The 121,896-nt window shown below is 38.4% G+C and overlaps 9 protein-coding genes across 23 annotated transcripts; 1 reads left to right on the top strand and 8 right to left on the bottom strand.

Annotated features, from left to right (window-relative positions):
• Positions 1 to 267: 267 nt before the first annotated feature.
• On the top strand, positions 268 to 14,973 carry cplx2a (complexin 2a). The gene is made up of 4 exons (XM_077571779.1): positions 268 to 516; positions 1,526 to 1,615; positions 12,187 to 12,365; positions 13,591 to 14,973. The coding sequence occupies exons 2-4, from the start codon at positions 1,585 to 1,587 to the stop codon at positions 13,780 to 13,782; spliced, it is 402 nt and encodes a 133-aa protein (XP_077427905.1). The 5' UTR covers positions 268 to 516; positions 1,526 to 1,584; the 3' UTR covers positions 13,783 to 14,973.
• A 610-nt stretch (positions 14,974 to 15,583) lies between these two features.
• tmod1 (tropomodulin 1) lies at positions 15,584 to 40,836 on the bottom strand. 7 transcript variants are annotated; one of them, XM_077571797.1, is made up of 13 exons: positions 34,915 to 35,058; positions 34,078 to 34,106; positions 33,898 to 33,987; positions 33,313 to 33,447; positions 27,251 to 27,407; positions 24,540 to 24,656; positions 23,157 to 23,246; positions 22,316 to 22,446; positions 22,070 to 22,177; positions 21,467 to 21,610; positions 20,827 to 20,971; positions 18,099 to 18,180; positions 16,592 to 17,616 (listed from the first exon to the last, which is right to left on the bottom strand). In XM_077571797.1, exons 4-13 carry the CDS (start codon positions 33,433 to 33,435, stop codon positions 17,598 to 17,600), a joined length of 1,116 nt encoding a protein of 371 aa, XP_077427923.1. In that variant the 5' UTR covers positions 33,436 to 33,447; positions 33,898 to 33,987; positions 34,078 to 34,106; positions 34,915 to 35,058; the 3' UTR covers positions 16,592 to 17,597. The 7 variants fall into 7 exon arrangements, with proteins under 7 accessions (XP_077427919.1, XP_077427920.1, XP_077427921.1 ...); XM_077571796.1 differs by lacking the exon at positions 18,099 to 18,180 and adding an exon at positions 19,655 to 19,754 and having other exon boundaries at positions 34,915 to 35,057; XM_077571793.1 differs by lacking the exons at positions 18,099 to 18,180; positions 34,915 to 35,058 and adding an exon at positions 40,552 to 40,836 and having other exon boundaries at positions 15,584 to 16,743.
• A 433-nt stretch (positions 40,837 to 41,269) lies between these two features.
• Positions 41,270 to 56,935, bottom strand: tdrd7a (tudor domain containing 7 a). 5 transcript variants are annotated; one of them, XM_077571536.1, is made up of 23 exons: positions 56,778 to 56,930; positions 55,903 to 55,985; positions 55,503 to 55,710; positions 55,226 to 55,370; positions 53,434 to 53,551; positions 53,243 to 53,344; positions 52,951 to 52,985; positions 51,511 to 51,551; positions 51,007 to 51,177; positions 50,364 to 50,891; positions 50,039 to 50,217; positions 48,265 to 48,454; positions 46,058 to 46,169; positions 45,394 to 45,608; positions 45,136 to 45,270; positions 44,837 to 44,920; positions 44,129 to 44,263; positions 43,772 to 43,882; positions 43,094 to 43,241; positions 42,877 to 42,980; positions 42,538 to 42,728; positions 42,263 to 42,423; positions 41,270 to 41,744 (listed from the first exon to the last, which is right to left on the bottom strand). In XM_077571536.1, the coding sequence occupies exons 3-23, from the start codon at positions 55,704 to 55,706 to the stop codon at positions 41,512 to 41,514; spliced, it is 3,342 nt and encodes a 1,113-aa protein (XP_077427662.1). In that variant the 5' UTR covers positions 55,707 to 55,710; positions 55,903 to 55,985; positions 56,778 to 56,930; the 3' UTR covers positions 41,270 to 41,511. The 5 variants fall into 5 exon arrangements, with proteins under 5 accessions (XP_077427662.1, XP_077427661.1, XP_077427660.1 ...); XM_077571535.1 differs by having other exon boundaries at positions 55,503 to 55,707; XM_077571534.1 differs by lacking the exon at positions 55,903 to 55,985 and having other exon boundaries at positions 56,778 to 56,935.
• A 173-nt stretch (positions 56,936 to 57,108) lies between these two features.
• On the bottom strand, positions 57,109 to 64,310 carry stra6l (STRA6-like). Of its 2 annotated transcripts, none has more exons than XM_077571539.1 (18): positions 64,185 to 64,310; positions 63,881 to 63,953; positions 63,278 to 63,378; positions 62,933 to 63,063; positions 62,736 to 62,856; positions 62,618 to 62,663; positions 62,386 to 62,511; positions 61,184 to 61,257; positions 60,853 to 60,961; positions 60,613 to 60,766; positions 60,439 to 60,514; positions 60,278 to 60,359; positions 60,149 to 60,197; positions 59,957 to 60,074; positions 59,076 to 59,195; positions 58,577 to 58,740; positions 58,020 to 58,163; positions 57,109 to 57,911 (listed from the first exon to the last, which is right to left on the bottom strand). In XM_077571539.1, the coding sequence occupies exons 1-18, from the start codon at positions 64,223 to 64,225 to the stop codon at positions 57,709 to 57,711; spliced, it is 1,932 nt and encodes a 643-aa protein (XP_077427665.1). In that variant the 5' UTR covers positions 64,226 to 64,310; the 3' UTR covers positions 57,109 to 57,708. The 2 variants fall into 2 exon arrangements, with proteins under 2 accessions (XP_077427665.1, XP_077427667.1); XM_077571541.1 differs by having other exon boundaries at positions 57,747 to 57,911; positions 58,105 to 58,163.
• A 306-nt stretch (positions 64,311 to 64,616) lies between these two features.
• Positions 64,617 to 65,942, bottom strand: LOC144054751 (turripeptide OL11-like). The gene is made up of 4 exons (XM_077570019.1): positions 65,879 to 65,942; positions 65,549 to 65,577; positions 65,125 to 65,240; positions 64,617 to 64,742 (listed from the first exon to the last, which is right to left on the bottom strand). Exons 1-4 carry the CDS (start codon positions 65,928 to 65,930, stop codon positions 64,697 to 64,699), a joined length of 243 nt encoding a protein of 80 aa, XP_077426145.1. The 5' UTR covers positions 65,931 to 65,942; the 3' UTR covers positions 64,617 to 64,696.
• A 2,631-nt stretch (positions 65,943 to 68,573) lies between these two features.
• On the bottom strand, positions 68,574 to 70,475 carry LOC144055477 (putative pancreatic secretory proteinase inhibitor). The gene is made up of 4 exons (XM_077571470.1): positions 70,293 to 70,475; positions 69,549 to 69,583; positions 69,166 to 69,278; positions 68,574 to 68,732 (listed from the first exon to the last, which is right to left on the bottom strand). Exons 1-4 carry the CDS (start codon positions 70,339 to 70,341, stop codon positions 68,663 to 68,665), a joined length of 267 nt encoding a protein of 88 aa, XP_077427596.1. The 5' UTR covers positions 70,342 to 70,475; the 3' UTR covers positions 68,574 to 68,662.
• Positions 70,476 to 74,884: 4,409 nt separating this feature from the next.
• On the bottom strand, positions 74,885 to 76,922 carry LOC144055120 (turripeptide Ici9.1-like). 2 transcript variants are annotated; one of them, XR_013294778.1, is made up of 5 exons: positions 76,778 to 76,922; positions 76,175 to 76,197; positions 75,891 to 76,000; positions 75,309 to 75,416; positions 74,885 to 75,014 (listed from the first exon to the last, which is right to left on the bottom strand). XR_013294778.1 is itself a non-coding variant. In XM_077570831.1 (5 exons), the coding sequence occupies exons 1-4, from the start codon at positions 76,827 to 76,829 to the stop codon at positions 75,371 to 75,373; spliced, it is 231 nt and encodes a 76-aa protein (XP_077426957.1). In that variant the 5' UTR covers positions 76,830 to 76,922; the 3' UTR covers positions 74,885 to 75,014; positions 75,325 to 75,370. The 2 variants fall into 2 exon arrangements, 1 of the variants encoding a protein (XP_077426957.1); XM_077570831.1 differs by having other exon boundaries at positions 75,325 to 75,416.
• LOC144055119 (putative pancreatic secretory proteinase inhibitor) lies at positions 76,871 to 80,651 on the bottom strand. Of its 2 annotated transcripts, XM_077570830.1 has the most exons (5): positions 80,463 to 80,651; positions 78,919 to 78,947; positions 78,460 to 78,572; positions 78,201 to 78,294; positions 76,871 to 77,660 (listed from the first exon to the last, which is right to left on the bottom strand). In XM_077570830.1, exons 1-4 carry the CDS (start codon positions 80,512 to 80,514, stop codon positions 78,249 to 78,251), a joined length of 240 nt encoding a protein of 79 aa, XP_077426956.1. In that variant the 5' UTR covers positions 80,515 to 80,651; the 3' UTR covers positions 76,871 to 77,660; positions 78,201 to 78,248. The 2 variants fall into 2 exon arrangements, with proteins under 2 accessions (XP_077426956.1, XP_077426955.1); XM_077570829.1 differs by lacking the exon at positions 76,871 to 77,660 and having other exon boundaries at positions 78,128 to 78,294; positions 80,463 to 80,648.
• Positions 80,652 to 82,015: 1,364 nt separating this feature from the next.
• LOC144055118 (phospholipid-transporting ATPase ABCA1-like) lies at positions 82,016 to 116,232 on the bottom strand. 2 transcript variants are annotated; one of them, XM_077570827.1, is made up of 49 exons: positions 116,047 to 116,231; positions 113,542 to 113,650; positions 111,891 to 111,984; positions 110,997 to 111,138; positions 110,588 to 110,706; positions 107,369 to 107,490; positions 105,970 to 106,161; positions 104,457 to 104,546; positions 98,361 to 98,604; positions 98,135 to 98,274; positions 97,934 to 98,050; positions 96,950 to 97,144; positions 95,247 to 95,455; positions 94,838 to 95,014; positions 94,472 to 94,694; positions 94,124 to 94,345; positions 93,820 to 94,024; positions 93,593 to 93,706; positions 93,346 to 93,520; positions 93,123 to 93,254; positions 92,879 to 93,018; positions 92,649 to 92,786; positions 92,288 to 92,517; positions 92,136 to 92,208; positions 91,852 to 92,054; positions 91,715 to 91,766; positions 91,533 to 91,637; positions 91,280 to 91,428; positions 91,036 to 91,160; positions 90,793 to 90,891; positions 90,513 to 90,702; positions 89,935 to 90,029; positions 89,780 to 89,812; positions 89,593 to 89,698; positions 89,380 to 89,454; positions 89,111 to 89,280; positions 88,839 to 89,016; positions 88,619 to 88,734; positions 88,381 to 88,525; positions 88,138 to 88,261; positions 87,928 to 88,057; positions 86,726 to 86,909; positions 86,486 to 86,592; positions 86,243 to 86,384; positions 85,646 to 85,780; positions 85,444 to 85,547; positions 85,242 to 85,334; positions 84,747 to 84,990; positions 82,016 to 84,037 (listed from the first exon to the last, which is right to left on the bottom strand). In XM_077570827.1, the coding sequence occupies exons 2-49, from the start codon at positions 113,605 to 113,607 to the stop codon at positions 83,894 to 83,896; spliced, it is 6,807 nt and encodes a 2,268-aa protein (XP_077426953.1). In that variant the 5' UTR covers positions 113,608 to 113,650; positions 116,047 to 116,231; the 3' UTR covers positions 82,016 to 83,893. The 2 variants fall into 2 exon arrangements, with proteins under 2 accessions (XP_077426953.1, XP_077426952.1); XM_077570826.1 differs by having other exon boundaries at positions 93,346 to 93,706; positions 116,047 to 116,232.
• Between the last annotated feature and the right edge of the window lie 5,664 nt (positions 116,233 to 121,896).

The following is a 121,896-nucleotide window of genomic DNA, read 5'->3' as shown; positions in this document are numbered from 1 at the left end:
AGACAATTGTAGTCTTTATGAAGTTTTGTTTGATGCTCGTAAAAAAAAACCAATAATAATAATTAAGTGTCTTTTCTTTCCATGAATGTTTATACAGTCTATGCATGAAATTGTATAACTAACAGTTCGTCTCTTTTGACACAATGACAATGAACCCGGCTCTTTAAATGGAGCTATTACGGTCATGCTCTGTCCCCCTTCCCCCTCCTCTCCCTCTGCATGCTCTCATCTGGTCCTGCAGGAGCACTCTCTCTTCTTCCTCCTCCTCCTCCTCCTCCTCCTCCTCCCTCCTCCCTCCTCCCCCGCTGCAGCCTGACTCCGACACAACCGGCATGTCTGCAAACTGAGAGGCTCGATTAATGCTTTTATTTTGTTCCATAAGACTAAGCAACTTGTATATTCTGTCACCGTGTCACCGCTCGACAAGAAGAAACAGACCGGTTGTAAACCCGCAGCGTCCTTTTTCTCCCCTCCTGATTTGGGCTGAGAAAGACTCGGACGAGGATCCAAATCAAGGTAACGGATGAAACCACTGTTGGTGCACCGCGCGGGACAGGATGGGGACATTTTGGTGCTCTTTTTCAAAATATGCCGATCGCTTGCTGAAACGCGAAGTGAATGACTCGTTTACCGATCGTTCGTCTGAATGCGGAGTTAATAAGGGTTCACGTGAGGAGAAATTGACGCCGCAGCAGACGATGCTGAAGAGGAGGCAAAGGAGGAAATGATTCGAAGAGGCTGCCGCAGATTAAGACAACCGCACTTCGTAATGAGGAGTGCTGCAAGTTTTGCAATGCAGCATAGCACAAGCAAAGCTGTCAAATGCGACCAAAGTGCCTTCTTGAAGTAGCTATTATCCGGAGAGAAATGTTTAGAAATGTCAAATGATACCACATTGAGAGTTGCAATGTCACTGGAACTTCAAAACAAAGGTGATTAAACCATCAACATGCAAGAAGGATTACAATGCATGCTTGGTATTTCACTTTTGTGCTCTAGAAAGCGATAACAACATCTTTAAAGATGATCTCTTTTTTTTTATACACAAAACATGGCTTCTCTTGCTCACCTTGACCCTCTTTTAGCTCTACTGTTTCCTCCACCAGTGTTTCCCCCCTCCCACAAAGATACATCACATGTACTGGTAGTTGTGTCAGCATAAATCCACACAAGATGGATTGCGGTAGAAAATCAAGGGCGCTGATATCTAGAGAAAAGTCAGAACACGGTACACTGGAGGGGGGTAAAGACTTCTCTACTTTGATTTGCGACCTTTGTTTGCCCTTAAAGTGACTCATAAAACACAATGAAAATGATCAAGAATAATAAACTCTTGCAATAAAAAAAAACACTTTTCTAGAAGCATCGGTGCTTATTTTCACAATGTCCTAACTGGAGGTCATCCACTCTCTCCTTTATGGACCGTCCTCCTCCTCGTCCCCATCAAACTCTCGTGTGTGACACCCAGCGGAATGAATGTCCTAACAGGCTTGGGCTAAAAGTGTTTTGTCCCCCCCGGCTGCAGGTCCGTCCGCCCTCGATAACGTGACCCGCTGACGGAAGAGAACACAGAACTGCTTCATCATGAATTTTGTAATGAAAGCTGCAATGGGAGGTGAGTTGGCTGCCAGGCGACGGCTTGATTTAACAGCACTGCAGTGTCGAGGACGTAAACGGGATGTTCAGCACAAGCGGGCGCGCAGGACCTGCTCGTGCCGCTCCATAGGGACAGGACGGATGCTTTCATCCGTCCTGTACCTAACTACTGTACTAAGCAAGAAAATGGCTACTCATTAGCAACACATACAGAAAACTGTTTCACTGTTTTAAGATGTATTTTTAGTCACTAAATGTCAATTCCTTGGGATGCATCTATATTTGATAAAACATCCTTATGAAGCTTTTAGACCATCCATAAAATATTTTAAGAAAATAAATAAATGATAACTATATGACATGTTTTGCCCCTGCATGCTATTGCACTGTACTGATAAGAAGTCAACCCAAACATTTTCTTGACAATAATATGTTCTATGCTAGTCTAAACACGTAATTCGGATTAATATTGTGTTTGAATATGAATTCCTAAAATGTATCCATCTCAGGATGCGGCCATTTTGCCACTTGCTGTCGACTGAAAATTACATTACAGTTGCTCAGGGCTCACCTGTTTTCTGAGTTTGGTCAGGTGACATTTACAGCCCTGATTGGTCATTACCTGAGCCCTGAGCATGTGTGATGTCATTTTCAGTGGACAGCAAGTGGCAAAATGGCCGCTCCCTGAATTGGATACAAACAGGTGGAATTTGCTGCTAAATTCATATTGCATGAACATGAAATTCAGACGAATGCCGTGTAAAGATTTTAATTCCTTATGTCGCTAAGTATATTGGACAATTCTATGCATCCATCTTTAAGGCCATTTTTTTTTCTAGCAGTACACGAAACAAGATCCATATTGGCAGCCCAACAAAAGTGGTTCAAATTGTGAGAATTTTTTTCTAAAAAAATGAAGTGGCACAAACATAGAAATCCTATATCTTATATTTAAGTGTAAGATCCAAATCCAATCCTGCTTAGGGCCCCATAAAGGCTTAGACAAACACAACACATAAAACCACAGGTGTCAAACTCAAAGCCCGTGGGCCAGATCTGGCCTGTGACGTCATATTATGTGGCACGTGAAGACAAATCATGCACTTTGGCTTCATGTTTCTTGCAAATTGTCTTCACTTATAGCGACAATGAGATCTTCCAATTGTTTTTGGTTACCAACCCCCCTTTTAAAATAAATGGAAAAACATACAATTTACTGACTTCTGATACCATGTGGGCCACGACAAAAATGAGTTTGACGCCGCTGTATAAAACCATTTTTGGATGGTTTTGGTGACAAAGAACCTCAGAGGTCTGACCTCAACCCCAATAAACGCCTTTTGGATGAACTAGAACTGAGGATCGGTGACCTCTTACCTCTCAAATTCTGTTCTGAATGAATGGAAAAAGTTCCCCCTAACTCAATGCAAAATCTTCCCAGCAACTTTAACCCCGTACTGCTTTTCTTCCCCTTTTTCATTCCTGTAACTGCAGGCCAGGTGTCATACACTTTTCCCTGTATATAGTGTATTATCTTCACTTAATATATTAATAATTTGCCCCCTCATTAGTCCTCAATCCGGTCATGTAATTCATCCTCCTCACTCCAGCTTTTCGAGGAGAGCGGCAAAGTGACACCGGCTGTTGCAATTCAGATGCTGCGCACGTAAGTGTTGAGACGTGAGCGATGCGGAGCTGTTGTTGTGCAGGTTACGGAAGGTGTTTTTGGGTTACGCTGAGGATGGCGAGATAAGAAAGGAGCGCTCCCACCGCTCATTGGGATTCCGAGGATGCCGGTGCTGCCTCATCCTGCTGCATTCCATAAAGCAGCTGCGCTATATGAATCCCCAAATCAACTGCAATGCATCTGATGTTGCTCAGCGGCGGGCCGCAGTCTGCTGATCTCATCGAATACAAATTGCGGAGTGTCAAATGTTTATTCATTCACGCGCAAGGCCGTCAGGCGGATTATTATCCCAATAATCGTTGCAGGGAGTGTTTGGACGCAGTGACCTCCATCCACACAACATCTGCAAATTTGCTGACTTCCCACCAGATCTCAAAAGGTCGCTGCTGAATAAAAAACAATCAGCCAGAAAATCAGTCAGCCAAGCCTTCATCCCCGCTCTCAAAAGCTGTCAATCAATACATCAATTGCTGTTTTGTGTTTGTGGTCAAAGCAGCCTCGCAAGTGTTGATGAAGGACAAGTTTGCCAATATGAGGATGAATGCAATCTAATTGGGACCCTGATCCAATTGGGTCAAGTTTACCAAACCATTCCTCCTAGAGGAATTCATTGGAATTACAACAGTCGGTTCCAGCTTCAAACTGTCACCCACCCCAGAAATTTGAAGGTATATTTAACACTCTCAACTGTAAAATTAGGTTGACATAATGTGACAAATATTACGTAAAATCTGTTTTAACTTTAATAACAAAATAAGAAGGTTTCTTACATGATTGTGCCTCAGGCTGTTGATTCTAAAAAGTGACAACAAAACACCTGATGTAGATAAGTGCAACTGCACATCCACAACATTAGGTGGCAGTGGTGCTCTTTTAAAATTGCAGGAAAATTGATGCAGGTTTTATCTATTACAGACGAAAAAAAAGTTTTTTTCCCAATATTTGTTTTTTTTATGTTAATAAAAATACAATGTCGTACAAAGGTGTTATGGATAAATAATACAATTTATCGTGGGCGCAAAATGTTTTCTTCTTCTTTGGTGGGTGTGACAGAAAGTAATTCAGACGCAATATACGGGAATAAGGCTCCTGCTCAGCTTATACTTTTGTCAGCTTAACAAAAGCATCATTATCGTTTTCCCTTGACCAGACTGTTGTAAATCCACACAATATGTACTTAGTATTGTAAAACAGCTTCATTAGTAGGGATGTAATAATAACGGTAATATCGTGATATGAAAATTGCCACAATATCGTCGTTGTCATGTCCTGATATTAAAAGCAGCACATCTGTTAAATGGGGAAAGGTTAAAAAGGCTGTATTTCATTTATGCAGTTCTAGCACCCTCTGGTGGTTAGTTTGCTAGTGCAATTTAAATTGAATTAGGAATGTTTTGGCCACTGCGGTGATTATCCATCCATCCACTTAACCGCTTATGACTCACATAACTCAGACATTCGAGCAAAAAAATTTCAACATCTCAGTCAAAAAAAATTAAATAAAATACTTTTCACCCGCTTCAGTCGAATACAACATTGTAGATTACATAGACCATGAGACTTTGCGCCAATAGGCGCACAAGACAATGACATGGTCCATCACTGCTTTTGTTATGTACAAAAACACAATATTGTGCGTTTTTTCCCAACATGAGCCTTTTTTAAAAATATATATATTTAATTTACATACTTATTTGCAATATTATGAGTTTTTACACACAGTATTGTCAGCTTTAAAAAAAATATATATATTTTTTGCAATATTATGAGTTTTTAATCTTTATTGTGAGCTTTTTTTTTATATCCTCACAATATCGTAAAAATTCCAATTTTTATGGTTCATACCGTGATATTTATCGTATCATGCTGTTTGGACATCGTTTCATCCCTATTTATTAGCTTTATCTGAGGATCACAGATGAAAAACAAAAGGAACATTTTCTCATTTGTCCTGATCCGAGCCTGTGTGTACAGTCGTTATGACTAATAATGAAGGTACAAAGGATAGTCCATCTTCTGATGTCATTAAACTCAGTGAATGAGAATAGGATTTACTGAGAACCGCTATAGGAGCCTGTCTGTGCAGTTGAATCGGCATCATTAATATTTCCACATTTGCATGAATACAATTAAAATTGTGCTTGAGGTATACTGAGTTTATTTCCGGATTACTGTATGTCAAAAATGACAATCACACAAATGAGGTTTCACTTATATGCTGGAACCATTGCCTTACGCTTGGATTTGCACCACTTCCGAATACTTGACTGCTGACTCAGAACTTCTCAACTCATCTTGAGTTAGTGTGACAGACTAAGGGGCTGTTAAACGAGGCAGACATTGGTTTGAGGGAATGAGTCTCCACAAAGTAGGCTCAAGTATATCAGCAGAAAAGTTAAGCGTAAAGAAGGATGATCTCAATTTATCTTCTACATTTTCTACATCTTATATATATATATATATATAAGCTGTATTTAATATTTCTAACACGTTGGCTGTATTTGAAGGGAGACAAAACAGTGTCATTGGAGTTCAGATGAGAACAGGACACACCTTGAGATGTTTTTGTCTCACCTTAGAGTGCTTCTGGTGGCACTCAGATATGATTGGAAAATCAAGTTTTCATTCCTTGATTGACCTACAACAAGACACATGCGCACCATCCTATCGTCTCCTTGCATGTTATTAAATTTACCAAATGGACCTTGAGCATCTTGCTATGTGTGTGTATGCAGTGCTTCAGTTAAATACACTAACCCACCTCTAAATGCTTCAATCTCATGTTAAGTAAGTAAATTGCAGAATTCCTAAAATATTACCTAATTTGAATTAAAAAAATAAAAAGATCTCAGAAGACCTACAATGAAGAATTCTTTACTTGTTCTTAGCTGGAAAGGGTAAAAAACGATCAACATGGTAACCGTCAGGACGGTATTGACGGAAAAATTAATTCCCATGCGCAGGAAAACTTAAATAGTGATGTTTCCGATCTGATCGAGTACGATCCATGCCAAAATAATTTTTATTAGAAACCAGTCCGATCCAATCCATAAAACCAAACTGGGAACATTTAAATGATATCAAATTCAAAAGATCAATGCAACCCAGTAGAGAATCAATTTCTCTGAAACAATTCGTTTTGCTGTAAAATGAGCTACGCTAAGTTCACCCAAATCTCGATCTTTTCTTTCTGGCCACGCTTGGAGCGGATTTAAGAGACAGATTTGCACAAGAACCCCAAGTAATAAAGGAGCGGGGATGAATTGCTTTAATCTGACACTGTTCAAAGTTCATGTGCAGGCAGGGGGATGGGGGGGGGGAGAGATGGGGGGCAGAGGTTCGTTTTTCTTCCTGTCTCATTGAATTCCACTAACACCTTTGGAGGAGAGGGATTCGATCAATTTAAGCAAATCTGTGAGTCGACGCTAACGTCATTTCACTGTAGTGAATTCCATCAATCAAATCCTCTGAAATTTTTCTGCCGTTTTTGATCCATCGGCTTTGCATAATGGGAGATTGTTCAGCAACATGCATATTATTATTTGCTGTTGCCATTGGCTCATAATGTGAATTCTACAAAACTTTTTTGTACATTCACTTTTACTTGCCAACTCTTAAATGCTTCAATCAAAGAACTCTCTAAGCAAGACCCGCATGACGCATGAGCGCTTTAATAGAACCCGCTTTGACAGGATGTTTGCTGTATCTCTTGCAAATGGCACACAAGAGCTTAGCTCGTGGCTCAATATAACTCAGGCTTTTGTCTCCCAGGATCTGCTTCGTCTACCCCTTCTTTTTTTATTTATCATCTTTTACAGCCAAGACAATTTGAATGTGCTAATAAGCTTTCAGGATCAAATGAGGAAGTCATCGTGAGAGAATCATTTGACAATGAGGCTAAGCTGACTGTGAGTCACGGCTTCATTTACAGCTGCGCTGATATGGAGACGAAAAGGAGCATCAACGTTTATTCGTCGCAATGTTCAAACATGGGGTTCGTTATCGTAAATGTTTGGTGTCATTTCGCGGAGGCATGCATAATTAAGTTGATTCGGTGCTGCAGGACCCGCGTTATCGTTACGGTTGTACGGGTGCAAATAGTTTAATTAGGAACGAAACACGAGCCGCTATTCCATCATGTTGTTGCGTGTAAGTGTTGCCTTGAATGCAAACCATACAGAAGATTGTTCATCCATACGCACACGATGACGTACACACGCAGTAAAATGTGCACATGCATTAAAACATGAGACAAGTTGTTCAGCCTCACATCACTAATTAATACATGCCTAAAATGGAGCAAAGTCATTATTTATATCCATATGCTGTCACTTACAGTAAATGTATCGCAGCTTTATTTTCCTTGACGCCCTCCCCGTGCATACGTTACATACTGTAGCCTACAACTTAGATATAGTTATATATAAGGATAGTGCATCATGGTTGGGTGCAGACAGTATTGACGTGCGAACTTCTTCAGGGCTGCTGAGTGTGCAACAGTGGACTTACGAGCTCTCTTTTTTATAGCGCACTTCATTAATTTGAAGAATCTATTTTCTGACAAGAGTAATTACAAACTTGAAGGCAAGATTCTTGTGACTATAGCCTGCTCAAAGACATTAAAAATCAAAACAAGGCAATGAGGAGAACTGACGTCGTGTATTCAACTAGAATGTTGCGTCGCTAATTTGGTATGCTAGGATTTGACTTGAAATTACGATCCCGGATTATACAGTAGGTGGCTGCTGAGAGAAGAAATGACTTGAACCGATAAAGCTGATCAATATAGCAAAACATAGCTGTCCCCAGATAACATGCAAACGCGCCCTCTTATGGGCTGTGAGCATCAGCGTAATTTCATTGAAAGCGTAGTACAGAGGAACCACTGAGGACAATTTGTTTGTACTTTGGAACTTTGCAATTGTCCCCATAGGAAATAATAGTCTCAGGGTCAAACTGTCACCATCATAAAACCTTTATTAGCTGAAAAAGGAAAAAAGGAAAGTAACAAAAATGGGTAAAAACTAATTAACTACTGTTTTTTTTGTTTTGTTTTTTTAAAGCACTAAAATATTAATTTGTAACTTTAATAATAAAGCGGCATGTTATTGCTGCACCTCACTTGTTTTAATTTATACAGGCGCTCCCCACCTTACGAATGAGTTACGTTCCGGACGATCGTTCGTAAGGTGAATTAAAGCCTATATAAGTATATTGAAGGTTTATATAAGTATGTTTAAGGCTTGTACAAGTAACCTGCATTGGTTTGTACTGAAAAAAACTTTTAATAAAATGGAGAGAATACGTACAGTACTGTACTGTACTACGTATGTTAGAGAGAGAGAGCGAGACACACACACAGTATGTACATGTACGTAATAAGATAAATAAAATGAAGTTTAACTTACTTTTGGAAGATGTACTCGATGCTTAGGGAGATGATGGAGGAGGAGGAAGAGGAGGATTTTATATCATGAGAGATTCTTCGTCGTCGCTGGAATCGGCTTCAAAAGTTACTTCCTCCTTCATGGGGACCGGCGTTTCTTCCTCCTCCTCCTCGCCACGTTGCTCAGCCTCCAATGAGCTCTCACAGCGCCAAGCGTCGGTATTAGCGGCGGAAAGAAGCACTACGCGCAATACAAAATCTAACTTACAGCATTTCTTTCCGAACATTTTTCGGCATACTGTATCAGAAATGTTCGTATGTACCGTTGTTCGTAACTCGAATGTTCGTAAGTAGGGGAGCGTCTGTACTCACTTTCTTAATTTGTTGGCGTCAGGCTGAAACCTCATAAGTCACATTTTGGCGAATTTCATATTTTTTTTCAAAAATCTGTACAATTATTGCTCAATCTAATGTGTTATGAATGGCTTGCTCTCTTTGATGATGTAATGGGAATGGCTGAACAAATATGCCATTTTTGGGGTCTCCTTAAAAGTTACGATTTTGGAGATACAAGTTTTTGGCCCATATATATATATATATATATATATATATATATATATATATATATATATATATATATATATATATTAAAGTTGACCATTGCTGATGTAAAATGTAAATACACATAAATCTTACTGCTAAACTCTGAAGTTTTGTGCACCTATCACAGCCGTGTTTTACCCCCAAATTTTGTTTTGTTTGGATACAAACTCAGGTAAGTTTACTTTCGAGGTTCCACTCACATATTTCAAGTGATGCCATGACCTTTTACCACAATATATTATTTGAGTCGCTTTTAGATAAATAAATAAATAAAAAATAAATCTGATCTGCTGAGTGTTTGAGAAATTATTAGCACAACCATAGATCCTGCTCATACTGTAACACGCGGTGGCGGATCAGCCATGGCGCTGCTGAATAGCAAAACATAAAATAAAATAGAGAGCAAAAAAAAAAAAACTGGGCCGAAAGTCCACAGGTAACTTATTTTATTAATAGGCAAAAAAAAAAAACATGCTTCTTGGCGCTACCACGCATACAATTCTGGTCCACGGCATAAAATACACTGGCTGTGTCCGAATGTCCATCCTTGTCCCCTAACCCCTCATTCACTACATAGCCCTTCACGCAATGCATTGTGGTCTATATCAACCTGGTTGAGTGAACATCGATGTTCACTACTTTTCAGAGTGCATTGTGGGTAACTTTGAGTGCCCTACATTTTCGTGCCCTGGACATTTGGAGGCCACTACAAACAAACAAACCTATTAAACGAATGGATGCTGCAATTAATTATGTTCTCGCAAAATTACTCACTGTTGCTGAGTGAGTTTCGTGTATTTTTATCTGGTAAAGATGTTCGTGCTCCAGTTTGATAATGTGAAGAACACCCGCGAGTGAATCACAATTATCAATCTGACTAGTAAGGTTACAATATGTCCCCCCGCTCCAAAAAAGCGGCTTGTAAATGTTTATAGAAGCCACAAGCTGACAGCAAAATGGAGAAAATGATAAAGTATCAACACCATGCTTCTAAAATGTACACAATCAAGACTCCATGTCACATAAAAAAAATGTACTCAATAGTTGTTAAATTATTCAACACAAACAAACCTTATACATTAGGCTGATCAATTGTAATAGCTAGCATGCTAGCCTTAACTCAGTTGTTAAATTATTCAACACAAACCAACCTTATACATTAGGCTAATCAATTGTACTAGCTAGCATGCTAGCCCAAATAAAACACGGTCACTATTCGCACGTCTCCAGGAAACACTTCCAACACACTAATTTAACTAGTGTTATGAGTGACATGAATATAATGTCTTTGATTGACCACATAAAGTTAAAAGCGGAAATGATGACTAATTTGCATAATGACATCCGTGCATCGCGGGTTAGTTGGGAATTTGTATACAGGAATACCTACTCACAAATGTAAATGTTTTATTGCGAATGTTTCCGAAAACGGAAATTTGATCTTAACCCGAATATTGACTGCATGTAACGTGGTTAAATCCCCCTCGAATGTAAAAATATCACATCCAGTAAACAGCCTCACACATTTAAACTTCATATTTCTTATCTGTCTTGAGTCTCCTACAGAGAAAAAACACATTTCCATTCCATTCTCATGTCTCTCTGGTCCCTTCCACCTCATCTTGTCTTTTGTCTTGCATCTCTGCAATGTGTCGCACTTCCTTTTTATTATGCTGATGAGTGAAAATACCAACAATACCAGCGGCGGCACTCGTCTCAAGGATTACTCGTTCTGTCTTTCTCGCATGCTTGCTTTCGTCCTCTCCTCAGTTGCCCCCCGTCGGCCCCCCAAGACTTCCCGACGTGAAGCCCCCCGACGGCCCACTCAACAATCCTGCGCTTCGTTGCCCTCTTTCTTCATCCTTATTTCTTTTACTTTACTCACTATCCTCTTTCATTTGTCACTTCCCTCTAGTCACGCTCTCGATTTTTTTTTTTTTTGGGGGAAAGTGCAACCTGCTGGATAATCCCACTAACGAGAACAGCTCGGAAAATGTTTTTGACACATTCCCACCTCCTCATTAGGATTTCACTTTTCGACTAAATATACGCAGACTGTTTATCGACCTCATTTTGTCTTTCACCCTCTCATTTTAACAACCCCAGTCTTCTCCTAAACCAGCAAACGTCAAACTTGTTTTCATCACGGCTCACATTGCAGTTATGGTTGCTCTGGACCACTGAGAGCAGGTCTAAGTTGTGGTTGATTCCACTTTTTGCTTTTCTTTATGGAACTTTTTTACGGAAGCGTATTGCATTCACTTGAAAAAAAAGTCCTGTTTTTCTGACAATTTTTTTGGGGGGAGCTTTGGTTTTTTTTTGAGTATTTTTTTCTGTTTTATTGAATATTTTTTTCCCAGTTTTTTTTTTGTATTTTTTTTTCTAATTTCCCCCTGTTTTATGAAATAATTATTTTTCAGTTTTTCTGAATATATATAAAAAAAGGTTTTCCCTCAGAGATTAGAGAATAAACCACAATACAGTATACACATTCATTCCTTTATTGAGAGCCAGTAGGTAAACATGACCAAAGTCACTTGGAGTTCAGAGGTTTAAAAAAAAAAAAAAAAATTCTGTTTTGGGGGAATATGTTTTTTATAAATAATTTTCCTAAATAATAATTATAAGTAATTTTTCCTCGTTTTTCTGAAAAAAAATTTTTAGCCTGTTTTTCGGAATATATTTTTGACAGAAAAAAAATATTCAGTAAAACAGAAAAAAATATTCAGAAAAACAGAAAAAAAAATACTCAAAAAAACAAAGCTGCCCCAAAAAATTAGTCAGAAAAACAGGAGTAGTTTTTTTGTGAATGCAACACGCTTCCGTACTTTTTCATCTGAGCTTTTTATTTGATTTTATTTTTTTTACCTCAGCTCTCCTGACTACTCTCAATTGCGGTATTTGTCTCGTCCAGGAGGTCCTCCTGATGTGGGCAAGATGCTGGGTGGTGAGGAGAAGGAGGAGGACCCGGATGCAGCAAAGAAAGAGGAGGAAAGGCAGGAGGCGCTGAGGCAGCAGGAGGAGGAGAGGAAGGCCAAGTACGCCAAGATGGAGGCTGAGAGGGAAAATATGAGACAAGGCATCAGGGATAAGGTACCCGTCGAGGCAATTTGTGTGCTTGTCTTGCCTCTCACTTTACTATAAGGTGCAATCAACTATAATGGAAATGAACAGCAAGAGAATTGATGCCATTTATCCTCTTTTAAAGGTTTTCATGATTTTGGATAGTGTACTCACTTCTAATGCGAGCTTCTAAAGGCTCCATGTGTCACTTGCCAGCTGCTTTTTTTTTTATTTTTTAAATAAGTTATTTTTAAAACGGACCCTGCCATGGAAAAAAACGATTGAAGAGCTATTTTTAATTGCTTTGTTTGCTTCGGTGTCATCTTCCTAAAACTGTATAATAATACAGAAGTGCAACAGCAAATAGTTACAAAGAAATAAAGGGACAAAAGTAGTCAATTAACAAAATTAACGGCATAATTATTACACATCAAATAGGATTTTGTATATCGTGGCAGTTAATAGAGAACGTTTAATTAATTTCTGTTTTAAGTGCTGCTCTGAGAGTAAAAGTATGTTTGTATAATTGATTGCGTCAAGAATTTCGGTTTGCGTTCCGCTGCTATTGTTACTGTTATTCACTTTACTTAATTGTTGAGTGCGCACACACACATGCTTGTTGCATAATAAGTGACTTGGACCAGACAATGACTGCACAAGACACCATAAGCCACCAAGTTACTCCATTATTGTGCCCATTTTATGAGTGTTTCCATTGTATAGGGTCCAAAAACGTACATACCTAACATCCCACTTTATTCTTTCACGGTAGAATTCTACACCCCCAACACGCCATCATTAAAACTGAATTTCTTTTTTTAGTTAGCAAAACCATACTGGGTCATTAAACTCCGGTCTTCGAGGGCATCTATTCGGCATGTTTTGGATGTTTCCGTCCTCCAAGACGCCTGATTCAAACGTTCAGGATGATTATCAGACTTCTGCAGACTTTGTTGATGAGCTGATATGAATCCGGTTTGTTGGAAAGGAAAAACATCCCCAAAAAACATGCTGTATAGGTGCACTCGAGTGCCGGAATTGGTAAAACACAAACACAATGAGCACATTCACGCTGATGGCACCAGTTCACACCCAGACCGGGGTTGTAAAAGCCTCTTAAAGCACACAATACACTACAATACGTAGAATATTTTTCCATTTCTATGGGTCTGGAACAGTTCCCTCGCAATAAACGTGGCTTCACTGTTATCCGACCTCTAATCAATACTCACATCTCCATGTTGTTGTACACCAGTACGGCTTAAAAAAGCGCGAGGAGGCCGAAGCTGAGGCGGCAGCCGCAGCAGAGGAGACTGCGGCGGGCAGCTTGACTCGACCGAAGAAGGCGGTGCCCACCGGCTGCGGGGATGAAGAGGAAGAGGAGAGCATCATGGACACAGTGATGAAATACCTGCCGGGTCCACTGCAGGATATGTTAAAGAAGTAAGGCTAGGAGTTAGCCAGTGCTAGTGCTAACTGAAGTCGTTGCCATGTTGACTTCAATCCCAAAACTCACGATCAGATTAGCATTGTAAATGATTCAAATTTGGTTTATTCAAAGCAGTGTGGCGACTATTAAAAGATTTGAAAAGTGAATTGCAGCTGTCATGCTAAGGTAGACTGTGCCACTGGCCAAGAGTGTGTTAACTTGATGCTAACATTAGCAAAGGGGCCATAGACACGATTTGAAACAGTCTTTCCTTTTTCTCCGACTACTTTTAAACTCCATTGAAGAGCTTGAAGCAACGACACGGTGTTCTCCTTCACCTCGCTGTTCACTTTAATTGTACATAAGCAATCTATATAACAAGCCTCAAGCAAGGCCAAACAATCAAATATATCCATTTATTATACTGTGTCTGTCTCTCAACTAGAAAATGTGATGACTTGATAAGCCATATTTTAAAAAAAGGATATTTAAAAAGTATTTGTGCGTGCTCTTAAAGCTACTGTTTGTGTTTGTGTCGAGTTTACGTCAAGCCGTTTTGCACAGTGTTACACATCCTCTGTGAAAAGTGTTGTCTCTGTTGGACGTCCAAGTGTGCTCACTTTTGTGTAGTGTAGGAAATGTTCAGTGTGTCTCGCATGCCATTTGTCTTGACAAGTGTGTGACTATGTACAAGCCACTCCCTTTTTATCCTCTTCTTTGTTATGCAAAAAATATTAAGGCAATAACTCCTGAGTTTGTGTTTTTCTTCATGTCAATGTAACCGTGAATAATAATACTAAAGGGAAATAAAGCATTTAGGACATTTAAATGACAGGTTTGCTTTCTTTGTCGTTAGAAAATGTGACTGTATGGTGGTTTCTTACAACAGACAAGCTTTCAGCCATAAATCGCCAATTGTAGTACAGTTAGTACTGTTATCTAACAGGGAGAGAATTGTATTGAAAGTGTATTCGACAGTTCTGTTTTTGTTTATTGTCTTAATTTGTGGATAAACATGACATCCATACACTTACTGGCACTGAAGTGACCACATGCTAATTAAGATAGAAGTGTTTCAATTATGTTTGATTCATTATTGTATAAAAGAGCGAGCCGCTGAGGCGGTATGGACCGTCATGAGCAATAAAGGATTATTATGTATGTTTCTGCCTGAAAATCAATAAAAAACTAAATATCTTGTTCACATCAGCCATGTTTTATTTTATTATTTAAAAAAAAAAAAAATCTCATTTCTTAAGTAAAACTGAAGGAAATGATGGGGGGAGGGAGGGGTGGTTGTGTGGTGGGTGTAGTAACATAAAACCTGAAGCTAAATGTTATGTAAAAAATTTGCTTTCAGGCACTTTTTGAAGAAACAAACAAAGCCAGTGATGGCCATCTTCCATTTGGCTGCTTCAGCTTCCGGGTCATGGAGTTTTTACACAAATAAAATTCTCAACAACAACAACAGTAATAATATTAAAAAAATACAAATATATTTTTTTAATACTATCGCGTTTGATATTACTTTTTCCTCGTGCGTTGTTTTAAAAATAAAATAAAACTTGTTAAAAGTGATTTAAAAAAGTTTATTAGTATTAAAATATTTGTAAGTTATTAATATCGACATTTTTTTCCTAGAGAATTGTTATATCACATTAGAAACAGCATTTTATCCTCGCTACAGTACATTTACTGAAGTACTACATGAAGTTTGAAATAATGAACAATGCCACAAGATGTCGCTGTTTGCAGCACCGTTTCATTATTTCTCCTGAGTCCCATCCAAAATAAACCAAATAACGACACGATGCTCTAATTAATTTCAAGGCACCTTTATTTCAAAAACCACCATCCACACCAAAATGTGAACTAGCTAACAACTCTGAATCAAACATGAATCTAAATAAGATGGGAGTGCACACACAAGGCCGCAAGTGTCACTCATTTACAAATGTTTACATCCATAATTAACATTTGTTGAAAATGACATCAGCTGCCCATTTCTCCAGATCCTTCAAATAGCAATAAATATTTCATTTTAATTTCAGCAAGCAAGCTATTTGTTCCTGACCCTTACTAGCTAGCAGCTGCGGTTCCCCCCTCGTCCGAATATAAATGCTGCCAAATGCTCTGCATTGTAGCGAGTGCTGGTGGTATCTCGTTAGTAATCAAAGACAATGTTTAGTGAAAAGAACATTTGAGGATCAAACCAGGATCGGTGCAATGACACACTTAAAATGTCCAAAGGGTCCAATTAAAACCTCATCTGCATCTGCTTCAAAGCTTGTTTGAACTTCATCTATTTAAACTTTACCTCAATTAAATGTATCTGCCTGATCAGAATTTCATGTTTGTGCTATGGCCAAATTTGCCTTTTAGTGAAACGCTCCAAACTTGTTTTTCGAAGTTGATATGCGTCTGTGATCTTCTGCCAGGCATCTCATTTTAAACCTCAACTTTTAACTTCATTAAACAACAATAACAACAAACAGGACCTGGATGAGAGTGTAGGAAAGTCTGTGCTCTGTCATACGTGTGTGGTAGAAGTCCCAGCTTGAAGACTTTAATGTTAATCATGTTACCATGTAATTTAAGTGTACATTTTGTACTGTATATCATCCACAAATCAAAGCTTCCCAGATGATGTATGACATAATCAGTTGTAATGTTACGTGAACCTTCACAATCTATTGTGTGAAACTGATTGTCTCACTGACGCATGATCGGTGGTAGAAGGTGGTCTCCAAGTGCCCACTCCACAGTGGCCAACTTTACATCATCAACAAGTGGAAATCTTCTTGCACTTTGTTTTAAATGTACTTTGCATGGGCTGACTTCCTGCATGGACCCCATTGAGCCCTTCTGCCATGGAGACTGCGCGCCACTCCTTTGTTGAATTTAAAGGGAATGAGGGGAGCCTCTTCCACTGAAGTCGGCTGTGTTCCCGCCCACAATGGCGCAGATGCTCCTTTCTACCTGCGCAACATACGAAAATACCAATAGAAAGAAAAGTTCGCCTATGTGTAGTTAGACTGCACTTTGCGCTACGCTCGGGATGTTTGATTTTTGGAGATTCCACTTTATCTTGTAGTATGAAGTCTGTAATAATGTGTTTAAGTTTAATACGATTTATTATTATTATTTTTTAATCGGATTAGATGCTCACGACCAGGTGAACATGGAATATTCTAATTTCTTTGTTCTGAACGTATGATGCTATAGTTGCTGGGATCTGACTACCCTGTAATGTCGACTGAAGAGGAACGTGTAGTGCGGGTGACAATGTTCAAACAAGGCATTTACAAAATATGAATAATAATCATAACAATAATAATCATAACCAGCATTCACACAATAAAATTATTTCAACACAATGGTAGAAACAGGGATTGCCAAAAGAGGCTTTGAAGCCCTCATTCAGAAAACAGTCCGAGAAGTCAAGGCACTACAGTTGCTACTAGAAGACTCTAGATGGCAGCACTGTATGGTTACTAGCTAGCACAATTCAAACATCCCAGAACATAACCATTCGATGATGAATTATCTCTCCTTTTCCATGCACTGGATGCTCATTTGCACCCTCTAAAAAATATAAAGTCCCAAAAGACTTTTCTCTGAACCCTGAATTGCCCTTTGCATTTCAGAGATGATGTGCAAGGTCATCCGGAGAGGTCGTCGGACCCGTTGAGGTCGACTGGAGGTCACGAGGGGACGAGGCAGGCTTTTGAAAGAGGGCGAGCGGAAGGCAAAAACGGGTGGCTGAAGGACGCGGGGCAGGGGAGAGTGCTTCTTACACATTTGTCCGACACTTGGGGAGGATGGGTCCTCCTTCAAGCCTTCTCTTTCTTACTGTGGATGGAGAGATGACATGTGAAGGGGACAGACAGCAACAACATGAGAGAAAAAAACGACAGAGTGCGCGCAGCTATGTAGCACTTAAGTGGATGTGGGACCTTTGCTTCTACAGGGTTCATATGCTTCTCTCAGGGTCAATTTCAAGTTGTCAAATTTCACATTTTTGTTTTGGTCTCAGAAATTTGGACATTAGCAGCCAAAGACAAATTGACCCAACTATGTTAGTGTCTACTAACATTGGGAAACACTCATCCCAATTCTAAGCATCGATAGGAACCCTGCAGTAGCATCTCTTCACCTTAAAGTAAAGCAATAGTTTTGAGAGGAAAGTGGAAATAAAAGAAGTGAAAAAAACGAAAATCTGCACCAAGCCATTAACTTCAAATGAGGTTTTGCAATGATGCAAAGAGGAAAATAAATTTTAAAAGAGTTGCACAGTAAAAAGCAGATTTCTTTTGACAGCCAAATCTGCTTACTATTTAGCAGCAGCTGGTTCAAGTGGCTGATAGCGAGAGAGAGAAAACATCCTCAATGACTTTGGGTCATCAGAAGTGTGCTCTGTAATGTAAATGAAGGTAAGCGAGAATTTTCGATCATAAATTCTCTTCAATTGATGATTGTTCTCGAACTCTTGACGAAAAGAAGAGAGATTGATTTAACAGTACGTGTTCTAAATAGTAAAAGCAGTTAAACTGGTTGGATACACTGAGAACGTTAACGATGAATCATTTTCTTCGTAATGAGGCATTCATACAAAAAGTATGTTGTGAATGACATTGAAGGATTTATTAGGTACAGTATGTAATGTAACAAAGATGATGTTTTCAATTCATATGTTGATGACGTCTTTTACGATACAGTATGGATTGGAGTTTTATTACATCATTTTCCAGGACCAGTTACTTCTTGTCGATAGTTCAAAACATATAAGTGACCTTTTGAGTGCAAATGTTTGGATTAGTGTGCATCAAGGATTCTTACCAAAATGTGTGTGATTGTGATTCATTCTACTGATTGTCTCATGACATGAACTGATAACAAGATAGTTTTGTTATTGAATTTCTGGTGTCTCTGAACCATTTTGTTCCTGCCACCACGCTATTGTTTTAATAGAGAAGGTTGACCTTTTAACATTTTTTTTTTTTAAATAGCATTATTTCTTGTTAGTAAAGTGTATGTCCTCAATAATCTGACATAGAACACATTTTACAGAATATTGTTTCCTGTCATTACTAATTGTTTATTTCCTTTAAATCTATGTTTAAAGGGATAAGGTCTGAGTATTGTGTATAATTGTTAACTTGAGTTATTTTAGTTCATTAAAATGGAAGTCCAGTCAAAAATGTTCTTACAATATGTTCTCTGCACCCCCCACTAGTCTCAACATGATGTTCTGAATAATATTGTATATGTGGAATACGAATTGAGCAGAAAAATCCGCCTGCTTTTATCCATTTCAGCGGCCATTTTGTCTTGTCTTGTCACTTTGCTGTCGAGTAACAATGACATCACGGTACCTAAGAGTTTAGGTAACAACCTTCACAGCTCACTTGTTTTCTGGGTTTGGTCATGTGATATTCCCCACCTGAGCCCTTAGGCACTGTGATGTCATTTTCAGTCGACAGCAAAATGGCCGCCCCCGAGGTGGATTTTGCAGCTTAATTCAAATTTTACAAACAAAATATTATTCAGAATGATGTGTTTAGAGTAATGGATATGCATAGAACATAATATTGTAAAGAACATCTTTTACTTTGATCTTTTTTGTTTTGTTAAAATTGCATCATAATGAGTTTAATGAATTTGAAGAGGTGGTTTTGTACAACCAACACAAAGAGCCACGATCATAAGTAAGCATTATTTTTTTTATGAACGTTGCGGCTGAAGCACAATAGCAGGTGACTTGAGGGCAGCGCAGAAAGAAAGAAACGGAGGCTTGGAAAGGAGGTGGTGGCAGTTCCAGCGTTGTGGAACAAAAGTGGAAGCTATCGTCAGAAGAAAAGCAAGATTGAAGGACCACACGTGTCTTTACTTAGTCTTTGACTTGAACTTTTTCCCGAAGGCCCGTTCCAGTTCAGGGACGGACAAAGTGAGGGTAAAGGAGCCGTCGGACTCTGACCTGACAACACGGGCTTCAAAATGAGAGGAAAAAGTTACGTCCAAAAATACGACGTTTTTTGTTGCATAATACAAATGGCAAAACGGCAACATTAAGGATTGTGTGATAACCCTGCTGATAAGAAGAGCTCACAGGATTTAAAGAAATAAACACATTTTATCCGAAATTCGTCTGGATTTTCTATGTAGAACACAAATTGATATAAAACATAGTTATTGTTAACACTGAAGAGGGAGCTGTAATAAAGGTATTTAATGTGATTAGTGTTCTGAACATCAAGTTCTCGGAGGTGGATGACCAACAAATCTAAATTCATCATTTACTGAAAGTGCACATGGTCAATGAGGTCACTTCTCCTTAATGCACGCTTCTGTTAGCACTGATGTCATCATTTAAAAAGCTTTTGTTTTGGTTGCCTCAGCTTTCAGACTGCACTAAGAGTAGATGTTGATGACATCACCCGGATTCATTCTGTTAGCATCTGATCAAAGTAAAAAAAAGTGGGAAGATAAAGTGCAGATAAAGCGGCAGCTTTGGCGAAATATAACTAACGCTGCCAAATGCACAATTCTACAGAGTGGTTGTATAACCAGTGAAGTCACTCACAACAGGGTTAAACACGAGGGCTTATTCTTGAATGTCTGAGGAGTGGCGATGTAGCATGTTCGCTACATTCTCTGGTGCGAGCCATAACATTGGGTATATATTAGGGCTATATCACAAAATGTTTTGTCTCATTTGGATCAACACATCATGTTTTGTAGCGTTACATCATCATCATCATGTCAACATTTTAAAACACCTCTCAGAAAAATTAATGTCAAACTACGTCAACCTTAATGAACTATTCAACCTTCAAGTGTCAACAAAACAGAGCTTTGACACTTTTCGCCAAGGAAGTGTGTTTGTTAGTTGGGTACACAAGTATCACCCAATCGAGCAAAATCCTAATCAAAAGAAGCCTTCTCATGTAACTCAATAGGATCACATTAGATTATACAGTACATGGGGGGGGGGGGATTTAAACTTGTGACCATCAAGTGTATTGGTGTGTAGACGTTTGTAGTCATTTGTGACTTTCCTACCAAGGTCATTGTTGTTCATCATGGCGTTGGAGCCTCGGAGGCGCGGGCCCTGCTGGGTGAAATGGTAGCCGAACTTCAACAATGTGGTGTTTTTCTCCAACATGCTTGCTATCTCCATCTCCACCTTATTGCCTAATGGTTGGCTCTGGAGATGAAAGGTCCAAATCAATGAAATCAAATCACATCACCAATCAACCGGTGTTTGATTCAGCGTAAATCGATTAGTCATGTCTGGCGATTGAGGCAGAGGGATGATGTAATAGGAATGTGACTGCTGTCGTCTTAACGTCCTGGAAGCTACATTAGTGTAGCAACAGAGATAATCCAAGTGAATTTAGCACTAAAAATATCTGACATATCCGTAACAGTGGAACCTATGGCAACTTCCGGGAACGAAATATGCAAAAATCATTCACCCCAGAAGGCTGGCCCACAGTACTTTTTTGTCCTCTGATTGGTTGATCAGAGCAAAACTTGTTACAGCCAAGTTAAACTAGCATAACACGTCTGTAGTAACACAAATTCATAATCAGCATCTATTATGATGATTATCATGTATTTCATTAAGTTAGTGTTTGTTTTTGGTATATTATTAGACAAATGTTGATTCTGAACCACTTACGATGATTTTGTTCAGTACCTGATTGTCAATCTTGAGCTCCAGTAATGTCGTGTTGTACTGCAGTGACTCAATGAGGGCGAGGATTCCAGTCCCTGTTATAAAGTTTGACTCAACGTTCAGGCTCTTCAGTGTCGTGTTGACCTTGAGCATGTCCGCCAGGGCCTGTTAACACACACAGCGCATGATTAATCGTCATTTTGTTCTTTTCCTTGGCGACATTCACACTATAGGCTACTCTTTCTCTGGTTTCCAAACGTCAACATATCGCGCAAGAACCTGGCGTATGAATTTAGCTTTTTTTTTTTTTAAAGGTTTTGAGTGGGTTTTTATTTTAACACGTATTCCGAAAGATGGCACAGCCTCCACACAAATTTTAATAAACACCACTGGCTAATGATAGCTAATAAATCGCTAACTGTCGACTGGCTAGCTGCTATACGAGTCATAACTTAGTAAAATGACCTAGGACAGTTATCCAATGTTTTATGGCTGTAACAAACATTATTTACTATGGACAAATTTGTTTTGAAATCCAAACAAACTGGACATTGGCCAGCATTCCAGTATGGTTCCTAATTTTGTGCCTGTATGCATTCCATAGAAAAATCACAATGTACTTACAAATGCTACAGGGTCATTACTTCGGGTTCCAACGATACTGAGCCTCTCCACCGCCGTGTTCTCTATAAGAGCCTGAGCGTACGCCTTTAGAGTTGGGATGGGGATATTCTAAAAATAAAAATAAATAAAATCAGGACAACATGGGAACATTAGAGCTAACAAATTGCTTTCAAGAAATCATTGTGTCCTAAAACACTGTAAATACACATGATCATTCATCACGTATACACTGACACACTTTGATACCTTGATGTTGTTGAGGTTGACCTCCACAAGCTCAGGGTCGTTCCTTTTCATCCTTATGAGAGTGTCCTCCACATCAGTTGAATTGGGTTCCTCATCAGGAACTGGTTTGTACTGGGTGGACTGGATCACACCTGCCACACATTTGCAGTTACTACACGGTCTTGCATGATTGGAAATGCCAACAACAGAGACAGCAAATAAGTGAGGACAGGTTCCAAAACAACAGAAAATAGGCGGAAATGTGACTAGCGCCCCATTATGTGACGGATTACAAGATTGCTGGCTAACACATCACAACATATTAATAATAATCATCAAATATGCCCTCAAGAGGCTATGAGCAGCATGGGGATGGCATCCAAGCAATCAGATTTGACAGTAAGTGCCATGATCTTCTAATCATACCACAACATAACTGCAATGCCTACATACATATTTTTAGAGGGGGAAAAACACATAATTGGTGTCTCCAAGCATTTACACAATTATTATCTGCCTTGAAGATTGTGCCAAACAAAGCATAGCATTCTGTACTATTCGTGGTCATGCTACACTTTCCCACAGTCGGTTGTCATGTTGATGAATGAGCGACCACATCAAACTGAGGTGAAAAGTGCAATTATAGCAGTAGAACTGTCTGGTATTTAAAATAGGATGTTAAATGTGAAAATAAACAGAAAAAAAAAATCGGTTCTCTTGAGCCAGGAGACATTACATTGAAAATAAATGAGTTATCTATACAGTTCAATTGCCCTTTTTCTTTCTTTCATTTTTTTTAACATAAATATCCAATGCTATTTGGAGCAACACATCAAATTGTGTGTATGTGTGAGTTACATACTATTAAGGCCTTGCTTGTTGACTATGGTGCTGCTTGCCAGAGCTTCATAGTACTGCTGGTTACTCATCAGGGTGTGCATCCCCAAGATGGCTGGGAAAGGGAAAGGCCAGAGACAGAAAGGAGGTCATCAACAAATACTGTAATGTGCAGGGACGACTAAAAATAAAAATAAAAATAATTAAAAAAATAAACATAAACATAAACCTGAACAAAAAGGCAGAGTGAGTCAGACAAAATGTGTTTAGGCTGCTCACTTGCTCACCATGCAAAAAGAGGATGGGAAGATACACATAAGGCACATGCACAGTTGACAAGTGACAGGTAAGTCACACAGACAGGCTGATATGTTTTATAGTTCACACTATAGAGCATGGAACAGCCCATGCGCATCTTAACATCAAGTGGTTGGTTGATGCAACATTATGTGAAGTAAAATAATAATAATAATAATAATAATAATTAATTCATTACTTAATTAATATATTTGGAACTAAAAAGCTCATATGCCCCATTCTATAATTAAATTTACCTACGACTTACAGTAATTTCTGGACTAGAAGGCGCACCTGACTATAAGCCACGCTAGCTAAATTTGGGAATACTACACATATAAACCGCAGCCGACAGTAAGCCGCAGGTGTTTTAATGTTACCGCACCGGGTTCCCGCTACTTCCTTTTCCATAATGAGGGCAAAAATTGTCTCTCCTACTGTATTTTGGCTTACCTGGTTTGTTTTGCTCCTTTATAGTGCGTCCCCTTGTGATCTGATGGATAAGCCGCACCTTTGTATTAGCCGCATGGTCAAATGCAAGTAAAAAAAAAAAAGTAGCGGCTTGTAGTCCAGAAATTATTGTAATGTAAATCATCATATTAAATTGTTGGTTACCTAATAAAGTAATCAGTTCAAATTTATAGAAAGTTTTGCATATCCAGGTAAAAAAATTCCATAGTATAACAAATAGCATGCATGTATTCAACATACAGTACGTAATGGGCATGTACTCAATCACAGTCATCTGTACAGAGCCTAAGTGGCAGTATCTTATACTTTTCATGCAAACACATGCATGCAAATTGCAGATACCCAGTATGGTGCCCAGCTAGCAATGATCCAGCAGAAGTGGAGGAAGTGAGGGGGTGATGAAGAGGAAGGGTGGTGGGGGTGATGGAGGGAAAACTAAGGGGGAAAGGAGAGCAGTTAGCCTGAAGAGAAGATGAAGATCAGGTGCTAGTATATGGGAGGACGTGATGGGGTTTATATAAGATTAGTGAAATAAATTAATTTCAATGGCATTAATCATATGAAATATTGGATTTAAATGAGAGGTGTGAGAAAAAACTAAATAGTTTTCAGTATACAGGAAGTAAATGCAAATTGTTACCTGCTATATCGCAAAGTTCCGCATCAGTAGCACTGGCAAGAGCTTCCTCAAGCTCAGGCTCTAGGGTCACGTTCTCCATAATGGGGTCTACCATCTTTTTCGGCACCCAGGCCTTCCCTGCAAAAGCAAAGCATAGATAGACACTCACATTTAAACTCATTGTCATTACAGTGTTGAGTACTTCATCTAAGATGTGTATATTTGGAATGTGGGAGGAAGCAGGAAAAACCATGCAAGAAAAAAAACCAAACAGGCAAATACACATGAGACACATTTGCCATTAAAACAGCTACATCGACAAAGATAACAGAACAGTTTTGATGAAATATATATGAGCAAATTAGCATAGCTAAATAAGGCAACCACGATATTAGAATCCCCACAACAGATGATGAACAATGAGGATGACAAATGACGAAATAATGATGATAAAGTTGTGAATGTGAATGTTTGTTTGCAACATGTGCCATGTGACTGACAAGTGACCAGTCCAGGGTGTACCCCATCTTTCGTACAGTCAGCTGGGATTGGCTCAAGTGAACCAATGAACAAGATAAGCGTTACAAAATGGATGGTTGAATATTAACTCTTGATATAAAATATGCAAAGATGAGCCCGACTGTGTCGATAAAATTCTCAGCACAGATTCTGAGAATTAAAAATATATATGACGTATCAGCAGCTGTTAAATCCGAGCTGAGCCTTTTGAATTTCCTTCTCACATCATCTGACTTCATGTTGATGACACTTAGTAAGTGTAAAAACATTTGTGAAGTCCGCTCTGTCTAACGTCACGCTGCACTCGGTTGTGTGTTCAGCCTCGGCCACCTCGTGTTTGGACTGTCATGTAAACACTGGCCGCTTGGCAGCTTAGACGAAAAATTTGACAGTTTCATAGACTTCGGTGGCGTGAAATGGGATGAGAAAAATACCATTAGCAACAAGTGAATGGATGGGTGGATTTTAAACAGAAAGGAGGGCAGCCACAGTTAGTGCAAAGGTTGAAAGAAAATGATTTTGGACTTATCCTTACTTATTTATCCCTGCGGAATTTTGTCATAAGAATTCATGCCTTTTTGTTGTTGTTGTTGAAAAATTATGGAAATATCTTGAAATGGAAACAAATCTGTGATCTTCAGATTTGACAAGCCAACTATAAATCTGAACCCATTTAATAGAAAGTAGTTGCAATTATGGTTAAAAAAAGAAGAAGATGTTATTCAGTGAGCGCAGACCTCTGCCCTTTGAACTCTTAAGCACCATATTTGTTTGTCCACAGACTACTTCCTGTTTTGTGGAGGATTATTTAAAGTGAAGGCTAAAGGTTTTGTACTTATTTATTTATTCATTATTCTGGGTAGAGCAAACCTCTTCATCAGACTTCTATCCATCCATCCATTTTTTATTGTGCTCAGGTTATGATGAGCTGACCCCATCCCAGACAAAGTTAGTTTCTTCAACGAACAAAATTAGCTTGTGAGAGCAGAGTACCCAGCGATCACCTGGACAACATACAAACTCCTCACTGAAGGATTTGAGGCCCAGCAGAGTAACCCATGATGACCACTCAAAATGTAGAAAGAACAAATATTTGAAAGGCCGGGTTTTTTTTGCAAACGGGAGATATTTTTCTGCGGCTTGCCCTGTCATCCACACGTTCGCGGGGATTTTTTAAATAAAAACGAAGGCTTCTAAAAACTCCGGCCGAGGTGAAGATTTGCGTAATTTTCCGGCTCCGCGGTCACTCAATCACATACCTCAAGTTAAAAAAAGAAGAAAAAGAAGGCGGCATGTTTGTATGTGTGTGTGGTGAGTGAGTGGGAAAAAGTATTTTGTACGCTGACAGCACTGATTTGCTTATATACAGATCAGCGACTGACAGTCCGTGCTTGTGTGACGTATGGTGAAGTGGCGTCAAGAGACGAGCAGTATTTGCCTAACTACTGCCACCTAGAGGTTTGGCATGCATCTCATTGTAGGCCCAATTTGTGGAAGTGGCGTGGCCGGACGGAGGCTTACTCTGATTGGATAGGATTTGGGGAACTGTTGCCACCTTAAGTTCCGGTATTGTTATGAACGTACTTAAAATCGCATTATTGCGGTTAGCTGTGGATGTTTTCTTTTCTACAAACGTGGTGGTGTGGATACAATTTTTTTCTACACCCAGAGGAGGGAAATATCTGTTTTAAAAAATACCCTGCTACGTGTGTACATAAAGTTAGCTAGCTATAGCAGGCTACTTGAATCATGGAGGATGATGCAAGGCAACAGGACTTTACCATTATTGATTTTAGGATAGGAAAGCATTTCTATCCTGACTAAAAATGAAAAATAAATAAATAATAAAAACAGTCCACTAAAAAAGGGGTACACATTTGTGTCTTTTTGTCATCCCTTATATTACTTAGCTGGTTTCCTGGTTCATGATGAATGACGTAAGACAAAAGGACCATTAATCAACCACGGTGGATTTATTAAGTTGACGTTTTCCCACTTTCTTGCTTGTTTATACAAATGCAATTACTTTATGTAGACAGACTCCAGTGTCACAGAACCTCATTCTAAGGGTCACCTTCTACTAGAGTTTCATGTAGCCTCATCTAATTATGCATCACCCTTTCGTAGGCTTTCGATTTCAGACACAGTCAGAGACGTCTGGTTTACTAATAGAGGAACAAACTCAGCAATGGGTGACAATGTTGCAGGGTTACCTCTCTTTTCCCCAGTGAAGGGCACCAGGTCTTCCCTGTCTGGATGTTCTTTGGCTTGTTTCTCCAGGTGGGCCAGCAGGTCGTCTCTCTGGAACGTTCCTGTGGGCGCTTTCTTAGTCTGGTCCTTCTGACGCATTCCGGCAGGCAACAGTGCATTCTAGTCAACGATGGGAAAGCACAGCATTAAAACATAGGTATTGGCATTTAAAATGTAAAAAAATCTAAAATATTGTATGCCGGCACGGTACCAGTTTATCCTACTTCACTACAGTACTCACTGGAGATTGAAACCCTGTACAAGAATTGCATAAGAATTTGCCCTTCAAAGCTTGTCCATTAGATTTCAACGTTTCTAAAGGTATCAGCTACTCTATTTCAATACTTTTTAATGCAAATTAAAATAAATTTACTGCCCGTGTCTAACCACATATACACACGTGCGTATACACACACACTGTATGGATTTGTAAAGTTTTTAATTCACACATTTTATATTTGTTCTAAATGTACAATACATATATTTTGAAGTTTGTCACACTCTTCTCAAAACTCATTCACTTCCATTGACGGCTATAGACATAAAAAAAATATTTTAACTATTTCTATTAGTTTACATTTTCCCCCCACTTTTGTTAACAAGAGTAAGAAAAAAAAAATTGTACATTTAGACTAGATATAAAACTTGTGATTAATCATGAGCAAACTATTAATAATTTTAATAATCTTTTCTTTTTTTGAAAAATGATTATTTTAAAAACGAAAAGAAAAAATAATTAAAAATTTGGTTCTTAAAAAAAGGTTATTTTAAAAAATAAAATAAAAGATTATTACAAATTAGGTCGTCAGGCCATTATTATTTTTTTATTGTAATTAATCACATTACTTCAATAGTTAACTACGATTAATCACAACTTTTATATCTGTTCTATATGTACAATAACAACCTTTTTCTAGATTTTCATACTCTTGTTAAAAGTGGAAAAAATGTTAAACTAACAGAAATAGTTAAAATTAATTTTTGACGTCTAAAGCCGTCAATGGCAGTGAATGAGTTAACAAAATGTAGACAAATAAATGTACCTAATACAAATATGGTTGTATCTATTAGTTCATTGGTGCAGTAATCTTAAAATACTTTATTTGGTTAAAAGATGTAGTTAAAGGAGAGTAAAACATTGAGTCAGATTTGTGTCGAGGTTTTCTGACACTAGATGGCATTGGCGTTTCATGCTAGACAATGGTGACAGTAGATTTTTATTTTCAAATTAAGAGCAAATTCATTGGAACATAAATATATTTTTACCATACTTATGGTAAATTGCGTTATCGTGGTTCCTTAGCACAACGTTTTATGCCTTTATTTATTTAAATGTTATACTGATGCGCGTTGTCATTAGTGACACCGCTTTACTGCAAACAAGCCAGAAAGAACACCAATGTTACTTGAGCTATACACCGGAGTTGCTGAATAAAATACGTCTCAAGACTAAAGAGCAAATGACAAACCGGGCATACATTTGGCTCTCAAAGGAGTCTAGGTGTGCCCATGCTAACTCTTTTGAGAACTAGCACCTAGCTTGGTGCTAACTGCTAACCGCCAGCGTACCAATGGTGTCTTAATGTAATTAATGCTTCTGGACATGGTATTAAATGCTTTTAGTGCAATTTAAGGCCTTAGTTTTCACCAAACCCATTGAATGACTTTTAAAGCTTTTTAATGACCGACGGAAACCCTGGATTGATACTGCAATGTACAGTATAAGAGTTATTAATCTAATAATACTACAGTATATGCCAGCTAGAAGTATACATCAAATTGAGTGATGGTTCTCATGTTTTAGTTTATACACGAGAGGCAAAAAAAAGTACAGAGAATATCACGATAGCATTTTAACTATAACAAATGTATTTTAAAAAATATGTCTCTTAGATCATCACTCAAAATATGAGTACTATTATCTCTGGAAAGGCTTTTTTTTTTTATATACAGCTCTTGAATTGGATCTTGCTAGGATAACCTAATGTCGTGCCCAGTGATTTTATTCAGTACTCGTGCACTGTGGGCTGAGAAATTTCCCACAGCTTCGCTGCTCCCCATGTTATTTTTAACATAAAGGCCCATTCAAAATCAAGGCTCTTACAAGCTCTGCTTATAGTGTCATATCTTATCTTTGCTCTCAACACTCTATTTTTTCTCTTTCTCTCTCTCTCTCTCTCCCTCCCTCCATCTCTCTCTCCTCATGACTCAAGCAGGCTCCTTCTGCACTTACTCAAAAGCACAAAGATGACAATAATGAACAAAATCACTGCCGTTTTATCCCAGAGGGGCTTCAAATATATTCCCACATCACACAGCAGCTTAGAAGAAAGCTGAGGCGTATATCACACTGGCACCGTCAAGCGTCTCATATCACAGTTACATCACAGACAACACGTTACATTCGGCTCCACTGCGTTATTTTTATCAGTGTGAGATTTAGTTGTCCTCTCTCCTCCGGTCGGACTGCGACTTCCTTCTCTGCTTTCACTTAAACATGGCACCTCAGTACCTCATCTGGTAAGCATTCACACAGCAGCCACTGGCCGGCTCAGTTGGATTGACTCGGGTTTAGTGACACTTGCTCTTCATAGCTGACACCAAAACACGACAACGAGGCTCACAAGTGGCATTCAAAATTCCCAAAGACACACTCCAACATCTTGTAAGTCTTTCCAGTAGAGTGAAAGCTGTTGTGTTATGACCAACTCTTCATTTCCTTCTTGTTTTCATCTGATTTATACCATGGTTAACTTCATATTTTAAGACTGAATGACAGTTAAAATTGTTAATATGTTGTAATCAGAAAAGGGTTGATGATGGCCACAGTTTAGCTTCATATTATGTCCTTCAAGTCAACCGCAGTCCCAGAACAGATTGTGTTTGACACCCTAAGTGTCATAGAGCAGTATTCATTTTGTGTGATTGTGTTAGCTTAGCATGCAAGCAAATGGACAGCTTGGAAGCAGATTTCCATCATTACGAAATACCTTGTTACAAACCAAATACCGGTAATTCCGAAAAACAAACAAAAAAACAAGCAAAAACAAATTAAGACTTAATTGGGAAGATATCACAGACAATTGTTAGATTATATATTGTACCTCTTGATCTAACTCCAAAAAGACTTGCCAATATCATCCCGGAATAGACGTAGGCAGGCCTGCTGGGAAGGTTGCAGTGCTTTTGAGACCAAAAGGAAACTTTACTGTTCTGTAATGGGCTATGCTCGTAAACGTGTGCAAAAAAAAAAAAAACTACGCGCACACATTCTGACTCTCCATGTCTGCGTCAGAAAGTCTCTCTGGGCCACACAGTGCTGGCATAGCCTCTCTGATACACAAACATGCGCACATGCATGACGAATGACAGCCTTAGTCATCCTCCTTTTGCCCCCTTTTGGGATTGAGCCGACGATCACAGCTGCTTTGACTCATGATATACAGTATCACTGTGTGTATGACATACAGTATTGCCACACTCTGAAGATTGCAACATGGACGTGGGTCATTTATCTGCTCTACTGCTTGTCCCTATTAGGTTCACATGTTAGCAGAATCCATTCTTAGGCAGACGTGTCTCCATCTTATTGTAGCGTAAATATAGTATAGACGAAAGAAGTATTCTAAGTCATATTCACACTGATAGATGATTTAGAGCAGTGATTCTTAATCTTAACCTTGTTGGAGGTATTCAACCCTACCAATTGCCTATGCACATTTACTGAATACAGGAGATAGAATAAAAACAGCAGAGGCCCCAGAATTGAACCCTGTGGAACACCATACGTAATGTTATATATTCAAATTGCACATTTTAATCCGACCACTTTCTTTTTGTGCTCGACATAGTTAGTTTGAAGATTGTATAATAATAAAGAAATCACACGACGTACCATCACAGAAGCGACAAGTCGACAACTGAGCACACCAAATTTCCTGCAGCACAGATAGGCCAAGCAATGTAGCGTGATCACCAGCGGGTCATATCATCACAAATCATTTGAGTCGGGTGTGTGTTTCTGACCTCCGCTGAACCCCTGAGAATGACTCAGCCTTGGTTTCCATCGAACCCAGGTTAAGAATCACTGATTTAAAGTTTGTAACCTAACATGCATGCAGTGTCGCCCCAGTTAGCCCCAAAAAGTAATTTAGTTGCTTTGCAGATTACTTGCTTAAAAAAGCAACTTAGTTAATTTTTTTATTAAATGCTGTAAAAAGGATTGTGAGTATGGACGTTCGTCTCTGTGTGCCCTGCGATTGGCTGGCAACCAGTTCAGGGTGTACCCCGCCTACTGCCCGAAGCCAGCTGGGATAGGCTCCAGCACCCCCGCGACCCTAGTGAGGAAATGGATGGATGCTATAAAAAGTAACTTAGTTATTTTTATGGTGACATTCATCAGATACCAACAACCCTAATTTACATAAAAATGACACTTAAATGAAAGTGCATTTTTAACAGTGACATTTAAGAATGAACATTGTATCAAAACTAAAGATAACCTTTATGATGTATCATATTAATTTTAATTGAAAAAATAATAAGAGTCTTTTCAAGATTTCACATAACATAAATTTGCTACTTGTTTTGAAAAAAAAAAAGACAAATAAAAACACAGTCTTTCCAGACTTCACTTACCCAAAATATTTTTTAATACTTGCAAGTGCAAAGAAATTAGTGTTTAATACAGAGTAGTGATTATCTTAGCCAATTAATGTGCATTCATGTACAGTGTTTCCTCACTACTGTACTTCGCGGCTCATTTATCGCAGATTCACAATATTGCGGATTTGTATTTGGGTCCAAAATTCCTATACTACGGGGTTTAGCTTGGTTTATACCTCGCTATATCGGGGATTTTTCCAGAGATTATTACTCCCCCAATCAACCCCACCGGCACCCCCCTCCCCCTTCCTGAATTTACTGTATTCTTTACACATGATGCTATTTTTCTTTTTATATTTGCAAAGTTAACTAATGTTTCGAACTGTTGTGGCTATCTTATACATCAATATTCCCAGCCTCGCTATTTCGTGGATTTTTTAGTCACACATTATTTCACAGTATTTTTCTGGCGCACCAGCTGTTTTTTTGAATGATTTTTTTTTTTACAGTATAAATCTCATTTGATGTATTTTCAAAATAAATGTTAATACAATGAATCCTACCATATATAGAACTTAACAGAAATTGTAGTTATTTTCACTTTAAAAAAAAATTGTCAATTCACAAAGAAATTATAGTAAAATTGCACATTTCTACTGTTAATTTCTCAGTAAATATAAAAAAATAAATCTGTTTTTTTATGGTTTAAAAGTTGAATTTTACATTTTCTTCCATTAAATAACAGACAAATATTTGTGAACTTGCGATACATTTATGAATGTATTTTTTTTTTCATTTATGAATGTATTTTAACAATCAATATGTATCTCTAATGGAGAATAAATTTTTTTGTAAAAGAACACAAATATTGTGTGTTTTTAGTTACAGTGATTTCATGTTATTTTACATTTGACATGTCAAATCTGAGTTTATTTTTGTAAATGAAATGATATTTTTAACAACTGCAAAACAAAAAGTATATTTCGGTTATATTACAGTTTTTTTTTTTTTAAGTGTACAGGCTAGTCCCAATGTTTTATCACAATGTGCTGCAACATGCCAGGTAGCTCTTAGGTGTACTGGAAGAGATGCAACAATAATTCAGTGCACAAAGTAGTAGAAACCCTTTCACTATGTGAAATAACAAATTTCTGCCGTGATAACTGTACTGCTTCATTTAATTACAAGCATGTACTTATGGGGGCTGCAGTATTGGCCGTGTTAATCCACAGTGGCTCACTAACAACATAACTAATGGACCCATAGACTGAACACGACAACATCTTAAACACTATGAGCAATCATAATAACAAAAGCTAATGCTAATATGTGAAGTCAGCGTGCTCGGCAGTATTCGGGCCTGCATGACTCCATAACTCTACGCTGACACCAGCAGCACGCTGGCAGAAAATAAACTTACATCGGGGTCCAGCTCCTCCAGTTCATCTTCTAACCGCTGCAGCTCTTCCTCGGAGAGCTTCATGAGCAGCTCGTCCTCGTCGACGTCTCTGTACTTGTCCATCTCCTTCTTCAACACCGACATGATGCCGCACACCTGCAGAAACAAACACCAATGTCACAATGACATTCACTTTAAACACTAGTTGCGCCAGTCTAGACATTTGTTTGTCTTTTATATTTATTAGAGAGCAGTAATTCAATTGCATATTTGTTGTGACGTTTAGAGAGTGTGTCTAACAAGTGGGTATGCCAGTGCCAATTTTGTCGTCAGGATTTGCGGGGCTGTCGTTTGCTTTGCGAATTCCGCCTAGCAACAATGGAAGGAATGGAATATGAATTCTGTCGATCTATGTTGATGTGTCTACTACTTTGGAAAAAAGTCTCTGAGTGGTTGCTTGAAAATACAATGAATAGGAATTGAAGACACATTTTAAAATTGGTAACTAAGAAAGTTTGCATAACTACACATTTACTTCTTAAGTGTAAAAAAAAATCAGAAATTGATTATATCGTAATGTGTGGAGGGGGGCTATCATAATCTTACCTTAATAAAAGCCTTCAAATGAGAAATACAATATGTCAGATGAGCAGCTGGGACAACTCCGCGTCCGTTGTGAGGGCTGAAGAATGAAAGCTGTGAGTGAAAACAAACCAGTTGGAATAAAAGCTCACCTTGTTTATTACTCAGCAGTCATGCAATATGTGAAATAGAACTAATAGTTACCTTTTGCTGCAAACCAAGATTTTATTGACCTGCAGAGAGGAAGAAATAGAACAGAAGGTTTAGGATTTACTACCAAAGTCATCTTTAAAAAGAATAATAATAATTTAACCAAAAATGTGGGTTACATGTTGGATATCCATCTAATTTGTTCTTTTGATCTCCATTAAAACATATTTGGAATTTCAATAGCTAACAGGCTGCTGTGTTTACATTTACAAGAAGCTGATAAGGCAACTGCTATTTGTCGGTATTAGGAATTTTACATAAATATACTATCATTATTTTATTATTATTGCTACAAATTAATTAATTGTAACGGTTTAATGGGAAAAAAATGGACTGCTTGTGCGTTTTTTTAAACTGACGCTTAACTCATTTCGCCATTTTCGGCAGAAAACATTAATATTTGGTCTAAATGTGATTACTTCATTATTTTACATGTACTGTTAATACATCTAAAAACACCTTTTGTCACTTGCTGCCGACTGAAAATGACATCACAGGTGCTCAGGAAACGGGTAGCGACCAATCACGGGTCCCGGCTCACCTGTTTTCTGGGTTCGGTCATGTGACGTTAGCAAACTGAGCCACGATTGGTTGTTACCTCTTTCCTGAGTATGTGTGAAACCGCAACCGGAAACAACGCTGATGCGTGAAACCGGAAATTGGAAGTCCCGCCTCCTCCGTGGCATATACCCCCATTAATCGTACATGAAAATGAACGACTTCACATTCATTACAGACAAAATAGTATCTTCTTACTGTTAAAAATGGCTAAATGAGTCAAGTATGGGAGACTTCCTCTCTCATTATATTCTGTTGCTACCTAGTATCTACCAGCAGTAAATTATTTTATAAACGTTTCTTTCCCCCCAAAAAGTAAACATGTTAAAAGAAATGTTACTGTCATGATCTGCGTTTTGTTGATTTGGTTTTCATTAGATATTAGTCACGTTTTCCTTGTATCTCCTTTTGTGGGTGTCTCTCGTTAAGTTTAATTGTGCCCACCTGTGCTTGTCAACCCGGTCCCTTGTCATCCAATCAGCTGCCTCATCCACGTGTGTCCAGGTGTCTCTCGGTGTTTAGTCATTTAGTTCCCTGATTGTTCATTGCCCTTTATAAGTATTGTTGCTCTTTCTTTGGTATCTCAGTTGTTTCAAAGTCTAGTAAAAAATATTTTCCTTGTGTTTGTTTTGATCATTTAACACCCTTGTTATTTTTTTTTTTCTTTAGTTATTTATTTTAATAACCCAAGTACTTTGCCTTTTCATTCTTGCTATTAAATGAAATGACTTTTTTTGAGCGGAAGCTGCCTCGCTGTCTGCTTCACTGCATTTGGGTCCTCAACACTCACATAAATGTTTTTTTTTTTTGAACTGTATTTTGCTTTTGCTTTTGCCTACACCCTTTCGGTTGTGTATTTATGGATGGAATTTGTTTTTGTCCATGTTGAATTTTTAATTGATCTTGCCAATGAACCGAATACATTTTTTCATTGACAATTACTGTATGTATTTCCAAAGATATTTTTGGTTTCTTTTCCTCTTAGGTCTGCTTGCGGTGGGTGTCAAGTCTTTGACACCAACAAAATGTTAGGTTAATGACTCTCTTAACTTCTCAACTGGTGGGTGGGGACTCAAAAGTGGGTTCCAAACGGGTAGCAAAAAAACGTGCAGAAGTTCCTCAGGTTACAATGTTTGACATACATACATTTTAATAACATTTTAGATTTGCAGTTATGTTCATCATCAGTTTCTTAACAACAAGTATGTGTACATACATGTTAAAATTTTATTTTTTAAAAGTATGTTTGCTTAATTGTTAATGTCTATTACAGTTTGGCACATTTCTTGAAACTGAGATGACATTTTCAAAACTGCAAGCTTATTTGGCCAAACAGACTTACATTTGTATTCCGCTGCTGTTGTTTTTAAAGTGCTTTATAAATAAAGTTGAGTTCACAACCTAGCTCATTAGCAAAAGCACATACCCATCCCAAAACTGCTCACCCATGCTTCACTCCAAGTTCCTTTTCCAAACAAAGAGTCGGTACTGTCACAACTGCAAAGATCCTTCTTAATTGCTTTGGCTCATCTGCATTCACGTAGTTCGTTTGCCAAAAGTAATTTGGATGATTTTGCACAACACCATGGATCATCTGCAAATCTCATATCTCTCCCAAAACAGCTTACCTATGTGTCAAACTCAAACTTTCTATGTCATATAAGTAGTCAGTGCCCCCAAAATGCGTTGTCCCTTTGCCATTCTGTGAGCACCACAAGTCAAAATCATTCGATGTTTTGTCACAACAGCATAGGGCTGCTGACAAAATACAATTATATATGAAACTGGGGGAGGGGGGGTTTACAAGAGCAGTTTCCAAAGTTTGCGGTTTCACATTCTCCACTCAAGGAAATTGCAATACTTTTATTCACAAAAAAATACTTACACATTAGAGTGCAACAAAAGAAAGTGTAAGCTGAATTCTGTATATTTATGAAAAACTAATAACTAAAAATATATCTAGCGCACAGATTAAATGAAGAACCAACTACTGTAACATTTTCCCTACACAGTAAATTCTGTAGAGTAAATTTGATTTGATTTAGAGTGGGACCAAATAGACTCCGATTTAGAGTAATTTTTACACTTGGAAGAGTGTAAAATAAAGAAGGGAAAAATAAATCAATAAAAGTCACTCAAGGGTTGAGGAACAAACTCACGACCTTCAGCTTGGGAGCCACGCAGCTCCTGCTGTGTGTTTCTGTAGTATATCGCTCGTGTCAGCTGGAACCTTTGTAACTCCGAGACCAAAAACAACAATGTGTGTTTGTTTTTGTGTCATTCTCTTGGCCATCCAAACGCTGCTCTATGTTTGGCCAAAGGTTTTCGTCCACGTCGCAGCGAGGAAAAATGTCTCAACCATCCTCTACACTGATCCCCTGTGATATGCTGGACTCATTTTGACAATTCAACAAATTATATTGCATATTGTGACTTACACATTGAAATCCTGCTGGCACGTTTTGGAGAGACTGGAAAACAACCAATCCAGTTCAATCAGCAAGATCTATTCATTTAGGAAAATGTGCTAAATGTGGGCACATTGTGCTAACTGTAGGCTAAATGTACACAATCGTTTGCACAGATCCACCCAGGCAATTGAGACATGAAGTAAGACATTGACAATTTGATGAAAGCAATGAGGAATGCCATTCAGTTGACACCAATTGAAAGGTGGTTTTGGGATTTGTCATTTTGAAAATGTCATCTCAGTTTCAAGAAATGTGCTAAACCTATGGAGAGAAAACTGTAAAGTGGGTCATGTGAAAATGTAAGCCCCAATGTGACAGCAACTAATGCTCTAGATAGAGGAGTTAAAATAACTTCAATGGGGCCGATTTCTATTGTCCCATTCAATAAATCAAATTAGGTAAAAAAAATAAAAAAAACACGGCAGACAACGCCGTAGTGAATAGTTTCTGTGTAGATAACGCTGAAAGGTTCTCTAAGCAGCATCCATGACAAGACGCGTCGTTTTGAAAAGCAAAGATGAAGAGAGCCCGAAATCCAAACAATGCTGTGGAAGAAGCTGACCTGCTCTGCAGATAGCAAGCAGAGCTGGGCCTGTATTTATGCAGCTCTCCCAAAGCGAACAGGACAGCTGAAGATGAAATCCCAAAAGTAGTCATGCAAAGACTTTGGCCGGGCCAGTTGTGTTTTTGAGCCAAGGGTCAGATTTGGCCAACCATTGATAACGGTGAGTGCAATGCAGTGACTTGTTAAGCGCAACCAAGATAACATTTAGCATTAGCCATCGATGCGCATGTAGGCCGTCTTTCGCACCCCCACCACGTTGACGATCTGGGCCTGGTTGTTCAATTCTCGGTTGTTTTAACCACGGTTTGACCTCTAACCGCCGGTTACATTCTTAACCCACCGTTAACTAACCTAATATGCGTTGTTCAAAACATGGTTAGTCACGCTGTTAGCCATCGGCACCGCTAAAGTTAACCGTGCCGTTTACGGCGCTGGTTAGCACAGATTTATCCCACAATTCCTCTTTTTGTTTACTTCCGGGTCGGCGAAAGAAATGGACACTATCCAAACCACCAACCAAACAAACGTTATTCAATCAATGATTGAAGCAAGTTTTTGCCAAATTATTATTTTTATTTATTTTTTATTCATTATGATTTATTTTCTACAGTCAATATCTTGTGTAATATTTTTGCCAATATTTTTGTAGCATAGAATATTGCATGTTTTTGTTTCTCATATTTTTTGTCCGTTTTTTTTGTCTAACGTAATTATATTTTTGACTGATTTGTATTTTTTGTGTAATATTTTTGATAGAACTTCTTTAATTTGTCTTGTCTGTGTATTTTTTAGCTAATAGTTGTAATGATTACCAATATTGGTAATTACTGTTTTAAATTTAAAATGCTTAAAAAATATTATTATAATATTAAATTTATTCATCATAAATAATTAGCCGCATTTTTTGTATATTATATTGCGTCCCGTTTTTTTCTTGTCACACTGACTTATGCATTGAAACTGGGCTGCATTGATAATGAAACAACATTATTTTTCTCTCTGCAAATGAACAGAACTTTGATTATTGTAGAGAGTTATACAAATGGACTTTTGAACTTAACTAACTTTAACTTCTTTTCCGCCAGCTACTTGCTGTGCTCCCATTTAGAAGAGCACAGATTGGACCTTGTTTTTTTCAGATCGGGAAAAAAATCGGGATCGGTGATCGGCCAGAAAATTGTGATCGGTGCACCCCTAGTGTAAACAGTAAAATGTATGGGTTTTTTTGTGTGTGTGTGTGTGTGTGTGGTTTTTTTTTTTTAAATAAACCTAATGTTTATCTTTAACTTATTTTCCGCCAGCTCCCTGCTGTGCTCCCATTTAAAAGAGCACAGATTGGACCTTGTTTTTTCCCTTCCTCATGTTTCTTTTTTTCCCATCTAAGAAACTTAGGGCGCTAACTAGCGAACTGCCAGGCTTCCCATTCTGTCTCCCTCTGTTGGTCTTTTTTCTCACCATGTTTTTTCCCCGAGTTGTAACTGTGACAAGACAAATCCCTTAATATTTTGCCAAAATTAGGTACTTTCTGTCAGTGTAGTAGCATATATTCATCTTGTTAGTGTAAACTAGGGGTGCACCGATCGATCGGCCAGCCGATTTATCGGCCCCGATTTCCTTAATTTTGGAAGATTGGTGATCGCCGATCCCTTAAAAATAAACTGATCTTTTCCACCAATCTCATCTCCCTTCTCAGAGGTCTGAAAAAGTCTTCTGCTGAGATGACTAACAGTATTTTCATTTTTATTTGAGAGAACTACTTCATGTGCAGTTAAAACAACCCATTTGTATTATTTCACCGATATTGTTCAATGGTTTCCAATAAAACAAGATTGGAAGACTGAAGCTATATGTTGCTTGTAATGAAAAAAAATCTGTATCGGCAAAAATCGGGCCAGAAAATTGTGATCGGTGCACCCCTAGTGTAAACAGTAAAGTATATGTTTTTTTTATTTTAAATAAACCTAATGTTTATCAACTTCAAAACTTTGGCCTGTAAAAATCTCATAAGAGTAGCCAAAAAACTCTTCGCAGCTAATAAATCAGCAAATAAAAACAGAGCGGGCAGCAGGACTTGTTGTTAAACTGTTGAGCAGACTAATCCTGTTCAGTGTCTTCTGACGTCAGTGTCACTAAAAACATCAGCCTCACGCACACTTACTGTACATCTGAGCAGATGAGGAACATTTTGTTGTTGGAATTTAGCTACAATTAGCATATCACTTGAGGATATTAGCCAGTGAGCATCAAGGTTGAACTTTAAAAAAAAAATTATGATTGCGAGAGTGAACATTATATTGAACAGTGTATTTCCAAGTGTTAATAACTTTGACGTTTCTTACATTTGCATGCAGATATATGAATCAAAGTTAGCAAAGTCCGACCTTGGATGCTGCAAAGGTCATACATCTCCAGTATGTAGTGCACAGTATTTAGGTCACAGAAGAATTGATGGCCAGCATGCCGTCAGACAACTGTTGCATCTCACAGCACTTGCTGAATGATCCTAATTATGCAAGGCGTTTGTACTGGTCCACTTACTAACGAGTTATACATTTAACACTACAGAAACAACAACTCGAGCATATATTCTTTTGTATGTGCATTGATTTGGTAGGATGCAGTGAGACAGAAAAAAAAAAAAGTTCAAGATAAGATTGTCAGTCAGTTTAGCATGTAAGGATGTCCCAACTTTAAGATGGGTCCTAAAACACACGATGGAAACGCAAATCAACACTCAACCTATCAATTTAAAAACAAAGACTGCAATGAGCAAATGTGTGTATTAACTTGCACAGTACGTTAGTCGTAGTAGTAGTAACCTTACTCAAGTGAAGTCTTCCAGTCAGCACTGTTATTTTGCATGTATTTACGTACCTCCAGCAGCGCTATTTATAGCCGGACGGTCCGGCTGGGTGACAGCAGCACCGAATACTTTGACCAGATATGGTTCCCTCAGAGCGGCGTGGATAGGCGTTGCAGGCTGCACGGCTAAACCAAGCGGGTATCGAACACAAGCCCCTCCGACACACCGTCCATGCCCCGCGGCGAACAACACCTGGAATTGATGCGGAATGGAGCGGACTCACAAAGTTGCCTCCCCCGACAGCGGGTTTCAGTTGGGGGTTTGAGGAGGCTCAAAGTCGTCTCCCGCAAAGGGCAAAGACGAGAGGACCTCCTCCCACCATAAGCCACCCCCACGCAGGCTGCACTGTCACTCCTGTGGTGACGCTCTCTCACAATTAGGACAGGCCTCATTTACATGAGCTGCACCGGAAATGCATAAACTTATATATATATATGCATTTTTATATATAGATAGATAGAAAAAATATATATTATATATATAATTATATACATATAAAATATATACATATATTATATATATAATTATATACATATAAAATATATACATATATATTATATATAATTATATATATATATATATATATATATTTTTTTTTTAATATCTATCTATTTATCTATATCTATATATAAAAAATGCATTTCAATAGTACCAATAATTTTCGCCCCTGCAAATAGCAGAGTTGCGGTGAGTCAATACCTTACATCAAATCAAAACGATTACATCAAATGGAATCTGCCATTTCCCTTTTTAATGCTAAAACAGTTCACATTTAGCAGCTATGCTGAAAAACATGCAACATACACTGGTAATGAAGGCATCCAGTAACGACATTTTTCTTCTAATTGAACTTGCAAACTTTTAAACTAGAACAACAAACAAAAAAGGCAACACTGTGTTATTTCCAATGTGCATGCACAAAAAGTAATATGTAACTTAGTAGCAGCAAGCCAAAAAATGACATTGAGTTGCTAAGCAAGGGACGATTGCTCATTGCAAATGTCTGCCATGAGGCTGTGGATCCAAAGGTCCTTGTCTTCTACTTTGGTGTCCACTAAATACACTGTCAACTTGCGCTCCCACAGTTCCTCCTTGGCCTCAGACTCGTCTTGTACACTTTCGATCTGGGCCACGAGTGCTTGCTTCTCCACGTGGTTCCTGAAGACCAAGGACGCCTCCTCTGACCATTGGCACTTTGGCACACCTACAGGACACAAGTTGCACAATAAATGGCAGAACCTTACGTTACGGTTAAAAATGGATGTGTTTATGGAAACACCCAGTGTTAATTTGGTGTGTTCGTGCTTTTGCCATATATTATATGGTAATGGCTACGAGCGATGCAGCTGTAGAGAACTGCAAATCTCAGATCGCACTCATTGTAATTAAAGAAATGGGATGTGACGTTACTGTTGTGACACTCGGAGCGACATTGAATAGTGTTTTTAAAATCAAGAAACAAGAGGATGCAGTCGAGGATTTCCGACCATAAGGCGCACCGTATTATAAGGCGCAGTCACAGTTACGGGTGCTATTTCCATGTTTAACACACACATAAGGTGCACCGCACTATTGGGCACAGGCACGGTTAAACATACGCTAGCTCAAAACATATGGTAGTAGCATGCTATTATGCTACAACATATGCTAGTGCTAGCGCATTATTATTTTTTTTACACCAAATGCTTAAGTGAATTCCATAAGCAAAAGTGTACAACTCACCTGCCAGCTGTGCAGGGATGGCATGAAAAGGCAGCTGTCGAAACTCCTCAATCAGGGGTTGGAGGAAAGAGCTTAAGAGGAGCTCATGCTTTCCGTGATCCAACTCGTAAACGGAAATCAGGCCGTTGGAGAGAATCCCTTTCACCACTGTTCGGTACCATCTAGGCGGAGGGAGTCACAGATAAACTAAGCACCGGGGGGGGGTCAAAGATATCCCCTTCAATGTTACACGGCCACCTCATCGACACACATTTTCATCAACTCAAGTCGCCTACTTTTTGTTTATTTTGGCTGCATAGATCTCTCCTTTTTTGATCTGCATAGATGTGGGGGTGGCAGTCTGGTTGTAGTAGAGCATCATCTCTCCCATCAGCACCACCAATTTATGCAGGTCATTCCACGGTTGCAGCACAAAGTAACCAGGGTGGCAAGCTGCTGGTACGTGGACATCCATGTTCTGACCCGGCTGAAATATGCACAGCAAAGGAAACGTCATGAATGGGAGATCCATCTTGAGTGGTTGACTGCTCTTTGTAAAACTTCAAACCTCCAACTTAACTTATATAACTATTTATTGGATATCATAAAAAATACAAAATCATTCTCATACACACCAAGGGGAGCTCCAGCGGCGGGGGCATCTTGGTGGTTCTTTCGGCTAAAGACGATTCAAATAGATAAGGCGGGCTGCTCGGTCTTTTGACTGAAGTACTGCCATCTCAAGTTTGTAGGAAAAGAAACGCAGAAGCATGCAAATTAATTGCTTAAATTGGCTGGAACAAAAAGTTCATCTCTTTGTTGGTATTCATGAGACCGTGTCGGCGTCCTTACTACCAGCGGCCGTGCTGCTTTTTTTGCCGTTGAGCGTCTGCCACACTTCGGGGTTGCTCAACTTATGGTTGATGCTCTGGTGCACGTCCTCGTGGTCAGCATCAACAAATAGGTACATGTGCACAAGTCTCTCCTCTAACTTCAAAATCTAAAGTCAAGCAGTTTAAAGAACACATTAAAAAAAAAAAACATACTACCGTGACTACTTCTGTAAATACTGGCTCGAGGACCCCCCTTAGCTGTTCAGCAACGTGCCTGTCGACTTCTTAGTAGTCTAACAATATGCCCAATGTAAAATACACAAACTCAGCACTGAACTTAAGATAGCATTAACATAGCATTTATCATCCACTGATGCCATCACACCACAACAAAAAAGGTAAGGTATTATTTATTGTTTAAATACTGTACTGTACTGTACTGTAAATGTAAAAAACAAATAGACATTAAAATAGGAATGTTCTGTTTTTGGAGCTTGGGAACGGATTAATTGCATTTACATTATTTCCTAAGGGAAAAAATGTTTCGGAGGTTGAACAATTCTGACTTTGAACACTTTGCAGGAACGAATTATGTTCAAACTCCGAGGTGCCACTGTAGTTAAATACACCGCATCTCCCTCGCAGTAAAACCTGTATCCTAAACACTATCCAACATCAAGTTAGTTAAGTAAATTACCTTCATTTTACAATCTTCTACCCCCAGGACAGCATTTTTCAACCATAAAACAACATGTGCACTCCACTCTCCCTCTGGTATGGTCACATCAGCTAGCCGACATGTGATTGCCTGAGCAGAGGAGCACCATAACATTTCACGGGTTATAAAACATTTTTACACCAGATTTTATTCCAAGGTAGAATCCAACGTTTGTTTCTCAGTTTGTCACACATATGAAGAAACATTCACAATTACAATAGTGTTGAGTGCTCTGTAAATTATTATTTTAGTAATTGCAGAGAATTTAACTCCCATAGATTAAAGCTTTGACCCACACGTCAAAGGAGCGGAAGCAACTTGTCCGAGGAGACAAACCTGTGGCGGGATGAGGGTGAAGTCTCGAATGAAAGGAGGCGGTACCTCTCGAAGTTCAGTGACCTCTACAGTAGCTGTTACGCCCAAATCAATCAAGACAACTTCAATGACTCTGTTGCCATGAAGGTTGGTTACCTGAAAACAAGAACATAACGTTATCTCAAAATTGCATTCACAGATGTTTTCTTCAGTCTAAACTCCCCTCAAAATGTATTCAAATCAAAATAAATAATCACTACTGATCAACCTTATCAAATATATGGTAATGTGGGTGTAGATTTTTTTCAATTTTGACATTAAGCAAAAAAAAAATATATTTTTTTACTGTTTTTTCCTCCTCTTTGCATTTGTTTTAATTTCTCTTTAAAGTCAAATTTTATTATCCTAATCAACTTACACAAAAACAACAGAGAATGTGATCATCTTTTTGAAGGAAAAACAATCACACCCTTTTGCCATAACATGAATGTAAACGTGTCTGTTAACTAATAAACATTTAACAATTTGACATAATAAAAATGAGCCATCAAACTGCATTGCTCGACTGATCCATATGACTTGCGCCTTGGAACCACGTACTTAAGAGTAAAAAAAAAAAAAAGTTTCGGCAAATCCCTGATTTTAGAACGTATAAATGATCTACATGTCTTTGGGAAATACTCAAATTAAATCAATACAATAACTGAGCTCTAATAAGATCAGGCATACCTCTGCTCGGCACCATTTATCTTTATAGCAGGTCAGGCACAGTTTGCCATTGTAGGGTTTGGAAACCAAGTACTGAGAGGTCATCTGATGGGAACAGAAATCCATTTTTAAATCCACATACAGTATTGCAGATAATTTGAATAATAACGTGACACATGGCACCGGAGAAAAGGCATTTCTTTTAAAACCGCATTAGCAGAGGCTCCAAATGAGTCATGGAGCTACCACGGTTGTCGTTGAATAACCAAACTGCTCGCTATGTCCCAGTGTGGGTTCTTTCGTGAAAGCTGACCTCGTACCTGGGAGGAAAAAAATGCTTTTGTTTCTTCCAACAACTTGCTGAGTCTTGCGGTTCCTCTGGAGGGCAGCTGGCAAAAGATGATGCCATCTGCACGCATATTCGTGACACATACGCCCTTATAGGTAGAATTCACCTAAAGGCAAGAGATTAATGACAATCACACAACCAAGTAAAGTACAAATGTGTCTGAAAGAAAGTACGGTTGCAAAATATATTTCTACACGTGCAGCACTTACTGTAATCCCATGACACTTACAGTTAAGGGGTTATTCATAGTTTTGTCTTGCAGTTCATTTAAGCAGACAGAACTTAAATTGATGTCATCATCATCATGTGAGGTGTCGTAGAGCAACACCTCAGGCAAGTCATTGGGCGGAGTAGAGCCCAATATCTCCATGAGCAGAATCTTTCCGACCGCAACCTTCTCCAAGGAGGACAACACAGAGGGATGGGAACTGAATGCCTCTAAACCTGAGAAGGGAAGGCTAAAGGTTGGAAAGCATATTAAGGTCAAGTAAAGCAGTTATATGTATGGACCTGGAAAAACATTATGGCCACTTGCATCATCTCATATTTAACACAAGAGCTGTAACAAGTATTCCATTTTCAAATATATTTTAAGCATTCATTTAATGAATTGAGGTAACCAGTACAGTAAGATGCAACTATATCATGATGCAGGACAGTTCAACAACCATAATAATGAACATATAAACAGTTAATTTTTAAGAAAAAAAAAGCACAGAACAACCTTTGTGGTCATTTTTTAACCAAATTGAACAAAATTGCTATGTGAACCCTGATCGGTGTATGTCAACAACATTTGCATTCGACAGGTTCATCTTAGCCTTGCCCTCACATCAGAGTGCAGTATGTCAAATCTTAAAAAATTCCCTGGGAATGTCATATTGTGTGTGTACCTGCCAGCCTAACATTGGTGGCTTGGAAGGGAAGTGAAAGGAAGTCATGATGCAAATCCAGAATACTTTCTCTTGGAGTTTCCACAGTCAAGCCATGGTCCACATAGTAAACCTGGTGTAAGGGAAAAAAAAAAAAAAACGGTGCTTCTTTGCAATGGCTTTACAATTGCTGAATTGATTTGTTTCCATGTAAAGATGATATACCGTATGTTCACGACCATAAGGCGCACCGTGTTATAAGGCGCAGTCACAGTTACGGGTGCTATTTCCGTATTTAACACACACATAAGGTGCACTGCACTATTGGGCACAGGCACGGTTAAACATACGCTAGCTCAAAACATATGGTAGCATGCTATTATGCTAAAACATATGCTAGTGCTAGCGCATGTTTTTTTTTTTTAAGGCATCGATCGGAACAAAACTGATTTCGGTTGAAGTAACAATGTAAGCAGTGAGTTCAGTTGTACTTGAAGGATATAACAATGTACTCGCGTTGCATTTGATCAATCCTAATCAATAAATCAGTCATAGTCCTCATGATCTTCTGTATCAGAAACAAGAGGAGAGGACGGGCTAGAGTTGACTGTCTGTTCTAAGTCAGGTCCGCCTTTCTTGTACGTAAGCAATGTGTCACGGGAAGTCCTCCCACACAGATTTTGAACCTTGGGCCACACACACATAAGGCGCAGCTCACTATTAGGCGCACCGTCGATTTTTGAGAACATTTAAGACTTTAAAATGCGCCTTACAATGGTGAAAATACGGTACTTTAAAAAGACGGCGCCTCCAAAATCTTGATCATTGTGTTGTTACCGTTACTGTCCGTTAAAGCTGCCCTATGCAGGAATATAAATGTCTTTACAAGAGCCTTTTTATTTGACTCAAACATCTTCTAATTAGCAGATTAACTGTTGTAGCGATAATTGGGGTCGTCTTTTGGGACAAATTAATCATTTGAATGGCGCTTGAGGAAGTTGTAATTCCCTCAATCGCCTGTAGGGGCACCACGTCTGCTTTTACTTTCGTTTTGGGATAAAGCAGACGAAAACAATCAAAATCCTCATTTATTTACTCATAATTTGAAGTCACGACACTCAATATTTATGGTTCTTTGCATTCATAAAAGAATGAATAATCCACTCGAACACAAAAATTATTTAGACAGGATAGAATTTCGAGGACAAGCATTTATTCATTATCGTTACACATACAGAGTCAAAACACTGTCTAACTATCCTAACAAAAGAAGAAAAGAAATAAAAGGAAGCTGATGAAAAAAAAATAGAAAGGAAACAACAATCTAACGAGGTTAACCATGAAGGATCTTCGTGGGGGTCACTCTTGTCACGTGTAAACTTGACAAGAAACCGAGGGGTGTCTAGTGAAATCTAGTCCCTTGCTGGAGTGGAATTCAAAGAGTTTGGTCTTTTGAACTGTCTCTGGTTTGTTTGCGAAAACACAGGGTTAATCCATATGAATGAACGCACACACATTTCCAAGAGGGAAATGTTTCAAAAGAAAAAAACTAAACAAACTGAGGGTGACGGGGCAATAATTGCTACACTGTTCACAATGGGTACTCTTGCAATCCTATAGCCCAGTGGTGTCAAAGTCCGGTCCTCGAGGTTTCTCTACTCCAGCACACCTGATTCAATGATCAGGATCATTATCAGGCTCCTGAAAAACTTACTGATGAGCTTAAATATGAATCAGCTGTGTTGAACGTGGGAAACCTCTAAAACATGCAGTACTCGGGCCCTCGAGGACCGGACTTTGTGCTCTAGCCAATAGTCTTGAATTTCCCGCCATCTGTCTGCGGATGTGACGTCATGTGCACAATGCACATTGTGTACGTGAATAGTGTGTGCAGTTTCATCTTTTGGCCACACGTGGCAGTAGCGATTGCAAATTCAATTTATTGCATTGAGCAGCTTTAACAGTCGGGCTGTGCGCGGATGGGTGGTGACTCAAGCTGAGATTGGAATTGACTATTAAAAACAAATGACAAATCCAAATTTTCAGATTTGATGCAAATGAATCATCTTATATTGTTTCACAGGAATGTTACAATGGCAACGCATGTGACGTAATATGTATGTGTGAGGTGCCAATGGATGCCGATTGTGACCTCGGGTAGGCTGCCTACCGCCCCGTAGACGGCTGGGATAGCCTCCAGCACTCCCGCGACCCAAGCGACGGGTTACCTTGATGTTGTTGTCGGTCACCTCAGTGACCTGAGCTCTCGTCATTTCGTTGCCGTTCTCTCCAATGACTGCTACCAGTTGACCCACAGCAAGCGTAGGGAGTGGCCGGAGAGCGGAGTTTCGCTTATAGAAGGAAAGCATAGCATCCTCCATTGCCTCCTGGGCTTTGGAATAGCCCTCGCCAACATACCTGCGCAGGAAAAAGACACTTCAGATAAAAAGCAGGATTACGCAAATACTGTATAACCATTTCCATGAAACTTCTTGCACAGTAGATTTTACTCTAAAAAGATTATATGGTCCCAGTCTTCTCGGAATATTTTACTCTCTTCCAACTGTAAATTTGACTTTGTTTAGACTGGGAACAAATACAGTCGAATAATATAGTCTCATAAGTAGATTACATGTTATTGCCGTTTGAGTCGCAAGGGAAGCATTCCACCCATTTTCGGATTCACTTTGTGTTAATTGGCCTAACACAACTCTGTGTGTCTTAACTAGGGATGGGAATCGAGAACCGGTTCTTGTCGAGAACCGGATCCAAGTGTTTCAATTCCTTGGCATGGTTTGCCGTTTTTGCTAACGATTCCCTTATCGTTTCCGCGTGGGGACGATGACATCGCCACGCGCACGCCAAGCAACAAACATGGCGCCACACTCGAAAAGTTTGTTGACATCTTTCAAGAAAAGCTAACAACAGGCCAACTTGCAATGTTTGCAAAATTGATATTTCGTCTAAGGGAGGAAACACTACCACTATGCGAACGCATTTGCACACGCAGCATGCGATGATTGTCTGTTGTGTTTGGGAGCGCTCTGGAGTCCCGGTGGGATCAACCCAGCGGCAACGCCCGCCAGCAATGCAAGCGTTCTCTCCTATCAACAGTCCAGGTACTGGTAGTGATATATTAGCCCAGTTTGCCTTTATGTGAAACGTGCCGTTAGAACAGGTAACTTAACATTATTGTCACAAAATAATCTAGGTTGTATTTTGTAAATTTCTACAGAAGATGATTTCAAAAAATATATAAATTTGTTTATTTTTCAAATCTTTTCTTTTTTTGGGGGGGACCCCATGGCACCCCCCATTGAGGAGTCCTCAAATGTGAACCTTAAAATTTCACTGTTGGGTTTGTCAGGCCATTTTAAACTTTAAAACATATCTCTTGTTTACAGATACAACTAAGACATACAAAAATTGGATGCTAATTTATGTTTATTCATCTTTTTTCACAAAAAAAACCCCCAAAAAAACAAGAATCGTTAAAGAATCGAATCGTTAAGCAGAATCAAAAACGAAAACGGAATCGTAAAAATCTTATCAATTCCCATCCCGTCTTAACAGAGCTTGGCAAAACCGTTGGCCATTGGCTGATGCCCACTTTTTGGCGAGTGCTTTATGACACATAATCGTAAATTGTCAAAGCACACAGACTGAGAAAGACCGCCTGTACTGACCTGAATTGTAAACCTGCTCAGTTGGTGCTCAGTCCGTGTATCTTTGAACCTTGGTGTCAGAGCACACGCCTAAAATGCGGAAACACTCGCCAAAAGATGGGCATCCGTCAATAACGGGTCGATGTAAGACGGTTTTGCCCAGCTCTGCTTACCAACATGGGCCATAGATATATTCCTAAATATTGTATAAATGTTTAACAATAAAACAAGTTAAATTCTATTGGAGGATTTATTTATTTTCATTTAACAAGTGAATCACTGATAGGTAAATATATGTTAATTGCTGATGTAATTTCTGTAATGATGTGGAAAAAACCTTATGGTAACTGCATTGCTGCTTTTGGCATCAGTGACCAGCACGGAGGGATACTGCACTGAGGGATGAACTAGACCAGCAGGAACAACAGAGCCAATAATCTCCAGACCAGATGGAAGTTGGTGGCCCATGCTATCAGTCCCTTCCAGCTTTACTCCTATGGGCTTATACAGGATGGCCTGATCCAAACAAAAAATACAGAGATCAGTATTTTTTTCCAAAATGCTGTCTAAACTTCATCATCCAAATAGTCAAAAAATAATAATAATAATTAGTGACAGCATGCATGAATATAGTGTTCCAAAGTGCCCTCCCAACCACTTACCTTCTTGCTGTCATGTGGAATAGGGTACTCCACAGTGCATAGGTCCGGAAGGAGAGAGAATGTATCCATAAAATGCTCAGGGAACGGGGCCTTGTATGCATCCATGAAAAGTTTGGGCAACGCATGGACCCACAACCCATGACTGTACTTGGAGAGAAGCTCCTTTATTTTTTCGCAAACGTCAGATGGCAGAAGGGCAGCACGAGACTCGACGGGAGGACAAGATGATAATGTGGACTTTTGTGGTGGCAAATCTTCAGAGGCGGTATGACAAGGAGTTAAGGCAGGAGGGTTGGTTTTTGGAGGACTTGTCCACGTGGGCGCCAAAGGGTGAGAATTTTGTCCGAGATCGACAGCGGCTGGAACGGCGTGCGCTTGAAGAGGGGCAGAGGTAGACTCCCGCCAAGAATCCAAAGTAGAGACCGTGCTCAAGTTGACGGAGGATTTTGAAAAGCTTCTCGAAGCAGTCGAGGAAGGCAGAGGAGGGTAAACCAGCCGGTCACCGTTGGCACTGCAGGATTTCTCTACCTATAAAGACCAGAATGAAAATAGTTGACAATCATTTCTAATCAAATGAGATGAACATTTGAAAGAGAAAAGGTCCCACCTAAGACAGCTAAAAAGAGATTCTTAAGACACTCACCATACAAATGTCTGTCCACTTTTCCAGATCAGTGAGCACCTGAGGAGGGAGTTGCTGATTGAACATTTCCCGGAAGACACTTGGCAGTTTAGATATCCACAGCCCGGTACGGTAATTCTTCAATAGCTGGATTAGTCTTCTCTTCACCTGCGCCTTGTCATGCAGTGTTGACTGCGTGAAGGGAATTTCCAAACAAATCACTTTTCTTGCATCCAACAGGGTGACATTTTGAAGAAATGCTCTCAACTACAGCGGCAGGTAATTCAAGTCAAGGTGGCGCCGCAGATTTGTTGCTTTCGTGCGTACGTCTCTACCGGTGTCAAAAGTGTCAAAACAGTTTTAAGTCAGAATTCTTGATCCAGCTCTTGTTATACTATATAAATACGTTTTTTTTCTAAATGTGTTGTGAGCATTCAACTTCCAAAACTGTTTTTTTTTCCCCAGCATGGATGGAAAAACAACAAGTAGAAAATGCTAAGCAAGCTTAGGGAGTATTTTCTGTACCTCAGAGCAGTTGATTGTGGAGATTTGTCCAGGTGGCTTCTCTGTGAAAGATGATCAAAATATATGGAACAGTTTAACAACCCTTTAAAAAAAAAAATATATATATATATATATATATATATATAGTTTTAAAAAAATCTTTTCTCACAACCACAAAAAATTAAATAGATTATTTATGACAAAAATACAAAACAGCAGGGATGGCCAAGTTCAGTCCTCAAGAGCTCCTGTCTAGCTTGTTTTCCATGTCTTCCTCCTCCAACACAGCTGAATCAGCTCATCTGCAAACTGCAGAAGCTTGTTGATGATCCTGATTATAGGATTCAGGTGTGTTGGAGGAGGTGGCATGAAAAACAGGCCGGATAGGGGCTCTCGAAGAACAAACTTGGAGACCACTGCTCCACAGTGACTAACATACTATATTCAGGGCATAAAGTTAAAAAAAACCCTGAGCCTGAACTTTTTCCCGGGAGCGAAGGTGCACTTTTATCACTCATACAAAATTCATATTCATACAAAAACACGCTTCAGGAATGTATACAGAAAAGCATCTTAACATTACTCACCGGCATATGGTCTTCCTACACTGCAAAACCCCCCATCTTTTATTAGCATATCTTGATCATGACTTTTTTTCTTCTATTCTCTAATGCGCTACAACTTAGCAGTCTATCAGAATGTGTGGAACCACACTGCCCCTATGTGGCCAAATCGTGTACAACATGAACAGCTCTCCCAATAAAGACACTCACAAACAAGGACAAGACAGTATAAAATAATTTAAACAAAATCGATTTGGGGACATTTTATCTAAATTCTGAATCGTAGTAAATGAGAATCACGATTCTTATGAGAATCGATTTTTTGGCACACCCCTAACAGCAACGTTCCGAAGGACGAGTCAAGTCATCCGTTGCGCCACGACTGGCAAAACGCTCCTGGAAAAAACTTCAAAATAAAAGCGTTTCTTGGCATTGGGCTCCACATATTACTTTGTATGGGAAGGTTTATTTTGATGTTGGCCTTCTCGCCGCATTGGTGGTGTTTTGCCAGACGTGTCCAATATTCTCCACAAGTAAACTGTTTACTTCGCTGGATTTGTCATTGCGCTAGTGGCACTTACGCCGGAAATCCGGCACCGTGCCGGAGTACTTTAAGCCCTGTATATTACAGTACACTGTATTGGGTGACCAAAAGATAACAGGATAGCTTTTGTTTTTTAAGGAGTTGTTTGTTTTTAGGTCATCTATGTATGACCCAAATTTCTTTCCTATTTGTGAACCCCATTTTAGCTGTGAATACCCACTGAATTGAGGAACTGGATTAGAAATATCGTGTTCGATGAGCACTGCACATACTTTCAACGCCCAATTTTTTAAATGCGCTTTCAACCTTATGTAGGGTGACTAATGCCAACAAAAATACAGTCTTTACACCAACCTTTCAATATCTGTGGAATTACCAAATTTGTCGCCCTGCAAAACAGAAATGCATTGAATAGTCATGCCATGCTAATCATTCTACACAATTTAAAGGAAAGAGAAAATGTGAAAATTAAAGTTAAAATCAAATAAATTCCCTCAAGAAACGGCTCACCAGATGTTTAAGCAAATGTTATTTGTCTGTTTAAAGCAACATACTGTAACCTACTCAGATTACATAAACAAAATATATTGTGACATTTAAGTGACATCAGATCAGCAAGTTAGATGCAAGTCTGTTTCTGTATCACCTGTCAGGGACAGCAGGCTGTTTCACAACTGGCTGTTTCACAGCTGGCTGAGGGGCAGGTTGTCGGTGTTCTATTGGCGGGATAAAGCCCTGGCGTGCCTGCCTGAGAAGTCAGGAGAACATTTGGTTATTAAGTATAAAAAGGACACGGAACGGAGGGAAAATACATCAAATAAAAATCCAAATATGTACCTGCATCTGACATCGCCTGAGGCACTGAAGCCTCTGTAGCCACCATGCGGTCGAAAGCGGTTGGCTGGCCTGAAAGCGTCGCCGGCTGAAGGCTGCCGGAGAGAAGGCATCGGCCATCCTAAATGCATACAAGGATTCACTTTCAGCAAACAAAAACTTTGGAATCGGGTCGGCAATGATCGTGAGGAGAAAACTCACATCTGTGTGGTTCTCATACAACTATTTTGAATCAATCATTTTTGCACTTGAACAGTTTCAATCGCTACTTCCATACAAAGATATTCCGTTGAAAAACTGCTGTAAATTACCAGTTGTATGTAGCAAATTAACTCTAAAATGGTGAACAATGGCCGTCACCGCTTGATTGTTACATTTGAGGATCACATGGACACCATAAATTATTAGCGCTTTGCTTCGCGAAATACGACATGCCTTCAGCCAAACTGTGCCTTTCAAATTCTGCATAGTGCATGCAACTAGTGTGGAAAAAAATGTATTGATCTATTTTATTCGCTGTCATTAACAACAAAAACGGACACCTTGCTAGACACGTTGCTTACTCGATGGTCATAGAATAAACAAAAGTTGTTGCTTTTTTTTTTTTTAAACATAGTAATATTTTTGCCATTGTGGGACTTGAATAAACTTTTTTTTTTTTTTTCCCTGTGTTCGGTTTAGGTGAACGGTATGGGATTTTTTAAATAGGTTTTAGGTGAACAAATGAATACACACTCACACGCACGCACATACACATACTCACCTATATACAAAATTAATTTTTTTTTAAAAAGAGGGCAATGATGATATGCCAAATCGGTAAAATTACCGAATGAACAATACTGAGCTCTCCAGTAAAAAAAGAAAAAAAAGGAATAAACTGTATTATGTTGCATTGACATTCTGCCAATGTATTAATAACAATGCATTCTAATGGTGTAAAGGCCTCTCGATTAATTGGGTGTGTTAGCATGTGGCTATATACTGCTAGATATTATAACATTTTTAATACTTCATTTTATTTTATTAACCATTATTAACATTCCAATTCTTCATATTAACCTTGTCGAAATGTTTTGTGTCCTGTGCAGAGCAGATGGTGTTGACTTCGTATAGGCTGACCTTAAGCTGGGACATACTATTTAGTCTAAAAAAGTTCCTTCTCAGCGCTTTGTGCGAAAACACATTTGGTCCTTGAGAACAGAATCTGTTTTGAACACCCACATCTGACTCTGTTTTCGCCATCGCTCACGGAAAAGTACCAGAGAGTATGTTTTGTCTACAAATGAAAGAGAGGAGGTCTTTTTAACTATAAGAAACCGTTGTGCACGCGGAAGAGCTACATTTGATGCTCTGAATCCCACCTGTTTAAGTGATGATTAGAGGCAGTTATTTGTCCAGAGATTCTCTGTTTTTTATTAAATCATTTTTGCAAAGGTGTATTTTTCTTACATTAAATCTATCTTCATTTTTGGAACACGCAAAGAGGACATAATTCTAGATTCCTCTTCAATACACAATGGCTATATTTCACTGCTCACAATATATTCACACAAACAGAACAAATCTCAGTAAAGTTGTCTACTTTATATCTGCTATATAGATATATGCAATAATCTGGTGAATCATTTTAAAGGTAAAGAAAGGGATAGAAATAGACTCTCAAACTGGGTCAGCATTTGAGCACCTGGCCGGACCATGTTTTCTGAGAACCACCAATTAGAAATTAAATGAGTAAAGTGAGATCTGAGTTAGCAGTTTTTCTGTGTTGCTTACACTGTTAAGCATTTCTTACCGCGGCGCATGTAAGGGTCGGAAGTTTTTTGTCTCATCCTGCAGTTGATGACTTGGGAGCATCCTGATTTCTTTGAACTCTTCTGTCGCGCCACCAATTGAGCGATGTGTGCCGTCTCACGGCATATTGCAGCAAAGCATCTCACCTATAAAGCAAATTGACACACAGTTCAGTGGTACGCTGTTAGCTACTGTAGCTTCAACGTCACCTATAGTCAGCAGCTGATAATGATTTCACCCAACAATTATGCAGATGAATTATTCTGTTTCATTCTTACATCTCCATTGCGGTAGTCCATCCGCACCACAGAGGGTATACTTTTGAGATAGTCTTCCAAATTCATGAAGCCCAGTTCCCGCAGTGGGATATTCTCTCCACAGAGTGAGCGGTACTCCGACTGCAGTCTATGAATACTCACACCCTCCTTGCTGGACTGGAGTACAGACCGCAACATTTTCTTTATGGACTCACTGTGTGACATCCTGCTTTAGATAAAACAAAAAGCAAGTTAGACAAGTGATTCCCAACTCATGTGAACGCTAGAGATAATCAGGTGTGCTGTAAGTCACGATCCAATTTATGCCCAAATCAACCTGGTGACTAGTTCAGGGTGTACCCCGCCTCTCGCCCCAAAACAGCTGGGATAAAAGTACAGCTGGGATAAAAGTACAGCTCACCTTGTTTTTGACACCTGGATCCGTGCCACTTCAGTTTGAGTATCTGCTATCAGATTGAGCCCTGATCTGATATTTTTTCAATACTTCACATTAAAAAAAAAGAAGTAAAAATTAAAAAAGTAAAAGAGCATCCAAACTGTCTCTATTTTCTTAAAGTCTAGTGAAACAGTGGTAAGGCACACAAACATCAGTAGTGTTTCTCAAAATAATGACACAAACAAAATGTCATTTCAATATTCTGTCCTAAATAATCCAGAATAAAACTCCAATTGCTATAACAGAATAAATACCTTTATTTATCAAATCCACACAGTGCAAAGTGTGCAAGTCAAACTAGAGTAATGTTGAGTCCCCAGACAGCAAAAAGTGTGGGTATTTTCCAAAACAAGTGCAACCTGTTGCATAAAAAGTTGGGCCTGATGAAGCAGGTCTCGTTAATTATTTTTGAAAAATAGAACCACAGGTGTTTAAGGGTAATACAACAGGTTGCAAATGATATTTTTTGCGTGGCCTTTCTGAGGTTTCACTGAATATGGTGATGTGCTTTTGTCATTGTTTTAGAATTATTTGCCTGTATTCGTGTTCCGCGAGTGCACTGTACAGGACACTCTTGCAAAGGCGATTTGTTTTAATATCAGAAGGGCTTTCGTGGTTAAATAATATCAAATAGATATAATTAAAGGTGAAACACAATTTACGATTAATTATGTCAGTAAAAAAAAAAAAACTAGAAGAATGTGACGGATTCAGTAGCTTAGCAGGTAACGAAAAGTAACAAAAGATGGGAAAAACATCTCCTAGCGTAACGATGATTATAATTTATCTGATCTGCGGCCAAAATACAATACGAAGAGATATTCTTGTACCAAAATTACCTGTTGTAGTCGTAGCCGATGTATAAATGTATCTCCGTGGAATGTCGTCGTGTTCGCAAACTAATTAAGGGCGTTCTGTCGTTTTGTTTGTTTGTTTGTTTTTTCCCTGGCGCGCGTCCTCGTCAACGTGCCACTACACCGGAAGTTGCCAATTAGTGCGACCCACAATTCACCAGTACTTTACCTGTAGTTTAAAAAAAACAACGTTTAAATTATTCATTTATTTGCCAGATACATTCAGCAGAAAACACACGTTTAACTTCGAAAGCTGTGAAGAGTGAAAATATGCTAATAAGTGTAGGTCAAAGTTCAAAACCCCTCAATTTGATGATCATTTTACTATGTATTTATTTGCTTTAGTTATGTAAAAAGAACACATACATTCCGTTTATAAAAGTTAATTATGGTAAATAGAAAAATAAAGTAGATAGCGTAAAACAAGATCATGAAAGCCTGTCACATCTCCACCAAACTGTTCACTTTCATAGACATACTGCATGGGCTATATTGACAAACTAATGAATATTATGGACCAACTTATGTATCAAAATGCAACAAGACCAAGAATGGCCAAAATGATGCATATATCAAGTGCAATACAATACTTAAAAAAATAAATCTTTGTATTCAAATTTTGCTTATTACACCATTTTGATGACAGAACACATGTTTAAGTCTACGGGGGGGGGGGGGGGGGGGGGTAGCACAGGAGTTTAGCAAACTTATCCTATAACAACAGTGTGCATAGATTCATTTCAAAAGAAGTACAAGCTGTGAAATGTTAAGGTAATTGCGAGCCAAAGTGCATACAGAGTGAGATTCAACTTTTAACAACATATCAAATCTCAAGTGTATTTTGAAGACAGACCTCCAAACACGTTCAAAATATGTATCAGTGTGACAGTTATTCTAGCAGTCTGGTGTTTGTTCCTCAGTGTTCACTAGTAAGAACACTCTGTGCTTGTGAAGCCATGAGCCAAGCCTGCAATACTGTGTCCGACTGAAAAGAAGAAGAAATGTCCAACGTCTGCAGTGATGAGAGGTGATGCTTCCTGTGCAGGATCAGATGAGGGTTCCTCAGGAGGGTGTAAAACAATGCCCAGCGTCTCCTGGATCGACTGCTCACGGAATATTCTGGAACGGAGGAGGAAATATAAGCAACGGAAAAGTACTAACCACTTGAATAGGATTATAGTGTTGCTGCATATGTAGTTAAATATGCGCTGTACAGTATTTACAAACCAGGTGGCGTGTTGTTGAATGTGGAGTATGCGGACTGTGTGTGTTTCTCCAGGGTGGTGGAGACAAGCAGCTGGCAGAAACATACCATTACTGGATTGTTATGATAGTGGTCAGCAAAGATCATCCCAATCCATGTACTATAACCTGCATGGGAAAGGCAGCAAATATTGTTAGGTTTGTACATGGTTTGTTGATAAATGCACTCTAAATACAAAAATGTCATTTTCCCATTATTTTATTTTTAATGTCTCGCCAACATATCCCCTTCCTACAATACAATCAATAAACATATTACACTGTACTTTACACATCCTATTTCTTGTATTTCTGAAATCAGTCCCTAAGAGTGTGCGACTGCCTCATGCAAGTGAGCCAGCTTTTATAGAATTTCACCTCTGAGCGTTCCAGACGGCAAATGAATGGCTCGTGTGATCCCACCACTAGCTAAATAAACCGCACGGCATACCCTTTTATTTTATTTTTTTAATTAAATAATCTGCCCGCTTTAAATTGTCCAAAATAGCTGATTTGTGAGTCATAAGTGAGTTAAAAATCACCAGCATCCATGGTTTCATATCCTCTCTGCATTATTGTACGGTCAATGCGCGACACCAGCCACGTTCCCAGCACAATGCTGATCAACAGCCTCATGATGCAGTTGCTTATCCCCATGATCACGTTGTAGAAAAAGAAAAAGTAGTTGAAGCAGTGGAATGCTTTTCTGAAGGCAAAACAGAAGGGGAAAAAAAAATCATATTTTATGTTATTTATACGTATTACCATTTTTCATTACGGTTTGATATATTTAAGATAAGATTCAGTGCTAATTTCAGCAAATGACACTCATGTGAATAGTGACTACCATTTTGACAAATGCACAACATTGTTTGTGTTCATATTTACATGCACATTGGAATATATGACAAATTCCAGAAGATGCCCGGTGAGATACATTATGGTAATTTACAACCATGTACCGTATTTTGAGTATCTGGTCCTTTTTGCAACCTAAACTTGGTTCACATATATTTGCAATATGAAAACATCGCTACCCACCTGTTATTGAGAGCCAGAGGTTTGTCTTTATCAGTGGGAGACAATTTGTCCTGGAGGAAAAAAATCTGGACCAAAACTATCTGGAGGATCACCAAGGCTACCACAAGACCGATGGTCAGACTACAGAGAGAAGGACGTAAAGAAAGCTGAATGAATGTCATATTGATTATATAGTGGATATAATAAGTCTACACACCCCTGTTCAAATGCTAGGTTTTTGTGATTATAAAAAAAATCTGACCAAGATATACCCATTAAAACGTTTTCACCATTGTGACCTATAACCCTTGCAGAAAAAAAATTAAAATAAATTTGAGAGAAATAAAAATAAACAAAAGGAACCCTTTTGTAACTAGGAAGCGGCTATGTTCATCTAATCACATCAAATGAGTCAGCATACATACCTGCCACCATGTATGTAATGCCTCTGATTAGCCCCAACTTTCTAGTAGGCTTTTTTGACTGTTTTGGGGGGGGGGGGCACTTTGTGAGATTTTGTTAAACTGCAAACTTAGAAAAGGTAGAGGCTATTATGAATAGTTCAAAACAGTTCGTGTTGGCACAAAATCTTCAGACTTCTGCTGAGAAAAAAAAAAAACTTTTGTAGGTTAATCAGAGGCACTTTAAATGGTGGCAGGTGTGAGTTTAGTCAATTTTAATAAGTTGTGCACATTATCCCAGTTTTTACTATTATTTTAACCTCTCCTCTAAAAAAAAAAAAGATTTAAAAAATTGTTCAATTGAGCTGTACAGGTTATAAGTCACATTAACAGAATAGAACGTTTTACAATGATTTTTTGTGTGTGTCATTTTTCTATCACAAATAAATGGAATTCATGTAGACTTTATATCCAGTGAATCACACATGCACACACGCTTACAATATGATGCCCAGGTTGGACAGCATGATCAGAGCTGTTCCATGTTGTATTGGAATAACAATCACATACGCCAACATCAGTGCAACCAGGAAGTGAACAAAGTGGACCATCAGATAACCTAAAAAACGAAAAACAGCCTAAAAAAACCTAACAACAACATATTAATAAGAAGGAATTTTAATTAAATGTTACCCCAGAGCGTAAATGCAATTTGCCATCCAGAGTAGCGTGCAATGGCGGCCTGCAAAAAAAATCCATAAAAAGTTGATCATCACTAATGTTACACAGCAAACGTCTAATTGTGTGCGATGTCACACTCACCACACTAATGGCCGACTGGGGCTTGAGAAACTTCTCGGGGAGAAAACCTCTCTCTCCTCTCCAAAGTCTCTTTAAGTGTTTCCTATGGAAGCAACACACTGTGATGCAATCTGACATGTGTGAGTTTGCACTGATTTATTACTTCATGCAGATCCGCTTACCTGTAACATACGAGTACATGAAATGTGTAAGCAACTGAATTGAGGCTAGCAAAGATGGTAGTTGCTAACCAAGTCTCTAGAATGAAATAAACAATTAGATTCATAGATTGTGTTCACTTGTTCAAGCAAGAAAAAGATGACTGAGACTTGCATGGAACTTTATGCACGACTCACTTTTGGACACGTTGATAAATTCTTCCAGTTGTGGAATCATGCCTCCCAAAGCTTCGGTCTGATTAGAGGACGTCACCAAGTGTTCCAGTGTGTTCTTCCACCTGACCACTTGGTCAAAAGCAATAATGCTGAGACTGTAGTCAGCCAGCGTCATCTAAAAGCAATGACAACATTTTTTTTTAGGGGGGGAATAAACATGTCATTGTTTGTGTGTGTGTGTTTTTTTTTTTTTTTTTTTACTGTGTATAGGCCTATGAGAGATATGATGGCAGTGCCAATGATTCTGTTTGGGAACTTGAAGAAGGGATCCCACTCATACACTCTGCTCTGGAACCAGCTCAGGGACTTGCTGCAACATAAGATTGGTAAAGTCATTGTTTATGTCGGTCTCCCTTTGGAGATGCCGTCCTGGCAGGGTGTTTCACGGTTGTGTCACGAGGACTGATCCTATTGAAGATGAGCATGGCAACAATAATGGAGCACTTTTAAGATAAAAAGTTACAAATCTAATGGAATAAAATGCACAAGCGTTAAATGCTAGTTCTCGTGTGGTCTACTATATGTCATTTACCTGTGTGCGCTTTTCTTCCCCATAAGTCTCTTTACATGCTGCACTTGGTGTTGCTCAGTCAGTTCATCTGAGTCCTGGTGGCACATTTAGCATTCTACAGTTTTTCTCAGTCTATTTGGCACATTTCTCACATAAGAGTTGAAATTTGCAAAACAGTCAAAACAATTTGTACAAATAGCAAAACAACATGGTTCGCCTGTAAAAGTCATTCTATTTCTCTCTCAAGTTAATATTTGTGTCACTGAACATGTCAGTGTCATCAGATTGACAATGTTTGTGTTATTTTTTTAAAAATAGAAAATACAAATGGCTTAGTTATGTTGTCAATATAACATAACGTTGACTGAAGCTTTTAATGGTCATTATTCAAAAGCGCAAGTTATGTAGAATATTAATTTCAAGAGAGTGGTTAAGATACAAAAAGGAAAAAGAAAGTACTGCATAGCACAAAGAAAACAACTAAATAAAAAAATACTAATTTAAATAAACATGGGACAATCTCTTTCTACAAAAAATTGTACATGCAACACTGTTGAAATTACAGTGCAGTTTTCCCACTTCCCGTGGGCCACAAATTCTCATCCACATCAGAACAATTATCTTCACTTGCTATGAGATATTTCAGCAATCTGGATGGTCATTGCTTGACCTAAGGCTTCACACAATTCCTTCATTAGAAAAAAAGTCAAGATTCTCCCAGGGGGAAAAAAAGTCTAATGAAATTATATTTAAATATGTTTGGCATATTACGACAATTTGTTCAGCCATTTTGCATATAAAGACTTACTTGTACGATGCCAAATTGTTGTGGGGTGTGAGAAAATTCAACAGAAACACATCGCCATACAATTTGATCAATATGACATAAGCAATTGATAATGTCGGAAACAGCAGAGAATTGGACATAATCATGTACATGGCATACCAAAGCATTTGCAAATTGTTCAAAGAATTGAGGAACTGATTTCAGGATGTGCACAAGTGACACAAGGATGTAAAAATTGAACAAGTAGTTTTGAGAAAGGCAATTCTGATCTGAGAAATGTATCGAAGCAACTTTTCTTTCTTTTTTTCATTATAAACACACATTACAATCCTATATTGAAAATAAGTTGTAAAATGCATTGACTGTAAATGAAAAAAGAGAATAATAAATAAAAAGTAAATATAATTTTCAGTTATTACATCATATATGCTCTGACCTCCTGTTCCAGCCGTAGATGTATTCGAACATCTTTGACCAGCATGTAGACAAATCGTCCCAAAAGAAAAATGAGCGAGAGGATACAAGGCCACTGGATGATTATCTTCTGGTATTTCCCTAAAATCTTTCAGAAACACATCTATATTTTAATTTTCTGACATCAAAAGTAAATAGAAACAAACATGTCAGGTGGGCATAGTACTCACCTAGTAGCAATAGTGCTCACGTACCTTTCCATCTGGACATGTGAATGTCTCCCACACTGTAATGATAAGCCTGCAAACAAACACTTGGCCGTTATTATACTGGTTGCGTTTATTGTGACATGCACTTGGGATGAATATTTACCAACACAAAGAGTAGAGAATTCCTAGAACAGCTCCAGCTGGTCTGAAGGGAGTTGACAGACATGCAAAAAAAGGAAAGTTCACAAGTCCCACTTCCAAAGCTCCAACTAGATAAACTACAGCTGAGAGGACCATAAACACGCCATTAGTTCATGTGTAGGCAACAGAGCAGAACCAATTGGCAGAAATCGTCAGTACCTCTGGCCCAGGGTGGGACAGTAAAAGGAAAGTAATGTTCCGAAAAGAGCAGCAAGACGCTGTAGGAAACGGCGCCAAAGGCGAACCCGTAGGACCAGCGATTGCTCAGGCTGCCGATGGTGTCCAGAGGTCTGCCAAGGACATGAACACATGCTTCAACCATCACGCATGCATCCTTTTGCATTAAATGAGTTAACACAAAGGGTGCAATTTGAGCTATGAATGCCTGAATTTTTTTTGTAAAAGTTTCTCAACTTTCTTACAGTGGCCTCTTTAAATGACCCTGTAACTACTGATTATTTCAGTAATCAATGACTTCAATTTTTGTCCTTGTGATTGACTTACACCACAATGCCAAAACGCCCTTGCAGGAAAGGAAGTCTGCGGTCAATAGCCAATAGTTTTGCTCTTTTCTGAAGGAATGACAGCACCAAGACAATCAGCACCTGGAAGAAAACAACCAAAGGTAACTCTAATGCAATGGTGCCTTTGGATGACAGAAACAAGCCACATTGAGTTAGTATTCAAAGTACTGTATATCAGGAAGTCAGTCAGATAGAGGCACACTTGGGAAGTCTTCTGCATTGAATATAAAATGAAAAAGAGCCCCATCCTCTGTATCTGGTGGTGCACTACAACCTTGTCCTTAATTGAGTTATTTCTCATGGATTTCTCCTATTTATATTCCTGTAGTGGTGGGACATTCCGCTGGCTAAATCAATTGGAAAAGGTTTGAATGTGCTTCCGTTGCAAGAACCTGCTCATTCAATGTAGTAGTGATGCTGTCGCTGTGCTTTTACCAAACCTTTTAAACAAACAGTGGCCGTTTATGGCATTGTAAAAACTGACGTATAGTAAATACTGTTTGTGGATACGCTGCTGACTTTAATATAAACATAATTTCACAGCCCAGTTTAAGTTTCTGTTTAAAAGGAAGAACAAACTTACAGCTGGGATAAGTGTGAGATGCAGAAAGAGGTCAATCGATATTCCATTGTGACAGTCCTGAACTATGGCTTCCCTGTGGGGAAAAAGTGGGAATATGTTTATTATTGGGATCTATAAAGGTTGTTTTGCATTAGTGTACAACTGCTGCACTATACTGGTGTTTCTTTCTAATACTTTGACTTGCTTATATTGCATATGGGGGGGAAAAAAACATCTAACAACTGTCACAAGCTACAAAATGAAGTATGGTTTAAGTAAAAAAATTAAATTAAATTAAACTACACTCAAATCATAAAGTACTTACACATGTTCCAATTGGCCAGCAACCATCGTTAGATCGTCCATTTGGTGTCAAAAATTTTTCCTCAGCACGTCTAATGAAAATGACTGTGGACAGCAGCTGTCACTTCTCTATTTCCTGGTTTCACCCATGTGACTCAAAACATTGAACTTTAACCTCAGGATGCACCCTTGTCTTGCTCACCCATTCTCTCTCTCTCTCTCTCTCTCTCTCTCTCTCTCTCTCTCTCTCTCTCTCTCTAACACACGCACGCACACAGGACACGGGCGCACGCACACGCGCACACATTATTGACAAATCTGTTACTTAGTATAAGAAATGTAAATAGTTCTTGCATAAAGATGGTCAACCACTCATTCGCCTCCTGACATTAATAACAGAACTGTTAACACATATATTGACCTGATAGTATCAGATTTGTCCAAATACTTTTTTATTTATTCATGAATGAATAATTTTTGCTGCGAATTAATCATTTCCAGTGTTGATATTCAATTTCAGCGCTTCACATCAGGTTAGCAGGCTCCATTGTGGTCAAGAGAAATGCGCTTCCCTGATGTCCTGTAGAGAGAAAATAAAATACACCAACTTGAATTCCGCTTGAACGTGTCATTGATTGTATTCCATCTTGAATAAATCAGCTAAGATAATACAATAACTATGTGGAAAGTAGAATACTCAAAAGTTAAAGTAAATGACTATGTCAATTAATTGAAGTGTGTGTTTGTGAAGTCGTGTGATTTTTTTCTTTTTTCTTTGGAGAAGTGCAAACTCAAAAACTCCTTACGATATTTGATTCCTAATTGTTATATACACTTGTGTTTAAGGCCACTCATAGTTCACAATCACAAACTGTAGTTTCCATTTTAACCACCAGGCGATGCCAACACCAGCAATGCTGCGCGCATGCGTGCGTGGTCGTGTCGTGTTGTAGCGAACTCACTGGGCATGCAGACAAAGAGCACACAGGTTCCTGTAAGTCCTTTTATCAGTGCCACACACAGGTTTGTAAATCTCGGTGCAATAATATGGCTCGTTATTTGTGTCAGGACAGCCTTCCTAACAACAAAATGGGCAAAATAAATAAATTAATAAATAATAAATACATGTTGACTTCGCCAAGATATAGCAGCAGTGGGGTTTTATTTAATTTCACAGCCACTATGCATTAATTATATATTTGTGTTAGTTTTAATCATCTTATGATGGTGCTAAGAATTATTTGTCCAACTAAATTAAGGAACTTTAAAAAAAATAAAAAATAAAAAATAAATAAATATGTGTTTCATATCAAGTTTTAACATCTTTTATCATTTCTTCTACACAAAGCTAATTAAAAAAATGCACAAATCTACAGTAATACTTACGTCGTGCAATTTCCAGGCTGCTACTGTGTCTGTGGAAGCAGAAGTTCTTTAAAAAAGTGAATCCAGTTTTCTTACAAACACTTTCATGAACTGTAGCATCAATATGGAAAACATATATGGAACATGAGAAAAAAATTGACTTGGTTAATAAAGATAATAAGGACCACCTTTATGTATTTATTGACACACTGCAATACAGTGGAATTATGGCTGCAAATCATAACATTATGCAGCAGAGTTATTATATGTATATGCTAATATAATTCCACAAAAAGCATTTCGATTGTAAAAACATGTTGAATTAAGCAGGCCTATTCATTATTTGTTTACCTGCAGCCACACAGATGAGCAGAAGTCCCAGAAGAAGAACTCTCCCAGTCATGATGAATCTCGGTGGATGCGTAACTCACAATGACAATGTCACCCTGTCAGTGACATGTATTTATTGATGTCAAATCACTGATAATCAATGTCAATACAAAAAAAGCCCACCCAGACAGTAAACATGCACACAAAAACTTTTTAACCTCTTGTAGACGATGGCTTGTTTATTGTATACTGTACACTGTATCAGTATCACAGTGATATTAATTTCTAATATTTTGATTACAATGTAAACAAAGTTATGTTGCTCTGAGGACAGAGATGCCTTGAGAAATTAGCTTAATTTGTATTTCCCATCAGTTAAAAAAATCTATCTATCTATCTATCTATCTATCTATCTATCTATCTATCTATCTATCTATCTATCTATCTATCTATCTATCTATCTATCTATCTATCTATCTATCTATCTATCCATCCATCCATCCATCCATCCATCTATCTATCTATCTATCTATCTATCTATCTATCTATCTATCTATCTATCTATCTATCTATCTATCTATCTATCTATCTATCTATCTATCTATCTATCTATCTATCTATCTATCTATCCATCCATCCATCCATCCATCCATCCATCCATCCATCCATCTATCTATCTATCTATCTATCTATCTATCTATCTATCTATCTATCTATCTATCTATCCATCCATCCATCCATCCATCCATCCATCCATCCATCCATCTATCTATCTATCTATCTATCTATCTATCTATCTATCTATCTATCTATCTATCTATCTATCTATCTATCCATCCATCCATCCATCCATCCATCCATCCATCTATCTATCTATCTATCTATCTATCTATCTATCTATCTATCTATCTATCTATCTATCTATCTATCTATCTATCTATCTATCTATCTATCTATCCATCCATCCATCCATCCATCCATCCATCCATCCATCCATCTATCTATCTATCTATCTATCTATGTATCTATCTATCTATCTATCTATCTATCTATCTATCTATCTATCTATCTATCTATCTATCCATCCATCCATCCATCCATCCATCCATCTATCTATCTATCTATCTATCTATCTATCTATCTATCTATCTATCTATCTATCTATCTATCTATCTATCTATCTATCTATCCATCCATCCATCCATCCATCCATCCATCCATCCATCTATCTATCTATCTATCTATCTATCTATCTATCTATCTATCTATCTATCTATCTATCTATCTATCTATCTATCTATCTATCCATCCATCCATCTATCTATCTATCTATCTATCTATCTATCTATCTATCTATCTATCTATCTATCCATCCATCCATCCATCCATCCATCCATCCATCCATCCATCCATCTATCTATCTATCTATCCATCCATCCATCCATCCATCCATCCATCTATCTATCTATCTATCTATCTATCTATCTATCTATCTATCCATCCATCTATCTATCTATCTATCTATCTATCTATCTATCTATCTATCTATCTATCTATCTATCTATCTATCTATCTACAGTATCTATCTATCTATCTATCCATCCATCTATCTATCTATCTACCTATCTATCTATCTATCTATCTATCTATCTATCTATCTATCTATCTATCTATCTATCTATCTATCCATCCATCCATCCATCCATCCATCCATCTATCCATCCATCTATCTATCTATCTACCTATCTATCTATCTATCTATCTATCTATCTATCTATCTATCTATCTATCTATCTATCTATCCATCCATCCATCCATCCATCCATCCATCCATCTATCCAGCTACCTATCTTCGGCCGCTACCCAGGTGTCTGCGCACCCAACCTGCACAGGTGGTGAGCATATGGGAAGGGGGACCCACATTGTCTCCCAGCCGGATCCCATGATTGCAGGCTCGGCCACCAGGTGCTCGCCAACGAACTTGCTTCCACGCATTGCTCCAGAGGGATGCCCGGTGACCCACATCAGTACAGGGGAACTCGATGTCCAATGGTTTCAGTCATCATAGGAGAGCTATGATCTGTACTTTGTCTGGTCCTTCACTTCAGATATGTCTGCTGGCTAAACGAGTTGGAAAGGAGTCCAAGGAGTACCAGCTCATTCTATGTAGCATTGAAAGGGTTGCTGTGCTTTTACTTTTATTAAATGTATTAAACAAACAGTGCAAGTTTAAGACATTGTAAAAATGCACTCACTGTATGACACTGCCATATGGTAAATATTGAATGTGTATATGCTGCTGACATAAACATAATTCCACAGCACTGTTTTCAAGCTCCTGTTTAAAAACGAAGGACGACTTAAGGCTGGGATGAATGTGACATGCAGAAAGAGGTCAATTGATATTCCATAGTGACAGCCCTGAACTATATGGCTTCTCTGCATAAATAACTGTCCATGTTGCTGCCTGTGGACTACTGTGGCAGAGTGCAAGAGGTCAGTACAGTAATTATGTTTTGTTAAAATATGGCTGGAAGTTATATCGGACAAATAAGGAATTAGGGCATATTAAAAAATAAAATTAAAATAAATACCCGGGACATGACTGTGCACAACTGTCACTTCTCTATTTCCTGATTTCACCCATGGTTTCACCCATTGAGTTATCAAACATGTCTTAGTATAAGAAGTGTGAATATGGAGTTCATAACAACTGTTAACACATTTGTCTAAAGACTTTTATTATTATTCACAAATTTATTGATTTTTTTGTGAATTAAACATTTCCACTGTTGATACAGGTGTTCATTTTCCTAAAGGCTGACGCTGTGGGCATTCTCCAGTAAAGGCAATTTGAATATGCCTTTTTGTTTTCCTGTAGAGAGAAAACAGACCATCAGGAACTTTTATTGAACTTTTCTTAGATTTTATTCTATGGGGAAAATTTATTGTTGGGGAGGGGGGCAAGTTTTTACTTGTTATTTGACCCCCCCCCCCCCACGGACCCCCGGGAAATATTCAGTTTCTCACTGTTACAAAATGATTGTATAGCAAACACAAATGATCATGAACTACAACCTTAACTGCTACAACGTGCAACACAAAAAGAAACAACAACAAATAGAAAAAAATACCACAGTACTACAGTACACGTTTGTGTAGGAGGCTACTATCAGCCAACCAGAGTCCAGAGCTGGAACTGTAGTTGTTCCTATTTTGACCACCAGGTGACACCGACACCGATAGACACACTCCCCAAAGAGGCTGCGTGGATTGTGCGTGAGTTGCGTGCACTATTATGAACTCACTGGATGTGGTAACAAAGAGTGCACTCGTTGGAATAAGTGATTCCATCTGTACCACACACAGGCCTGTATATCATGAAGCAAACAAATGGCCCATCTGTGTCAGGGCAGGATGGCTGAGGAGAAAAATAAATACATGAGTAAATGCATTTTTATTTCTCCAAGAATAAGCAGTGGTGGTTTAAATTTCCCAGTCAACATGCACTAATAGTTTTAATTAACATATTATGGTGCATCGTTCAGCTTTGTTATTTGTCCTCTACGTACAGCTAAATTAAGAAACTTAAAAAAAAAAATAAATTTAAAAAACGTACTTGTCTCCTCAAGTTTTAACATTCTTTATAATTTATTTCACACAAAAGCTAACAGAAACTATAAATACTTACAGGAAATGGCTGCCTTCTCGCGAATGCCTCTTGGTCTGTGGAAGCAGAAGTTGATTAACTAAAAAAGTGAGTCCGTTTTCATACAAATAGGCTACTTCATAAACAACATAATCTGTATGCAAAACACAGAAGAACATGAGAAATACATTTGACTTGGTTTCTAAAGATCCAAGAGACTTTTATTGACAACAAACTGTAGTAGCCTACAATGTAACATTTTTAAAAAGCATACAGCATTGTCACTCTAAATCAGGGATGCGCAACTAAAATGACAAGTTTTTCATCAGCACTACTGAGGGGCCAGATGGGGACCACAAACTTCCTAACCAATGACAAAAATGCTATTTTAAATGTAGACAAAAAATTGGCCTGCAAATGGTGAAAATCCAAGTGACGCCCGTGCATTGAAAAATGTATTTGGAATATTGTAGGGAAATAAAATACATAAATAAATTGTAACATCAAAAATATTCTTACCAAAAAACAAAAAATGCAGATAAACCTCCAATGTCCATTTACCCAAAAAACAACAACAAAAAACACAAAACACACATAAAAAAAAACAACCTCCACCCACCAAAACAAGGAAACAACCAAAAAAAAAAAACAGAATAGAAGCAAGTTAAAAAATAAATAAAAATCAGGGGTTACTCCGAATTCTGAGTGCAGGCCACTTGTTGCTCATTCCTGTATTTTTTTATATATTTATAATATAATATTTTTCAGTATTTTTTATTTGTTTACCTGCAACCACACAGATGAGCAGAAGTCCCAGAAGAATTCTCCCAGTCATGTTGAATGTTGGTGGATGAATAACTCACATTTGACAATGTCAAACTGGCAGCGATGGGTATTTATTGGTGTTGGATCACTGCAGATCAATGTCAACACACAAAAAAAGCAGTCAGATGGTAAACATACACACACAAAAACCTATTTAATCTTTTGTAGACCCTTGGTTGTTTTGTTGTCTACTATTATATGCACTGCATAACACTGAATCATCTTATAATGTTTTGGTAACAAAGTAAATGCACAGTAATTCCTTGAGAAGAATAAATTGTATCAGAATGATTCATTTCTAACACTTTGGTTACAATGTAAATGCTGTACTGCAGTGGTGCCTTGAGGTCAAAAAGGTCAAGTTGGCCATCGGGAATTTTGTGAGTTTGCACACACGCATTTTTTGGACATTGCCATGTCATAAAAATATAGGATATACAGTATACATGTATTATATTTTTCAATAATACTTTACCATATTTGTAATTTCAAATGGACTACATATTACACAATTTACAATATATATATATATATATATATATATATATATATATATATATATATATATATATATATTTATTTATTTATTTATTTTTTCATATAGTTTGTTATTGTTACTGCCAAACAAATCATGTGAGTGACTCACTGTTGCGACACCTGGTAGGACAAACATCGCAGCAACTTTGCCTCTCTTTCTCCCAATTCTCTTTTTGTCATCACTGTACACAGCAAAGTTTAGGTCGTTTTGACATGTTTACAATGTTCTCTGGGGTCACATCAAAACAACACTCCCCACCTCCCCCCATGAAGCGAGTAGGCACCAATCAGCCAGAGGTGGGAGTATTTTGTATTATCATTAGCAGTAATACTGTATTTTTATTTTTGTATATATATTATTTTATACTTTTTACATTTGAGTGCATTTGAGCTTTTTTTATGTTAATTGTTAGTTGTCAAACTATTGTAAATACAGTGATGGAAAAGAATGTGAGACCATCCTTGTTTTTTGCCCGGTTTAAATACCTAGTGCAACTAAAGGTACGTTTGTTTGGACCAATTCATGAATGACGACAAAAACAGCTAATAAGAGTTCCATAATAACCAAAAACACTTAGCAAGTGCATACATCAACAACTATGACATGAAAAACGACGCTTTTAGGCATTCCATGTTTTCTTTTGTGTCAGTTAGTCACCACTGTACACTTTTAGTGGCAGCAGACATCAAATTGAGTAAAATATTCAGGAAAACATGGTCTCATAATTTTTGTCATGGCTGTCTGTATGTGAAGCTTCCTCACTTGAAAGCGACAGAATCATCTACAAAGATCATTTTTATCACCTTTTATTTTGGCAGTCAGCAGTTAAAGTTGCAATATGGAACTTTTTCCCCCAAAAAATAACTTTACAATAAGCTTTTTATTTGATCATTTATGACTGAAATGCCTTCTAATTAGTAGATTAACACCTTAGCTGTTCACAATGGGTACTCCTGCAAGCCTTTGGCCAATAGTTTTCAGACTGGATTCCGGTTAGGACTTCCCGCCCCTGTCTGCGGATGTGACGTAATGTGCGTGGTGTGTATGTGAAGAATGGTATGTGCAGTTACATTTTTCGTCAGCAGGTGGCAGTAGCGATTCGAAATGGAATATTCTACTTCAGTAGCTTTAAGTTTGACCATTTATATCAAGCTGTTTGATTCCTTCCATTAGTCACTGCCGCTTTATTCCACGCTCTTCCGGGTACACAGGGTAAACTGCAGCTGGAAAGCAGCTTTTTCCTGGACTTTTCCAGGAAAAAGTTCCCCACGGGGAAAATAAAAGTATATTGTATCGTATTGTATCGTAAATGTCTGATTTTCTATTTTTTTATGTGTGGGGTCTGTCACTGATAAAATATACGCTGTGAGAAAATGTTGAAAAATTATTTTTTGTGTACCAGGCCCGTTCTGGGTCCGTTAATTGAAGTTCCACTGTACTCTCAATTTATTTGACCCAGCAAGTATTTCCCCCAATTTTTTTTTACAATGTAGCCATCTTACAACGCTCCTCTGGTGCTCTTCGGATACACTCCTGTAACATCGGCACATATCTGGAAGTGACTGTTCTCTTTCAATTTTGTGAGATAACCTGTGGTCACATGAGATTTCTGCCTCAGACGACTTCATTTTGAGATTGAAGGTGGGACAGAATCTTAACGTGTGTGTTGAGCTAAGCGGAGCAAACCACACTCAATACGACCAAAACTGTAAAATGGCTGCATTTCTATCACTATGTGTGGGTTCCGTCACAGCGGGAAGAAAAACATTTAAGATGTGACAGATGTGCGAGCATACACAGTGCACACAGCTGTTTCCTATCAAACACTCAGCTCTGGTATGGTGACTTCATCTGCTCTTGTTCCCCATTCCATTGGTTGCTCTTGATGACCTACTTTTTGGACCACAAGAGGTCCCTATACACACAGAGTGTATGCCTAAATTTCTTTCATCACAAAGATTACTAATCAATCATCTCTTGCCTTCATTTAATCATAACTCCACTGTTAACACATTTATTGACATAATAATATCAGATTTGTTCAAAGACTTTCATTATGCACAATTATTTTTGTATTTGAAACATTTCGACTGTTGACATCGACTTGCTGGGCTTCTGAACAGGCCAGCAAGCTCCATGGTGGGCTATCCAAACGACCTGATTTGTGGCCCTGTAGAGAGAAAATAGACATCTTGAACTTTGTTTGAACCGCTCATACATGATCAGCAAGGAAAATACATAATATAATATAATATAATATAATATAATATAATATAATATAATATAATATAATATAATATATGTATGTGTGTATATACACTGTATATATATATATATATATATATATATATATATATATATATATATATTCACAAAATCCCAAGTTCTTACATAAAACGAGACAAAAATACTATACGTACATTTATTTTGGGAGTCTGTAACCCCCATAGTTCAAAATTATGACTCTTATTGTTTCTATTTTGACCACCAAGCCACATCTTTGAACCTCTTTTCTAATAAAGAGACTTCCCATAATTACTGCTTGCGTGTGTGTGTGTGTGTGTGTGTGTGTACTCACTGTCTGTGAGCACAGAGTGTACACTCGTTGGCGTATGTATTTCCATCAGTACCACACACGGGGTCGTACATCTTATCACACATAATTGGCCCATCTGTGTCAGGACAATTTGGCTGAAGAAAAAAAAAGCAAATTTTTTTTTTATTATTCCCAGAATAAATCATATTGTATATTTCATCCCTCTTGCGTAGCTAAATGAAGAATCAAGACTATTTAACTTTCATCATTTCTTTCACACAAAACTACATAAAATATGTAATTATTTAAAATAACCTTTACAAATACCTTAGTCGGGGATGCCTCTGTGTCTGTGGAAGCAGAAATTAAAAATAAAAAGTGAGTAGAGCTGTCATCCAAATAGTTTTATAAACTCCATATATCATCAGAATGCAAAAAAACATATCATGAAAAATATATTTGTCTGTATCGTCATAAAATAGAATATAATTAAATATACTTGACTAATTCTTTATTTCCATGGGAAAATTGTTATATTGTAATATTGCAAAGCAGTGTCTAAATGTTAGTTTTGCTAGTATAACTTATCTTGTTAGAAATATACGCAATTTTTTTAAAATTAATTTTTTTGCATACCTGCAACCACACAGATGAGCAAAAGTCCCAACAGAAGAACTCTCCCAGTCATGATGTATGTTGATGGATGAATAACTCACACTGATATTGCTATACTGTCAGTGCAGTGTATTTATTGGCGGATCAATGTCAACACACACAAAAAAGCACACTCAGACGGTAAACATGCACACAAAAAAACGATTTAGTCTCTTGTCGACCAAGTTGTTGTTTGTTGTCTACTACTGAATACACTACATAACATTGAATGGTTTTATATAGTAATGTTTTGGTTACAAAGTAAATGCAGGATTACCATCATTTCTCAAAAATAACACATAAAAAATTAATTCATTAATTTAAAAAATCATATAAAATTGAGGTGCAGTATTATGTATGAGTACATGACAAATTATGAAAAATTTTATAGGCATTGGGGGTTGTCAAAAAATGTGAACCGGTACTTTTATTCCAATAGTTAATCTAATGTTAGAAATGCACTACCGAAGAAAGAGGAGGTGTATCACTGAACATTTTACCCAACATACTTCAAAACTACCGTACACAAAGTGTAAAAGAAAAACAAGGAAGTCATCTCGAACTGGAACACCTGCTTGTCGCAATGCACAGCATTGTACTGGGTGTTTTGAATTCTTAATGGCAAAATATTCAAACCTCTTCATGAAGCTAAATAAGATGTATAAGTGCTGTCAAGCACAGTAACATTTACGCATTGTAAGGAACTGAATGTGAACAACTATCACAGTAAAAGTCAGCAAAATTGGGTCATTGAGTCAACAGAGCGTCATTTATGCATTTGACACTTTACAATAAAACTTTTTAACACATTTGTTGACCAAAAGATGTTATTTATATGCTTTTATTATTCATTATGATTATCATGACTGAAACATTGCCAGATATCCACTTGGTGAGCAGCTAAACGGGTCAGCAGGCTTCATCGTGAGCAATCAAAACGTTCATCTTGGTTGTCCTGCAGAGAGATAATAGACCGCCTCAAAATTTGTGCAAGATGAAGTAAAAAAACAAAAACAAGGACTAGAATTCAATAGGAATTCTGTTGTTGTTTTAGCACATTCTGTCTTTTGAAGGATTTCCCGAAAGTTTTTTGCACTTGTGTGCACAGTTGTGTACTTACTGTCTGTGGACACAAAGGGTACACTCATTTGCGTATGTGTTTCCATCGCTACCACAAACAGGTGCAAAGTTCATGGGGCATGCCAAAAACTCGTCAGTGCCAGGACAAGATGGCTGCAGGATAACATACCAAAAAAAAAACACACCAAAAAAACATTTTGTTGACATCGACTTGCTGGGCTTCCGAACAGGTCAGCAAGTTCCATGGTGGGCTATCCAAACGTCCTGATTTGTGGCCCTGTAGAGACAAAATAGACATCTTGAACATTGTTTTAATTGCTCATACATGATCAGCAAGGAAAATACATAATATAATATAATATAATATAACATATTATATTATATGTATTTGTGTATATACACTGTGTATCTATATATATATATATATATATATATATATATATATATATATATATATATATATATATATATATATAGATTCACAAAATCCCAAGTTCTTACATAAAGCAAAACAAGACAAAAATACTATACGTACATTTAATTTTGGGAGTCTGTAACCACCCATAGTTCAAAATTATAACTCTTATTGTTTCTATTTTGACCACCAGGCCACATCTTTGAACCCCTTTTTTAATAAAGAGACTTCCCATAATTACTGCTTGTGTGTGTGTGTGTGTGTGTGTGTGTGTGTGTGTGTGTGTGTGTGTGTGTGTGTGTGCGTGTGTGTGTGTGTGTGTGTGTGTGTACTCACTGTCTGTGAACACAGAGTGCACATTCGTTGGGGTATGTATTTCCATCAGTACCACACACGGGGTCGTAGTTCATACCACACATTGGCCCATCTGTGTCAGAACAATTTGGCTAAAGAAAAAAAAAAGCAACATTTTTTTATTATTATTCCCAGAATAAATCCTGTTGTATATTTCATCCTTCTTGCGTAGCTAAATGAAGAATCAAGACTATTTAACTTTCATCATTTCTTTCACACAAAACTACATAAAATATTTAATTATTTAAAATAACCTTTACAAATACCTTAGTCGGGGATGCCTCTGTGTCTGTGGAAGCAGAAATTAAAAATAAAAAGTGAGTAGAGCTGTCATGCAAATAGTTTTATAAACTCCATATATCATCAGAATGCAAAAAAACATATCATGAAAAATATATTTGTCTGTATCGTCATAAAATAGAATAGAATTAAATATACTTGACTAATTCTTTATTTCCATGGGAAAATTGTCTTTGGATCACCAATACAGAAGACAAACAACACTAGAATAGATATTTAAAAATATAAAAACTATAATAAACACATTAAAAGCAAAGTAATATATATTCAAAAATAGGAGCAAAGTAAAGGTACAGTAAAATAAAATATTAGCGTGGAGCATTTGAGGTTATAAATGTGGATTGGTCACTTTGTTCTGTTCATGATTGGAATGACATTTGGAATAAATAATTACTTTTTTGTTTTTGACCTTTTTTATGTAACACCTGTAGTGCGAAATGAATGCACGTAAAAACCATACTAGTTAAAACCCATAATATGCAAAGCAGTGTCTAAATGTTAGTTTTGCTAGTATAACTTATCTTGTTAGAAATATACGCAATTTTTTTTTAATTAATTTTTTTGCATACCTGCAACCACACAGACGAGCAAAAGTCCCAACAGAAGAACTCTCCCAGTCATGATGTATGTTGATGGATGAATAACTCACACTGATATTGCTGTACTGTCAGTGCCGTGTATTTATTGGCGGATCAATGTCAACACACAAAAAAAAGCACACTCAGGCGGTAAACATGCACACAAAAAAAACGATTTAGTCTCTTGTCGACCAAGTTGTTGTTTGTTGTCTACTACTGAATACACTACATAACATTGAATGGTTTTATATAGTAATGTTTTGGTTACAAAGTAAATGCAGGATTACCATCATTTCTCAAAAATAACACATGAAAAATTTATTCATTAATTTAAAAAATCATATAAAATTGAGGCGGAGTATTATGTATGAGTACATGACAAATTATGAAAATTTTTATAGGCGTTGGGGGTTGTCAAAAAATGTGAACCGGTACTTTTATTCCAATAGTTAATCTAATGTTAGAAATGCACTACCGAAGAAAGAGGAGGTGTATCACTGAACATTTTACCCAACATACTTCAAAACTACCGTACACAAAGTGTAAAAGAAAAACAAGGAAGTCATCTTGAACTGGAACACCTGCTTGTCGCACTGCACAGCAATGTACTGGGTGTTTTGAATTCTTAATGGCAAAATATTCAAACCTCTTCATGAAGCTAAATAAGATGTATAAGTGCTGTCAAGCACAGTAACATTTACGCATTGTAAGGAACTGAATGTGAACAACTATCACAGTAAAAGTCAGCAAAATTGGGTCATTGAGTCAACAGAGCGTCATTTATGCATTTGACACTTTACAATAAAACTTGCTTTTAACACATTTGTTGACCAAAAGATGTTATTTATATACTTTTATTATTCATTATGATTATTGTTAACATTGTTAACATTTTTAATTCTTTATTTTATATTTTAACCTTTTTGAATTTAGTTATAGATGTGTAGAGCAGGTGTAATAAATGTTGAACTCAATATAACTCGACCTTAACCTATCTGTTATCTTGTTTTGTCTAAATTCCCTTTCTTTGTCCTGCTTGAGAAAGTTCAATCTGACATACTGAGATTCTGTTTTGTCAAAATGTGAAGAAAGTGCAAGCTGGCATATTGAGATTCTGTTTTGTCTAAATGTGAAAGATCAACCTAGCATACTGTGACAATGTAATCTGATTTTTGTATTTGATGGGAGGAGAGAGGCGTTTTTCTGTACTAACTCTGATTGTAATAAAAGGGCTGTGTCTCCTGGGGGAAGGGACACACATTCTTGGATGACACTGCTTTGGTGATATTCAATTGTGTGACCAGAGATCTCTGTAATAAATCAATCCTTGCAAGGACCCTCTTCCCAAGAATCTCATCTTTGATTTATTTGAACACGCAAAAGATTACAAAATTATATTTTAATCCTTCATTATCATGACTGAAACATTGCCAGATATCCACTTGGTGAGCAGCTAAACGGGTCAGCAGGCTTCATCGTGAGCAATCAAAACGTTCATCTTGGTTGTCCTGCAGAGAGATAATAGACCGCCTCAAAATTTGTGCAAGATGAAGTAAAAAAACAAAAACAAGGACTAAAATTCAATAGGAATTCTGTTGTTGTTTTAGCACATTCTGTCTTTTGAAGGACTTCCCGAAAGTTTTTTGCACTTGCGTGCACAGTTGTGTACTTACTGTCTGTGGACACAAAGGGTACACTCATTTGCGTATGTGTTTCCATCGCTACCACAAACAGGTGCAAAGTTCATGGGGCATGCCAAAAACTCGTCAGTGCCAGGACAAGATGGCTGCAGGATGACATACAAAAAAAAAACACACCAAAAAACATTTTGAAGAAACGAAGAAACTATATTTAAATATATTTTTTCATGTTTTCAGTCAAATTTGGTCCAGTTCTAGATGACTACAAACTGCAACCACAACTATAACTACGGTGGACCCATAGTTAAATGAATGCCTCTCTGTCATTCATCAAAACAAAGTGCTATTTGAGGTTAGGCAGCTTTCTGACCCACTTTACATATTTCCAACACAATTTTAAAGAACTGAGTTGAGATTATTTATATACAATGTAGTTTACCGGAATGTATAGCATATGATTTTCTTTTTTTTCTTAAATAACAAAGGGATCACCTTTCTCGAGGATCCTGTGTTGTTTGCATCTGTAAAGAGAGGCAAAATGTTGAAACACGATTTTCAAGCCTTTATACAAATACATCTCAGAAATACATAATCAACATACAAAACATGCTGGGATAAAAACATTGACAAGTTAACTTGACCTGGTGGACATGTCTATCTTTATTGACCCAGCTGTAGTTAAAATTTGACCAAAGATTAAGATGAGCAATGTTGTATGTTTACTTTTAAAGTTCTCGTTTCAACCACCACATGTGATTCCTCTGACCCGTCCCTTGTTCAGCTGTGTGAAATTCATTTGAGTCGGTTTCCCTGAGGATGAGGTTTTTAGAAGGCGTGGTTGGCCAGATTTAAGCCACCTGGCTCACCTTATGACTCTGTCCATCCTCTTTTTTTTTTTCTTCTTTTTTTTTTTATTAAAGGAGGTACTCCCGAGTATAGGTCGGTCAGTTGTGGCCCTTATCAACAGTGGCGTGATGTCAAATTTAGCCCAATTTCAAAGATGCCTTTTGTTTTAAAATAATGGAAAAAGCGGTGCACACTTTATTATTAAATTATTTCTATGTGCGCCGCCTTCTGCTGGCCCTGACTGCAGTGTTTGACGCAGTGGACCACAGAATTCTGTTGGCTCACTTGCAGCATCTAGTGGGCAAGACTGGTACTGCAACGAAGTGGTTTAGATCCTATTTTGCAGGCAAAACTTGATGTGGACGCCTTGGTAGCTCCGAGTCTCATTTTGCCTCACTGATTTCTGGTGTTCCACAGGGTTCAATTTTAGGGAACCTACTGTTTTTGTCGGATTTGCTGCCTATGAGTTCCATCATAAGAAAGTGTTGTAGTTCTTTTCTATGCTATGCCGGAGACAGTCAGATCTATGTACCACTTTATTTTGGAGCACATAACTCAAATTTTGGACTCCCTTCACGTGGCTTTGTGTACATTTTAGAGTCCACTTTAAGATTATTTTATTTGTTGTTAGATCTTTAAATGGTCTGACCCCACCATACCTATTTAAGCCCTTCCTGCCCGGTGCCTGAAGACAGCAGTTGAAACATTCCTGGACGTACTGAGAACAAAGCGGAGGCTTTTAGCTGTGATGGAACTTTTTCTGTTGCCAGTCCCTCTTAACATTTGGCATAAAACAATTTTTTTTCTTCTCTGGCTTTCCAATCATTTTGAGACTGCACTGTTTTAGTTATTATTTTTTTCTGCATTTTTTATGTTGCTATTAATTTATTAATGTGTTCTCATATGTTATGCTGCTTTTATATACTGTGTGCAGCTGTGGTTGTTTTTAAAGTGTGTAAATAAATAAAATTGAGCTGAGTTAAGTTAAAAACTGTGATTTAGCTGTTAAACACGATTGATTAAACTCATTTAATAGTAAATGTTTTTGTAGCATAAACATGTTAATTTTATTAATTCATAAAAAAAAAATAAAAAAATGCTTACCTTAATTAATACACACAAACATGCATATCTTAATCCTTAATCGCCCACAGGGATTAATACACTTTTCAGATTCAAAATGTGAATACCTGCAGCCACACAGATGAGCACGAGTCCCAACAGAAGAACTCTCCCAGTCATGATGAATGTTGATGGACGAATAACGGACTGGCACTGACTGACACGTCAGGCTTGTGATTTTTACTGGCAGCATAATCGGGCGTGGGAACACTGCAGATGTAAATGAATGTCAGGCAGTAAACATGCACACAAAAATAATCTCTTCTACAGCACATTGCTGGCGTCATACCTCTGAAACGTTACTTTTCCGAAGGTTATTTGTAAAAGTAACACCCACGTATGTATTGACCAATACTAATGGATTTGTGAAAAATATGAAATTCAGTTACAATACATTACGTAGGCTATACATGTGTATGTATGCAGTATACATATATGAATGTACAATGGACCATTTCCTGTATTATAATAAACAGTTATTGGCATTTTTATTTATCAATGTGTGTGTATATATTAGTGCTGTCAAAGTTAAAGCGTTAACTGATTAATTAATTTAAAAAAAAATTGGGGCATTAATCATGAATTAACCCAGATTCATCACACGATTAATTTTGACCATAGATTATCCTTAAGCGTGACAGCGGATGGCTACGTTAAGGTAGCACAGGTTGTGTTTGAGCATCATAATTACTTGCATTACAGATAAAGCATTTAATAAATGTTTGCGTATGACATTTAGAATATTTGTTCATGTCAAAATATCGGGGTCATTTTTTTCTATTTTAAATTATGCAGGTAATTAACTGATTAGAAAAAGAGGAGAATTAGCGTGTGCAGTGGATCAAAAAATGTTGAAGGGGTCCTCATAACAATAAATGTCAAAAGAATTTACACATAACCGGTGCACTTCAAAGTTTGGCAGGAATTTTTTTTTGATAAAAGCCTTTTTTATTAAGCGGTTAATCGTGATTAATCAAAATTCTAAGACGTGATGATATATAATATACATATATATATATATATATATATATATATATATATATATATATATATATATATTTTTTTTTTTTTTCATGGTCTAGGTTTAAATTATGATCTGTATTTCACCATTGTGAATTCTAATCACTCCTACTGACACAAAGAAAAATAATACAAGTAAAGGATTTACCATAGAATAACACCTTTATGTTATTAATAACACCTTTTAATTATGGTGTAAATAAAATTAACGTTGCAATTAGCACATTTACTACATCTTTCCAAATAAATGATCTCAAAATATTGAATGAATGGAATATTTGGCAAGAAAAATGAAACCTTTATCAATATAAGGGTGTGAGTGTGCTCATTCATTATTGTGATGTAAATAAAGGTCAAAAGTCAAATTCCATATCCAGTGTATCCGGTAAGTATTTACAGTGTTTTACTTTTTTCCACATTTTGTTACAGCTTAATCCCAATCGAATAATTTCATTCCCCTCCCCTCAAAATTCTACACGCCACACCATGTGACTGTAACAAAATGTGAAATGCTTGAATACTTCTCAGAGGTAAAGGTTCATGCACTTACACATCTTAACTCCCCAACCTCCACAATAAAAAAAAAGTGAGGCGAAGGCTGTTTTTTCTTTCAAAATGTATGAATTTTATTTTAATAGTTACTATACACCATGGGTAACAGACTCAAACAGCTGTTGTTTAATACTTGAAAAAATGTAAACGAATAGTAATATTGAGCAAAATAGGAGAAAATCACCACTTAACCACCATCTCTCGATTTCACTGATCACAATTTGACTTTTTCTCAGTCAAGCACTCGTTGCCAAAATCACCTTTAAAAATGAAGATTTGATGCTGTTGTGCAGCACGGTTCTTTTTGGCTGCTCTGGCTAATGTTTTTTTTTTTAGCCATCCTGGGAATTTCTAATAATTCCAGAGCTGTTAGGAAACCCTTTCCGAGATTGTACTGAACATTCAGCACCTGTTATCAATTTCAACCCTGCATATAATTCTACGTATTTGGTCAGAGCACTAATTAAATCGCAGTGGTCCCTGATTGTGTCCAGTCATGGCAACACAGGTACGGTAACATTAGGGTTTGGCAAGTTTTCACTATGCAGTGACACATGTTATAATTAGCTTTAATCGACCCAATGGAAAAGTGACATGAAAGCACAGCTTCAAATCGTACAAAACAGTTGCCTTGTCAGTATTCTGCTGGTTGGTACATATTGAACTCAGTTTGGCACCGAACTCATCACAAGACTTCTACGTTACATAACATCGACCATCTTTCTTTCCATCACAAGGACAGCAGAAGTATAATTGCCATCTAGTATGTTTGAGCGCTACCTTTTGACGTTTTTGTCCATCCCACTAATCACAGTTTCCTCATTTATATTCCGAGCCCCCGTGCACATGATGTTACAAAAATCCACTAACAACAAAGCAGTCTGCAAGCTTTGCCACACTCACGATATAGGGATGCGAGTGTCCAGGCGGTGGAGAGCATGCAATAGTCATCTTCAACATCTTCCTCTTCATCCACCTTTGGCTTTCACTTAAGGAAGTCCAAGACGGTGGGGGCGAGTGAAAAGATGACATTATAGCAAAATGGACATCAAGAAACAACCTTTTTTTTATGTTCTTTTTAACAGGGAATGACATTTTTTTTTCTCCACAAAAGAACATTTTTGTGCTTTGTCAAATGGTCTTACACATCCCTCTCCTAGATGATGTTGTTAATGGAGTGCTGACATTTAATCCCACGTCACCATAGGCACTGTGATGAACTAAATCATAACATGAGGAACAACAACAACAAAAGACAACAATGTTATCTATCAACTGTTATTCAACGAAAAGTACAACAAAGTCACATCTTATTAGAAAGAGTGTCACCAAATTTTGTGTTCCTCCCTTGAAATGTTTTGAACCGTTTGAGCCCCAACCTGCTTTATAAAACTGCTCATGGTAACGAAGAGATTTGCCCCTGAAAACAGGTTCCAAGTCCTTTAAATCCTTTTGCAGTTGGCAGTGAATGAACAGAACATTCTTTTGTTTTTTCTCTCCCCCAAAGTAGCTTGCTACTTCTTTTGGAATGGGCTTTCGATTAGACTTTCTCTCAGAGAGTAGCGCGGCTACTTTTCCAGTCAAACAAAGCGTGACAACCTCACTTCAAGTGTCCATAGTGAAGGAGAAGCACCAGTCTCCAACCCTCACTCAAGTTTTCCTCTCATCTTAAATATAGAGATTTCTTGCATTGATTTGCATTGAGTTCAGTGTTTCACAATACCTGCAGTCTCTGCCTCGTCATATCTTCAGAGGCTGTGCACTTAACGGCAGGTCCACTGAGACGTAATAAAAAAAAAAAAAAGACTACAAATGAGAACGAAATAAAGTGAACAGTCTGTCTCCCGCTTCAGATTTTGTGGTGCGGATTACATCTGGCGGGAGACGAGAGTGACGCGTAGCGACACCTGCTGGTGGCATGGTGGAATCAGACACAGCTCTCCCTGGTCTTGTTGTCCATGAGGAAAGAGTTGAGCTGGGAAACGTCCACCACCACCGCGTCTCGTTTGCTCAGGTGGACGTCTTTTAAGTGGTCCTCGTCACTTTGGTCCTTGGCAAAATTTACAAATACCTTGATGGGAGAAAGAGGAAGAAACATCAATAGATATATATCGTTTTTGATTTTGATGTGTTTATGTTATTAATGAATGGAAAAATAGATATGTTAAACACTCACAAATAGAATTGGATATTTAAGTTATGAAGTAGTGATGGACAAATGAAGCTTCATAAAAGCTTCATGAAGCACCTGTGATATTTTTTTGACTCCTCTAGATGGCACTCTTGTTTTTTCCCCCTCTGTTTATTTTTCCTTTCAGACATTTTATTACATCCGAAAAGAAAAATGGCTGACGGGTTGAAGCCGTGGCTTATTATACCCGTCCCCAAATACATTTTAGACGCATCAATCATTAAAGCCTTTATTTATAATTTTTTTAAAAAAATTTTTTATCTTTCTATCTTTTTTGTTTTGTTTAAGATTGAGTTGAAACGTAAACACTTTCCATTGTACTAGCCTTTACATTGAAACCAACAGTAACAACAACAACAACAAAAAAAAAAAAAAGAAAAAAGAGAGAGAGAGAGCAATGATGATGACATGTCAAATCGGTAAAATTACCGAATGAACAATACTGAGCTCTCCAGAGAAAAAAAAAAAAAAGAAAGGAAAAGAAACCAACAGCACCATCTAATGGAGTACAAAAATATCACAAGTGCTTCATGAAGCTTCATGTCATTTTCCCACCGCTCTTATAAAGGTAGACTTAAAAGAGCATTACTTGGTCTAGCGTGGTCTGAGAGACAGAGTAGTCCTCTATCCTGAGCGTCTCCTTGTTTGTGGCCAACAGGGAGAAGATGCGTGCGAGGGAGGTGAGGGAGGAGGGCAGTTGATACTGAAGCATGTTGCGATGTCTCTCCTTCAGTGTACTGCCGGGAAGTTCCCGCTCGATGAACTCCATCACCGGCCGCAGGTCTGGATCCGGTCCGGCCACCCTCAGGATGATGGTGTAACCATCTCCAAACCTGAAGACAAAGATGAGGACATGTTTTGTTGTATCATTTCATGCACACCCAAAATGGCTACTCAGTAACACTCCATTCCGTGGTCCCTGTCCCTCACCACATACACAATGAATGGGTTTGAATTCGCTAAATGCAGTGTGAAAAGGGCTTACTTGGAGTTTCAGAATCATACTTTATGTGATGTGACCATTTATTAGCGTTTCGACCACGAGGGGAGTTTTGTCGGTGAGATTTTCTGCAGTGATTCTTACCTGTTCTTCAGGTGCTGTACACTCCCCAGACAGCGGAACCTGCCATTGACCATGATGGCCATCCTGGTGCAAAGCGCTTCACACTCCTCCATGCTGTTAAAAAAAACAATTCCAGGTAAAAATGATGTGTGTTTGACAAAATATAGTTCAATCAATTACTCAACATGTGTTTTCAAATGTGATGTTAGTTTTGAAGTCTAACCTGTGGGAGGTGAGGACGACAGATCGTCCCTCTTTGATAATGCTCAGTATGGCGTTCCACAGGGCACGCCGTGCTTTCGGGTCCATGCCTGTTGTAGGTTCATCCTGTTAAATAGAAACACAAGGTATTCATTCAGACGATTTGTGTTTCATTATGGAAAATCGAGGTTGACTCGTGTTTGTGTGTGTTGTTTTCCTCTTACCAGGAACACAACAGGTGGTCCTCCAATGAGAGCAATGGCGGTGGACAGTTTCCGCATGTTGCCTCCACTGTAGCTACCTGCTGATTTGTCAACATACTTGACCAAACCCAACTTGCGAATGCCCCACTCCGCCACCTAGTAGAGAGAACCAAACATCAACCTTTTATCCCATTTGAACACTAACAAATGTGCATTCATGCAAAAATGTATATTTATTTTCACAATGCATATTTTTGAAATATAAGTATGATAACCATATTTACATTATATTTAGAAATATTTTGCATAAGCAAACAAAGCATCCGGTCAGTTTTTTTAACATTTACAAATGTCTAATCTAATGATGGACAAATGAAGCATCATAAAAGCTTCATGAAGCACTTGTGATATTTTTGACTCCTGTAGATGGCACTCTTGGTTAAAATGTAATCACTTTCCATTGCACCAGTCTTTATATTTAACCCAAGAGCACCATCTATAGGAGTATAAAAATGGTCGCAAATGCTTCATGATGCTTCATTTTCCCATCATTAGGTTTGTCTTGATGGGTGAAGGAATTCTCCCCTCTGGTTTTGCGTTCGTGTGTTTATTACTGACCTCACACACTTCCTTCTCAGGAACACCTCTGAGAATGGCGTAGAACTCAAGGTGCTCTCGTCCTGTCAGCAGGTCATTGATGGCATCAAACTGCGGACAGTAGCCCATGTTCTGATGCACCTCATCTATTTCTGTTGTTACACTGGAGTGAAGCGCACACACAAGGCAAAGTGTGAGTCATCATTTCCAACAAGCAGTTCTAAATGTCTTAATTGGAGCCCATACGGAGTACTCTTAGCATACCTCTTGCCTGCCAGGTATGCCTCTCCACTGGTAACCACCGAATCACCTGTTAGCATTTTGAACGTACTGGTTTTCCCTGCTCCATTGACTCCCAGCAAACCAAAACACTGAAAAAAAAAAAATGAACCATTTCACTATCATTTCATTGCCACAGGAAACCAGATCAGGATATACAGTATGAGCTTTCAAACTGTACTAGTGAGCTCTATGCCCGAGAAAAGAGTAAAAAAAAGTCCCTACCTCGCCTGGTGGAATGCCAACACATAGGCGGTCCACGGCGGGCTTCTGTTTGCGCTTATAAATCTTAGTGAGCTGACGAAGCTCCAAAATGTCCGTTTGCCCAGTACCACTGAGGATTCTCTGTCGTTCTCTGGCCACATCTTCATCCTCTTCTCCAATTGGCTTCAGGTGACTGGATGATGACCTGCAAAGACGATGTATAGAGGTGAGCTCACACTCATTCGGGCACCATGTAATGTAATTATATACAGAAAATGTAAGAATGCCTGAAAATGTAATAACATTTGTTTGTACTTAACTCGATGAAAAATTGAATAAAATCCAATACGGTGTTCCCTAATTTTACGCTGGGTTAGGTTTAAAAAAAAAAAGCCGCAATAAATGAAATCCGCGAAGTAGTTAGCTTTATGTTTTACATTTATCATAAATGTTTCAAGGCTCTAAAACCCCCTTCACCACACTTTTCTCATCGAGGCATTTACATTTTCTCACATTTCTCTTGTTTAAACATTCTCAATGTTCAAACCTTCATGAATTTTATAAAATAGGTACATTACTGTAAAAAAAAAAAAAAAAATAGCATGCAAAATTGCACTTTAAAAAAATCCGTGATACAGCGAGGCCCGCGAGGGAACACTGTAATGTAATTTTTTTAAAAGTCTGTGAGGCAGAGCAGTTCTAATCAAGTGGGCGGAGCTTTCTTTGATTAACTCTGTGCAAAGTTGGTTTAACACAAAATAATTAATCAATCAACTCTGTCAAATAACTCCAATACTGACCTCCATTTAAATCAAACCGTGTTAAAAATAGACATTGAAATAAACTCTGAAACATTTCACACCAAAATTTTAACACTCCAATTTTTTTTATGTCAATGTATATAACAGTCTTAGATTCTCAAAACACAAAATGTAGAACTTTGGATTGAAAATGAGCATATCTGTTACATGTAATATAATAAATCCCCAATAATTTAATAAGTTATTACATTCATCCATTATATTATGGGTAGTTACTCAAATTTGTTTTTATTAGGTTTTTGTGAAATTATGACATTATTGGGTTACATTTTTGATTGAGTTATGTGGAAATGTTACATTTTCATGATATTACTATAATACATCCCAAATTGGCCAAAATTGTGAATGTTTAAAAGGTCATACAAAAGGGAGTGTAGAATAGATTTTTTTCCGTGCACACACCTGGCCTTGATACAGAAGCGGTATTGGATGAGGATGGTGATGCAGAAGAAGATGACTCCCTCAATGGCCATTGCAAACAGGTTCTTTCCCACCATGTCCCAGGCCAGAGGGGAACGGAAACGGTTTTCCCCTAGAGACCCAAAACCATTTTTGTCAAAACCCACAAGAAATGTTTCCACAGTGGATAAGAAGTCACCCTGCTGTGCTTACCAAATCTCTCCAAAGCATCAGCCATTGCTTGATTCTTCACCATGTCAATCAGTCCTCGCCCCAGACAGAAGTGAGGGAAGATGAGAAATACGTTCTTCAGGATGTCATTGATACCACCGATCTCCTGACGGGAATCAAAACATTCTCAATCAATCATCAGGGTTCAGTATCAAAAACGTCCAAAACAAAAACTATTTGCTATGCATTTAATGGAATTAAAATGAGAAAGAAGTTGATATTTACATTGCCTCCAAACAGCTCCAGAACAAACGTGGACACGCTGCCGTTTATTCCTATCAGTATGTTGACACTGGTCAGAACCACGTAGGCTGTGCTGGGTATCTTAAAGAAGAATGAGGCTGGGTACATGAGAGGCGTGATGGACCATCTGGAAAAAAAGTAGAAAGGACACTTTGCAAAGCTGTGTTCGAGCATTTCGGGGCTTATTTATACAAAAATACTTTTATATGCTCCCACTTACCCATAAAGCAGCAGCAGCAAGGCCAGCACAGGCAAGTTGGTGGATGAGACGTAAGCATCTTGTTGGAAGCAGATGAAAATGATGATCACCAGTGTGGCGGGTACGATATAGTTACACTGTAAGAGGACAAAGACACACACAAAAAAAAAAAACTTGAGTAAGCTGCACTTATGAGAGAGGCTGCTTTCTAAGGTCAAATGATTGGAGAGGAATGTCATACCATGTCCCAAACAAAGTTGGCCAGCCAGTAGAGGAGAGGTTGCACTCCACTGATAAACTGCAAGTGTTTGGCCTTGTTCACCCTCTCCTGGATGAGAAAGACAACGAAGCTGGCAGGTACAAAGGACATGGCGAAGATCACGCAGATGGACACCAGCACATCCACTGATGTTGTCATTCTGAGGGAAAATATTTCAAGAACGAAAAGTCAGGTCATGAATTCATCTTTCTTGTTGGAAGGTCGGAATGATGTTGTTGTTTTAATTTACTCACAGGGCAACTTGTGACAGCTGCTCCTTGGTGAGGTTGAGGGGATGATTATACGCAGTGATACCAAACTTGGCGGGGTCTTCGCCAGCTGGAAGACTTGCTCGAAGGATGCCATTGTTCATCACATTTAGAAAAGAGCCAATACTGTGCCAGCCCTTGTTGTTGAACCAGATCTGTGAACAGATGGGACATCATGCTAGTTGTGTATTTGCAGTCACACTCACTAATTATTATTATTATTTTTTACAATGTACATGCGAGCGTGCACTAACCTTGACATTATTATTGGTGTCTAATCCTTGAATGAAGTTGGAGAGACTGCGGAGGAAACGATCTGCTGCGGTTCCCTAGAGATGGTGGGTGAGGAAGACAGACTTTGAGGTGCGGTCTTTGTCTTAATATCTTTTCCATATTGTATAATTTATGTGTTGATATATTGATGTTTACAAGCAGTGTTTGAAGCCCATTTGTCTGAAATCTCTTACCCTTTCTAGATGAAAGCGCCGTCGCAGTTGAGCAATTGCCTCATCGATCTCGTCTCTATGGGCTGGAAGCTGAGAGCCTCTGGCGCCAAGCGAGAAGCCGCCATATCTGTGCACGGATGAGTTATTTTAATACCAGAGACAATCCACATTCATGCTCTCAAGAGGGATTAAATGTCGGCTGAGGTACCTGAACTCGTTGACCCAAATCTTGTTCTTCAGGCTGTGAGATGTGATGGAAACAAAACACAGGTGTGTTAATAACCACTTCCTCACACGTCAAGGAAAAGCAATTTAAAAGCAAAATAATACAGAAACAATAATTGAATGTGTAATGAGTGTCACCTTTTGCCAATGATCTGAGCGTAGGTCTTCACCAGATAATCTGACACGTTTCTGCCGGTCAAATTCTGAAGCGTGTCTTTGTCGTTGAGCTTCATCTGAATACAAACCGCGTAAATTAGAAATATGGCAGCATTTTAGTCATTGATACAGTAACTTCATAATAATTCATAAAATTTTGTTAAAATTAAAAAGATGTACTGTACTGTAAAAAATGAGTGTGATATTGATTTGTGTTGAGGCCATTTTTCTGCCACTAGATGGCATAATTGCATTTGTAAGACATTGGTGACAGCTCAGTGCATTTTTCTTTTCATACTGTAGTAAGAGTTATCTAATCTTTAATATGAAGTCTTGTGAAATTCTGCACATTTTTAAAATTATTATTACATTTATTACTGCTAAATTTTGACGTGGACGTGTCTGCTGTGTTGTGACTGGAATTCTCCCAGTACAGAAAACAAATTAACACACAAATTTTGACACCCCTAATTTTTACATATGAAAAGAGCAATATAAATACAATTTGATTTGATTTACAATTTAAGCAGCTAACCTGTATATTATATGGCCTCACTAACCTGTGGAGGTGGTAGGCCCCCTGCACCAGCTGGACATTCCGGCAGCATCCTTTTGCGCCCCTCGCAGCTGCACTCGCACAGAGGCGATGGATTCTCCATGGACCAGTTGCCGTTGTCGAACATGTCCTTCACACTTTGAGGTACTTGTGAAATCAACCAGTCATCTTCCACGGTGGCACACGACGTGTCCCTGCATGTAGGCACATTCAAACATGTGATGTGAGTTTACAAAGTGAAAGTAAAATTCACATGATTGATTCTGTTTATAGTTATGACTCACAAAATGGATTCTCCATCCATGCAGCGTGTTCCAAATCCTGGTTTGTCTATCAAAGCTCCCAGTAGTTTGTCGGTATAAGGGTCCTCGGGTATGTCATTACTGTAAAGACACAAATTACTTGAGTTTCATGTGTGTTTGTGCCTTGTCACATTATTCAGCTGAATATGCATGATGACAAAGAATGTGTTTCCAAGCAGTTATTTTCATACACAGTATATATATATAATTGATAGATGAACATACCTGACAAAGGTAAACTGCTCTCCATACATGCTGGGCTGCAGAGCCAAGCTGGGGTACTTTCCAAATGGAGGAACAATTAAGCTGAACACCAGTGCAATACACACAAACACAGCTGGGAGGACAATCTAGAGGGGGAAAAAAACATTGAGTATTTGTTAAAACTAAAACACAGACAACAGGGTTTCCCTCAGTGCTTTAAAGGCCCGGATATATATATACAGTATATATAAAAGTCTCATCATACCTGTGCAAAAAAGCCTTTCCTGGACCGTTGAGCATAGAGGAATCTTTTCCAGAGTAGTGCCACAAACTGTTGACGCTTCAGACTCCAGCCTTTGACTTGGTACGAGCCTTTACCATCACTGCCACTAAGCCAGTCAGTCTCACGAGACTCTGTGAACACACAGCAGACACATGAGCAAACATGCAAACCTTTATTATCTAAGATGATGTTTTTTTGCATTTACGGATGATAACAAATACTTCTGCTGGGTCACCTTCAGAGTCGTTGAAATCAAATTCATCTTCAGTGAAGGGCTTCAAGCAGCTCTGATGGTCTCCAAACGCATGGCGGCGACGTGTCCTCGTAGGCACGACTCCATCTGCAAACATGTCATGACATGTTTGCCATGTTTCCTTACACAGCTGTTGAACATTTTTCTTTGATCATAAATCCCACCTGAAAGTTCCACAGAATCAACTCCACTGTCCTCAGCCACTTTCAAGAAAATCTAAAAGAAAATCATTAAAATGTTGATCATTAAGTCACATAAGACAAATCCCATCCATATCATTCCACATTGAATTGTTCCGTACCTCCTCTAGGGTTGTGTCTGATATGCCATAACTTGATATTCCAAGGTCGGTGAGACGGTCATCAAGCTCATGGAAGAGCTCTACAAAGGCTCCATCTTTAGCTGACTGATAGGGCAGAATATAAGTGAGCTCATGTCCGAGGTCCTCCACCAGGCGAGCCTCTGAGACATGCTTGAAAATCACGCTTGAGATGAGGGAAACATCTGAAAGCAAGAGTGTATGGTTTTAGTTTCATTTTTTAATTTAATTTGTTAAAACACAGTGCTTTTTTTTTTTTCTCCTACCGATGGTGGTGGTTTCACTCTCTGGTTCACTGCCAAGGCCTGCATCTGAACTGCTCTCAGACACATTATCCTCCTAAGTGGATGAAATGATAGTTACAGTAAGTAAAACAAGACTGACTCATCATAAGTGAGACAAACACACGCCCTCCTACCTTCTCAGCTTTCTTATTGTAAGAGACGGTGCTTGCGGAATTCCTGCAGGACTGGAGTGCCAAGTCGTAGTCTCGCTTTACCAAGGTCAGGTAGTAGCCGGTGCCCAATTGGGTCTTCAGGAAGAGTGAGGATCCGACGGCGCATAGCTTGCCGTGGGAGATGATGGCGATGCGGTCACCCAAGATGTCAGCCTCATCCATGTGATGGGTGGACAGGAGGATGGTGCGGCCTGACAGAGGGATAACAATCTTGCTTGGTCATATCAACATTGACGTTTTTATCTAATCCGATGTAAAACTTCCCTTTTCGATGTTTAAGCCTTGGCGGAGGTCTGCACTCATACTGGTATTTTTCCCTTACCTTGTCGGTATTTAAGAAGCAGGTCCCAGATGCCCCGGCGTGCATAGGGGTCAACTCCAGCTGTGGGTTCATCCAAGATCACAACTTTTGAGCCACCAACGAAAGCCAACGCCACTGACAATTTCCGCTGCATCCCACCTGAATTGAAAGCAAGTGCCGTTAAGATCACCGACTAGCAAGCTAATTTACATAAAACATTTTTGGTATGGTAAAAGTAAAACTGAGCTGACCAGAAAGCGTGCTGGTGCATGATTTTCGCTTATGAGGCAATCCAACATCATTGACAATTTGCTCCATTTCGGCCTTCACAATTTCCTCAGGCAGCCCCTTCAGTCGAGCATAGAACCAGATGTGCTCTTCCACTGTGAGCCTGCATTCACATCAACCGGATCAGTGCCAATTTCCAGGAAGAGCAAAAAGCTCGCTAATGAAATTACCATTTTCCCATGAACACAATATACTGGGAGTACTTACATGCTGAAAAGCACATTGTGCTGGGGGCAGACACCCAGATTCTGCCTGATGGTACTAAGCTCCGAGCGAATATCTTTGCCTAAGATGTAGGCTGTTCCTGAAGTGGGCGGGAACAACCCCGTTAGGATTGACCTAACCAAAAAAAACAACAACAACAAAAAGCAGGGGCAGGTTAGTCAATTGCCTCTTAGAATGGGAACATTTGATTTGGATGTTGCCTTACATTGTTGTGGTCTTGCCAGCTCCATTGTGACCCAGGAAGGAGGTAATCTGTCCTTCGTAGAATCTCAGGGAGAGACCATCCACTGCCAGCTTTTTTCCATGACTGTAGATTTTTACCAGGTTCTTGATGTAAACACCTGGTTCTATGTGGCTTGGCTCCTCCTCTATGCACACAGCTGGAAACACAAAACACTGTATCAGCATGGTTTTGTCACATGAGTAAAAAAAAGATGAAAACACATTTGTACCATCAGCGTTGCCTTTCTTAGACAAAGGAGTCGAGAAGTTCTGGCTCTGTTTCTCGCCACACCAGTATGTCCGTGTAAAAGGGAAATACCAAGGCCTGGGGATTCCATACTGGCCTGTGATGGAAATATTTGCATTGTCTTTTAGGATGTTTTCACCAATGTTTCTGATTTACAACATCAACTGATTTGCAGAAAAATAGTCAAACATCAATTATAAGGAGACTCACCGGGAAACACAGCCTCAATGTACCATGTCATTACTCCATACAGCACAGCATCAAAGAGCATGAGACAGATGGAGGTGGTCAGATTGTAACTGTCCTCCTCCAGGGGGCTCGCCAGCAAGTTGGACCACTGGATTCCCACACCTTGCTCTTCAAACAGTGACAAGTACTCACAGCCAAATCCAAAAGCTACAGGAGACAGCAGGCTCTGGGAAGAGAATGGAAAACACGACCAAAAGTTCATGCTCAGAGAACATTATTCCACAAACAAGGTGTTGTGGAGGGATATCAAACTGTATCCACTTACCACAACAATTTTTGCTGCATATCCCACGTAGTCTTGCCAGGCAACACACAGCACGTAGGGCAGGTAGAGGGTGAAGTAGATGATCCCACCACAGGCCGCTGCCAAGTTGGCACGAGAGAACAACGTGCTGATAAGGAAGCACTGCATGATGGTTACCACGCCGAAAGAGCTCAGGAACAAAAAGACCACGCCTGAGTCGCTGTAAGGGAGCAAGTTGCCGAGCTGACAGGAGGGAAGGGAAAAAAATAAGATAATATTATTTACAGTTACATTCAAGGATTTCTTAAAAATGTTTCAAAATACTCATCATTTCTACAGCCTGATTGATTTTGGTGTGTTTGTACTAACCTTCAACAACATGACCAGCAAGCCGGCGCTGATCAGCAGTGGAATCAAACTGCTGATGAACCAGCTCAGCCACAAAATGCCGTTGTTGAGTCCCATGATCCTCATGGTCTCCTTGAGCCGGGCCTCCTTCTCGTAGACCACCCCCTTGATGATGATGGCCACCGAGTACATCCATGCCAGCGTCATGAACAGAGGCATGGAGCGACTCATCACCCGCAGAAAACTACAAAAACAAGTAAGAACCAAAATCTATTTAACTTGCCTAATAAACCCCTGACAACAAAAGTGAGTACACCCCTGAGTACAATAAGTCTTTTTTCCTCCCTCAGTGTCATGTGACTCATTAGTGTTACATATAATACTTACATGTCATCAACATAGCAAGGGTAGGGCATCTGCTGTATATAGATTCCAGTCTTTTCCTTGGTGCCTGTCACAGCTCGGATGATTCCCTGTTCTATCACATCCTGCAGGTAGGAGAATCCGCCCCAGATGTACCGCAAGTCCTCGAAAGGGTCTGCCCGGGGACCGGGATCCCAGTAACTGCAAACCACAAAATTCAATAGGTATTTGTCACTCAAGATGACTAAAAATAAAAAATAAAAAAATAAAAATAAAAAATGAGAGCAATGATGATGACATGTCAAATCGGCAAAATTACCGAATGAACAATACTGAGCTCTCCAGAAATAATAATAATAATAATAATAATAATAAAAAAAAAAGGTTGACTTGAATGGCACTTCAAATGTGATAAGAAACGTGTCTCTTTTACCCATCCTTGATCTTGTTGGTCCTCTCAACATTATCGATGTCCATGCGGATTTTGTAGTTGACTTTGGGAGGCAGGTGAGAGCTGTTGCTATGGGAGATGTCCGGGAACACAATCCCTGCCCAGAACTTCTGGTTGTCAAGTAGACTCATGGATTTGTTGACCAGGCGCTCCTCGTTTGCTACTGGCTCCAGTTTGTCAAGGTTCACACACTGATTGGGAAAGAGGGAAAGGAGGGTTATGGTAAGACTTTAATTTCTTGACAATAGGTTATATGTGACATCACTAGTTTAAACATGACATTTTGATCAATAATACATTTTTGGAATATGAGTTATGCTGCAAAATCCAGCTGTTTTTATCCATTTCAGGGGGCGGCCATTTTGCCATTTGCTCTCGACTGAAGATGACATCACAGTTGCTCAGGGATCAAGCAACGACCAATCACAGCTCGCCTGTTTTCTGAAGTTACCAGAGACCTGAGCATACGTGATGTGGCAAATATATATATAGATATATATATATAGATATTGATAAAAACGGCTGGATTTTGCTGCTTAACTCATATTCCACTAACACAATATTAACCAGAATATCACATTTACACTAGTGGGTCTGAATAGAACATAATGTCAAGAAATTTTTTGGGGGGGTTGACTTCTCCTTTGAGTAAATAAGACAAGAATCCACAAAATATAATTGTATTGTTAACTAGTCTATAAGGTGTGCTAAACATACATTACATGGTCTTTGAATAGACACTACATGAGCAAAGTAGGAGCTGAGCCTCTTAACCGATTTAAGCTGTGTCTGAGAGAACAGTGAGTTCAAAACCTTAAGAAAAGGCAGCATGAGCACTGCGGGCATGACACTTTGTTTTAACTGTTAGACCTTGACATCGTCCTAGTGAGGCTATATAAATAAAGTTGAGTTCAGTTGAGTTGAGGAAAGACAAGCATGTATTATGTGAGCTCCTTAGGAAGGAGGTGGATCCAACCAAGTAGGCCAATAGGTCGAGATATTGTTTACAGTTGTGCATGACAGTGCCTATGCTATGCTTTTCTGATGCAGATCCATACTGAAGTCAATGCTATTTTCCACATGTGGGAATGATGTGGATTAATACACTCTGGCTTTATGACTTTAGATGGTGCATTTGTATCATGAATCTAAAGGAGACCAAAAGCTAGTCCGGATTTTATTGTACAGTTTGTGCTGTAATCTGAGCATTCTTACTGAGAAGAAGTAAGTTGCAAGGCTATTTGCTGACATTAACAACTGAATTAGAGAAGCCTTCGATAAATTTATCCCTGACACAGATAAATAAGACACACACAAGAAGGCCCTTTCACAACCCCCGGCTAATGTTTGTTGGCAGCGCTATATAATGGCTTTTTTGTTAAGGCTGGGCATGCTGACCCAGTGAACATAGAAAGAGACAACATCATAAATCGATTCACATACTCACATAAGTGCTTCAAAACAAAGTTAACAAGATTAGCTAAATGGCGAATGAGGAATCCGTTTATTGCCTTATTGAGTTTCTCCTTGCATATTGACCTAAATGAGAACTCATTTGTAAAGTAGAGAAAATGGTTCGTCTGTGCTTTGGCTAGCTGCAGACTGAGATAGTTAACTCTTTGCATTACTGTATATTATATGAGCAATTGTGTATTTTATATGACGTATTTTTTGATCATACCGACCTCCATGAAGCGGGTGATGGTCTGTATGGCCTGGTCGGTTTCATTGAAGACATCCCTCCAGGTGTATGCTGATCCAGCTGATCTTTGGTCAGATGAAGATTTGGCAAGGAAGTGCGACACATTGGACACCCGCCACTCAGTCCCGCTGAGTTGGGTGTTCAAGAAAGTGGCACTGGCGTTATTTTGGAGCAGCGTCTGCATGAAAATTGGGATGTATATGATTTAATACATAGATTGAGTTTTGTTTAAAACATTAGAAATTTCCTTTTGTCATCCTTTGTTTCAAATGGAAGGCAGAAACAAACAGTCGGCACATGCTTATGGCTAACTTCAGACCTAAAAACAATAGACTACTAGAAAATGATATATTGTATGTGCTGTATGTTTGTTTTGCTGCTTATAATAGGTATTAAGTCAAGTGACTTTTTAAATGATTGTTTGTTTTCAGATGTAATTCAAACATTGACACTAGGTGGCAGTGTTGAATGTGCAACCTTGAAGAAGAAGTCAAGACCAACCATTTTGTGAGTATGCCATCTGGGACATCCTAAATAAAAATAAATAAATAATAATAATTTAAATTAATATTTAGTATTTAATTCCCCATGAATCTGCCTTCAATCATATTTAAGAGTCATTGCAAATCTAGTAGAATAGTTAGCATATTAGATTTTTTTTTTTTTACAGATTAGTTAGAAAGCAACATTTTTAAATTGGATCTCTGCAATAATCTCCGATATTTGTCTTTTATGTTTATCAGGAAAGAAAACAGACTAGTGCTCTTTTTCTCTGCCTTCTTTTCACATAGGGTGACAATAAAACTTGGTGGGGGAAAAGTTAACATTTGCAATATGAGATCATAACAAAGTAATGCCTGTAGGGGTTTTTGATACTCAATTCAAGAAAGCACCTCATGACACTGATCACTGTCACAAATATAAAGGAATAATATGCAAAGGTATTCTGTCAGTGTAGCCCACTCACCCTGACCAAGTCCATTTCTTCACTGTTCTCCATAAAGTTCCACACTTTTGGCTTCATCTCATCCCACATCCCACCCAGGTCCCTCAAAAGGCCGAGCTCCTGGAAGGTCTTGTTCACCTGGAAAACGCAAACCCACACATTAATCACCATTCAGTAGAGATGAGCTTCAACAAAAATTCATGACTTCTTGTAGGCGTATACCTCTTGGATTATCCTCTGCGTGGCTGGAGTATCTGGAGTGTACAGGATCTTTCCCACCAGCAGAGGCTTTAGAGCTCTCCAAATCATCCTGGATATGGGGCTCGACTCCAGTCTCCGCATCATGGTGTTGCAATAAGGAGCTTGACAAAAAAAGCCACAAAACATTTTACAACTATTGACCATCATTTCAAACAACTTTTCAATAAGAGCAACCCTGCACACTTACTGGATGTATTGTCATAGGTGGAAAGGGGCTCGTTGTCGCTGTCATTGCCATGGTTTCCAAACAGCGCCTTGTAGTTGTTATCTTCATACCAATTGAGAGACTTGATTTTGAGGCCGCCTCCTTCTGGGTGGCCGCAGACAATGCGCGACACAGCCTGGTACATCTGATTCGGTGAGCCCGTGGCATTGGTAGTGAGATAGAGGATCTCCTTTCGCATATCTTTCCAACTCTTCATGCTCTCAAGCTGTTGATAGAGACATAACATGTCAGCATAAACAACAGGAAGCATGCTTGGATGATCTTGGTATGAAAGAACTTAAAAGGGGAAATTTCCCCCAAAATTTTCTTTACAATAGTATGTTCTGTGTAGTCCCGCTAGTCTAAACATGGCATTCTGGTTAATATTGCCTTTGTGGAATATGAATTAAGCAGCAAAATCATTTTTATCCTTCTCAGTGGGCGGCCATTTTGCCACTTGCTGTCAACTGACAATGGCATCACAGTTATCAGGGCTCCGGAAACGACCAATCACGGTTCAGTTTGTGGACGTCACATGATCAAACTCGAAAAACAGGTGAACTCTGATAGGTTGTTACTGGAGCCCTGAGCAACTCTGATATCACGTTCAGACAGCAAATGGCAAAATGGCCGCCCCCTGATATGGGGAAAACCGATAGATGATTGCGGTGGACATGACATATTTGTGTGTTTAAACCAATAAAAACGCATCATTTGGATGATGACAACACTTCTGGTTCATGATTGGAACTTAGCTAAGCAATCACAAACGCAAGTTGATTTTCATGATGTTCATGTTAAAAATGTTACATATTAGCTTGGTAAGTTTACAACACGTTACCACTATAACAAATAAAAACATCAGATAAACCCCCAATTTTTCCTCCTGTTGTTCTTATGTGGGAAAAGAGTCAACTAAAAAGAAAAAAAAGCCTAGCAGAAAAAATGCGGTTCTGAAGGGCTTAAGAGCTCCAACTGTAACCTCATTTAACACCTAGGGAATGAACTGGACCACAGATTGTGAGCCATTGGCTTTCAGGTCAGTGATCAACTCATTTTGCTTGTAAGATGTACACATTTTGATGAATTAGGGAATGTAATAGACAACACATACACACTCATAATCTAAGCACAAACATTCAACTGGTAAGAAACAGCTATGGTGTGAATATTTAAACATAAAATATATGATCTTTAAGGGTTAAGATGATGAAAGAAACAAAATGTACTGGTGAAAGGTATCAAATTACCTTACAGGCACGGAGCAAAAGTGTCAATATTTGACCATCAAATATCTTAAAGGCATAATTTCCTATCAACATAATTGAACGTTCAATATGTCAAATCACCCTCCAGGAACACAACAAAGTCACCAGAGGTCTGTTTTAAAAAAAAAAAACACCTTGGTGCTTGTTTTTTCTCGCATCTCATCCACTGTAAAGGTCATGACAATCAGATGCCAGTAACCCCATGTGCACACTATCAAGTGTCACAACATAGGCTGGTGAGAGTGAGAGTCTGTGAACCCTATTTTGAAGTTACTGGTGGTCATGAGCGGCACTATGAATGGTATTCCAGACATGGCGCTGTGTGTGTGAGTGCTGTGGGGGGGCTCTGCGGGGTGGAGACACTTGGTAGTCAGCCAGACGGTGATAAATCTCCAGTCTTATCTGCTGTTCTGTAGTGTGTGGACCCTGATAATATAATATGCGCAGGCTCGTGTGACACTTGCATTCTATTGATAGTGTTTGAAAGGATTGTGTGCTCAAACGCTCTTATTATAATTGAATAGATTATGATGTGCTGTAGGTTTCATCATTCATTATAACCAAGCCTGTTATGGTTATTGCAGTGTAGTAAAGCCTACTTGACAAGGAAATATGCTTGCAGTATTTTGTTACTTCAACCCATCTTGAGTTGCCAGGTTTTAAGTCTATTAAGTGTACTAATTGTTAATATGTTTTAATATTATTAATTTTCATACACAGTTTAGCATAAAGCTTGGTCTAACAAATGGGCGTTTGCGCCGTTATGGGAGTGAACACAGACAAACTTGTTTCCCAACCAATGGAAGCGGCTCCCCTCATTCCCTTTCAATTCAGCGCATGTGGTCTACATGAAGGACTCGCTGGAGTCCTAGCAAGAGATCAGAGTGCGCAAAGTACAATTAAAAGGAACTGCAAGAAGCTCTTCACTTGTTGACCACCTTCCTTCCATGGTCGTGCGTCCTTGTGTGACAAACTCACATATCCCACCCACAGGTGTGTTTTGCTGAAGGGGGTGCTTTTAAAAATGATGATAATTGTCAAAACGGGGGGGCTTTAGGACCCAGATGCGGGAAGGCAGAGCAAGGAGGCAGAGGTGTAGTCCAAAAAATAAAGGGATTTAATTTCTATTGACAAAGAGGTTTTAATTTCAAATCAAAAAAAAGCTAACTTCAAAGTACAAAACAACTGGAACTAACAAAACCTGAAGCAAAACATGAAAAAACAACTAAGGCGAGACTAACAACATGACATGGATCCGGATAAGGCAAAGAGGTCAGCGTGACGTGGCGAAAGACTTACGAATGTGGCAACAGCAAAAAAACATGAACTTGAACTTGAACTAGAACTAGAACTTGGGAGGGAACCGAAAACAGGCAGCATGACATGAGGACAAACGTACATACCACAATGCACCAACACAGACAGAGGAGAGACAGCAGACTAAATACACCAACACTAATGACGCAACAAGACACACCTGGACCAGACACAAGTGGCTGAGGGCACTGATTGGACAACACAAGGAAGGGCAAGGTCACAATTAACAAGACAAGGAAAGCAGAAACTGAACATGACAGAACCAAAACATGACAGAACCAAAACATGACAATAATAATGATAATAATTCATCCGATGAATTAACTTCTACAATGATTCAGAGGGCTCAATGCATGTCATATTTAGGAATGAAATATCATGACATCCACCACATACGTACGCGAGGTTCAGAATCTGCCTGCTTGCGCCTCGAGCAAATCCACAAAAACCTGTGCCACAACTTAGACCTGCCTTTATGTAGTCTAATATCTACTCTTCCTGTCACCAAATTGTCAGATGCGCCAAGGGTGTGTAATGGAAAACGGCCTCAGTCCACTGGAACGTCAGAGTCCCAAATACGGCAAACTAGATTTGCCACGGCATGAAAATGAAGATGCGTCAGTTTTTACACCGAGCGCACATGCGCATGTATACAAAAATAAAGCCCACAGTGGTAGGTTTTGTTTAGCTGTTGCTGTTTTTTTTCAACCACACTTTATTCTGATTTTGCTGTTTTATATTTTGTTTAAAATGTGCTCACATGCAATTGTCACGTTTGTCTGGTTTCCTTCATTTCCTTTTTACAGCATATAACTAGGTGAGCAGACAGACACCAGTTGAGAAACAAGTCACCACAAGTTCTGCATTAATTGTATTATGTCACCAACTCGTGACAGGGAAGGAATGAAGGGGTGGGGGTGTAGGCTTTTTGTGTACCGTAACAAAGAGAGAAGGGGGAAGAGGGGGAAGCTTTGTGTCCCTGAGTGTGAATTAGAGGTTACTTGAGTTCATGATATATAACCGTCACTCTAAAGAAATGACACAGGTTTGAGCTACCAGAAACATATGAGTAAATATTCAAGGGAGAAAAGCAAATCCTCACATACAGGGAAGACGCAGGAGGCGCAAGAACAAAGAGAGGTTATTATCGGTCATTCTCATTATAGGCCAACCTCTGCAGGCTCCGCAAGTACTTTGTTATTATACTGACAAATGACACTTAGGGCACACACACTGTTCTGACATGCATGGTTGTTTCAGAACAAACAACACTTTTTTTTTCTTGGTTGAATCATTTCCAACTACAGTATTTGTTTATTTCACTGCATGCACTACTTATTCTGTTTTTGCTCAATTTGTCCACAACAAATTCATCAAGAGGAACCTTCATCTCACAAAACTGAATGTGCACATACATGAAACACACACGATCTTTGCTCACAGTCGCATCAAACCACCACTCTGGATGCAGGCTACTACTGGCTGTGTCCTTATTGATGCTACAGAGTCCAAAATGTGGAATAGTCTCCATGGGCAGCAATTTTGTAAGACTGAGTAAATGTCATTTTCTCTGCGCCACAATGGTTATGTTAGCCTGGTTGAGCGGGCGAGTCACACGCACACGCCCGCACACACACTTGGGCAGCTTGTTATGCCCCATAATAACCTCCTACGAGCAGTTTGTCCGAGGTTACCTCAGTTCATCTGCATCATCCAGCTGTATAAGTCAGAACCACCTTGATATGATAATTCAGTGCATTGATAAATAATTGAATATTGCACCTGTTTACCATTATCAACAAGAAGAAAATGAGGATAAGGTTTAATACTAGACCTCTATTTTAAAACAGTTATGTGTACTTTCTATGACTTTTAATGGCGGTGAATCAAATTGACTGTGTTCACGCCCACAACGGCACCAAAATGGCCTTTAAAAAAAAAATGCACCCACTTGCCCGCATCTGTGAAAATACCAACACAAATTCTAACCCATAGACTTAGCCTAGATTCACACTTTTTGTTCACAATTTGTTCTTTTTATGTGGTACAAAAATACATGTGACTTCTAATGTGAACAAAATGCGTCTGTGAAGTGACACACGAGTAAAAAAACATAATGTCATGTGGCATAGTGTCATGTTTGGCTTTTGATGACAAATAGGTCGGTGCGACCTGAGGATGTCAGAGGCCTGGGTCAGATTTGAAACAAATCTGAATTGTACCATGTACATTGCATGAAAAAATTAATAATTAAATACAAAATCAAAATTGACCTGCAGTGTGATCATAGCCTTAGATTGTGACTCGTGCTAGAGTTGTGCCAGGCATGGGAATAGAGCTCAGAGTGTCGTGAAGTTCTGGGTTCAAATTTCGGGCCTGAATGGCTTTTCACCGGCGACTGGTGTTTGTTTGAATGCGAAATGGATGGAGGAATTTCATGGTGCATATCATTTCATTCCATTGCAATGGTTCCAGAACAGTATCCAAGTTATTTCTTCTTGATAAAGTACACATTTTGACAATGCTGCAGTGAGGAAGCCAAGTAGTCATGTTTACATATTAAACGACAAATATGTTTTATTCAGCATGGTTCAGTGATTAGAGAATGACATTTTCTAAATGTTTTTGGTAAGGTCACACTTCTTTTTGGCTTGTTAAGCATCAGGTGAAAAAATAAAGCAAAGGTTACATGAGGGCATCGCTGCATTATGCCAGTCTCAACTAACCCTTAACCCACGCAATCAGCTTTGTATCAAAACGCTCAACAGCTCTTACAAAACAAAAATGCTCTTTCATTTCTGGTTTGGCTCAACATGTTTGAACCCCAAACACGGCCAAACGGGATGAATGCTAGGCGAGAATGTATTAAGTTCATGGAAACCTTTCCCTATCTTCAACAGTTTGCAAAACATTTCAATCTAGCGCAGTGTCAAGCAAAGAGGAGTATGGATTAAAAAATGCTGGACGTTGCAGCCAACAGTCAGTGTGGGAAGAAAAACAGTTTGTTGTTCTTACTGCTGATTAGACAGGAAACACACACACACACACACACACACATACAGCGCACACACACGCAGCTGTACTGTAATGCTTCGTCAGCGAAGCAGAGACCAAAGAGGAGGTTTTTGTGAGAAAAAAATCCAAGTTGTGTTTGCGTGTTAATGTTCCTCTAAAATATGTTGACTTGCGATTAAAGTTTTACTTTATTAAAGGGTAGCTCAAGTTGAGAAATTAATCTTCGAAGCGTAACCAAGTCTGGACACATGTACACAATTTTGCAGGAGCGGATCACAACATGTGAGAATGTTATAGTGTGTGCAAACGTAAGCATGAAATGAGCTCTAACCTGCCGGTCAAAACTACCAATTCCTAAAAAGTCGCTTATTTTGTGAGCATGCTACTAAAGACCGACCTTTGGAAACAAATATTTCATGTGTCCCTCACGTGTCAATGCTGCGTCTGCATACATTGAGTACAAGTGTAGTTCACGTACCTCCACGGCCAGCCCGCCCAGGCTCTCCAGAAGATAGTCGGTGGCAGCCGAGACTTCCTGAACAACTTTGGGATCTGATTTTACATCCTTCTGTAAAGAGAACATAAATGTATTACTTTCAATCAAATTTTTATTTTATTTGAAAACAATCTTTACATTTTTCAAGCATTTTTCCTTTTTTTTTTTTTTTTTACCAAACAAAATGCATTTTAGCCCACAGGGTAAAAAAAAAATATTTGAGAAATTCAGTAAAAGAATGTCCCAGAACATACGTTTTTGTGCTTTTTTAAAATTTATTATTATTATACAAGTAATACTAAGCAGTAAACTCCATTAAATGTCTTAGGTGTGCGATTGGCATCTTGCAAAAACATTTTCATGGGGACTAAGACTTCATTTTTTACCTCGAATTTGGGAGGGTTATTTGAAAAAAAAAAAATTACAATCTATAGTTCTTTAATTCAGGTATGTCAAACTCATTTCAACTCAAGGGCCACTTTCACCCAAGTTTGATCTAAAATGGGCCAGACCAGTATGTAAGTTTTTTGGGTGCAAATGATTACTCGTATTGCAGGGTAACCTCAAATTTCATGACAAAATTGAGCACAAAATTTTTGCATCAAATCCCAAACAGCAAAATTTCTGAATGTCATTTAAGTGGTCGTCAGTGCGCCCTTCAGTGAGAAACATTTGAACCAATAGTTCATTTTAGTGAAAATGTGCAGTTTGTGTTCTGTCCTCACAGGCCAGATTGGACTGCCTGATGGGCCGGTTCTGGCCCGTGGGCCGTATGCTTGACACAGCTACTTTAATCAAATAAAATATTTGTAACTTTTCCACTATGTGTAAATAAGAAAGAGAAATCATTGACAATGTTTTAGGGATGAAAAGAAAAACAAGGTTAAGAAAAAAGGGGAAGGAAAGCAGGAAGCTGTGAAAGAACAACAGGTCACAGTGTCTTTGGCCTCTTGTGTTCCCGTCTGTCATGCTGCTGGAAGCGTGTCTCTGTTCTTGCATGTCTTGGTCTTGTCTTACCATAATTTTATTTCTTGTATTAACACCATTACAATAAAAGTTTTCTATTCTATTCTATTCATCAAAATGTTGCAAAACTCCCATTTAAAGAAAAGTGTTTTAAGTAAATGCTTTACAGGATTCCAAGTGTTGTTTAAAGAACATTCACAATCTCTGTTCCTTTGGGAGATTTCATCATGAAAATATCAGAACCCGCCTTCACCAGTACGGAACATTTCATTCACCTCTGCTCATCCAAAGCACACATGACTCACTTGGCGGACACAGGTATGGAGGGGAAAAGGGCAACTTTATTGGGAAAACAAATGTAGGGGAGAGGTGACACTGGTCAGGAAAGTGAGCTCAGGTGTTGAAGCCCCAAAAAAAAAAAAATTGTGTGGAAGACAGACGAGATATGAGGGTTAAACTTTCATGTGATTATTGACTGTTGCTTAACAGATACGGCTAAACAAAAACACACTTTTAAATAAATACTTACCCGGATCGGCTTGAGGAAGTCCAAGTTTGACAGGAAATGGCTTTGGGCATTGTTCAGCCAGTCCCTGGAGGACTTACAGATGATTTCTTGCGTCAGACGGGAAACATTGCGATCGGCAATATGCACAAACTCCTCCAGAGGTGTTACGTTACACAGGTCTCTCAGATGAAAGCCAAAACCTTTGGTCAGAACCTGGAGACAGGAAGGAGAAAGGAGACAAGATTGATTATTTTCTGTTATTTATGTTTTGGGGTTAGGGTTAGGGTTTTGAATATTTTTTCTGTAGTTTTTATGTTTCCCTTTTTTTTTTTTACTACAATAAAAATGTTCAAAAACACTGATAAACATAAATTTTATAGGGTACTGTAAAAAAAAATCTCCAGAAAAAAAAAAGAAAATGTTCCAAATATTTAAAAAAAATAAAATAATTCTGTGAATATGCAAATCCACTGCCAACAAACGTGTAAGGTGAACCAGATCATTTAAAAAGTTTTCAGTTCAGTGGACAGAAGAGCAACAACCCATTATCACAGTTTTGTGTCACCACAAACATAGGATTGTCCTCTAGGTGTTATTGACATACTGTAAACATGAGCGTTAATAATCCAAACTGGTGACGAGTCGTCTAGATTTGCACAAGTGTTTGGAGAATTATTATGATTTTTCCATGGACTGTCAATCAAAAAATGAAGACTCTCCTTGAGTACTGAGTAATGACCTTGCCAGGTTACTGGAAGCTCATCCTCACTGATCAATAGACATATAGTGTAGGTTGCGGGCGGCGGTGGGTGGAGCCAAGTCACATCGCAGCAGTTCTGTGTCTGCACGTGAGGAGTCGATGGGGGGAGGGTGGGAGAAAAGGAGCAGTCACATGTCTCCTGCCCTCCTCTATGATGTCATTTCAGCAGCTGTGGTTGGCGTGGGTGCACTGCTACATCAATTTATGTAAGCTGCTAACAAATACATCAATGATATGAATGGGAGCGCGCAGGTGTGTGCGGTGCGCTTATTTGTGTCTTTTGTCAGGCTCGTGATGACATCCCAATGAGAAGACATGATTAATTAACAGACAGTGGTCATGGAGAATACAAATATTAGACCTGATTGTTATTTAGATTTTAATTAAAATAGAGCAAAATCCATTGGAGAGGGTATCATCGTGTCCACAGTCGGCACCCATCTGAACCCACGCGAGTGTTTTCCCCCCCTCGTATTAAGGGCTTAACAGTCTCCACTGAGCCAAGGTCACTGGATTTGTGCATGAGCGTTGAGGCTAGGGATTTATTATGATCACCCATGGGAAAAGGACTGCACATATTATACACCTTGTTTACTTTTGAAACAAAAACAACAGCAATTGTCACCGATAGTTTTAAAATCGAGAAATTCTACACTGTACCTTTTCCAGATTGACATCGGCCTCCACTATTTGTTTTAGCGCGTGGCGAGGAAGTGAGGCGTTGTGATGCAAGAAGTGGGAGAGGGTTTCGTTGTCCCTTAAAAAGTCCTTCAGTTTGAAACCTAGAAGAGCAAAAAGCAAACATCAGATTAGCAAAAACTCAAACACTGTCTTTTATTCATCATTTTTAAATGTGAAGAAATATTGATCTGATTCCAACAACAAAACCAACCAAAAAATGACTTTGACAGGTGTAACCAAATTTTCCAGTCATTAAACCGTTGTACAATTTGGAATCATTCTTTATGATGACTAGTTTAAGAGTAATTCACATTCTGGTAAGGGTGGAATTTATCTGGAATGAGGCACTGGACATAATAAATGACTAAAACATTTGCTGCATATTCAGTTGCTGCTTAATTCTCAATCTGTCTTAGATTAATTAACATGAAACTCCACAAAAGTGATATTCTTAAAATGTCAAAAACAAAAAACAAACCTCCCTAGTGGAGGTATTTAGTGATTAACATAAACTGGAACAAACTGCTCTCATAACTTGTGACTTTACTGAATTCCAAAGATGTCAAATAACTTCTCCAAATGGCAGACTCACTTCCATGATTACTTGCACGCATAAATTCCCTTTGGTCTGAGACTTGCACTCTCTAAAGGTTAATTATGGCCATTCCACTTTGCTCTACTTCCTGCCAAATGGTTCCTTCCTCTCTGACGCACACACAGACACACACAACTGGTTGCCGCAGCCAACGTGAACCCAGTGAGGAGGTGAAAAACTGGGTGTTAAATTGTGTACTTGTGTCTATGGGTTGTCTTAATTCTCTGAGGTGAACCTCCACGGAGTACTAATAGGCTCTAATCAGTGTCCCAGTAGAAAATAAAGGCAGACAAAGGGCACAGAAGACACCAGAAGATTGTACAGTGCAAGCTAATTAAAATGGGAGGTTGTGTGGTTAACAGAGATGCATGGATCCATTCCAGGCCTTACTTTTATCTAATCTATGTGTTTCTTGTTTTTGTTTGTTATGCTGGAAGTGGCAAATTACATGGCAATCTCCATATTAAACATGAATATTATTTAACAAGACTCCGGTGGCACTATTTTTTTGGTTGAAAAGCCAAACATCACTCCTCGGCAACAAATGCTATCGCTAACCAAACTGGTCCACTGCCATTGTGAACCACAAACAACTAAACTGAACACAGGTTGCTACACAGCTTTAAGAGCAGTGAAATAAATTTCACCATTTTATGGTTGGGTTCTGCTTTACAAGTTGTGATGCTGTGAGAAGGGGGGGGGGCAGCAGTTTGTTTAAATCCCACCAGTCTACATTTAAAAATTGATTGTTGCAAAGATGATGCACAGCTTTACTGGAAAGAGGAAAAATGAGCTTAATAAATATAACATGAAACTGGAGCAGCACTTAAACTGATGATTTTTACAAGAAAATAATACTTACAATAAAGAGCTATATTGCACTTTTGTCCGATTGTTTTCATACTTGTATTTGTTTCCATTTATCCTATTACTAGATTATGCCAAATCTTAAAATAACAAAATTCAACATATGAAACCCCAATTCACAGCCTGTGTTGTTAGTTAGTCATCTTAAAATGTGGAAAATATTTAAGCCTCACTGAAAACCGTACTGAAAACTAGCTGTTGACAAGACTGCTTGATCAAATAAGATAATTAATAAGTACCTTAAAACAAGCAGAATGATCTCGTCTGACCATTTTATAACTTGTCAGAACAAAATAAGCAAATATAGGTTATATTCAAGAAATTATATCTTACTTAAGATTTCAGTTTTTGTAGTGTTCAAATAACCCCCAATGAAGTCATAACGAATGTGTATCCGTTAACAAAATAGACTGGAAAACACAATAACTGGCACTTCTGCATTACATAAAACAAGAGCAAGCATTAATATTTATAATTGCAATTCTTTGTAAATGTGATGCTCTAACTTGGACTACTGTGTAATAATTGACTTTTTGAGAGTATCCTATGCCTTACAAGGGCTCTTGCATAATAATGTTCTCTACCTCTGGACAAAAAGAACAGCTGGTTTGCAACAACAAAAAGCCTTGCTGTTATGCTTACTTGCATAATACTTTGTATCTGCTCCCCATCAGGGTCTCATTCCAAACGAAGCATTTATTTATGGATACAAACTGATCACATGAGTATCGGAGTCATATTTCAGTGGCAAATTAGTAAAAGTACAACAGGCTCTTGTTATGTGGTCTTGGCTGTCTTTATGCTGGGCAGTCTGCCTCACGGTTCCTGTTTTGAACCTTGGCTCAGCAACTCCTGTGTGGAGTTTGCATATTCTCCCTTTGCTTCCTCCCTCACTCCTAAAACATGTCAGATAAATGAAGGACTCTAAATTGTCCACGTCTGAGCTCCACCAAGTACATGTTTAGTAAACCCTTCTAGGTTTTTCTTCTTTCGACATGTTTTATTTACCTGCTGAGTCAAAACAGTACTTTCTCTTATTTGAAACTGCTGCACCAAGTCTGCCCAGTGCAGCCAACAACAAGACGTTATCTTAGAAACGCAACCTTTCTCAGCAGCAGGGGTCATGGCCATTGGCTGCGGATCTGTTCCTATCACGGTCGTTCTAGATATTGCTCTGAAAGTCCAAATAAAAAACTTAACGCTTGAACGTTGTCTGACAATTGAGATCTTCTGCCTCCGAGTAGGAAGTGTCAACATTCAAGTCGGGACAACGTGCAGATTTTTGTCTTGGTTACACAATAATTGTCAGGGTGGTACACATGTAAGTCTTTCCTCCATTGGCACGCAATAGCAAAGGCAAGGACCCACCCCGCCCCAGCATGTCAGACACTGATAAGAAAACAAGCTCAGAAGAGCTTGACTTTGTTGTACATGTTGCTAACTTTTACAACTCGATTCATTTTTGCATCACCCCTTTCGTTAATCTACTGATTAGCCATGATTTATTCCCCCCAAAAAATCTCATTAATGACTGCTTTTTACTTGAAAGAGGAACACTTTCAAAAAGTACAAGTCAAGTCAATAACAAATGCTTTATGACATCGTAGCTGGCTCAATAAATGAAATGTGTGTGTTGGTGATCCACATTATTAATCCAAATAGAACAGTGAGCTGTAAGGCGGTCATGTCAAACACAAATATAGAACAAAACGAGCTGATAATCAAACGGTCCTTACGGGCGGTGTTCTTCTGCATCTTGTGGAGGGCCCTCAGCAGTCCTCGGTAGCCCTCGGAACTTTTATCATTCTGGGTGAACAGCAGGAACTTCTTGGCATCAAGAAACAGTCGAGAGATTCTGAAAATGTAATAGGTACAAAGACAATCGTAATGAGACAAAATAGAGACTTTGTAGTCAACGACTAATGAATGACATCCACTGTGAGTGTTATATAATAATGTCTGCCAACCAACATCAGAAACGGCCTTGAGAATGTTGCAGTGCAGTTCTACGAGACTGCAAGCGGCCGTACAACCACAAAAATAAACACTGCTCTTGTATTGGATCCCTCTGCTGATTAACATTATACAGTACACACTCATTGAGCTACTCTATGAATATGGACGAAGGTAATTTTCATCACTCACATAGAATCGTTGAAGTTGCCTACAACCCCAGGACTCTCTCCAGGGGTTGGGTTTCGGAAGCAGGGGTTGTTGGCGTTGCAGATGATTCCTTGTACCCAGGGAAGAGTTCCTGCTGAAGGCATGGCTTTGTTTGGGAAATGACCTGAGAATGTACACATAACATGCCATTATTTTTTGTTGACGTTAGTTTTACAATCCAAAAGACAATGCAGATGTAAATGAAAAAGGCTCAGTAGATAATGTGTAAAGTTTTTTTTTTTTTGTATAACACAATTCGTACATTAGGCAATTCAGAGTGCTTTACGGCAACATAAAATGGCATGTAATTCACCATAATAGCTTTACACCACCTGCACCACAACTTAGACCTGCTTTCAGCTGGTCTAAAGCTTAGTCTACTTTATGCCACCAAATTGTCAGGTGCGCTGGAGGTGTGTAAAAGAAAACACCCTCCCTCTGACTTTACTGTTGAAAAGACCGCTCACTAATTTTGTTGCCACTGCCTTCATTGACTTTAATGTGTGTGCCCAAGTATCTTTTCTACTTGATATTATATCATTATTGTACATAATTTTTTTTTTTTAAACTTCTGTGCGACATTAGTTTGGTGAAAGAGACCTGATGCAATTTAATGATTGGATTTTCCTGAAGACCCCAACATACGTTCCAATGGTCCAAGCAGATATTGACAAATCCAAAACATCCTACTGAGACAACATGCATAAGAAAACAAGAATATTGATTTTACCAAGAAACTATAAGTTAATTATACCTACAAATAACGATTTTTAAACCAGCATAATTACAATTACGTTTTTTTGTAACAAATACTGAACACTTGTTTTATGATTAAAGAAGAACATTATTCATTCTCGTAATGGCGGGATATCTTACATTCATGCTGCTCGTACGGTGGATAGTGCATTCGAACTGAGATGAGGATGAAGAAGATGAAGAGGGGCCAGATAATCTCAATCAGCAGCTGAATCTGAGAAAATAAGCAAGAAACAGAGAAGATGGGAAATTCATCAAATTTATAGCAAACCTGTGCTCAGTCACCACTTTACTTGACTGTTTATTTCAGTGCATAAGAAATAAAAAATGTGTGTGTGTGTGTGTGTGTGTGTGTGTGTGTGTGTGTGTGTGTGTGTGTGTGTGTGTGTGTGTGTGTGTGTGTGTGTGTGTGTGTGTGAGAAGACGGTCAGCAGTCATCCCTAACGTGAGACTAAGTGGTAAAGTATATGGGTTAATAAGTGGCGACAACGAGACAAGTCTGCTGGGTTTAAAAGACTCTGGGTTTTCTGCCCATCTGTTCCATATGGCTGCTAAGTCTGAACCAGCATGGCAGACAATCGCCAAAAGCGCTGGGAGGGATCAACAAGACAGACATTCGCTCTGAGACTTCACTGTATCTCTTTGTTGAAAATCACTGGGCTGAAAATGAAGCAGGCACTGCCGTCACTTCGGGGAAAGGTTGCTTCTTGACGGAGGGATGAAGGGCTATTGTATGCAAATGACGCTACTTCATTTAAACAGAAGTCAGCTTTGTGTTTCGGCCCACTGCTGAATGTGATTGAGATAACTTTGAGTGAGTGGACACCAGGCTGCTCAAGATGGTGACTAGATAATTGAGCCGACGTGCACTTGTGTCATCACATTGTTTGTTGTCCAAGTTGTTGTCCAAAGTTGCGACAGGACATAAATCTGCTCATCAGACTCCTTACTAAAATCACATTGACATTTTCTTGGGTCAGCTGTTATGATTGCATGTTACCAACACAAGTAAAATCCTACTTGTCATAAGTTAAAATATCTTTCACATATTGAAAGATTAAACTAAAAAAAATCCTAATGCCAATTAAGGCCTTGATTTTCCCGCAAAAACCCTAAAATGGCAAAAATAATATGACAAAACTGAAATGCTTGTTAAAGGGCTACAACATGCTAACATTAGCTATGTTCCATATTAATTTAAGGTATTTCTATAAAACAATCAATCATATTGTTGTGGTGACCCACAAGGGTTAGATATTCACCAGGGACCTGTACTTTTAAGGGAGGGGTGTGTGTATGACATTTTTTAGAGTACAAAGTGTTGAAGGGTAGTATCTTGCTTGCTAGCTTCTAGCTTGCTAGTAGTTAGTCTAGTAGCTAGTCGCTTGTAAGGTAAGCAGACAGTTTTGTGTGGCGAGTAAAAGAGGCACAATTTGCCTTTGTCTCTCCGTCTTGTTATTTACCGCATCGCCACATTTATTTTTTTTATTAAGCTGCTACTTGTGTTATTATTGTTGACCACTTGACCTATTTGTTGTTCCAATTAGGAAATTGTTTTTGTTTTGGTACATTTATTTGCCTATGCCTGGTTTAACTAACTACCAACCTAAAGCTTGGTAAAACAACACAAAATCAGACATGACAAGTCAATAAAAATATAAAGTCATATTTCTACTTGACCTGTACATTGCTTGTGCTAGATTGAGGCAGGAGGAAAACTGGTGGAACAGCTTTTGTATGTAATAGAATGTAGGAAAATTGTTGTGCTTACAGTCTGTCTTTTTCGATAGGTGAAGTTCTTCCAAAGCAGTAAACCCAGTTGAGTGGAGACCGCCATCACGCTTTCTTCCTGAGCTCACTGAGCACGCTCCGGCTCCTCACTTGCAAATCAACACACACAAAAATACAAGCAGAGTGTATTTGAAGGTTCATGTTTGCACAAATACTGCTCATTTGGTCACCCCACTTGCTGAGATGAAGCTGATTGGATGGGACACAGTAGGACAACAGCAAGAGCAAAAGGATGCGCAAACATGGTCAGGAGAAAATACTTTGTTGAATATTTGCTTGGGGGTTGGTGGAAAAGCCTTATCAGCTGATTCATCCATTTTGTTGGTATTACATGATCTGAACATGAACACAGTTGTTACATTTTAGCAGTCAATCCTTCTCCATTGAAACAAATTTAAAGGTATTTTTTATTTTCTCCCTGAAACCCACTTTGATTCCATAACATTACTGTGTCACACTCACAAACCACCCCCACAGTTGCGTGCGTCTGTGTATTAAGTAAAATTACTGGAATGCATAAAATGTTGCTATAAAAACCAGGAACATTGGGATAAACAAACAACACAATGACCTCTGGACATTGTGTGGGTGTTTAATCTCTGTTTCCTCAGTGAGTCATCCAATTTTAAGGGAAAAACTCGTGACACATGCCACAAGAATGAAATATTTGTAAGCATTTCATTAAAATGAGTGCTTCTAATGAGACATTTAGCTCTTTATTACATTACATAAATCCGCCTAAGTTTCCAATCCAACAAAGCTGTATGTAAAAGTGAGTGGCGTGGGCCACTTCATTAGGTATACCTTCAAATTAGCTCTAATGTGTTATTAAGTGCTGCATCAAAGATTCTGTCTTTACATAAGATGTTTGATGTTCTTCAAAGAGTATTTACTGAAGAACAGACCAAGTGCATTTCTCATGCTGCAATAATAGTGGTAGAGCATTTTTTTTCCTGTGAAAGATGAACTTTAGATACAGCTCTTATATTGGATCTCAGTTCAGCAGGTGTACTGTACTTGTGGACTGTAGGCTACCTGTATTGACGCGATTGGTTTTATTTATTGTTTTTCACATGCATACAACATATGTGAGTAAACCACAAAGCATGACATCATTTTAACCGTGCCAACGTGTTTCTAATTATTCCAGTACCACTTTTTTTTTTAACTGCACCGTTAAAATTCTTACATGAATCTAAAGGTCAACTCACTTGTCGAACATACTTTCGTCGTAATCCTAATTGATTGTGGCGCTGGTCATTTGTGTTTTGATGAATGAGCCTTCAGGCGGAATGGTGCAGAGCTACAGCGCCCTTAGTGGTTAACCCAAAAATTGTCAATTCTATACTTGTTTACCATCAATTCCAGCTCATATCACATTTGCCCACGCAGGAAAGCACTGAGTTCAAGACGATTCTAATAATAATAATAACCCAGTTAATCTCAACAAAATATTAATTTCATTTTCATTCATCAACATTTATCACAACACGGTGACAATAAAACCACAATAAATGTAAGTATTATTAAAAAAATATAAAAAATAAAAAACAGACAGAGAACGATGCAAATATAAATAAAATACATTATTAATACAATAAACACAAAATAAAATGCGTTCGTGTTATTAAAGTAGGTCGGTTAAAAATATATAGCCTATAACACAATATTGTTTTGACCTCACACAGTTGTCAATGAAACAATGCCCAAGCATTAAGAGTCGCAATGAAACACAAACACAATGACAAACGTGGCAAAATTCACCCCCGTTTGATTAAGTCGCTTGAATAAGCGCGTTAATTGCTGCTTTGAAGAGAGGTTACTGTCGGACACATTCAGCCTCTTTGTGTTTACACAAAAGTTATCAATTGCTGAAGACAACGGAACAAGAATGTCATCTAAAAATGCACAACCTTTTGCACTATGAACCACCAAAGATGTCAAGCCGTGTTTGTGAGGAAAAACACATATTAATTAATGATTGAGTTCATGTCCACAAATTACAAAGGCAATATATAAAACGTGTTGTCCCTTTGGTCGCTTTAGAACAGGCAACAATTAGGAGTTTACTTTGAAAGCAATTTACCGGAAGTCTTTGTGTATGATTAACATTTAGCTTGATTATAATCCAACTCGGAGCAGACGGCAAAGAGGATACTGACATCACAATATGACACATCGACTACTGACAAAGAAGAAAGAACCAACGCATTTTTTTTAAACGCCATCGTTAAAAACAAAATTTCATTAAATATGTCCTTTCAGAATACAGTAATAACAAGCAAATTTAACGTCCGATAGGTACACTTAAATAAAGGCAAAACAAATTGTCTTTCGCTAAACAAAACAAAAAAAATCAGAAGAAGACATCGACAATAATTAAAGCAACGAAATGAAATTATAAACTATTCAATTGTATGCTGACTGCGGGTACGTAAAAGAAAATGACAATTACAATATCTTCCAAAAGTCCAAACTCACCAACCTTATCCAGAATATATCCTCTCTCGTTATCCCTTCTCATCAATAGAATGAATGACACGTCCAAGTCAATAAAAAATGAACGGAAATAAAACAAAAAATAAAAAACGGTATTCCTCGCCTGTAGCGGTGCTTCGCATCTGTGTGTCTCAGTCAATGCAAACAGTAGCTCAACCCCCAGCCGGTTTTTATACCGCTGCTCAATGCGGAGCAGAAACGAGCAGCAGAAGAGGTAACTAGCGGTCACCACGAGCTGCCTCTAACCCATATAAGGAGCGCACGTGCCCAGTCAAAACATTTCTTAAAGGGCAAGCGTCACCTCACTGGCTCCATGGCCTTTCAATTGTGGGGCTTTGTAATGATACTGTACAAGTAAAATACATTATAAAAAACTAAAGTATAACACATTTACTGTTTGGTTGTTTTCCAATTGCAATTTAAGAATATTAGCTACTGATTAAGCTACTACACCCGTTGTTGCATGATGAATTTGTCTTTGGCAAGGTAGGGGTGATTGCTGTGGTTCTGGACATGGCAGTACACTTGACTCGCTCATGCAGTATTTGTTTTATTATGGCTTTTCTATGATTGTTAAACAAACAGTAACTGTTGGCTGTAACCTCGCCCCAAAATATATACTAGTTAAAAACTACGCTGGCTCAACCAAATTTCTGTGGTGGAAGGATAGACTGTTGCTTGTGTAGGCTGAAGTTTCGCTCATCTAAAAGCAGTCCTGTTATTGTGAGTGAGCGTGAGAGAGATATCTTAATTGTGGCACATTTGTCTGTTTTGGCTCAGAACAGTTTTGCTAAACTATAACTAAATCAGTCAAAATCAAAATCAGTGGAATTCGTAACGACAACTCAGCGGAACAAAGCTAATGATTCGCCGATTTAATGGGCTACGAAGCCGAGGCCTAGGAGTGTTGGCAGTGGTCGTCGATGGAACATACAAAAACATACATTATTTTACACGAGACTGCACCGCAACCATTTACACGCACATTCACACTGTCACTGAGGAGAAACTGAACCCACGCTGCTCACAGAAGTCAAGCAAGAGAATGAGTACACAGGCTTGGGGAGTAACGGAATACATGTACCGCCGTTATGTAATCAGATTACAATTTTTTTTTTAACTGTATTCCATTACAGTTACAGGAAAAACATGTAATCAGATTGCCGGTACATTTATTAAAAATGGGGATTACTTCGAGGGATTACAATTTCTACAATGAGAGAGAGTGCGAAAGAGGATGAGAGAGTGAGAGAGAGAGCGAGAGAGAGAAGGACAGAGTGAGAGAGAGAGAGAGAGAGAGAGTGGGATAGAGCGACAGAGAGCGTGTGAACGTCTGCGCGAGTGGGACCGTTGCTACATGTTGGGGAGGTGAGAACGAACGAACTAGTCGTGTCCGCCACACGCGGGCAGTTTGAAAAAGCTTCACGGACGGGAGGAGGAAATGGCGACCGGTATTCACTGGAACTTACTTGGAGCGAAAGTTTGAGCTGAAAGTCCAGCGGCATGCTACGTGCTGTAGCTTCTTGCTAGCTAGCCCGCTGGCCTACAACCATAATGTGAGTTACACCTTCCAAACAAATCTTCCTCCCACCAATTCACTATTTGAACATCATGCACAACATATACACGGCTAAACTTGTGACTGGGATAAAAGTTTATTTTGCAGTTGATGTCACACATCGTCATCCTCATTGGATGACTATCTATCTATCTATCTATCTATCTATCTATCTATCTATCTATCTATCTATCTATCTATCTATCTATCTATCTATCTATCTATCTATCTATCTATCTATCTATCTATCTATCTATCTATCTATCTATCTATCTATCTATCTATCAATCATACTGTGAGGTGTGGTTGCTTTGAGTGACAGTTTGAAAACAGCAATTGGCCTTCAATCAATCAATCAATAGCCTACATGCTTTTTAATTACACTAGGATTTTTGCTATTTGTAGGCTGCCCGGGTCCCTACCACCCGCAAATAACAGGGGCACATTGTATAGAATATATATTGTGGTGATATTTATTTTTATTTTGTCTTCATGAGCATACTCAATATTGGAATAATCCAAAAGTAATCCAGTTACATTACATTTAATATTATGGTACTTGGATTATGTTACTAACTACATTTTTTAGCATGTAACTTGTAACTGTAATGGCTTACATTTTAAAAGTAACCCTCCCAACCCTGATTGTATTATTGTTTTGCTACGTGTTTCTGTAAAGGGCTTTGTGACAGCTAAGGCTGTTAGAAAGAGCCATGTAAATAAAAATGATTTCACTTGATTTTAACACTGCTAGTGTACAAGCATTGTGGCGTGCATTTAAATGATCGATTACACTTGTGGCAACGTGCGTTGCATCGTCAACATCACACTTTAAATGTAACTGGACTGTGTGGTCAGCAGATGCGTGCTAAATGCAAGCAATTGCATGAGAGGTACTTTGTTCTATTACCCATTGAAAATGATTGTGGTTGCTTTAACTTACGGCGAAAAGGGCTGGGAAAAGAAGACATGACATCATCACTCCATCCAACCTTGATCCAACCAAGTATAATGAAGCTTCTACATTAGTGTAACCGTTCGATTGAGTTTATTATTCACTACATTGTTTTATAACATGTTTGTGGCTATATTTGTCTATAGTCATGATAAATACATTTTAAATTAATTAACGTTGCTTGTATTATGAGCACTAATAAATACAAACTGCTCCTAATCAAGTAATAAGATCATTTTATTATTGTGAGCAAGTAGAAATGATTGATAGATTGTTCTACTTCTGACATGTCTCAGTTTCTAAAACAGGACGGTTTTCTGGACTACACCGCTGGGGACAATGGACCATTTTACACAATAGTAGAAATCATATACTGTAGTAATGTGATTGCACAGCACTACATGGGTACAGGAAGGACTATTTCCTGTTCCTGGGTAGTGCATGTATGACTCCTAGTTACAGCGCTGGAGTGTGGCAAGATTGCTCACCTCCGATTGTGAAAATGCTTCTTCAGCAAATTTCTTAATTTTATTGCAAGTTAGAAATGTGTTAAAATTAACATTCATATTCCCTAAATTGAAAATAAATCAGAGTAATATCTTCATTACCGTTTACAGAATCAATTGTTAAAGCTTTGAATTTGACCAATGTGCATTGGCGGAATTGTGGCTGGCCACGGTGCACTCTGAGGCGCCCACTGCAGCACAAAGACCTGGTCCTCGTGGAGGAGAATTTTTGCCCCTTTATTTTTTGAAGTCCACCACCTTGGTGACACACGGTGACCTCACAGCTGCCCATCAAGCACTCTCAGGTGGACTGACCAATGTGTGTGTGGCTGTGACGCTTAACTCATTTGCTCCCAAAAACGTATAAATACGTTCTATTTAAAATGTTTTAAGTGTCTCAAAGACGTATTTAGACATTTTTTATGTTTTTTTTATACTAAAGCATACAGAAGGCTTTGCTGCAGCCTTTCAAATGCAAAATAATTGGTAGTTATTACACAAACGGCCAGCAAGTGGCAGCAGAGCAAAGGAAATTAACTAGGACCATGTTGAAAAAACCCTCCATTACTCAGAATTCTAAATAGATTTGTCAATAATGCTGAAACTTAGCTATATTCAAATGTTAATAGCTGCAAACCGGAAAACAGATAGAAATATACTTTTTCCCCCATTTTTTTCTCTCTTTTTTTTTCCTTTGGTCCTTCCTCGGGTCTCCTGACGGCCTCACGGCTCTGGCTGGGTTCTGAAGTGTTCGGTTTAGGTGAACGGTATGGGATTTTTTAATAGGTTTTAGGTGAACTAATGAATACACGCTCACACGCACGCACACACGCACATGCACATTCTCACCCACATACAAAATAATTTTAAAAAATTGTAATAAAAACAAAAACAAAAAAAAGAGAGAGCAATGATGATGACATGTCAAATCGGTAAAATTACAGAATGAACAATACTGAGCTCTCCAGAAAAAAAATAATAATAAAAAAAAATATATATATATATATATAGTTTTTTTTCCTGATGAAAGAAGATACTTTAATCTTTCTTTTGGTACGTTTAATGTTTTTAGAGCAATAGAACACAATATTCTGTGGGCCTTGCAAAATCAGTCAAAATCCAGATTGTTTTAGTGAAAATGGATGGGAGTGAATATTAAAAAACAGAGATGTATTTTTTGTGCGAGTGAAAACTTACGGTAAATGGCACTTTATTTAGCTTTCATTGACATGTCTGAACACAGCTGGCAGCTGACACAATGCAGACACATTATTGCTCCAAAGCCATTTTGACCGATTTAAGTGGATGTGTAGCAATCACAGAGGGAGGTACTTGAAAAATGAGTCACGAATGTGCGTCACTATGAATTCAAATCTGCTTCATTTCGCAAAATGTTGCTTTTCAAAGGCTATTGCATTCAGACGGTAAACTCCATATCAAACTTAAACCATGTCACAGACTCATTTTGACACAAATAATTGGATTTTGATGGAATGGAGAAATGGCACCTAAGAATATTGTTGCTGTAAAAATGCAACAATAACAACAAAAGTATGCAATTCTGAAATTTTTATTGTTTTTTATTATCCAAGGGTAAAAAAAGGAGACAGGAAACAAAAGCAGCATTCTCCTTAAAGATTTTTTTGTTTGTTTTGTTTGTTTGTTTTGTTTTGTTTTGACCATGTCTACCATGTCCATATTTTGTCCATTGGTGTTTTTGACAAAAAAAAAATTCTATGCATTTTGGACTTTGTTAGAAGCAAACTGTTGGGAAAACTCTGCCAGGGTTAACACTTAAAAAAAAAAAATTCAGGTTGTTGTTCTTTTTCTTTTATATATAGTGAAGGTCTTCTATATACAGTTGTACGTAAATACATATATCGTACTATAAATTGATCAACTTTGTTGATATTTTTCAGTGAATTTAAGAACATTTATTTTCGATATTTGACAGTGATTATACAGACCTGTGGTTACATTTATGCTAATTTGTATTTTTGATGTAAAATTTTGCTTTTCTATACTTTGCATGTACTTATCTTTGTATCATTCAATGCATTTGTTTGTAGATTTTGTGTGTGCCTAATAGAGCAAATGTTATCTTGCACTCAATTGAGATAGTATTGTATGCCATAGAAAACATTGTTGTTGTTGTTTTCTCCAAAGAAGGTGAGCACTTTCTAACAAATCTATTCGGGTATAATTTGCAGTACCGTATTGTAGAAATTGTTTTTTATTTTTTATTCATTTGACAGCAGAACATGTCAGCTGATTTCTTTCCATGATGGCCAGACACACAAGTGCTGATTGTAAACATAATAATAATAATAATAATAATAAAAAGAGTATGTATGGACTTTGATAAAAAAAAAATACAAACAAAATTTAGAGACACATGCTCATCACTGGACAGAAGCGGTTGGAGAACTGCACAAAACAGAGTAATTTCCGTCAAATGTTTGCCAGCTAACTTGTGTGGAGGAGTACAAACCAGCCTCGATTAATGCACAAAGAAGATGGCAACCATCTGTCAGTGATTATCTGCCCTCGAACCGCCTTCTTTCACTCACTTTGCTGGAAGAGAAGTTTCAGTAGAGGTTTCAGAGTAAATGCTGGGAAGCTACATACATCCTTGTCCTTTTCGTCATTTTACAGAAGTGGGTACCGACACTTATTATTATTTTTTTTAAATAAAAACACCTGTGGCCAGCAGGGGTTTATCATTTTTTACAGGGTCTTCTAATGTATTCTAATGAGATTAAAATATTGATTATATATGCTGTATATTGGATTTACTTACTTGATACAAAGAGTAAG

The sequence above is a fragment of the Vanacampus margaritifer genome, chromosome 7 (assembly GCF_051991255.1).
Source record: "Vanacampus margaritifer isolate UIUO_Vmar chromosome 7, RoL_Vmar_1.0, whole genome shotgun sequence".
NCBI classification, from domain to species: domain Eukaryota; kingdom Metazoa; phylum Chordata; class Actinopteri; order Syngnathiformes; family Syngnathidae; genus Vanacampus; species Vanacampus margaritifer.
Note: the sequence above shows the minus strand (reverse complement) of the source record. Positions and strands in the feature narration are given on the sequence as shown.

What these genes read in the sequence shown, in the direction of transcription:
- cplx2a (XM_077571779.1), top strand. Translation starts at nt 1,585, where the DNA reads ATGAATTTTGTAATGAAAGCTGCAATGGGAG. An exon ending in AATGAAAGCTGCAATGGGAG is followed by an intron (nt 1,616 to 12,186) that starts GTGAGTTGGCTG and finishes TGTCTCGTCCAG; the next exon opens with GAGGTCCTCCTGATGTGGGC. An exon ending in GACAAGGCATCAGGGATAAG is followed by an intron (nt 12,366 to 13,590) that starts GTACCCGTCGAG and finishes GTTGTACACCAG; the next exon opens with TACGGCTTAAAAAAGCGCGA.
- tmod1 (XM_077571793.1), bottom strand. Translation starts at nt 33,435, where the DNA reads ATGTCGGTGTTGAAGAAGGAGATGGACAAGTACAGAGACGTCGACGAG. An exon ending in CTTCACTGGGGAAAAGAGAG is followed by an intron (nt 24,657 to 27,250) that starts GTAACCCTGCAA and finishes TTGCTTTTGCAG; the next exon opens with GGAAGGCCTGGGTGCCGAAA. An exon ending in TCAACCTCAACAACATCAAG is followed by an intron (nt 22,178 to 22,315) that starts GTATCAAAGTGT and finishes TTTTATTTTTAG; the next exon opens with AATATCCCCATCCCAACTCT.
- tdrd7a (XM_077571534.1), bottom strand. Translation starts at nt 55,706, where the DNA reads ATGTCACACAGTGAGTCCATAAAGAAAATGTTGCGGTCTGTACTCCAG. An exon ending in TCACCCTCATCCCGCCACAG is followed by an intron (nt 43,883 to 44,128) that starts GTTTGTCTCCTC and finishes TCCTCTGCTCAG; the next exon opens with GCAATCACATGTCGGCTAGC. An exon ending in TAGAAGATTGTAAAATGAAG is followed by an intron (nt 43,242 to 43,771) that starts GTAATTTACTTA and finishes GCTTGACTTTAG; the next exon opens with ATTTTGAAGTTAGAGGAGAG.
- stra6l (XM_077571539.1), bottom strand. Translation starts at nt 64,225, where the DNA reads ATGGACGATCTAACGATGGTTGCTGGCCAATTGGAACATGT. An exon ending in TCCAACCTGGGCATCATATT is followed by an intron (nt 59,196 to 59,956) that starts GTAAGCGTGTGT and finishes TTCTCTCTGTAG; the next exon opens with TCTGACCATCGGTCTTGTGG. An exon ending in ATATGAAACCATGGATGCTG is followed by an intron (nt 58,164 to 58,576) that starts GTGATTTTTAAC and finishes TTTCCCATGCAG; the next exon opens with GTTATAGTACATGGATTGGG.
- LOC144054751 (XM_077570019.1), bottom strand. Translation starts at nt 65,930, where the DNA reads ATGACTGGGAGAGTTCTTCTTCTGGGACTTCTGCTCATCTGTGTGGCT. An exon ending in GCTCATCTGTGTGGCTGCAG is followed by an intron (nt 65,578 to 65,878) that starts GTAAACAAATAA and finishes CTGCTTCCACAG; the next exon opens with ACACAGTAGCAGCCTGGAAA. An exon ending in CAGCCTGGAAATTGCACGAC is followed by an intron (nt 65,241 to 65,548) that starts GTAAGTATTACT and finishes TTTTGTTGTTAG; the next exon opens with GAAGGCTGTCCTGACACAAA.
- LOC144055477 (XM_077571470.1), bottom strand. Translation starts at nt 70,341, where the DNA reads ATGACTGGGAGAATTCTTCTGGGACTTCTGCTCATCTGTGTGGTTGCA. An exon ending in CGAGAAGGCAGCCATTTCCT is followed by an intron (nt 69,279 to 69,548) that starts GTAAGTATTTAT and finishes TTTTCTCCTCAG; the next exon opens with CCATCCTGCCCTGACACAGA. An exon ending in ACTCTTTGTTACCACATCCA is followed by an intron (nt 68,733 to 69,165) that starts GTGAGTTCATAA and finishes TTCTCTCTACAG; the next exon opens with GAAAACAAAAAGGCATATTC.
- LOC144055120 (XM_077570831.1), bottom strand. Translation starts at nt 76,829, where the DNA reads ATGACTGGGAGAGTTCTTCTGTTGGGACTTTTGCTCGTCTGTGTGGTT. An exon ending in GCTCGTCTGTGTGGTTGCAG is followed by an intron (nt 76,198 to 76,777) that starts GTATGCAAAAAA and finishes CTGCTTCCACAG; the next exon opens with ACACAGAGGCATCCCCGACT. An exon ending in GCACTCTGTGTTCACAGACA is followed by an intron (nt 75,417 to 75,890) that starts GTGAGTACACAC and finishes TTGTCTCTACAG; the next exon opens with GGCCACAAATCAGGACGTTT.
- LOC144055119 (XM_077570830.1), bottom strand. Translation starts at nt 80,514, where the DNA reads ATGACTGGGAGAGTTCTTCTGTTGGGACTCGTGCTCATCTGTGTGGCT. An exon ending in GCTCATCTGTGTGGCTGCAG is followed by an intron (nt 78,948 to 80,462) that starts GTATTCACATTT and finishes CTCTCTTTACAG; the next exon opens with ATGCAAACAACACAGGATCC. An exon ending in ACCCTTTGTGTCCACAGACA is followed by an intron (nt 78,295 to 78,459) that starts GTAAGTACACAA and finishes ATCTCTCTGCAG; the next exon opens with GACAACCAAGATGAACGTTT.
- LOC144055118 (XM_077570826.1), bottom strand. Translation starts at nt 113,607, where the DNA reads ATGGCGGTCTCCACTCAACTGGGTTTACTGCTTTGGAAGAACTTCACC. An exon ending in CAGACACAACCCTAGAGGAG is followed by an intron (nt 91,767 to 91,851) that starts GTACGGAACAAT and finishes ATTTTCTTTTAG; the next exon opens with ATTTTCTTGAAAGTGGCTGA. An exon ending in TTGGCATTCCACCAGGCGAG is followed by an intron (nt 86,593 to 86,725) that starts GTAGGGACTTTT and finishes TTTTTTTTTCAG; the next exon opens with TGTTTTGGTTTGCTGGGAGT.